General features: G+C 39.3%; 14 protein-coding genes and 1 long non-coding RNA gene across 24 annotated transcripts; 5 read left to right on the top strand and 10 right to left on the bottom strand.

The window, feature by feature from the left end:
* The first annotated feature begins 4204 nt into the window (after positions 1–4204).
* On the top strand, positions 4205–8370 carry LOC121752095 (protein NLP2-like). The gene is made up of 4 exons (XM_042146979.1): positions 4205–5857; positions 6000–6053; positions 6146–7121; positions 7214–8370. The coding sequence occupies exons 1-4, from the start codon at positions 4976–4978 to the stop codon at positions 8080–8082; spliced, it is 2781 nt and encodes a 926-aa protein (XP_042002913.1). The 5' UTR covers positions 4205–4975; the 3' UTR covers positions 8083–8370.
* Positions 8371–8518: 148 nt separating this feature from the next.
* On the bottom strand, positions 8519–12533 carry LOC121752096 (pentatricopeptide repeat-containing protein At2g17140-like). Of its 5 annotated transcripts, none has more exons than XR_006040257.1 (4): positions 9733–12533; positions 9302–9534; positions 9151–9206; positions 8519–8786 (listed from the first exon to the last, which is right to left on the bottom strand). XR_006040257.1 is itself a non-coding variant. In XM_042146980.1 (2 exons), the coding sequence occupies exons 1-2, from the start codon at positions 12216–12218 to the stop codon at positions 9405–9407; spliced, it is 2616 nt and encodes an 871-aa protein (XP_042002914.1). In that variant the 5' UTR covers positions 12219–12533; the 3' UTR covers positions 8519–9404. The 5 variants fall into 5 exon arrangements, 1 of the variants encoding a protein (XP_042002914.1); XR_006040256.1 differs by having other exon boundaries at positions 8519–8913; XR_006040255.1 differs by having other exon boundaries at positions 8519–8976.
* Positions 12534–13016: 483 nt separating this feature from the next.
* Positions 13017–16266, bottom strand: LOC121752097 (U11/U12 small nuclear ribonucleoprotein 65 kDa protein-like). Of its 2 annotated transcripts, none has more exons than XM_042146982.1 (11): positions 15974–16266; positions 15744–15815; positions 15412–15609; positions 15083–15164; positions 14821–14982; positions 14578–14742; positions 14312–14482; positions 13819–13906; positions 13572–13630; positions 13428–13493; positions 13017–13348 (listed from the first exon to the last, which is right to left on the bottom strand). In XM_042146982.1, exons 1-11 carry the CDS (start codon positions 16153–16155, stop codon positions 13262–13264), a joined length of 1332 nt encoding a protein of 443 aa, XP_042002916.1. In that variant the 5' UTR covers positions 16156–16266; the 3' UTR covers positions 13017–13261. The 2 variants fall into 2 exon arrangements, 1 of the variants encoding a protein (XP_042002916.1); XR_006040258.1 differs by having other exon boundaries at positions 13262–13348; positions 13428–13489.
* Positions 16267–27448: 11182 nt separating this feature from the next.
* On the bottom strand, positions 27449–28428 carry LOC121750658. Its single transcript, XR_006039914.1, has 2 exons — positions 27864–28428; positions 27449–27746 (listed from the first exon to the last, which is right to left on the bottom strand). It is a non-coding gene; the product is annotated as an uncharacterized LOC121750658 (long non-coding RNA).
* A 2074-nt stretch (positions 28429–30502) lies between these two features.
* Positions 30503–34600, bottom strand: LOC121751624 (probable galacturonosyltransferase 3). Of its 2 annotated transcripts, none has more exons than XM_042146410.1 (9): positions 34415–34600; positions 33862–33908; positions 33702–33762; positions 33313–33351; positions 33120–33242; positions 32862–32996; positions 32449–32783; positions 31411–32356; positions 30503–30837 (listed from the first exon to the last, which is right to left on the bottom strand). In XM_042146410.1, exons 1-9 carry the CDS (start codon positions 34463–34465, stop codon positions 30562–30564), a joined length of 2013 nt encoding a protein of 670 aa, XP_042002344.1. In that variant the 5' UTR covers positions 34466–34600; the 3' UTR covers positions 30503–30561. The 2 variants fall into 2 exon arrangements, with proteins under 2 accessions (XP_042002344.1, XP_042002345.1); XM_042146411.1 differs by having other exon boundaries at positions 32862–32987; positions 34415–34599.
* A 3443-nt stretch (positions 34601–38043) lies between these two features.
* On the bottom strand, positions 38044–40419 carry LOC121751625 (probable serine/threonine-protein kinase PIX13). 3 transcript variants are annotated; one of them, XM_042146413.1, is made up of 7 exons: positions 40300–40419; positions 39965–40215; positions 39573–39877; positions 39326–39461; positions 39101–39243; positions 38886–39009; positions 38044–38802 (listed from the first exon to the last, which is right to left on the bottom strand). In XM_042146413.1, the coding sequence occupies exons 2-7, from the start codon at positions 40032–40034 to the stop codon at positions 38357–38359; spliced, it is 1224 nt and encodes a 407-aa protein (XP_042002347.1). In that variant the 5' UTR covers positions 40035–40215; positions 40300–40419; the 3' UTR covers positions 38044–38356. The 3 variants fall into 3 exon arrangements, with proteins under 3 accessions (XP_042002347.1, XP_042002348.1, XP_042002346.1); XM_042146414.1 differs by having other exon boundaries at positions 39965–40227; positions 40300–40398; XM_042146412.1 differs by having other exon boundaries at positions 39965–40373.
* A 1727-nt stretch (positions 40420–42146) lies between these two features.
* Positions 42147–47428, bottom strand: LOC121750195 (alpha-1,3-mannosyl-glycoprotein 2-beta-N-acetylglucosaminyltransferase-like). Its single transcript, XM_042144678.1, has 18 exons — positions 47007–47428; positions 46498–46548; positions 46111–46198; positions 45917–45979; positions 45162–45196; positions 45000–45076; positions 44878–44923; positions 44692–44754; positions 44371–44437; positions 44223–44291; positions 44078–44147; positions 43914–43975; positions 43353–43443; positions 43134–43227; positions 42953–43015; positions 42836–42874; positions 42579–42749; positions 42147–42420 (listed from the first exon to the last, which is right to left on the bottom strand). The coding sequence occupies exons 1-18, from the start codon at positions 47073–47075 to the stop codon at positions 42310–42312; spliced, it is 1329 nt and encodes a 442-aa protein (XP_042000612.1). The 5' UTR covers positions 47076–47428; the 3' UTR covers positions 42147–42309.
* A 1140-nt stretch (positions 47429–48568) lies between these two features.
* On the bottom strand, positions 48569–50066 carry LOC121750624 (tetraketide alpha-pyrone reductase 1). Its single transcript, XM_042145195.1, has 4 exons — positions 49810–50066; positions 49561–49733; positions 48949–49493; positions 48569–48876 (listed from the first exon to the last, which is right to left on the bottom strand). The coding sequence occupies exons 1-4, from the start codon at positions 49940–49942 to the stop codon at positions 48729–48731; spliced, it is 999 nt and encodes a 332-aa protein (XP_042001129.1). The 5' UTR covers positions 49943–50066; the 3' UTR covers positions 48569–48728.
* Positions 50067–58031: 7965 nt separating this feature from the next.
* On the top strand, positions 58032–62262 carry LOC121753132 (calcium-dependent protein kinase 4-like). The gene is made up of 9 exons (XM_042148319.1): positions 58032–58196; positions 58734–59623; positions 59749–59892; positions 59971–60123; positions 60371–60486; positions 60643–60810; positions 61089–61313; positions 61478–61622; positions 61917–62262. The coding sequence occupies exons 2-8, from the start codon at positions 58849–58851 to the stop codon at positions 61598–61600; spliced, it is 1704 nt and encodes a 567-aa protein (XP_042004253.1). The 5' UTR covers positions 58032–58196; positions 58734–58848; the 3' UTR covers positions 61601–61622; positions 61917–62262.
* A 157-nt stretch (positions 62263–62419) lies between these two features.
* LOC121753133 (damage-control phosphatase At2g17340-like) lies at positions 62420–66787 on the bottom strand. Of its 2 annotated transcripts, none has more exons than XM_042148321.1 (12): positions 66507–66787; positions 66356–66421; positions 66220–66286; positions 66075–66143; positions 65664–65804; positions 64880–65008; positions 63882–63968; positions 63366–63440; positions 63167–63244; positions 62999–63076; positions 62781–62890; positions 62420–62677 (listed from the first exon to the last, which is right to left on the bottom strand). In XM_042148321.1, exons 1-11 carry the CDS (start codon positions 66665–66667, stop codon positions 62792–62794), a joined length of 1050 nt encoding a protein of 349 aa, XP_042004255.1. In that variant the 5' UTR covers positions 66668–66787; the 3' UTR covers positions 62420–62677; positions 62781–62791. The 2 variants fall into 2 exon arrangements, with proteins under 2 accessions (XP_042004255.1, XP_042004254.1); XM_042148320.1 differs by having other exon boundaries at positions 62781–62843; positions 66507–66785.
* Positions 66788–66892: 105 nt separating this feature from the next.
* Positions 66893–68314, top strand: LOC121753135 (expansin-A20-like). Its single transcript, XM_042148322.1, has 3 exons — positions 66893–67328; positions 67394–67697; positions 67783–68314. Exons 1-3 carry the CDS (start codon positions 67199–67201, stop codon positions 68093–68095), a joined length of 747 nt encoding a protein of 248 aa, XP_042004256.1. The 5' UTR covers positions 66893–67198; the 3' UTR covers positions 68096–68314.
* Positions 68315–68497: 183 nt separating this feature from the next.
* LOC121750164 (protein THYLAKOID ASSEMBLY 8, chloroplastic-like) lies at positions 68498–69736 on the bottom strand. Its single transcript, XM_042144645.1, has 2 exons — positions 69261–69736; positions 68498–69140 (listed from the first exon to the last, which is right to left on the bottom strand). The coding sequence occupies exons 1-2, from the start codon at positions 69588–69590 to the stop codon at positions 68730–68732; spliced, it is 741 nt and encodes a 246-aa protein (XP_042000579.1). The 5' UTR covers positions 69591–69736; the 3' UTR covers positions 68498–68729.
* Positions 69737–69807: 71 nt separating this feature from the next.
* LOC121750163 (glutamate--tRNA ligase, chloroplastic/mitochondrial-like) lies at positions 69808–74267 on the top strand. Its single transcript, XM_042144644.1, has 12 exons — positions 69808–70243; positions 70436–70557; positions 70672–70854; positions 71777–71895; positions 71988–72036; positions 72199–72300; positions 72543–72645; positions 72753–72816; positions 72923–73037; positions 73250–73350; positions 73526–73682; positions 73768–74267. Exons 1-12 carry the CDS (start codon positions 69877–69879, stop codon positions 74002–74004), a joined length of 1719 nt encoding a protein of 572 aa, XP_042000578.1. The 5' UTR covers positions 69808–69876; the 3' UTR covers positions 74005–74267.
* A 7611-nt stretch (positions 74268–81878) lies between these two features.
* On the top strand, positions 81879–83934 carry LOC121750355 (3-hydroxy-3-methylglutaryl-coenzyme A reductase-like). Its single transcript, XM_042144876.1, has one exon. It carries the CDS (start codon positions 82045–82047, stop codon positions 83740–83742), a length of 1698 nt encoding a protein of 565 aa, XP_042000810.1. The 5' UTR covers positions 81879–82044; the 3' UTR covers positions 83743–83934.
* A 541-nt stretch (positions 83935–84475) lies between these two features.
* On the bottom strand, positions 84476–90606 carry LOC121750356 (AT-rich interactive domain-containing protein 6-like). The gene is made up of 12 exons (XM_042144877.1): positions 89886–90606; positions 89762–89801; positions 88790–88842; positions 88507–88552; positions 87810–87899; positions 86993–87115; positions 86840–86891; positions 86676–86748; positions 85622–85688; positions 85483–85533; positions 85186–85278; positions 84476–84786 (listed from the first exon to the last, which is right to left on the bottom strand). Exons 1-12 carry the CDS (start codon positions 90467–90469, stop codon positions 84682–84684), a joined length of 1377 nt encoding a protein of 458 aa, XP_042000811.1. The 5' UTR covers positions 90470–90606; the 3' UTR covers positions 84476–84681.
* Positions 90607–104226: the final 13620 nt, after the last annotated feature.

Genomic DNA, 104226 nt, shown 5'->3' on the forward strand with positions numbered 1-104226 from the left:
TTTGAATTAGACAAATTTTATTGTCTGAAATTCAGTAAATTATTACTAATAAATTTAATATTAAACGTTCGTTGAATAATAAGGAATAAAATTCACGGGCTCGTCATATTATATTTGTTCACTACCCATAATTTTGAATCTTATGATAGTTGATAAAAAACAGCATTAAATACTAAACATTAACAATATCAAAGAATTAATTTAATACAATAATATAACTATTCCATTAATTATGAACGGATTAAGAATAAAGTATATTACCTTAGAAAAACACTATTTCACTATTTTAAATTTTACGTGTAGATTTTTTTTCAGTTGGGTAAACACTAATTAATTAAACAGTTACGACTTACGAATCCAAATCATATGGAGTATTGTTTTATTTTAATTTTTGTTGATATTATTAAGTGATATGTCAAGAATCATGACTAACAAGAAAGTGGTGAAATTTTAAGAAATAATATTTGAATAATTATGCACTTCATAAAGGAGGCTGCCTTTATTTCGACAAGTGTAACATATATTTTGAATTATACAGATATTATTAACTAATTAATAAAATTAGCAGCATATATTGTGAAATTTTTGAAATGTATTTGTTAAATCACGAATGGAGTATGATATACGTGGCGTGTATATGTGGTGTCTCTATACACAGACCGCCGCTGAGGCACAACCATCATAACTGACGGCTGACGCATAGACGTCAAATCGCGTCAGGTTGCAGGCCGCCACTGCAGAACTCCATGTGATATGCCCATAATGCCCTTTTAGGGCTGAAGGGTCTTTTAGTCTGAAAAACATGATATGTGATTATGTTAAAAGCCAGAGACTTGTGACGATATTTTTTTTAATCAGGGGTCTAGAGTGAAACAAATGGAAACATCAAAGACATTTTATATAGTTCACTCTAATTAAAAATTAACTATGGATTACAATATAAGTAACCAATTTCTTCACATTTCAGACAATAATTGCTGTGATGCTTTTCATTTTACAAATAATAATATATCTTCTCCAAAATTCACCTAAGATAATCTTCTATTTTTCATCCAGAAATTCTAAATAGTGAATTATGCGTTTATCGTTCTCGTTGAAATATCTATTTGTTAGTTTGATATGCGTATTTAATAGTAGTAGTATAATATTATTTGTCAAACAATCCTATGTTTAGAAATAAAGAGAGAGAAATGAGAATAAATTAAAAAAGATAGAAAAGGTTGAATGTGAATAATTTATTGGGATTATGGAGGAAAGAGAAAAGCAACTCTTTTCCTTGAGCTTAGCGGAACAAAAAGAAACTAAATTGAAAATATTAGTGTAAAACTTTGACATATCACTATTCACTAATGCACGTTATGTACTTTGAAATACTGTAAATATACACAAAAAAATATAGTAATAGAGAAAATAAAATTAATAAAAAGATGAACACGTACGTTGAGAAAAGGACTAGCTAGTATAAAACAGATATTCCACACACGCCTTAGTCCTCTGCTTATATTAATTTAGTGCAGAAGAAGTGATCAAATAAGTAAAGTCTACGTTACATACAATAATAACCATAAGTGGTAGATAAAATCAAAATTAAAACCAAATTTAAAATAGTAGGATGATGATGACATCAGAAAGCAGATACAATTGGGTGATTGTTGTTGACAAGGATCCAATACCAGATACCAAGTGGAAGTACAACTTGGGTTTCATATCTCATAAGTGGAATCTAATATCTCTATCCACAAAATATAACATATATTCATACACATTTATTATACTCCAAATAAATAATGACTATACATCTCATAAAATAGACTATTTGTTATTTTGGTCTGTCTTATAAATAATTTGTTTTTTTTTTCTTTAATGAGATGAGACTCATTTTTTACTAATATTATATCAATCACTTTTTTTATATATTTCTCATACTTTATCAATTAAGCATTACAATTCATGTCATCCGAAAATATACCATTTTTATTGGACGTATATAAATACTCCATATGTATATAGCTGAACTCTGACGCACGGCAAACTAACCCTAACCAAGATGTAGTCAAACAATGATGGGTTGGCCTTAATAATAATTAGCAGTTAATGCTGTGCATCGTTATCAATGACTAATCCAACTTGTTTTAATATTTCTAACCTTCCAATTATATAAGCCTACTTTTCTCTCTTGTCTTGTACTTTCCATTACCACTCCATTTTTATTTTTTTATTACACATCAATCGTGATGCCCTCTTGCTTTTACTTTATCACTCCCTTTCTTCTATTCTGTCATTATTTTAATAAATAATTTGCTCAAAAGAGCTGTTCGCCTATTATGTTTTTTTATTTATATTCCAAGGTTGCAAATATCTAAAATACTCAATATATCATCAAAATATGTACAATTTTAACTTTTATTGAAATACTCTTAGCAAATTATTATTTTTATATAGTACTCCATTATTTAGCGTAATAGGGTGGGTGGATGTATTAAATATAAAAAGGTGGTGACGAAATGGTGAAAGTGAAGTTGGGGTGGATTAGTGAGATGGTAGTAATTAAATATTGCTAATTAGTGATTAATGACGTATTAGGGTTTGGTGTTTCCCCTTAGGCAACATGTGTGGGCCTGCTTGATTGGGCACAACCACCGCAGAACCCTCTCTCTCTCTCTCTCTTCCATCTAATTAATCTCGATCTAAGTGTGTTTAATTTGATTTTGTTGGTGAATTGATGGAATCATGGACTGGACTCACAAGGATTCCACTACGCCACATTAATTACTAATTTTTAAACACATAATCTTTGTTTAACCAAGGCTATTAGAATATATGCAATGCAGTAATAGAAAAATGGATTAATTAAGTGTAGGGGCAAGTTAAGATGAGATGCGGCGAGTTGATCAAGATTTTCAAGAATGTGAATAAAGGCATTGGCCCTCCACGATTTTGAGAGCCAATTTAAACCCAAGAGATTCCATATGATTGGTGGAACTCAACACGATGGTGAATTCAGATTCATGGGTGTGTTTATATCATAATTTAAAATCATGTTTTTGCGTCATGTTTTTGAGTTTAGTCATATAATACAATTGATTAGTGATGGAAGGGCCGAGATTAGTGGAAGGTTAGGGTTACGTCCAACTAATTAACAACTTAAACGCATAAGCGGATATGCATCCTACCCTCCCGAAGTTACAGAGGACCATTTCGAAAAACTAATTTTCGCATACATGTGTATGTTAATTATAAACAGTTTAAGCATGACACGTCTGTTGGTCTAACCAATGATAATATGTCTAATGCGTAAGACTGGTTCGACTTTCTTGTCACTTAATAAGGAGTCCAAGAATATGTAGAGTTGGAATTATGAATTAATATTGTGAAAAAAGGAAAAAGGAAAAAGGAAGGAATACATTTTTCTCAATTTGCTTATCTAACTAAAGTGATATTCTATTCTTTTGTTCTATAATATTCCTATAAAATACATGTAGATGAATCTTATACTTGGTGGTTATACAATACTCCAATTTGCAAGTAGAATTAGATTAGATGAGCAAGAGGAATTGAGGGGACCACAAATGTGATGGTCGATGGATCAACAAATGTAAACAAATAAATAAAAAATAGTAGAATCTTTTCATATGTGTGGTGTAAGAAGATGATATGTTGATACATATTTAAAGAACATCAAGTTGCAGGCTTACATCACTACTGTAAACTTTTATAGCAGAACTAAAATAGTGCTAGTATGAAAATTAAATTTAGAAAAAAGATAAATATTGTTGTGTATGTGTATGAATACCTAATCATGAGTTCAAACTTCAAATTTGGATTGAGAATCTGAAAGTCAATGCAAGTGACTTGGTCCATCATGATTATAAGCTGAAGGTAAAGAATCTTCCTTTTTCACTGTTCCATTCACTCTGGAGAAATTCCTTTTCATTTTTCACAAATATTTCAAGATGCAAAATGAACTAATTCTTGGTGCAACTGACTCCAACAAATATTATTTTGCCATAATATTCTTGGTCCTTTTAGAGCAACATTAAATGTTCCTTGCCCACTTTTATGAATAAAGTCGAGAAAATGTCACAATGTTTGTTCCTTTTTTCCAATTATGCCACACTTTTTGAATACTTTTATCAAATAATTATTGAGTAATTTATGAAGCTTAAACACCGTGACATTGAAAAGAAGTCATCAAATCATGTAAAAAATGATAAATTAGGCATATAGTATAGTAAATGAGGAGAAGAGAAGAGCTCTCAGTTCTGTGTCAATGGTGGTAATAATCCTAGAGAGAGAGGGGAGTCGTAATCGTGGGGTCCAGTCCAAGGGCGTAGCATTTGCATAAAAGAGATTCTTCCCCACATTCGGCCGACCTCTCATAGTATTTTGGCTTCTTTTGTTTGAGCTAAAACAAGAAACTCAGCCTAGAAAGAGAGATTTGGCAGAAAGCTTCTTTTTTGAGGATACTACAACACGCAGACATATGTTTCTTCATCCATAGACCACAAAATCATTAATTACATCATCTTTCTCCTCTTGCTCAACATCTCCACAGTCACTGTGAGTGCATATCTTTTTCTTTTGTATATTTCCATCTCCTTCATATTGCTTGCTTTTCTCGGCATATATTCGCATCTTAGCTCTGTTTACAACTCAAAAGATTCAATTTTTTGAAGAACAAGATTTCATCTTTTCATTGCTCTGTACAAGCATAGCTCATGAATAAGTACAAATAATTAGGTGGTGCTGCTGCCCTCTGAAATGCATTTCTGGTTGCAGTTGCAAACAACTTTTTACTGATGTTGTTTGTGGCCGTGGGGCTGGTTGGTTTTTGGATGAATAGGGAAAGAAATTCTTCTTGGAAGTTCCTCTTCTTGTTCTGCATATTCAACCTGCTTCTCTGTTTCGGCTCGTGGAGCTTCGGACTGTTCTAGAAGCTTCTGCCCCTGGTATGGAGGATTGAGGACGGCGTATCATGGGAGATGATGGTTCCTTCAAGCCTAAGACCATGGTTGAAACTTTGTCAGACACCACCAATCTTGATTTCTCTGTCATGGATGATCTCTTGTATGATGGATTCTGGTTAGAGACTACTGATGAATCCAACTTCTGGCAGCCCTGCCCCACTGCTCCTACTGATTTGAACCCTTCTTTCTTCTTCCCTTCTTCAGACACTAGTTTCAACACAAATCCAGCTACTACTTTCTTGAAAGAAACCGAAAAACCAAGCATCCCACCTTTCACTTTCCCAGGAATGGATGACTTGTCTGGAAACCGAGCCCCCATCCCTTCGGTTTCCTTGGGCCAATCCACTGATTTCCTGTTTGAAGAAACTCAAGTGAGCAAGAGGCTGTGGGTGGCGCCAACCAGGAACCGAATCCGGTCTGTCTCTGTGAAGAAGAAGCTGGTGCAGGCGGTCGATCACCTCAAGAATTCTATAAGAGAGAGTGATGTCCTCGTTCAAATCTGGGTTCCTGTTAAGAGAGGAGGAAAGCAAGTCCTCACAACTAATAACCAGCCATTCTCACTCAATCCCAACTGCAAAAACCTTGCAGAATATAGGCATGTTTCCCAGAGCTATCACTTTCCAGCAGATGAGGACTCCAAGGAGCCCGCTGGGTTGCCTGGTCGCGTCTTCTTGAAGAAGCTTCCTGATTGGACTCCGGATGTTCAGTTCTTTAAACGAGAGGAGTACCCCCGGAAGAGTCATGCTCAGCTGTATGATGTTAGAGGATCACTCGCACTTCCAGTTTTTGAACGCGGTAGTGGCAAGTGCTTGGGGGTGGTTGAAATCGTCACAACCAGTCGCAAGGTCAACTGTCGCCCTGATATTGAGACTGTCTGCAAAGCTCTAGAGGTGATGATGCATTGCTATCTCTGCCTTCCCGTTTGTGTTTATATTATCTGTTCAAACAAGAAACCATGTAAATTGTGTCAAGTATGATTTCGAACATATCTACCATTCATAATAATAAATCTGCTCTCTGTTCTTCTGGCAGGCTGTTGATTTGAAGAGTTCTGATATATTGGAACAAGGTCCACCCAATATGGAGGTATTTGAAGAACTATTTTCCAGTTTTTAAAAATAGAAACAATCATCTAGATTCGAAATGCATTACTAATAGAGAATCAGTGATCATACCAGGAGTCGTACCAATTTGTGCTGATGGAGATCGGGAATGTGCTGAGATGTGTATGCGACACACATAAGCTGCCATTGGCACAGACATGGGCTCCGTGCATTCAACAAGGAAAAGGAGGTTGCCGGCACTCAGACGAGAACTACACACATTGTGTGTCGACACTGGACTCTGCCTGCTATGTTGCTGATCAAGAGGTTGCAGGCTTCCATGAGGCCTGCTCTGAGTATCACTTACTCAAAGGTGAAGGCATTGCTGGGAAAGCTTTCCTGACAAATCAGCCATGTTTCTCCTCGAACATCACAGAGTTTAGCAAAACAGAATATCCCCTAGCGCATCACGCCCGGGTGTTTAATTTACATGCTGCTGTAGCAATACGGCTCAGGAGTACATACACGGAGGATGCTGATTTTGTTCTGGAGTTCTTCTTGCCCATAGACTGCAAAGGACCAGAAGATCAGAGAAAGATGCTCGACTCATTATCATCTGTAGTGGAACGAACTTGCCAGAGCTTACGTGTAGTAACAGATCAGGAGCTGGCTCGGGAAACATCGGATAGAGAAACAAGCAGCACTCTATCAGATGGAAAACGGCCAAGGTTGGAAGACATTCCCTCGAAAGAAGCACCTTCACCCTGGATTACACAAATGATGGAGCCCCAGGACAAGGGCAAAGGAGTTGCTGTTGCTTTGGGTTATGAGAAGGAGGAACCAGGAGAGTTCATTGTGACAACCCAATGGGATAAGCCGGGTGTAGAGTTCCATCAAGCGCCAGCTTTTCCGGAGCATGACCAATACCATCAGCAGGACTCGGGATCCAAAGATGGCAGTGGTAGTTTCTTCATTACGAGCAGACCTCTTCCAGCTGGTGCTAAAACAAACACAGAAAAGAGAAGGACAAAGACTGAGAAGACTATTAGTTTGCAAGTACTTAGGCAATATTTTGCTGGGAGTCTAAAAGATGCTGCCAAGAACATTGGAGGTATAATTTACTAGCAATCTCTATTATTATGCATCATCATAAACTTCAATATCTGTTCCATCTCACTAAAGTTTGTTATAATGATGATGCAGTGTGCCCAACTACCTTGAAAAGGATATGCAGGCAGCATGGGATAACCCGATGGCCTTCTCGAAAGATCAAGAAAGTTGGCCACTCATTGAGGAAACTTCAACTTGTGATTGACTCGGTCCAGGGCACCGAGGGTTCCATTCAGCTAAGTTCATTCTACAACAACTTTCCAGAACTCAGCTCTCCAAATGTACCAGAAACGAGCCACTTGCCAACATCTACAGTGGGTGGTGAGCTGCAACAAGGAAACAATCAACCCGAGGGTACTTTGTTAAGCCCTGGAACTACTTCCTCTGGCAGCCACAGTTCCAGTTCAAGTTACTGCTGTTCTACTGGGGTGAAGCAGTCGTCTTTCCCAGTCAACGGCTCCAGCAGTGGTGATGCTTTATCAGCAGAACAAAATGAAGGGATGCTCAAAAGAGCACGGAGTGATGCAGAATTGCATCAGTTGAGCCAAGAGGACTCAAAGCTTCTCGTTCGATCATACAGCCAGAAGATTTTCAGTGACCATGCCTCAAATGAGGCTCCACCTGTGCCAAAAACTAGCAGCAAGGTTCAAGAGGTAGGCTATTTTAGAGTAAAAGCTTCTTTGGGTGACGAGAAGATTCGTCTCACTCTGCAACCACACTGGGGATTCAGAGAGTTGCAGCAAGAGGTGTTGAGGCGTTTCAACCTTGAAAATGGAAGTAGAGTTGATCTGAAATATTTGGATGACGACTCTGAATGGGTGCTCTTAACCTGCGATGCTGATCTTGAAGAATGTAAAGATATACACACATTGTTGAAGAGCGGAACAATTAGACTCTCTCTAAATCAAGCACATTATCATCCTAGTCTTGGAAGCTCATTTGGTAGTAATGGCCCCTTCTGAAGTTTTTCTTACCATGAATAAGAGACGACAACCAAGGATGGGTGTAACAGGCTGTAATAGTAGGAATGCATACAGAATGGCAACTATTTCATGGCCATCTAGTATTCTGTAGACTAGTTAAGTGAGATAGTGATGCTAGATATTCACTATCTCTCAGAGTGACATGACTGTTTCTTCGTACAATATTTCCTTCTGGTTCTTTTTTAGCAGTGCAATTGATACTTCTGTACCATAATATGTACAAAGAGTTTCTCATGGATTGATTTGAAATCTCTGCAGATTCTGTTATTTTTACTTATCCATGTTATTTCTAAAAGGCATAAAATACTAGTTCATGCTTCTTTCTTTTCTCATCCATAACAAGATATATACTACACAAAGTAATACCAAAGTGATATATGCTGCTGGGAACATAGGCCAACTTTGGTACCAAATATAGAAACAAAAATCTGGCATAAAATAGGAATCGTTGCTTTTATCTAAATTAGATACATCATCAAACTGTCAACATCTTTTTACTTTTTTACAGCTTAAGAAGGGACAGAAGAATATGAGACATGCTGGACCATCCAAGTAGAGAAGGACCACAGCAGGATTCCATTCCAAACAACAAGCATACCTTCCTATTGACATATTGGAGAAGGAGATCTTTCGATGATGAAGCTTGTTTGATGCATAGATGGCTCTCTCGGCTGTTTCAAGCTCTGCACGAACAATGTAAAAATTTGCAAATATTTCCTCAAATGAATCTTAAGGCATTTGTTAAAGACACCCGTCATCTTCTCTAAACCACCACTGCTGGTTAATGATTATCTCCTGAAAATGATTGGCCTGTTCCAGACAATAGTCCTTACTATCATCACGCGCTGTAATAGTCCTTACTATCATCACGCGCTGTAGAGAAGTCCCTTTAAATTAGAAAACCATCACAATGTGATTGAGGTTCTTAAGCCCTCTTAGTAAAATTTCATGATCGTGAGGCAAGATAATGAATCAACCAGCCATAACTTATTCGTTTCTGAATGTAATGTCTTGAATACATAAAGCAAATTCATGGATTTCAAATACCTTGCTTCAGCATCTTTGGGTCTGCAAACTGCAGTAAACTTGAGCTGCTCCATTCACTTTATATTAGCAGAGAAAAACCAATTTACTTTTGAGTAAAGAGAAGAAAATAAAAACCTTGCTACTTAGATATGCAATTCAATCTGTAATATACCTGGTTAAAACCACAAGCAGAGGCGATTGATGAAAAGTGTATGGTGGTCATCTCTATGGTTGATTGTGGTTCAGCCGAGATTTATAATAACAGATCTCAAGTATCATGACATTTGATAAGGAGCATCCAAATCATCGAGAAAGTCATTCTTATGGGATAGTGATAAGTTACTGTGACCCCAGCCTTTCTGCACTCGCTTCAGAGTTTTCAAGGCCATTGTACTTCCATCATCTCTGTCAAAAAACAAGGTAGAAGAAATGACGGAGATGCCACAAAATATGTAACAGATACTGAATGTAAACATCATTCTGCGACATGTCTGGTAGTACACACATAACTATAACTAACATTTTTTCCCTATTCGCGTAAATCATACAGTCAAATGTCTCCAGATTAGAGTACAAGTTAGAAGGCTACTTTGACATTCATACCTGTGCAGAATAGTTTCCCAATCACTGCCAATGTCTTTATGTTTTTTGCCACGATTTAACTGTTTCTCGTCTTTGTGAACCATATTTTTAACCTCAACATCAGAACCCATTGCAAGCATTCTTTCTGTCAGTTCATTAGCCTCATGTTTATTTCCCTTGCTGAGTAAATAATCAATCACAGGCATGAAAACTGCAGGATCAAAACTACAACCCCGCTGCACCATTTTCTTAAGAATATCATGAGCAAGATCAAAATTCTCATTGATGCACAGTTTGTCAATGAGATCTTTGTAAGAAAAACTGCTCAAATCAAAGCATCTTTCTATTGAAGCCTCAAATAATTGCTTAGCTTCCAAGATTTCCCCTCCAAGAAGCAACTCTTTGAACATCAAAGTATAAAGTACTTCCTTGTGACCACATACACTGATTGCAATCTCAAACACATCTTGTGCTGGTCTGAACTCCCCAGTCCTGCAGAAGGTTTTGATTAACAATTTGTAAGAATTCAAATTAGGTGTAACCCCTTTCTGCAGCATCTCATCTAATACGAAAGCAGCTTCTTCGCTTCTTTGTCCGTCACACAGAGAATTAAGAATAATATTGTAAGTGCTAACATTAGGAGAAATGCCTCTCTCCTTCATCTCATTCAACTGGCCAAACATTTCATATATTTGATTTGTAACACCAAGCCCAAATAGTAGGCAATTGTAAGTTCGCAAGGTCTTGTTGCAACCTTTTCTCTCCATGTCTTTGAGAACCTGAAATGCAGATGATATCTTGCCTCTCTTGCATAAGTTAAATAGAAAAATATCATAGACAATTGAATCGGGATATAAGTTTCTCCCCAACATCTCTGTAAACTTCTTTTTAGCTTCATCTAGCCGTCCATCCCTGCACAATCCATTTATGATTGTCGAATATGTAATCAAGTCAGGCAAGCATTTCTTCCTATTTTCATCTACTAGGCCTATGTATGAGTTTCCTAAGTTACCAAGAGCAGCACTTCCATGAGTCCACATTTCACTCACAATTTCAACTGCTTTATCGACATTCCCACTTCTACACAAACCATCAATCACAATGTTGCAGCTCACAGTATCTAATCCATCCCCTCGTTCATTCATCTTCTGCATTAACCTCTCCGCTTCTTCTGTTCTTCCTTCTCTCCACAAACTGTGTAGCAGTATATTGTAAGTGTAAGCATTTGGCACACATCCAGCTCTAGTCATCTCATTCAGAATTTTATTGGCCTCAACATTCTTCCATTTCCTGCAATACCCCTGGAGCAATGCACTATAAGTAGTTACATCAGGGGAAACACCCCCAGTTATCATCAAACTAACAACTCTCCTTGCATCTGCAAGCATGCCACTTTTGCATAAGCTGTTAATCAAAATGTTGTAAGAGTGTGCATTTGGTTGCACTCCATCATCAACCATTTCTTTTAGAACTGCTTGAGCCTCAAACAGTTTTCCGTTGCTCACCAAACCCAACAGCCATATGTTATAACTCTTCACGCTCGAGAAAATACTATCTCTTTTCATAGATACAACTAGAGCTTCTGCTTCTGCTAACATCCTTTCCCGGTAAAAGCCATCCAACATTATGTTATGTGTCACAGCATTGGGCTTTGGCAATTCCAACTCACTCGTTTGCATATCCCTGAATATCCTGGACGCTTCCAAGATCTTGCCAGCTTTGCAGAGAGAAGATATCCTTGTGTTAAAGGTAACAACATTTGGAGACAGACCATCCTCTTTCATCCTCTCCACCAATCTCTCAGCTTCGTCATCTTTACCCTCTTTACACAACCCTGCAATGAAAGTGTTGTATATAACTGCAGTGGGGACCAAACCCATCGTCCCCATCAAATCCAGAAGCTCCAAACCTTTATCAACGAGGCCATCGCAGCAATAACCACGTGCCAAAATTCCAAAAGTGTACTCATTAGGCTGACAACCTTTGTCACGCATTTTATCAAACAAGTGGCAGGCATCCTCCAAGCGACCGGCGCCACACAAGGCGCCAATCAAGAGATTAAAAGTATAACTCTGGAGCTTCACCTTGGAAAAGATTATATCTTTATAAAGCCAGGACACAAAATTAGGGCAATTTTCTTGGATAGAAGTTCGAATTAACAAATTGTAGAGAGCAATTGAGGGCGGTGGCGTGGACAAACGGGAGCGAAGGGATTGAAATTGAGAAAAGGCTTGCTGAAGTCGGCCAGCCTCGGCCAACATCTTGACGACGGAGTACAAAGCATGATGCGGCGGCGTTGGGAAGAGGAGGAGATGGTGGTGGAGAGAGTCGAGTTGAGAGAACATGTGGGCGCGGATGAGAATAGGGACGATGAGAGAGAATGTGTGATGGGAAAAGAAGAAGTCTTTAGTATTGGTGGCGAGAGAGCGCTTGAAGAGAAGCCATGCCAGCTGCGGATTGTCGGAGTTTCGGAGGAGAGCTTTGGCCACCATTTTTGCTTGTTCCATTGCTCGGCTCACTCAACTGCGGCCTGCACACTCCTAATTTATTTGTCACTCCCAAGTCCTAATCCAATCCAGATTGAGAATGAACAAAAAAAAGTGTCCATTGACTTTGCCAAGAATGTAATGTGATTGTAGTTTCTGTAGGAGTGCTTCCTGAAAACTACAACTACTGCAAGAATATAGCGTCAATTATAGTATTTTGGGGTTGAATCGAAGGAGGCGTGAGGTTAACTAACTTAGGCTAATACGATAAATTAAGAAAAATGATTGATAAGATTAACTAAAAAATGTAAAATAAAAACATACAAAACCAAGAAACTATAAAAATGAGATAATTGCTCTCCACATTTTGTGGGGATCAAATTATAGTTACTCTGTCAAATGATTCAGTGGCTACAAGGAATGTGTTTAGCTTTTCATTGCAAAAAATCCTAAACATACTTAACGACTTGTAGAATTAATACACTTACATATAATTCATAATTGATAGGTTAATAACCCCACGATTATATAGCTACAGAGCAGGAAAATTTTAAAATTTGTAATACAAAAGCAAAGCGGAACTGTATATGTAGAGAAATAAAATTTAAGAATTTTGACACTCCTTTAATCTCATAAAAATATGAGCCTTTCCATGAATAGAAACTTGTGCCGTCTCAAATGTTTATATTATTATAGAACTTTACAGTATTATTTAAAAATTACACGCATAATCATGTGGAGCCCAATGAAAGAGTGCCACATGTCCCATGTCTTTCTCATGCCTGTTGGCCAACATCCTAGTTCATGAATTTTCAAGACTGTCTAATTAATTTTCATTCAAAATTTGTGTCGTTAGGGAGTCTTAGTTCATATCCATAAACAAACCAACGCATAAAAGTGGAGACTGAGGGAGTATAGCAGATCAACAACAAATATGCACCTCCAAACTTTCATGGCAGACAATCAATCTACTATATAGATAGATGCTAGAAACAAAAAACTACCGCTCAATTCAAACTATCAACTACAAAATCTCTTGGCCCTTGCTATTCCAGACCCAAAAACTAGTTTAGTTTAGCAGCAGCGGTAGGGCTCCTCCCAAATTGAATCACCACGGGCTTTCCTTTAAATACGTAACCATTTACCGCGCTCTGCACTTACCCCCAAGTCACGACTCATATCAGTATTCGTAAACCAAATTACACAAGGGGGCACTGATGGAAAACGTACCAGGGCATTACTAGCAAGCTCGACTGTCGGGAATGTGACGAAGGCTTGGCCCCTCATTCTTCCTTCCTAAACAAAACCATTTTCACTTCAGATGCATGTAAACGCAGAGGGAGATCTCATATGGTATGCACTAATATATCTCACCTGCATTAACTTCACAGTAAGATTGAACTTGGCAGCATCAATGCTCCCGAAAAATGACCCTGCAACAGTATTACCAATATATAGATAGCAAAGTGAGTTCAAACTGCAGTAACTGCTTGAAGGGGGAGGTAGAATTGAACAAGATAAATCCCCGGCTAGTTAATCTCTCACATTTTGAATACAAATGTGAGCAGAATAGTGTCACTGCTACAGAGAACTAAACAGAGGAGCAAGGGAACAGACTAACCAAATATAAAGTAGAAGTCATCAACGACCACATCTTTGGCCAAGTTCTTGATGTACAGCACAGGAGTAGGATCACCGGCAGTATAATTCTGTTCATCGAGTCAATACATGTCAAGTATGAAGCTAGTGCTAGTCCACATGCAATTTAAACTACCAAATGAACAAACATTGGTAATACTAGTAGTAAGCACAAGCATATATAACCTATTTTTTAGGAGAAAAAATCGACAATTTAATGAACACATTGGCAGTAATAGCAGAGCAGATGCATTTACCCTGTTCTACTCTTAAATCTCCCAGTACTTCAGTCTCCACAAACAAATCAAACCATTTTTTCGATTACATAAAAAGTTCTTTGCATATAGCATTCAGGTAGCCATTTCTAATAGATTATTAGATTTTAGGATTCGTCGTTTAAATAGATTTGATTACCTGTACAGTTCCGGAGAGAAGAGACTCTAGCAGGAAAGCAATACAGTAGTACTATATAATACCTTAAATTTAGGGAGCGATAAGATTTCCTCTGGAGGCAATTTTCCATTATTTAGTTCCTCTAGAGTTGCAAAAGTTTCCCGAGCAGAAGATTTAGGGATTGGTTCTTGCAACTCCTTTGCAGAGTCATTATCCTGTAATTCAGGTTGGTTTTGTTTTTGTGCTATTCTTATCTGCAAGCATGTTAAAACCACTATATTACAAGTCTTTCAATGGGAAATGAGTCTCAAATACAAAATACCAGAGATCAATGGTTGCAAGTTGCAACCTGCAATACAGGGTTCTTCTTCTTTATTATAGGCTTCTCTTTAGGAACTAATGCAACTTGTTTCAATCCAACAGCCTCGTGAGCCACATCCTTGTCAACAGCAGGTCCAACAATTGCTTGTTTCTTGGCACGCTTTCGCTTAGGTTTAGCCTTTTGTCTGATTTCCTAAACCATGGACTTGCAGTTATGACCTTGTAGTAACAAAACAAACATACGAGATAAAAGAAATAGCCAGAGGATCACCTCATCTGAAGACTCCATTTCTGACTCACTACTGGACATATATTCCATGTTAGAGGATGGTGGAGGAGGAGGTGGTGCTGATGGAAATTCTGGAAGAGGTGGAGTAGGTAATGCCTTCCGGAATGGAGCGGGAATATTCATTTTGTTCATCAAATGTAAAACCTGTGTTTGCGAGTATATAGAAAAGAAAATGTTATAAATATCTGGTGGTGAGAGAGAGTAAGAAGAAGAAGAAGAGTAAAGGGGTACAACGTTCACCAACCTGGGTGTAAAATCTTGGAACTGCAATAAGAGCATTTACAATGTTTGTGAGGATGTTACCATCAGGTGGTGGATATGCATATCTGTATTAAAAACCGGTTGTTTGAACTAGTGAGTAGGTTGATACAAAGAACATGGATGACATATTCAGTAAAGACTCCATCTGCATGTATCTATTCAAGTAACCAAACGGCTTCCAGAAATTAGAGGCGTGCAAACAGAGGCAGGCTAACTAGCCCTAAAATAAGAAAACCGAATTCAGCTAGAACTTGAAGAAAGAGTGGTCGAATCAATACGAAAAGCAATTTAAGCAAAGAGAGTAAAACATACTCAAGACGGGGCGGAAATGGATATTCGATACCAAGTTTTTGTGCAATTGGTTCGCTAGCATGTGTACTACTCCGGGCAGAAGCATCTTTCGCCACAGAGGCAGCATCCTTCCTAACCTCTCTTTCATTATCTTGTTGCTTATTCCCCTCAACTTTATTTGCTCTCTCTACAGACATGACTTTACCAAGAAATCGTAACCTGAGACCAACCAATTCTCGTTCAGGTAATAGGGCACAATCGGCATTATGAATCAATCATATGAAATTATTAATGCAGTAGCACAAACACTCCCAAAGACTTGACGATTATGAATAAATAAATGAAATAAATACCCATGTAGCTGCTTCTGTGCTTGGTATGCTGAGAATTCATCCTTAAAATCAACAAAAGCACAATTTTTCACCCTACACGCCAGGATGTTGCATTAGTTTTGAGTTAAAAAGTGAATAAAAACCTAAAAGAGTAGGTTTGCAAGCTAAAATAAAAGAATTTTTAAATTGCGATAGAAGCAATTAGTGAAACCTAAGAGAGTTGATGGTGAAGTGAAGAGAGAATAACTAACCGTCCATGAGAAAAGGGGCGGACAGAGGAGGCGCCGTAGTGGGAAAAGAGGCGGGTAAGAGTGTCGTGGGGAATGGCCTCCGGGAGATGCCGAACCAGCAGGGTAACAGCCGACGGCGGTGATTCATCGAGGGAATTCCTGATAAATTGATGTGTAATCGGCGGCGGCGGCGCCTCCTGCATGATTGAAAAAAGTGGGCTGTGGCAGTGGTGCAGCAGAAAATGGAGGATTGGATTATATCTCCGTCAAAATTTTCCCGGTGAGAAGATGGTAGCCAATGTGAGACAGCTAATTTCTCCGTCAAAATCTTTGTATGAAAAGTAAAGCCCAGTAATTTTAAAAGAGGGAACTACGCAAATTATCCATGAACTATTCATTTTGCACGCAAATGGTACCTAAACTTTAAAAATATCGTAGGTAGTCCAAGAATTAAGATATAATCACATTTTTTATACTTTTTCACTACTCATTACACTTTTGCACCAAAAATGCCCCAAAGGCATGAAGGATATTTTTGGACTTTCATATCTAGGTATTAGATTTGATATTTTATTTATCTTTCTCTAAATATGATATTTTCTTTTAGTTTGAGTATCTAAAATGACACTATTCTCTTCACTTTTGTAAAAATTTTAAATAAAAAATAGTATGAAATTCTTAAATACATTAATTATAAAAAAACAAAATTAGAAATTAAATTATAAAAAAGTACATTAATTTAAAAAAATACAAAAATTTAAAAGTACATTTAAAAAAATTACATAATTTAAAATAAAACTAACGTCTTGCAATCCTCCGCGCACACAACTCTTCAATTAAATCCTTTTGGAGTCGAATATGAGCATCCATTTGACGCATGTCGGCATGTGCTTGGAGGGGGGCTTCTTCATCGTGAGGTACCCCACCTCGTACGTTGGCGGCGGCGACGTCGTGGCTTGGACATGCTTCATTATCGTCGTTGGCCCAATTAGTCAGTTGTACACCTTCATCTTCGAATGGTGCGAATGAAAATGACGTCCAAAACGCGTATATATAGTGTTTCGAAAAAATTTAAAAAAATAAAATAAAATTCTAGGGGTGAGCAAAAAAACCGGAAACCGAATATCCGAACCGAACCAAACCGAAATTTTGAAATTCGGTTCGGTTTTTTCGGTTCGGTTCGGTTTTAAAAATAAAAAAAATTCGGTTTTTCGGTTCGGTTCGGTTCGGTTCGGTTCGGGCGAAGAAAAAAAATCGAAAAACCAAAAAATCGAATTATATATATATTCTATTAATTTAATATATTATATTATATATAATATATATATTCTTTTAATATATTCTACTATATAATATATATTATATGTATTATTAATTTTATATTATAAATAAATATTCTAGTAGTATATATAAAATAAAATAAAATACACATATATAAATATATATTTATATTATATTTATTTTTTTCAGGTTATTCGGTTTTTTTTCGGGTTATTCGGTTTTGTTCGGGTTTTTCGGTTTTTTAAGTTCGGTTTTCGGTTTTTCGGTTTCGGTTTTTTGGTTTTTCGGGTTCGGTTCGGTTTAGATTTTGAACTAAATTCGGTTTTTCGTTTTGGTTCGGTTTTGATAAAAAACCGAACACAACCGAAACCCGAATGCACACCCCTATAAAATTCTGACGCCGGTCTGACGTCGATTCGGGGCCTACAATGGCACCGTGAGAATCGGCGTCATACCAAGAATCGGCGTAGGCACGCCGATTTTGACGCCGGTTTTGTTGACGCCGGCTGCAATGGTTCGGCGTCAGCACCGGCGTCCGCGAAAAATCGGCATGCCTACGCTGACGCCGCCATTGGAGATGCTCTTAGTAAGACTACCTTTGACAAGCTTACATCTGTTAGAGCATCTCTAATTGTTCTGGACATGCAATAGCCCTCCCATAACCTTCCCACTGCCACATCATCTGCACTACAATCCTCCTGCCACATCATCTAGACATGCAACTGGAAATGCAATAACCCTCCCATAGCCTATCCACATCACTAATAACAATTATATAATTTAATTTACAGACGTAGCAATATATAGAATTTAATTTACGAGACAAATACGGAAAAATTGTATAATACTATTAAAATTTAAAAAAAGTACAATAATATAAAAAAAGTACATTAATTTTAAAAAAAGTACAAAAATTTAAAAGTACATTTAAAAAAATTACATAATTTAAAATAAAACTAACGCCTTGCAATCCTCCGCGCCCACAACTCTTCAATTAAATCCTTTTGGATAGGGGTGAGCAAAAAAACCGGAAACCGAATATCCGAACCGAACCAAACCGAAATTTTGAAATTCGGTTCGGTTTTTTCGGTTTTTCGGTTTGGTTCGGTTTTAAAAATAAAAAAAATTCGGTTTATCGGTTCGGTTCGGTTCGGGCGAAGAAAAAAACCAAAAAACCGAATTATATATATATTCTATTAATTTAATATATTATATTATATATAATATATATTCTTTTAATATATTCTACTATATAATATATATTATATGTATTATTAATTTTATATTATATATAAATATTCTATTAGTATATATAAAATAAAATAAAATACACATATATAAATATATATTTATATTATATTTATTTTTTTCGGGTTTTTCAGTTTTTTTTCGGGTTTTTCGGTTTTGTTCGGGTTTTTCGGTTTTTTAAGTTCGGTTTTCGATTTTTCGGTTTCAGTTTTTCGATTTTTCGGGTTCGGTTCGATTTGGATTTTGAACTAAATTCGGTTTTTCGGTTTTGGTTCGGTTTTGGCAAAAAACCGAACCGAAACCCGAATGCACACCCCTACTTTTGGAGTCGAATATGAGCATCCGTTTGACGCATGTCGGCATGTGTTTGGAGGAGGGCTTCTTCATCGTGAGGTACCCCACCTCATACGTTGGCGGCGGCGACGTCGTGGCTTGGACATGCTTCATTATCGTCGTTGGCCCAATTAGTCAGTTGTACACCTTCATCTTCGACAATCATGTTGTGCATGATAATACAGGCGTACATTATATCACCAATGCAGTCGACGTGCCACAAACGCGTTGGTCCCTTAACTGCAGCCCATCGAGCCTGAAGCACACCAAATGCGCACTCCACGTCCTTTCACGCCGACTCCTGCCGCGTCGCAAAGTAGGTCTTCTTCGCATCTGATGCGCAGCGGATCGTCTTCACAAAGACTGGCCACCTAGGGTATATCCCATCCGCCAAGTAGTAGCCCATATCATGCTGGTTGCCGTTGGCGACAAAACTGATGACCGGACCGACGCCCTGGCACTGCTCGTTGAAAAGGGACGACGAGTTGAGGACGTTTAGGTCGTTGTTCGAACCGGCTATCCCAAAGTACGCATGCCAAATCCACAGTCGGTAATCAGCTACGGCCTCGAGGATCATCGTGGGATTCTTTCCTTTGTAGCCGGTCGTGTAGAACCCCTTCCAGGCAGCGGGACAGTTCTTCCATTCCCAATGCATACAATCTATGCTGCCTAACATTCCCGGGAACCCATGCTGATCCCCGTGCATTCGCAGCAGATCCCGGCAATCTTCGGGGGTAGGCTTTCGGAGATACTGATCACCGAATACTTCAATCACGCCCTGACAGAAATACTTCATACATTCAATGGCAGTCGTCTCACCGATGTGGAGGTATTCGTCCCACATGTCTGCCGAAGTCCTGTAGGCCAACTGCCTGATTGCCGCAGTGCACTTTTGAATAGGGGTGTGGCCGGGTCTGCCAGCCGCATAGTGTCTGAAGCGGAAATACAGTTATCGATGCTCCAAAGCATTAACAATACGCATAAACATGTCTCGCCTCATCCTAAAACGGCGCCTGAAATGATTGGCGTTAAAACGCGGCTCCTCTGCGAAGTAATCTGTGAACAGGCGTTGATGTGCAGCTACATGATCACGATCAACCACTTGTCGACGGTGGACAACTGGTCGTGGGCGAGGTACCGCCGGTTGCATATAACTCTCCAACCATCGATCAACCTCGCCGTTCGTATAGGCATCTAGATCTTCGTTCATCATACGCTCGTACTCATCAGCATCCCCACCACTACCACCATCGACATTACTCATTTCTCGTTGTTGATCTTGTACAGAAATTAAGATAGAGAGAGTACTCGTTAATACAAGTGGTGCGAATGAAAAATGACGTCCAAAGCGCGTATATATAATGTTTCGAAAAAATTTAAAAAAAAATAAAATTCTGACGCCGATTCGGGGCCTACAATGGCGCCGTGAGAATCGGCGTCAGAATCGGCATCATACCAAGAATCGGCGTAGGCACGCCGATTTTGACGCCGGTTTCGCTGACGCCGGCTGCAATGGTTCGGCTTCAGCACCTGCGTCCGCGAAAAATCGGCGTGCCTACGCTGACGCCGCCATTGGAGATGCTCTGAGCGTGCTGCCTTTTAAATAATCCATTAATTGATATGTACCTGATCATAAATTCAGGTAGGTTTGAAATAGATTATATAACTAAGAAATAAAGTGTAATCATTTCATGTAACTTTGTGTATATAACTAAGAAATAAAGTGTAATCATTTCATGTAACTTTGTGTATTAGTTTTAGATTACAGAATTTGCAACAAATATTTATATCTGCAATCTTAAAATTGTCAATATAAATTTCAAAAATCTTATAAGAAAGTGTATCAACTCTAATCAATATATCTTTACTGTAAAGAATCATGATATTATTATCATGGAAATTTATATAATCTGAAGTCAAACATAAAAAACACTGCAATAAGCTCTATTTATTCATATTCATATTCATATTCATATTCATAATTCGGCAATAGTATAAAAGTACTGAATTGACAACTATGTACTATATGTTTTTACCTTTTGTATTTTCTTCCTCTTATTTTGTTAATTTTGTTCACTCATTTTGTCACCTGTAAAGAATCAATAAAATCTTATTAGTGTGAAAGTGTATAATCTGAAATGAAACCATATAATGCCTATGTTAAATTCCATGTTTCCAATGAAACCATATAATGCCTATGTTAAATTCCATGTTTCCAATGCTGCTGTTGAGTGTGCTGGCCATTTCTTTGGGAAACTAAATCTATTTTTTTAAGGAGCATGCTGGCCATTCTTTACCTTATAAATACCCTAACACTTCTACAATCACTCACAACTGAAAACACTTAACAGAATCATCACACAAACTTGGTGGAGTTTCTTTCAAATTCTCATCTGCATTCCCCTTATTGAATCTTCTTTATATATTTCTTCATGTTTCTGAATTGCACTATCTGTATTGAAGTTAGTTTATGATATTTATCTCCTGTAAATTCTTCTCAGCTACATGATTATGCAATTATCTAAGTTGAATTTGTCATTAAGTCCATGTTTATGTTATCCTTATTTCACAATGTTACTAATAGTGCTAAATATTTTGCATATGTAAAAACTCATTTTACAATGTATGTAGTTTTCTTACCTTGAATCTGCCATTGCCTCCATGCTCATGTCATCTTCTTTCAAGTCATGCTTCTTTTGATTGATATTTTTGTAGATCAGTCCCTGCAATCAGTTTGTGATATTATTTCTTTCTGTTTCTAAATTTACTATGCTTCTGGTTATTTTAAATTAGTAGCGTTAGCTACTGTTTAATGTCATTTACCTTATTTTACAGTTTATATGCATTCTTGGTTCTTTTCCTGCCACTTCTTTTTACAATCCATGTACATCATCAACCGCAAAAGGTTTTAAGATTATATTCTTTTATTTAGAAATATAAAGATAAAAATAATACCCCTCAGAGTGTGTTTTGCATGATATTAAGGTAGTATGTTCTTTATTCTACCAAACAACTGTGCTTTTATTTTAAACTAGTGTCACCCCCGTGCGATGCACGGCTCAATATATTTTCTTTCCAATTGTAGTATATAATATCAAATTATTATGCATCATAAATATGAAATGAAAATTCATATATTATTAATAATCTATAAATATTAATTTAAATCTTTTAAATATAAAGACAAAACCGGCAAACATACATAAACAGCAGTATAATTAAGAAAAGAGTAAAGACCAAAATTGATTTTAACGGGCAACGTTTTTAATCCTGATTTTGACCAAATTAAACCGTTAATTATGATTAATTAACTCCTTAATTCATCACCATATTTCTCATCTAAATAATGATCTCTAAGGTAAGTTATCTTATCTTGCTTCACATATTCACCTCATACAATTAGTTCCCTATACGAACTTGGGAAAAAATATCTGATGCTTATATTATGCAATCATTATCGATTTTTAATAATCAAACATACCAAACTTCTCATGTCTGTATAAATTCTTGGATTCAAATAATGATTAGGAATATAACAATGATCTTCCCCTTAACATCGAAAATAAAGACTTAGTCCTCATTTCTTCGTATTTGTGCATTTACTGAAATTTCTGTAAAAGTAAAACTAATTTTTCTTAAGTCATACGGATTAATAGCCTCAAATCTCCAAACTCTCACCATATGATTAATGTTTACTTTTCCAAACCAAGAGGTTGTGGATTCCTATTGATGTGTGGAATTATTACTTTATGAAGCTTCCTCAAGGCAATTTTTTTTTACATAAGCATATATGCAATTTTGTTTAAAACAATTATTAAAGATTGTACTGGTGAGACAATTCCTAGTCGAGCTTCATTTCATTGCAATATAGTGACCCTATACAATAAAAAACCTAAACCCTGAAACCTAAATTCTAAACCCTTAACTTTAAAATATACTCATCATGACCAACAAATGAACCAAATATCAATAAAAATCTCCCTCCGTCCTAGTTCAATTTTACTTTGTTGATCACTCATTCTATTTTGGGGGTTTTAGATCTGTATTCAATACCTTAGACTGAGTCGGCCTACTTAATAATCCGTACTGGTAGTAGTGGTTTTTTTTACCTGAAGCTTGACTGTAAATTGTAATTGAATAATTGTCTTAAATAAATTGACCATTATCAATTTTTAATGTTTACAATCCCCAACTTTGTAGCATATGGAATGTAAAATAATTAAGATATTGTTTATCAAAAACTATAATTTAAGATTGCACTGGTGAGACACTTCCTAGTCGAGCTTCATTTCATTGCAATATAGTGACCCTATACTATAAAAACCTAAACCCTGTACAGTATTAGTATATTAAAATTAAAAATTCTCCATCTTACATGTGTTAAACACCGAATATTTTCTTTAATACTGGAATATTTGCACTTAAAAATTTATGGATTATATGGATTGTGGAATGCAGCAGCTCTAGAATTCACCACAATATATAAAAAAAAATGCATTCCGTTTTCTTTTTCTCTAATGGGTTTACTTCATTTATTATTAAATCATAGTATTTATTTGACGCCATAAATAACCATGAAAATTCAAAAAGAAATTGAACAATAAATTGCCAATCAATCAACAATTTACCCATTAAATAGACTTATTTATCTAAATTTCAAACTACAAATTAAATGATAGTTAATCTCATCAATCCCATAAATTAATTAAGTTAATCTCATTAATTGTCAATCAATAAAATATTAACAGCCACCATATCTTAATCATTTATTTATTCAATGGCTCGAAATATAGCACATAGAGATATATGTAAACGACATTGATAGGGTTGTAATAAATAAATAATGAAAAAATCGCTACCAAATCTGAATCGTTTAATATGTACTTTTTAAATAAATACATAAAAATTTAAATATTAAAAAGGAAGAAAAATATGTTAAAAACGTGTACCGTAAATCGTAATTATCAAAATGGCTCATATTAAAGGCCCACTTTAATCTAGTAAAGTTTAAATAAACATAGTGTTACTAATATTTACTATAATGCGCTGATTATTATTCTTCACTCCGCTTTTACACCGCCCCCTTCACTCATTCATGGAAGATGACTGTTGCTTCTCACCATACAATCGCGTGCTTTTTTCGTTGTTGATTTTCAATGGAGATTTTTCGGTTAGTAGGTAGTTATTTGGATGTTGTCAGGGGGCGCCTCCATCCTCTTCATGCTTCATCTTCTGGTAAGCACTCCATCTTCTTCAGAGTAGCGTCGATATTCATTGTTCTCTAACGACGCTTTATAGAATATTCACTGTCAACTCGTCAGGAATTTAGGTGCGATAGCGGAGGTGGCTCAGAGAATGAAAAATAAGTATATACATGCCCGTTTATATATGATTGGGTGGTGTTATGAATGAATTTAATTAAAAGACTCTTTGTTTCAAATTCTCAACTCTTTATTTTCATATTTATTGTTATAATTGAAAACGGCTAAATTGAATAAATGATTTTAAATTAATAGACAAGTGTAACTGCTCTCATTTTTTATTTCATATTATTACATTCAATGACTTTGAACATTTTATAATCATGTACACTAAATTCTTCAATATTCATCACATTCAATTGAAATTGTGAAATCACCGATTGAAATGTATAAATAATCATATTGAACACTCAATTTTTAAATACTCATCACATTCAATTAAAGATGTGAAACTGACAGTTGAAATGTACAAATCCATAAACAATAATCAGTTTTAATTAAATTATGTATGATTGAATGGAGGCAAAATATTAGATTTTTCTAAACGGTTGGGAGTTATTTTTTGAATCATTTCACACCTTCCATTGAATACAATATTATAACTATTAGTAACAGTTACCACACGTTCTTGGCTCCATGCACATCTATAAATAATTCAGAAATTATGGTAATAATTATAGTAATATCCGTGTCAATTATAAGGCTGAATGATACATATATGAAGAAATGAACACAATTATTATTAACACAATTCTAGGAGTTACAAATTTTTTAATAGTGTAACTGGCAAGGCTAAAATTATTTTAAAACTTCATGGCCTGCAGCAACAAAATTTGGAAGGCAACGTCTATATTATAGTAGGTTTTATTCTTAAATGGCAAGATTATGACATCAGAAATTATAGCTTTAAGATTAAAAGCTTATTCTATAAATACCCCTAAAACTCTAATTGTTATTCCATAAATACCTCCAAAACTCCCATGTCACTATGCGCGACACAAGATAAAATTTGTTTTATTAATTAGACATTGTAATTAATTTAAATAAAATAAAAAATAACATGATTACATAATATTAAAAAATAAAATGTAATATGATATAGTCACAATATGTTAGATAATTATAAATCTAAAATTAAATAAGTTTTAAATTAAGTCAACATGGAAATATTTGTTAATTACAACACTTATCTTGGTCTTTATAACAAAGAAAATTACCATCAATAACACATACACACTTTAATATTAAAATACTACTAAATATTCAATTGATATAAATATTTAATATACAACTAAAAAATATAATTAGGACAATGACATCGTCATGAAAAGAAAAAAATAATAAACAAAACAAATAAAAAATGCACATGTATAAACATTAGAACAATAAAACAAAAGTTAGTAAGTCAAGAAAAAACTTATTTGTAAACAATCATACCCATACAATAATAAAAATAGCAAAATAGAGAAAAGAGATATAGTAAAACACAAACCACATCTACCGCTGACTCTTCTTGAGCCTTATTTTTCTCCTTAATCTCCGAATTGATGATTTATGTTGTATGCATATGTGCAAATACAAATGTGATATTTTATGGTTTTGTCTTCTTTGCTTTCTTTTTCGCCATTTCGTTGACTTTAGGTGTTTTTCTTTTCATGAAAAATGCACATGTATAAACATTAGAACAATAAAACAAAAGTTAGTAAGTCAAGAAAAAACTTATTTGTAAACAATCATACCCATACAATAATAAAAATAACAAAATAGAGAAAAGAGATATAGTAAAACACAAACAACATCTACCGCTGACTCTTCTTCAGCCTTATTTTTCTCCTTAATCTCTAAATTGATGGTTTATGTTGTATGCATATGTGCAAATACGAATGTGATATTTTATGATTTTGTCTTCTTTGCTTTCTTTTTTGCCATTTCGTTGACTTTAGGTGATTTTCTTTTCATGAAAATTATGGAAGTGAAGAAGTTGGCGACGAATTTGTGAAGCTGTAGTTTCAAAATATTATAGATAGTCAACAACTTATGTGATTTCTTTATTTGTAAAATACAAAATATTGTAGCCTAGACAGAAAAATAAAACAAATTAACATGAAGAAAATACTTAGATAAGAAAATACTTAGATATGAACTAATATCACTAAAATAGAATGATCTTCAAAATAAGATTTAAAAGTGCTATTTTCCTTTTACCATCTTTTGCACAACTCTCTCTCCACTACCTCCGACTCACATCTTTGGCTCTTCGTCTTGCACTATCTCACATGACACCTACTCCGCCTCATTTACGATCTCCACAATGATAGACCAAGTATTTATAGACAAAGATCACCAATAATTTCTAAAACTTTTCAATTGCAACTATACATCCCAAAAATGAAAGAACATTTCTATAGTTAATAGTAATTAAACAAATATTAATTTATGACATAAATAAAAAACGTTAGAAATCATCGGTATAATTATATTCAATTCATACTTTTAACTGATTATTATTATTAGCTTAATTTGGGAGTTTAAAAAACGTCGAAGATATGGACTATAGTACAGAGCCATTCACTAAATTGTGAGTCAATAATTGAGATTATTTCTGACTATGTATATGAAAATGATGCATAATTAAATTATTAGATGCAAAATCAAGGTAATTTAATGTCACATCTTAATAGGCGGTTACATCATTTGGTGCATTTGTTAAATGTGACATTTGTTTTGAATATTAAGTAACTGTCGGCTCATATTAGTAATTGAGAATGGCAATTCCAAAAGAACATTGTTTTACTGCCAAATGAAATGAATTAAAAGTAATCAATGGGAATAATGATCGTAACTGCTACATTAAAATTTTCCACAGCTAAAGTTATTTAATTAAAATCTATTTTTATTTTTAAATTAGTAGTTTTTGTTTATTGCATTTACATCCCTTGCACAAAATAGTTATTCAAAACCTCCCAAAACTCAACTTTTATATATGTATAGATTAAACTAAGTTGAATAAATTATTAATGTCTTTTGTTTTACAGGGACAAGAATCCAAAGAACATTCCCTAATAATATTACACAGAAAATGGCATCTCCACTTAGGGAAGGTGTTGTCTTTTTCATTAAACTTACCAAATTATGAAGTGTTCTTTTAGCACCCTATTATTTTTTGGTTTTAGTTAGAGATTATTTTTTTGCAATACTAAAAATTTTCATATTTTATTCTTTAACAATGAAAAAGTAAAAGAAGCAACCAATTTTGAAGAGCTATTCATATCACAACTCTCTAGACCTTCAAGTTCATGTCAGTAATTGCTCAAGCCTTTGTCATTTGTTTAGTTTTTGTATATCCTCTTTTGCTAGCACTTGCAAAGTAATGTATGAAAAATAATGTTAGTATTGATAAAGACCTTGGTTTTCTGACAAATAAAATGTCAACCAATATAAAGTTCCATGACATCTATTTAATCCACAAATAACAATTAAAATGTGAAGAAATGGTTTTTGTGACATAAGTACCTAAATTTAAATGCAATTAGTGTTCCTAATATAAGCATAAAATTAATCTGTTAAAAAATGGCTCTAGGGTTTACCTTTTTCTGGATTTGTCGGCTTTGATTTTGTCATCCTTTTCCCATTGTGGTCACGATTTTGAAGTGTGTGGCAGAGAATCACAGCTGTTGCAATATTATGAGATCTATTACTAGCAAACATTTTTACATTGAAATTAATTGAATAACTAAACATGCAATTAAAAACTAAAATTTATAATTCCATAGTGAACAATTGTTTACCTTTTTCTGGTTTCGGAGAGGTTTTTTGCTGCCGACGTGGTAGGGATTCGAAGAAACCTTCAGTGACTTCGGGTTGTGAAGGAAATTCAAACTGCAATCGGTATGAAGCCGTCACCGATTTGGTGTTTAATGGAGTGTAGGCCCCGTCCTCCTCCTCTGTTTGCGGCTAGAAGGTAGAGGAATTAGGGTTTCATCGCACAGAGTTTTCTCCGATTTGTGGTTCGGTGGAGTCTTTGTGCCGTCCACCGCCTGAGAACGGGCCATTTTTCGTCGATGGAGGCGTGGAGAAGGTGGTTGAAATTAGGGGTCGCGTCTGAGGCGGCGCATCGCATGCAATGTCACAAAGGTAAAACATCTTGTATGAAACATGTGATTATCTCATCGTATTAAACACTAAGTTTTGTTAATTATGTTTAATAGTTTATTTAGTTTAATAAGTTATGTAAGTTTGTTTGAAATATCGTATGGGCCTATAATTAGTACTATTAAAATGAGAAGTTGGACTGTTTCATAAGATTGGGCTTCTCAATTTATTTTTTTGTGTGGCCTTTTGTTTATAATTGAGTTGGGCTGTGAGAAAACTATTACAAAAATCGATCCATTTTTTATTTTATGATTCAATTTTTAAAACTTGGGCTTTTGTAAATTGGATTTTTATTTGTATATCTTCTAATATACACCTATTCTTAAATATAAGTATTTCTATTCTCTATTATATATTATTTATTTCACTCATATCATAATTTAAAGTTGTATAAAATTGTTTGCCGTAGAGATGCTTCATTTAGAATGATATGAGAAAAATACATTTGGGTGACGTTCGGTTGCCATGACTAATATCATGAGACTATCCATCTAGGATTAAGTTGTGGGATTATTTTAGTTGGAGGGGGAGGCTATGACTAATTATCATGAGACTATCCATGTAGGATTAAGTTGAAGGATTCAATCTTATGAACCAAGCATGATACATATTTAATCATGAGATTTAATCTTGCCAACCGAATGTTTGTATATTTTAATAAACATTTATTCTTAACTATTAACATAATTATACAATACTCTTCATCCCACAATAGGAGTTCACTTTTGACTCGACACGGGTGAAAGTTATACTACTTATATTTTAGTTCGCCTCTAATGAATTAAACAATACTACTAAGTTTTTAGATTAAATTACGTAATAAGATGAAATTATATATACTTAACATTAAATCTAACTTATAAAGTTTGTATAATTTCTTAATATAAATAGTAGTGTAAATTGTCACATTATTCAAAACAACCAAGATGCATAAAATAATATCGTTATTTTAAGTGGTAATTTACTTTTTATACGTATATGTGGTAGGAAGTAAGAAATTTATTCTTTCCAATATTAAAAATTCATTTAGTCTTTGGCCATGTATATCAAGTTATGCTATGCTCTAAAATTAAACAGAAGAAATAAATAATCAACAAAAATGTGATTATTGGATAATAGAAATTTTCTAACTTGACTTCTCAAAGAAATTTTCAATTTTTATGATTTAAATTATTCATATATTGAATGTCGATATGTTTAATATTTCATATATTTTTCAAATTAATTTTTTTAATTAAGCTATTAAATTTATATATTAATTTACCTTTTATTTGAATTAATGACTACCATAACACTATCAATAAACATTTTTACTTACACATATTTTCTTTATTATACTGTATATCTTATTCTAATTAACTCATACTCTTTTATAATGGTTACACATCTTCTTTTTGTCACTAATTTTTATTGTTTTTACTCCACTTAGATTATAAATTAAAATTGTATAGATATTTCATTCATTAGGGAGTAGTAAATTCTTCATTTAAAGTAAGAAAAGATAAGTATATTTATGTTTCTTTAAATCTTCACATTGCTTTGAATTCATATTTTCTATATATTTATTATATTTTGTATCAATTATTTGAAATTCTTATATCTTGTGCATACGGAGGTTAATACTAGTTGCATTCAAATTGAAAGTATAAAAATTACAAGAAAGTTATATCCACAATAATTGCATTCAAATCTTGTTGAGATCTTTGCAATGACCTGATTTTATTAACGATTCAAGAAAGGTCATTTATTCAGCAAAGTGGGTCGGAGGGGCAAAACTGTTGTAGTTTAGTGAGGTGGCTCGTGGATGAGAGCGCCAGTGTGGCAAATTCAACGTTGGGCGAATTGTTGCAACAAATAGAGTGGGATAAAAGTGGAAATTAGCTTCTTATCTAGGCGGATCGAGACCTCCTCCTCAGAGTAAAAATTGTTTTCGGCGACATGTCGAGGGGATGAGGCGCATGCTTGCGCTTTTGATAATCTTGAGTACCAAACACCCTCTCCTAACATGTTTGGCAAAGATTGGTTACTCAGTCTTGGAGTTAATCTCATACACCAAACAGAGCCTTATCATATAAAACAGGTTGAATTTTAAACACAAATTTGTGTCGCATTAAACTTTGGATGAGATTCTTTTTTTGAAATGATGCATGGATGGAGGTGCATCTGATATCATGCGCCCCTTTTCAGACTCAGTTGTAGGTTAAAACAAATGCTGAATCCCAGTCCTCTCATTTGGAGCAACATTGCAACTTATGGAAAGGAAAAGACAACTGAGTAAAACATGAAAAGCTTAAGCCAACCATTTTATACATGACGAAAAAGAAACATCCCTCATTATTGATTCAGGTTGCACACTTGTAAATAGAAGTTATCATACATGACATATTTGGACCAGTATGATCTGTACTTGGCTATGGCAAGATCCAACCATGGTTTATAGTTTCCATTATAATGTACAACACCAGCATTCTCTATCTCTGTCTGGTTAAGAGCTGGGTCGTAGCCCAACCCCAGAACATGCCAGCTCCGATCCAGAGGGTGGGTCAAGTTGTAGAAAGTTATTAGCCCCGGTGGCAGCGTTCCAAGTTTCCAAAGAGTCCTGTCCTCATTCTGTAATCAAACATTAAGTGAGTAAATGATTGAGATTTGTTATAAACGTTCAGGACTGAGAAGCCATATCATCATTTTTGGTACAAGTACAGATTATGCATACTACCTTTTGCTCTAAGAGCTAGACATACATGAGTTTCATGGATTAAAAACCATTATTATGATATCACCACCTGTGACCAAGTCAATACAATGCACGACACAATCATGATGATAATGATGTTACCACTTTGCATGTTGAAGGAAAGTCTTACCTATGGGATTGTACTAGATTAACAGCGTGGTTTAAGCGGGATCATTGAAATGTAAGCATTTCTAAGAATTTCCGGGTTTTCTGATCTACCAAAAAAGAAAATTTCCATTCATCCCTAAAAATCCTCTGCTAAAAACAAAAGAAAGAAAACATGTGCTGGTGCTACTAGATAGTAGAAAAGTGCATGCTATTGTGTGCACTTCCAGCTCATTTACTGAGAGCATTGTGTAATACAAGGAGCAATTGGCCCTTTCCAGTAAAGTAGTTTAAAAAATTTAGCTACACATAAAGGGAAAGGTTAGAGTGAGATGCAACCATACCATTTCTTGCCAGTGATGATATATTCCAGTAATGTCACGTTTCCTCCATTCGATCAAATCAAATATATTCATGCCAAATGCCCAGCCGCAAGCGTTTGCATCAAAATTATCAGCTATCTTTGGATTTGAAAAGTTCAGATACTTGTCAAACCTATGGAAGCTCTCTTTGCAGGTTTCCACAGCACCATTCACCATCCCATTCAGATTAACAGACCATAAAGGTGTCAGGTCCTTCTGAACAACAATGTCATCATCCAGGAACAATATCTTACCCAGCTTCGGGTAAACTTCAGGAAGGTAAAATCTAAGATGATTAAGCATTGACAAATACTTTGGGTTCCTATATTTGAGATTGTCAGCACCACCAGTGAGAGATGATGATTGATGTGCCTTGAAATAGTATTCAATCATCCGTGCAGATTCAAGCTGACGGAGGACAGGACAGTATGAAGAATTCAACCAAGTAAAATCATCCACATTCTTAACTTCAATCGTTGCACCTGCAGGAGCATTAACTAGAAACCACATTTTCATAGCTGCAAAGTTCAGCTTATCAGTGACTATATGAAACACATGCTTTCCAGGTTCTTTTGCGTGTAGTGTTGTTGAGTTCACAACCACAGATGTTGCAAGTACATTATCAGAAAAGATGGCATAATGGTACAAAGATGGATCTTCAAGTTTTTCTTTGTTAGGAAAAACTTTTTTATCATAATTACTTAGGTGATAATCTGTGGTGAGAACTAAGGGAATGCAATGCAATGGTTTGGGAACAGTTTTTGCAGCAAGCTGTATCAGAAATGTGCTCTTCTTCTTGAACGAATTTACATTAGTCTCACTAGATTGAAGCATTACTCTCAACTTTCTTGCTATCAGAACACAATCATATAACCGATCCTTAGCTGTAGCTAGAATGTGTCCCATGGCTTTGGCTTGATCAAGAGCACTGACAAGAAAGAAAAAGGAGCAAAAAAATTGTATATCAGATCGAAGCTAGCACCTGAAAATTTTATTAACAAACACTTGAAGTCACAAAACCTTGGAAGAAGTTCAATATCATTTGTTGCTTCTCCTATTGCAAGTTGACTTTCTCTGGACTGTTCAATCAGAGAATTATAAAGCACAGTCTCATTCTTAGCCATAGCAATTGTTGCATAAGCCTTGGCCATTATGATCTGGTCTCGTATAAGTTTTACTGTGGAGTCAGCGTTCGGATTTTCATACTCTTTCCTCCATATACTGTATTTCCCCTTGATATTGGTGTCAAGCTCCCTAGCTCGTTTAATGGCTTCTTCTTGCATTTGGTTTTCTGTCTCTTTATCTTGTTTTATTAGATCTGCAGTTCTCCTCTCCCTCCTTTCCCTTCGTAGCATCTGAAGTAGGAGAAGAAGTTACTTATCAAACCGTCAAAAGCAATGTATCAGCTGTGAGTGCATATATAGAAATTGGACCTGTCTCTTAAGTTTCACAGGATGCACTGGATATGCTTGTGCTTGTGAGGTTTCACCTTGAAATTGGTGATTGTCACTCCAACTGTCCCCATTTTTTCTATAGCTCAGTTTAGTTTGAAATGGGTCCTGTACTATCTAAGAGAATTAGTGGAGAGGTCAGTAACCTACAATCAGGATCAAAATGGATTTCTGGGAACTGAATTGAGAGAACATAAAATGAAGATATAGCTGGATAAAAATCACCAGCAAAATTCTTACTCTATTGTGTTTCTCCTTTCTAGGGTTTCTCCATACCCATGAAGAGGAGAGGTCTCTAGATCTAACACTCCTAACTTGAACAGCACCAGAAGGGTCGCTGTATGTTACAATTATGTCAAAATCCTGCATGAAATGATCAATCAAACTTAATTATTATTCAAATTGCTTACATGAAAAGAAAAAAAGGTCTTACCTTCCAAGGATGATCAGTAGAACTGATATTTCCTCGATCCTGCCAAGCCATTGTTTGGTGCAAGCAAATGAAGCATTAGTTTTTTGGCATAGATTTTCCAATAAAATCAAACACTCAGTTTTCAGTAGCAAAATAATCGGCTTAGAGAGTAAAGACACTTGTACTTATAGGCATTATTCTAATTGTACAGACTTATGAGCATCCTATCAAATCAACAAATGTGCTTAGTTTCTCATCCACAGACAAGTAGAAAGGCACAAAAGTAACTAAGCAAACTCTCCGCTAGACTAAGGCCACGCTGTATGGGCAGTCGCATCAGTTCCATTGGCAACCAAAATTCCATGTTAAGGAAGGTTATTACTTAGACAGCTCGGAAATGAAATCATTACCTTTCTTTCAATGCAGTTTGGGCAGTCATATGATGTGGCATACAGTCTGTTTTCCCTTCGACTGGAAAATCATAATAAAGATGGAAACATGAGGTTCAACAAATCATGTGATGAATCTTGTTATAATAGAAGCAACAACACTAACTGCTTAAAATCTTACAGCGTAGGTGAAACCTCTGCTCTGACTGACAAGACAATGTTGATACCCTGCATTAATATGTGATGTGAGATCAAAATAATACCATTAATTCTTTGAAACTCCTCCAAACAGATAAAGATTTACTTGCTATCCCACAAGAAATCAGTCTAATCGCTTTAAAACGGAAGCTTAAAGCTAAAATAATAGAAATACACATCGATCAAGCTAAAGTAAGCTTGGAATGAATTAATCATTGCTAATAGATGAAACATATTGCAGCAAATGACGGGGATTCCGGATTGGAAAAACAAGCTATCAAAGATTAGCAGGAAGTAGAGCAGTGAAATGAGGTTTTCGAATAGATTGAGGAAGCAAAGGCCTTGTACTTGCTGTATGGCACCACCACACACACAATCACACAATGTGGTAGTGAGATTACTAGTCCGATCTGAATGCACTGGACAATAATGAATCAACAGAAGAGAGCAACATTCCCGTGTAAAGCATTGACATCGGATACATGCGCATACCCAGTAAGATTGAATCAGGATAAATTAAGAGAGATTGGACTTACAAGGAAAAGGAAGATCGCGGAGAGAGATGGTGATGTTAAACCGCCTCTCATCTTACGAGAGGAGTAACCACCGTGGAATTCGATCAGCTCAACTTAATCTTCTTCTTCTTCTTCTTCTTCTTCCTCTTAATTTTACACAATTTTGGGTTTCTTAAGTGTGAACTGCGCAGAAACGAACCCCGGATTTAGAATTTTATTTTATGATTTTAAACATAAATATGGATTTAGAATTTTATTTTCTGATTTTAAACATAAATATGGATTTAGAATTTTATTTTCTGATTTTAAACATAAATATGGATTTAGAATTTTATTTTCTGATTTAAACATAAAAGGGATATTCGCCCTAAAATCACCAACTTAGGCTTTGGCCTAGTTCTTGTTTTTTTTTTTCTTATGAACTTTAAAATTTGTCTATAATATTAGAAATCTTGGCACAAACAAATCAATATGGCTTTGACTTTATCCTCTTTGACATAAACAAAAAAAGTGATTTAAAATATTATAAATATTTTAAGATTATTCATGTAGAATAAGTTTTAGCTGGAAATATTTTATTTGGATCAGATTGTAAAATAACAAATACTGTATAAAATAATTTTAAACAAATTTTAAAGTTTTGTGAAAATATCAAAATTAAATAAATAAAATTATATTATAAGAGCATCCGCAATGGCGCCCATCCCAGCGGACGTCCGCGCGGGACGTCCGCCATTGTGCAAAGGTGACGCGGATACGGACGTCCGCTGCGGACATCGAAGTTCCGCGGCGTTCCCCGGACGTCCGTGGCGACGTCCTTGCGGACGTCCGCCATTGCGTTGACCCCACGGACGTCCACGCGGACGTCCCGATTATTTTATTATTTTTTTTCAAAAATTCTATAAATACGGTTCGTTGAATTTCATTTCATTCACCCCACTTGTATTAACGAGTATCTCTCTCTCTAAATACTTTTCTTTCGAAGATAAATGGAGCACCACGATAGTGATTCCCCCGCCACGAGCGAGTCAAAGGGACCGATCTTTCCCGTTGGCGGAAGTACCCCAATGTCCGCCACGATGTCCGGAATGGCGGGGATGATGCCCCAACCAAAAATGACGGCGGGGATGATGCCCGGGTACTACAACATGTACCTGTCTTGGTATGGGATTATGCCCCAAATGCCCGAGGTGAGTATCGGAATGACCCCAATGCCGGGGATGATGCACGGAATGCCGGGAATGATGCCGCCCCAGATGCCCGGGATGATGATGTCGGGGATGATGCATGGCTTGCCTGTCGCTGCGGGGGGAGTATGCAGGGGGTCCCCCAATCACCGGTGGACAATGTCTATCGCCCCTATATGGATTTACTGTCGACGGACAATCCCCCGAGTACTCATCTCGAGACTCAGTTCACTGACATCGAGACGTTCTCAATGGAGGAGTTGGGGCTATCTCCGATCCGGGATTCTCCCACAGACGCACCAACGGCGACAGGGAGGAGGGGGAGGACAGGGAGAGGGAGGGACATGGGACGGGGCACTACCTCGCCTGCGGCGGGGTACGATGGTTAGGCGGGGGCCGCTGAGGGGGGAGGGATCCAGCGGGAAAAAGAGGACTGTCTGGAGCACAGAGGAGTTCATCGCGCTTGCGAAGGCGTGGATCAGTATAGTGGAGGATCCATATATAGGGGCTAACCAGAATATCGACAGGATGTGGTGGCGCATTAGCCAAAGCTACCTCCAATTCAAACCGCCAGGGGAAAGCCTCACAACGGAGAGCAATGCCGGAAACAGTGGGAGCGACTGAAGAGGCAGCTCAGCCGATTCGCCGGCATTTACACAAACAACCTCCGCTCGGCAACCAGCGGCATGTCTGCCAAGGATGTGAAGCTTCTGTCTCACCATCAGTTCAAAGATGTTGCGGGGGGCTTCGGGGAATTCAAATATTAGGACGTGTATCTTGTGGTGCAGACTTCGGCCAAGTTTACTGCGGGTGTTGGATCTGGATGGCCGAAGCGGACGAAGACCAGCGCCTCCGGGGAGTACAGTAGCAGTGCTGGTTCCCATGAACTCCCCCCCCCCCCACCGAGGCAGAGTTCCCGACACCTTCATCGTCAGCCCGCCGCCCGGTAGGGCAAAATTCCGCGTCTGGGATGGCGAGTGGAAGCGCCAGCGGGTCCGCCGAGGCCCAATCGGCAGCTCCTACCCAAAACGATCCCGAGTTCCCCTCACTCGCCCGCGTCGCGCAACATGAAACCATGTTACGTGCAATGGTTGAATGGCGGACATCGACCGATCGCCATTACAGGTCGTCACTGAAGGATATCATCAACAGTATGCGGCGCGATTTGGGGTTGGGAGACATGGCGGAGAGCGGCGACGAGGGGACTACCAGCGGGGACGACGAGGGTATTGGCGGCGGGGACGACGAGGGTACTGGCGGCGGGGAATCCGAGGAGTGAGACAACGGTTTTTTTTAACTATGTAATTTTTTTTAATAATTATGTATGTTTTTTTGTACTATGTATGTTTTTTTTAAAATAAAGTAGTTGCAATTTCTCCATATTCGTGTCAAAATTTTAATTCCGTAAATGATTTAATTCCATAAATTGTTTAATTTGTGATTTTTTATTATTGTGGGAAGTCCGTCGGGATGTCGTTGAGGATGTCCGCCACTGTGCAGTGGGATGTCCTTATGACGTGGCAGTGCAGTGGGAAGTCCTTATGACGTACATGAGGTGTTTTTGGGAAGTCCGCGAGGATGTCCGCCGGGACATCCGCACCACTGCGGACACTGGCATATACACATTGGAACAAGGGGTTACAACTGTACCCCCAAAATTTTGTGTATTAACACTATATGTAGTCCAACATTCACAAAATTTGTGTGTAGCCCAGTGGTAAGTTGCCTCTCACTCCAAGCTAGGGACCAGAGTTCAATACTCACTGAGCACATTTTCTACTCTTAACTTTGTATTAATCTATATCATATCTAATTCAATTTTATTTTTTTCTCAATTCATATTTAAGTTTTATTAATTATTTTGTTTTTAACATATACGTTTATTAGTTTAACCACTAATTTCTCTTTTTTAATTTAATTATGTATTCTTTCATATTTAACTTTCATTAATTATTTGTTAATAGATACTTGTATGACTAATACAAAGTATATTTTTTGTAAATTAAAAACAACTCAATATAAATTACTACATTGAAATAAGTATTAAAAAATACTCCATATTTATAAAACTAACTTCCTCATTATATTCATATCTATGGTATATTGCTAATTAACAAAACATGGATACTTGTATTTCAATTGTATAATTTATGTGGTACTATAAAATAGTTTATTTTTATTTAAAATGAAATTTTTTGATTAAAAAAAATAAAGACAAAGATTTTATTTAAAAAAATAATTGAAAAGGCATAACAAGGAAAATAAAAAAAGATTGGTCACATTTTGAAATTTTAAATCGTAATTATTTTTGCACCCCAAATTAAAAATACTGGATAAACCACTTACTGCAGATGCCCTAAGGCCAAGAAAAGGGAAAGGACGAGCTTTGTGGTGGGAGTTTGGCTAGTCTTATTCAAGATTATCGGTCGATGGATGGATTTAACAAGAGTTGGAGTGAAGATATTAGGCTATGAATGATTGAATGCATCCATTGCGGTAAAACGAGATAAAAAAAAACATATAAATTTTTTAAAAAATTAGAGAAATCTCAAATACAACCATCAAGTAATATAGCTAAAATCTCTTTAAATCTCCTACACATAATCAAGTCTCTCCACGTATAAATAGCATACGTTTGAACACATGGCACGAACATCTCAACATTTTTACACAACTTTACATCAACCACAAAAATGGCACACTTATGCCTACTCTTAGCTATCACAGAAACAATAAGATGACAGAACACAAAGAACACATATACTAGTAGTTAGTTTTATGAGCGCTGTGGCAGTGGATAGGATTCTGTGGCCTCTGGTTTAGGATGAAGTGGAGAACGATACTGTAGTGGTTGAGGGCCACGGTGACTCACTGCATGAGGACTGCCGGACTGTGCTCTACGCTCTCTAGGCCTCTCACTAGAAGAACCGATTTTCTCCAGTCTCTCAACTATCTCCTGCATGGATGGTCTGTTTTTGGGTTCACTTTCGAGGCAATGCAAGGCAAGCTGGGCTACATGGTGTACTGATTTGCTGGGATAGCCTTCTAGTCGGGCATCAATGATGCGCTTCAACTTCCTCCTATCTGATAGATGTGGCTTGATCCAATCACCCAGGCTGTGTTGCCCAGAAGGCCGGTTGGTGTCAAGCGCGTGCAGCCCTGTCAGCATTTCCACCAACACCACGCCATAACAATACACATCGCTCTTCACATACAAGTGCCCTACAATGCAATAGTATTTGTAACCAACTCATTTCATTTCAATATGGTTTTGATTCGACAAGTAGCAGTAGGTAGGTGCTTACCAGTGGCAACATATTCCGGAGCTGCATAACCATATGTCCCCATAACCTGTGTGGTCACATGGGATCTACTAGCTGTTGGACCATTCTTTGCTAGTCCAAAGTCGGATATCTTGGCATGGTATGACTGAGTGAAGATCAAATACTCAAGGTTAATATATATAGAATCAAAATGAGCTAGATGTTTGATAGTATATAGTTTGAAAGGTTGAGCTTACCCCATCAAGCAATATGTTTGAGGCCTTGAAGTCCCTGTAGATAACTTTTCTATCTGAAGCGTGCAGGAAGGCCAGACCACGAGCTGCTCCGATCAATATCTTGAGCCTAATGTCCCATGGAAGCGGCTGCACAGACGCGCCCCCTAACCAAGACACATACATATATAAAATCAGTAACCATTAAAATCATCACTAAATTATATTGAAATCAAGAGAGAAAATTACTTCCAAAGAGATGGTTCTCCAAGCTGCCTTTAGCCATGAATTCATACACAAGAAGCAGCTCTGTATCCTCCAAACCATACCCCAACAACTTCACCAGATTGGGATGTGAAAGCCTTCCAAGGAAATTCACCTCAGACTGCACACAAACAACATCCATTTTCAATCTCAATCACCCTAATAATGCTATGTAGTTAAAGCTAAGCTAATTAAGCATAAAAGAGGAGAAAGCACTTCAAATGAATTGTACCTGCCACTCTTGAAACCCTTGCATACTTTCAGAATTCAACTTTTTTACAGCAATTATGGTTGTTTTACCGGTGGCTCTGTCTTCGACCAACCCCTTGTAAACTTTCCCAAAACCTCCTTCTCCAAGCACTGAATCACTTCTGAAATTCCGAGTCGCCGCCTTGAGTTCTGCCAAGGTGAAAACCCTCAAATTCGGCTGCGCCAGCATCTGCCCAGCCGGACTAAAACTCCCACCGCAACTTCCGGCGGAAATTGTGCTGCTGCTGCCGCCGCTAGAAGACGTCATCATGCTCCTCGTCGTCGCCACTACGGCCAAAAAAAAAATCAATTATCGTCCATTCATCATAAACAATAATTACACAAATCAAATTAACGAGATCGTGTGGGGGATACCTGAGCTGAATTGGTTGGTAGATTGCGGCGGGCTTTGATCAACGGAGGCAGAACTGAAGCAAATTCCCATGCTGCTTGATCTCGAAAATTGGAATTGTGAAGTATACAAAGTGAATTATCTCGAAAATCAGACGATCATTTAGGAGTTATCTCACTCGCATCACGTCCCCTAAGCCTTTTTCTTCTTCAGCAGATGTGATCTTCCTGGTTACAGAGGCATCCTTTTTCGTTTGATGATCCTTTTTCTTACTCTGTGTTGTTGACTAAAGCACAAATGAATGTTGTGTAACAAATTAACGATAATCACTAAGAATTTCGGAGACAGATCCCACTACCTGTATACTGCTATAGCCTATAATAAAGAAGAGAAGTGGACCTTCATCACAAAAGGTGGGAGAAAGAGAGAGACTGAGTCGTGGAATTTAGTTATAATATTAAAATGAATGAATGGTGAGGAGTGAGAACACCCAAAGTCAAGTCAACAAACAGCGATAACGTAGAAATTTCAAAGTCCGAACACCAATCATCTCTCTCTCCTATCAGTATTTTTGATTTCTAGTATTGTGAGAAATGTGTGTTTAAACAATACGTGGAGAAAATTGAAATAATAGTGAAATCATTAAGACGCTAGAAGCGTAATCTATGAAATTTGTTGGAAATATCATGTAAAGTGTACTACTGTTTTTTAAGAGGGAACTACCTCAATTATGCGTTTTGCATCCAGATGGTACCTAAACTTTAAAAATATCGTGGGTAGTCCATAAACTAAGATGTAATCACATTTTTGATACTTTTTCACTATTCATCACAATTTTACACCAAAAATGCCCCCGAGGCATGAAGGGTATTTTTGGACTTTTGTATATAGGTATTGGATTTGATATTTTCTTTATATTTCTCTCTAGTACTAAATAAGATATTTTCTTATAGTTTGAGTACCTAAAATGATATTATTCACTTGATTTTTTCAATCACTTTATGTCATATCTTCTTCTCTCTTTCTCTAAAATTTTTAGGAAGTAAAAAATTAAAATAAAAAAATAGTACTATGAAATTTTTAAATATATTAATTATAAAAATCAAAATTATAAATTTAATTATAAAAATAATTTGTCACAAAATTTAATTTTGATTGTGATTTGATTATTTTTAATTAAAACTAATCTTAATTTTTAATTAATTATAATATTTAATATTAAAAAAATTAATCATAATCAAATTAAATTTAGCTAAAATCTCTTTTGATAATTAAATTTATAATTTTAAATTTTATTCCATACATTTAAGAACTTCATAGTGTATTTTTTAATAATTTCTTACTTCCTAAAATTCAGAGAAAAAGAGAAAGAAGATATGACATAAAGTGATTGAAAAAGTGAAGTGAATAATATCATTTTAGGTACTAAAACTATAAGAAAATATCATATTTAGTACTAGAGAGAAAGATAAAGAAAAAATCAAATCCAATATCTAGATATGAAAGTTAAAAAATGCTCTTCATGCATTGAGGGCATTTTTGGTACAAAATTGTGATGAATAGTGAAAATGTATCAAAAATGTGATTACACCTTAGTTCATGGACTACCCACAATATTTTTAAAATTTAGGTATCATTTACGTGCAAAATGCATAGTTCATGGATCATTTGTGTAGTTTACTCTTTTTTTTTTTTCAATTGTCATTGTGTACTAGTGTTTCTTTATGATTGTCAGTGCATTCTTGGCCCCAAACTCAATATGATTGTCAGTGCATTCTTGGCCCCAAACTCAACTATTTTGAGAAGTCCTTTTTGCCACTTTTGAGAGGAGCTTCATAATATAAAATTAACTAGAGTTTGTTATGAGAGCTACAAACGAGAATCTCAACAACTAAAGGAATTCTTTTGAGATATTGCTAGCAGTTTTATATATATAAAGACAAGTCAATGCATTCAAATTGGTCAAATAAAACCGTATGTAGACAGTAGTCTTTATCTATATTAAATAGATAGTACTATATGAAAATTCGTCCATCTTAAGAACCTAGTTCCATGGTTCAATCCACACTAAATTGCGTCACCCAAAAAGTAGTCTCAATAAAAGAATATTTTGAGTTTGTATTTGTGATAATATGATATACTACTAGAAGGATACTTGAAATTTCACAAAAAAGTAGTCTCAATAAAAGAAGGATACTACTAGAATGATATAATATGAAATTTCTTCTTATGAGTAATTAAAACAAATATCTATAACTGTATTTGTATAGTACATGGGGTAAAATGCAGTATAAAACTTGCTAGAAGCAAAACCACCTATGGTTCAATCAAAATCTCATCAAGTTATTGGAATGAATATGCATCTAGTCTATCTGATTCCCAGTTGTCTTAAAGAATCTGGGCCGACAAGGAACACACGTTTCGGTGTTTGATACCGGAAAACTACTACTCCTTTATATGCTGCTCTTGGGACCCCGTCCTGCAAAATGTAATAAATCATCAGAAGATTGAAGAGGATGAATTCCCTCCAGGCCTACCTACTTCCACACAGACAGGGGGGAAACCCTCTAGTTGGTGTTGTGACACACAAGTTAGTTGTGAAAAGTAAGACAAGAAAACCACTATAACAGCAATTACCTTCCATTCTTCAAAAATACCGAACTGACTTGCAATCTGCTCAAAGTTTTGCTGGTCTTGGTACAATATACGGACATCTCCTTTTATGTTAGATGCCTTCAGAACAGCATTGGTTTCTTGTATAGGAGTCGCTTTTTTTACCAAATCAGCAAAGTGCTCCACATACTTGTCCTATAAATGCTTTTAGATTTAGAATATTCTAAGCAATTGATTTTCTGTATGTTATGACACTATACAATCACCCTACAAGAATTTACCTCCTCCAGGTAGCTTAGGTCCATTGACTTCCAATCAACCTTCCATACAGATGACATGAGATGTTTTCAGAAAACGGCAAGCACAAGAAGAGGTGATGAATAAAGGCCAAATGGTACCTGGACGTCATTCAGTTTTATGGGTTCGAGATATTGTTTGAAGAACTGACCCATACTAGAACCCTGTGAAAAAATATCCTCATGAATGCAAGTACTGAGGGAAACAATTTCAAGCACACTACTTTATTTAAACACTAAAACTTATTTCATAAAGCAATCTGGAGATTGATTCAATACGTACATGCTCTCCAAAATTATATGTTCTGCATACTTCTGGGCGAATGAACTGTCGTCCTTTGTGATTTTCTTGCAGTCTCAGCCAATCATCCCAATAAGTAATTTTTGGTCAAGAAAATACTCAAGATTGCAGTACGTATATAAACCGTACTTTTAGATTTATAAATATCAATTTTCAATATTTAATAAATATGAACATACAAATACAACACATGAAGGATATGCCTTTGGCCATTTAGGAGAAAGTTCATCCCATGTGGATCTTGTAAGCATCCACCCAAGGCCCGGGAAAAAATCTGAGCGGTAAAGCACATCTGCAAGATGTATGTGAATATGTAAATGAACTCCTAGGGTAGATAGACCACCAAATTGAGCAATGGATCAGCACCAAATTATTACCATCCATAGAGCGCATGATGTACATTATCAGCATGGAAAATTAAATAGATGTGATACCAAAGAGTCATGGTAATACAAGAGTCAAGTAGGCAAAATATATATTTAGGATTTGTTTAGAAATAAGAACTATTACTAGATTTTTATTAGTGTCATTCTTCTAGGAATTCAACTACTAAATCATTATTCAGATTTAGAATTTCCAATCATATTTCTCAACCATGATGTTTGGAGAGTATATTCCAAGTCCAACCAATTTTTCATCCCTATTACTCTTGTTTTTGCATCACCAGTTCACTCGATCTACCCAAGTTCAAAGGAATCTACGAAATTGTACGCAGACAATTTTTTAAGAGTTTTGAAGAATCTTTATAAGGAACTAACTTACAAGGGTCATGCACAAACTGTTTTTGTCCATTGTCATTCCATGAAGAAATTGCCATGATGGACCTGCAAAGTTTATACATAACAAATTGAAGCAGCTTTAGCCAGAAACTGGAGATGAACATAACTATATATTGTTCAGATATCACGAGAGTAAAAAAACCTCACTTGTCACGGTCCATGAGGGCAGCCCCAGCCTCAAAAAAGTCAAAGAAATCAGGAGCAATTTCCATATCATCTGCATGTTGAGATATGCTCAGCGTGAATAAAACAAATAAACTAGAAAGGATCAGAAACATTAATTCATAGACACCTTCAAGGATGATCACCCGGCTAAATTTATGTTTGTAGAACAACTGATCTAGTGCCCACTTATAATGCCCTGTAAGACAATAGATTAAAGTATAGCAATTTGCTCAAACAGAACAGATTATCAAGAATAACAAATTTGAAAACTTTACGTGCAATCTTGTAGTATGCTATCATCTCCCCAGGCCTTTCTGTATGCACAGGTTCATAATCCAGATGCTGTAGATATGAGTATCATGTTAGTGTTATCATAGTTCAGTAAATATGACAGACTTTGACTTGAGATAACTAAGTCCGGCCATCTCGTAATTGATGTCTTGGAAAAATAGCTAGATTTCCATTGTATATTTGTGTTTAAATTAAAATGCAAATGTGGGGGAAAACTGAATAATGCCTTGTGAAATTGGCTGGCTTCAAACTCAGCTAGTAAAGCATGATGCTATTTGTGACGAAATGAGATGGAAATCAAGTACCTGCATGTAGCTTAGCTGATCATAACTCAATGCTGTACTTTTAACCTTTGGATCTGGCCCATCCTGCTCAAAATGACAAAGAGAATAATAATCTATATGTAATAATCCCTCCTTATTCTGAATTATGTACTGCATACTTGAGAAATGATGTGTACTAATACGGTTAAAAGTATTAATTTTAGGTACCTGTGATATGAAGAGAGGATATTTTGATGCAACAGGACTTTGGTACCTATAAGGACGAGATATATAGTCAGTAGACTGCTAGCAGTTAGAGCGCCAAAAAAATGGAGTGAAATGAATCATACGTCAAAATCGACTTAATAGTCCTGTCAAGATAATCAGCACGGTTACAGGCCATAACCACGACAGCTGCTACTGGAGCCTGATCATTCAGGAGCATGTTCAGTGAAAAGATGTTGATGGAATAGCATGAGGGACAAGAAATCATATACTTCAACTCAACAAACCTGTACATCACCAACCAGTTTCTCAACACCCTTCCCTGCAGTATAACAGAGATATAGTCATTATCATACTACATCCAGCCATCAACCAGGGGAAATAGGCTAAGCCCACAGCAAAAATAGGCTACAAAAGAAGAGGAGAAAGGGGGACGAATGTGTAACAACTAGCAATTGCGCAAACAAATATGAAGCATAAATAGATTGATTGTTGTAAAATAATGATGATAAATATACTCCCAGAGGCAAAAACCGCACATACAATAACAGCGACATTTTTAAGTACGTGTAAGTTGTGTAACCCCATTAGCAAGACAAAGTGAAACTTCAACGAGGTTCAGTGGCTAGAGAAACAATGCCACAAAGTGATGCATGTGGTGCTACATGAATTTAGATAAAATTTGAAAAAAATCCTTGAACAAATACAAAAGAGGGTACAGGACTTCTGTGTGCAATTCCAGCAATTAGTAATCGACAAACATTCTATGTACCAAGAGTCTTTCATTGTTGCGTTGCCGGTGCCCTTAATTGAATAACAATTGTAGTTCTAGGCAATTGCTGAGTTCCACATTGAGAAGTATTGTCCTTATGTCTTATTCTTCTTGCATGTAATGTACGACTGTATGAGTACTCTACTTTTCAAATTAGTCATACCAAGAGCAGTAGGGACTAGGTCACTAGGGTACACGATGAATAGCTTGTTCCATAAAAGTATTGAAAACAGTTTCTTGGGAGATAAAAGAATGGTTAAACAAACATACGTTGCAGATCTTGAACAAGAGCTCTCAACTGGCTGCACTCCAGATCTTGGCGTTTCTTTTCTTCTGAAATTCAGAACTCATAATAGTAAAATCAGCAAGATATCCTTTTAAACTGCAGTCCTAAACAAGATACTAAACCCCTCTAGGTTGAGATGATTCCACATATCGAAATTTGAAGTAGAATGATAGTGCACCTTCAAGAGAAAGAAGTCGTCCTTGTTGTGAGCTAATCTGATCAATCAGTAATCGTGTCTGTCTTGTACACTGATTTTCTGCCTCAATCTGGAATCAGAAAATCATGAGGCTTTTATCACACACTTCATATTTGCAAAGTGAGATGTATAATTAGGAGAATCATTTTCAAGTTCTCCATACAGACAGAACTTGGAATTGAGAGTTCTGAACTTTGCTTAGTTACATGAAACAAAAAAATGCTGAAAAGGTCCAGAAACTAATACTGTGGCCAGACCACAACCAGAATGCAATAGAAGGTTTATATGGTAATGTTAGCATGAGTGCCTCACTAATAAGACATATTTAAGTCTCTATTATATTCACCGAATTAAATGAAGGTGACATACAGCATCATTTAGGCGATCCGCATACTCTGATTGTGTGGCAAAAAGGCGCATCTGCACATCAAGAAAATGAATCAGTCAGTAGGACCATAATTTTATCAAAACAAGCAGCACAAGGCATTCCCAGTATAATCAACCCTGCCAAAAACAAAAAAAATGAAAAGGAGAAAAAAAATTAACAAAATCATTCAGATTGTATGTGCTGAGGAAGAAAATGGCTTATTGCAATTCATAACATAATTCAGATAGTTGCACAGCAAAATCACAACTTCACTCCATCTGCAGTAGCCATCAATAAGAAAATCCAGTTATGATAAGCTAAGTCAATCACTAAAAAGATGAGATTCCAAAATTTTGCTCAACAATATCACGACTCCAAATATGCTGGCTGTCCGATTAGGATCACCCACAATTAAGAAATTCTGATTGCAGAGTAATACAGAAATATACTCCATTTAATTCATTGAGGGGAAAATTTTGAATTAGAGAAAAGCAACTAAATAGGGTTAAACCTGGATGTAGATGAACGGCACGGCGGCGACGAGGAGGAGGTACCGGTAGTCGCAAGAGCACCTCCTCATTCTCGATTGATTGAATACTCTCTCTCTCTCTCTGTTGGTGTTGGTTGTCGAAAAAATCAATATAGCTTCCAACAGAAGAAACGACGCGCAACTGCCCCAAGTCCACCACTGCAACGACTTGGGAAATTTGGATCTGAAAACTCGTTAGTTAAAAAAATTCCAGCTGAAAATCAAAATCTGCTATTTCACGGAAGGTGATTCCATCCGCCCTAGCTTGAACATTCAATATTTTTACTGCAAATCACACAATGTTGCATGTATTTTTCCCCTCCCCTCTTGTTGAAGTTTGTATGCCATGGTTTCCAAATCAATGAATATGAAGAAACATTTTTGCACTTGTTTAATCCATTCGATCTCAAGAAATGATTTTTTAAAATACATATAATCGGTATTAAATTAAATGAAGTTTGGTAATTTGTATTTCTACTAATTTTAATAAGTATTACCGAAAAATAATCAAATTTGGGAAAATTATGATCTGTCTCACTATTTTGATTAATAAAGGAAACTACGATGTTATCGACGGGGTAAATACACAACTTAGTATCATATTAGTACAAAAAGTTTGAAGTTGACATAAATCATATAAAAAGTTTCTTTCGTGTTTTAATTTAGTACATTCTGTTATGTGTTTAAATAGTGTTAACTTTTTACTTATATGACGTACAAACCATGAAACAATTATAAAAAAAAATTGTACCAATATGAAACAATCATAAAACTTTGTGTACCAATATGAAACAATGATGAAACATTTTGTACTTCACATAGACAAATAGTTAACGCTGGTTAAATACATATAACGGAATGTACTAAATTGAAACACGAATGAAACTTTTTGTATGATTTATGTCAACTTCAAAATTTTCGTAATAATATGAAACAAATGTGATACATTTTATATGAGTTGTGTATTTACCCATGTTGTCGACTTAAACAATTGCAAATGATCTGATTCGGACGACGATAATTCAAAAAGGAGATTGGATTGTCATATGGAAAGCGATGATTCAACGAGCTCAATGGCTTGTTGGAGGAGACCTTAATCAAAGTACTTGTTCACGCTTTAATTCGGGACATCAATTACTTCTTCAAAACTAGGGTTTTGGCGTTTGACACGATAGAAGACAAATTTTTTAAGAGTATTTACTTTTTAAAAAATATATATATAAATCAAAATGACATCATTTAATACACTAGTCACATCATCAAATTAATACATGTATATGTGTTAGTACATTATGCATAATAAGTGACTGAAATAAGACCTCTTATGAACAATTATAATCAAAGTTAAACAGTTATTTATATTTTAAAATTTTAGAATACCGATTTTTGAAGTAGAGAACATCTAAACTTTTTTATTTTCCCCATAATTCATCTTTAAAATTCATTGAACTTGAATTGATCATTTAATGATCTTTATAATTTAACTTGACGATCGTCAGTTGACGAGAGTTCAAGTCTTTCTAGGAAATATCTCATGAGATAACTAATTGAAATGATTTGACGATCCAAAATTTTATTAATGGGCTCTATAATTTTTTATGGAAATTCCAATGATTGCAAGAGGCCCAAGTAGTTTTATCACATAAACTAAAAATTAGTATGAAGCATTAAGTACGTAGCACATGATAGGAATATAAGTAGATACTAATATCTGTATGGAGAGAGAAGTCCCTGCAAGGTTAAAGACTGAACACAATCATCAAACATTTCTTCAATAGATCTGAATGTCATTCCCAATCCCTTGAGCTTCGAGACGTCCAAATCATAATGTGGTCTCTCATATTTGAGCAATCTGAAATCAAAAAATGAATAGCCATTAATTTAATGCACGTTCTCACAAAATTTAGAGAGAGAGAAAGCCTACGTTTTGGGAATTGGTAGGGACGGATAACGCGACGAGAGAATCGCGACCAACTCATCAACGTCGACGACAGTGGAGCTGCAGAGATAACGGCCTCGTGCGCTTTGATTCTCATAGACCAGAATTTGACTCAACGCAACATCATCAATGTGAACATATCCCATCCTTCCATGCCACTCGAATCTCTCCTTCTCCCCTTTCAGCAATCCAACCACATCACTCGCTGTGGAGCTCAACGCAGCGGGCAAGCTCGGCCCGATCACAAACGACGGCATCACCGTCACCAGATCGATGCCGCTCTCCTCGCAGAATCTCCAAGCCGCCTTCTCCGCCAGCGTTTTCGACAACGCGTACCAGATCTGCAGCTTCTCGCACAGCTCCTCGCTGCTCCACGACGACTCGTCCAGAGGCGCCGCGCCGCCGAGATCCGCTCGGATCCGCACCGTCGACGACGAGGACGTCAGAACCACGCGGCGCAGCGATGGATTCCGCTTGCACGAGCGCAGCACGTTCAGCGTCCCGTCGATTGCAGGTTGCAGTATCTCAACCTGATTAAATTCAATTCGATTCAATTCAATTAACAATCTCAATTATGATTAGCTACTGCGGCCTTGCCTTGGGATCGGACTTAGGGGTGCCGAGCACGGGCGAGGCGAGATGGAAAACGCCATGGCATCCGAAAACGGCGTCGTCGAAGCTCCCCTCCTTGAGCAGATCGGCCTGAACTAGCTCCAGTCTCTCTGGCGCTCCCTCCAGCCTTCGGAGATGGCCTACTCTGTTCTCGTCATCTGCGAATTGCGATTCATCAGGTCATTAATGAATTGATTCGGTTAATGTTGCGCAAGTATAAATGTATAGGTATACCTGGATCTCTGACGGTGCCGATTACTCGATAACCTGAGAGAAGAAGGCGCTTCACCAGCCACGAAGCTACAAAACCTGAAGCGCCAGTCACGCATACTTTCTTCCCCTCCAAATCCTTCATCCTTTCCTCCATTGGTCACTTTCCAAATTCATCCAACTTATTCAATTATGTATGTATGCAGACTAAATTTAAAGCATGTGCTACGTAAATGAAGTATGGGCCCGTGGTGCTAAATGTGTGTTGACTGTGTACTGGTTAGGAGTAGGTAGGGAAGCTAAAAGAAGATGAAAATAGTACTCAATGCAACTAGTGGAGTGGAGTATTTTTTTTTTCCTTAAACACCTTAGCGGTGGGGGGTTAGGCAGACCCCCAACCTGTCCATATCATCCAAAATGGTAAAAGTCGTAAACATACATAGTCCAAGCCCGAAAGTGACTTGAACTAGAAAATCAAGCTAAGACAGCCCCACAAGTCGGGCGCTATCTATCAATCAATCAAGCAAAAAAGCTATGTAACAAGGAACCAAAACATACGTACCCATGGCTGGCCCAAAAGTGACCAACCCATAAGGAAGAAAATAGTTATACAATTCAAAAAACTAAAAACCTAGTCGATCATCTATCTCGGTACCTGAATCTGAAGTTCGGATAGCCCAACTGGTCCATCCTCACAAGTGCCTTCAAGTACCGAGGTGCTGTATCCGCATCGAAGAATGTGAGGGCAGGGGTCTGGACCCCCCTACCTGCTAAAAAATCCGCTGCTCGATTGCCCTCCCGATGGATGTGAGAGAAGCGCGTCTGCAACTGTGAGAGCAAAAGACGAATGCTAACCATGTGGTGTCGCACGTCCGCTGCTCCCCTACGGTCTGAAGTGAACACCGCGACCACTGCTGCTGCATCCAACTCGACCCAGACCTGTGATGAGAACTCCAAAGCCATCCTCAGACCATGAAGAAGAGCAAGAAGCTCCGCCTCAAAGCCCGACGCGGCTACAAGGGGCGTGCAAAAGGCCCTCAGGAGAGAACCGTCTGAACCACGAACCACTCCCCCACCACCAGCCTGTCCATTCGAGGTAGAAAAGGCCCCGTCTGTGTTCAGCTTTACCCAAGGAGCATCAGGTGGATGCCAAAGAACACTCAAGGACCTCAGAACTCGCCGGCGAGGAGGAGCCATGGGCATGAAATCGGCAGCCGGGGTGCAACCACGCCAATGAAGGGGGACTAGCACACCCGCCGCCACCAAAGTCCGCAACTGATGTACAACCTGCCAAATCACATGGGAAGCACGAAAAGAAATGCTGCGATGCTTGCAGCTATTTCTCTCCGTCCAAATGAACCAGTAGACCAAGCAAGGAATAATGAAGCTGATGTGCAAGGTGGGAGCCCTGTGAGAGGACCTCCACCAGAAACCTAGTCTAAGTGCAATATCAGTGCACGTGTGAATGTGTGTGCGTATATCAGGAAACCAGCCATCAAAGTAGTCCCAAACAGACCTCGCCGACTGACTAGACACAAACAAATGCTGTAAAGACTCGACAGAAGAAGAAGAGACACAACACAGACATTTGGAAGCAAGGGAAATACCACGGGACTGCACATGACAATCAACAGGGATCTTCTGAAGGAGGAGGCGCCAGATGAACACGGAGGTAGTCGGGGTCAGCCCAGCATTCCACACCATGCGAAGGCCAAAGTGTCTAGGGGACCGAGTCCGGATGAGCTCCCAAGCTGAGGCCGTCGAGAACTCGCCATCACCAGTCAGACTCCATCGCATCACATCCCTACCGCCCACCTCAATCGGCACAGCCCTGATAACATCCAAAACATGCGCAGGCAAAGCATACCGAACAAGCAATTCATGCAGTTTATCATCATGCCAAGTACCATCATGCAAGAAACAAGAAACCTCGTCGGGTGGGAGAGCAGTCCCAGGCTGACAATAGGTCCGAAGGGGACGATCCCCGACCCACACGTCATCCCAGAAGCTGATCTTCCCCTCGCCAAGGGACCACCTAATGAAACAATGCACATGCTGCCTAATGACAGTGAGACGACGCCAAATAGGACTATCATGCGAAGCACAAGGAGCAACAAAGGCACGTCCACGATGATTACAATACTTACTCAAAGTGTACTGCGCCCACAAGGAATCCTGCGAGAGGAATCTCCACCAGAGTTTAATGCTGAAAGCGGTGACCAGCTCGGGGAGGCGACGGATGCCAAGGCCTCCCTCATCCAACGGCAAGCAGATCTTATTCTTCCAACTGACCCAGTGAATCTTCTTCTGCTGTCCAACGGTGCCCCAAAAGAATCTGGCCATTATCTGCTCCAGCTCCCTCAACCAGTACCCATAGGGCTCCATGACCTGAAGGATATGGAGCGGGATAGTCATCATGGTGCTCTTGATCAGAGCAAGACGACCCCCAAGAGAGAGGTGTCTGTGGGACCAGCTGTGGATCCGGTCAACCATCTTCTGTCGGATGTCGAGGAGGTAGTCAGCCTTCAGGTTACCTTTATAGATAGGCACCCCGAGGTATGTGAAAGGGAACGCGCCCATCTGGAAGCCTCCGACCTCCGCCACCGTATCTGCCCATGATTCAAACCTCGGGTGCAAGAAGAAGTGACTCTTTCCCCGGTTCACCATCTGACCAGACACTGCCGAATAGTGGTCAAGGCAGTGCGCGAGTCTCTCAACCGCCTCCCTATGCGCCCTGGTGAAGTTGATGATGTCGTCGGCATAGGAGAGGTGGGAGATGGTGGGCGATGATCTAACAGCTCTGTACGCCATGTCCGGATGGGAATCAACCAGCCTGTCCAAGCTCCTAGACAGGTAGTCTGCTGCAAGGACGAAGAGAGATGGGGAGAGAGGATCTCCCTGGCGAAGGCCCCGCGTCGACTGGAAGAAGCCCGCAGGAGAACCATTCACCAGAACCGAGAACCAGCACGAGGAGATGCACCGTCTGATCATACTCACCCATCCCGGCGGGAATCCCATCCTCTCAAGCACCATGAGGAGAAAAGGCCACTGCACTCTATCATAAGCCTTTGCCATGTCCAGCTTAAGTGCTAGATTAGGCGATGGGGCCCTCTTGAGGATCTTCCTGCCGATGTCATGAATCATCTCCTTAGCCAAAAGAACATTATCACAAAGCAAGCGACCCTTCACGAAACCACTCTGGTTCGGCGCCAGCACAAGAGGCAACAGCGGCGCCAAGTGGAGTGGAGTATTTCATTCCACTTGGTTGGTGTGAAAGCATCATTGTCACCGTCCCGGAATCAAACCTCAAGTCCCCTCCACGTCACCATTTCCCTAAATTTGAGTCCGGGGCCACAACTGCTCTAACCCTACAGGCCTTCACCTGGACCGCAACTAATAAATGACACTATTCACAACTCCAACTTATTTTACTTGTAAAATAGAATACGTTGAACAATTAAAATACGAAAAATTCATTTTTAATTCAAAAATAATAAATTAAACTAAAAATTAAAAACATTGAAGAAAATAAGAAAATCAAAATTAGAGCTCCACTTCCAAATTTCCAACATATAATTATAAATTATACTCCATAAACTAAAAAAATGAGAGAATTAAAATAGTCTCATCTTCCCAATAAAAATGTGAAAATTAAAATAGGCTCCACTTCCCAACATTTATGCACGCCTCTTTCCCTCCCTCTCCCTCTCCCTCTCCATTCTTCTTCCCTTTCTCCATTCTTCTTCCATTTCTTCTTCAAAGGCTAAAAAAAATCAGAAGAAAAAAAAAGGAATAGGGTTTGGGGCCCGGCCCAGGAGGCTCCAACGCAGGGACTGACCGGACCCCGAGACCGTCCCCAGGCCGCAACTGCAGCCCCAGGACCGGCCTGGGTCAGAACTTCGTCGCCTCCAACGCTGAGCTCGGGCCGGGACTCGCGATTTGCGGCCAGGCCCCGAGCGTTAATGATGCTCTTAGATTTCTAATTAAAATAGGATTGAGTGTAGTATTATTTTAATCTCATGATTATTCATTTAGTATTGAGCCGTGAGATGAATTATTTAATCATAAGATATAATCTTACAAACTGAACAACCTCGTTATATAATGTTCTTTTCTTTAGTTTCAAGTTACTACTATATTTTATAATTTTATTCCAAGAGTTTTATCAAATTTAGCTATAAATCACTCTCTAAGTTAAATTTACATAACATGTATGTATTGCAATATCAAAATATGTTTGAGGGTCATGTGTAGTCGTCCACCCCAGTCTCCACACATAACCCAGAACCAGCCTAGCTTGTTCTCCCCCAGTAGTAATTTTCTCGCACTTTAAGCCATGTTCCATCACGCATTAGAGCATCAACAGTGGCGCGGGATTTCCCGCGGAATTCCTAAAAACACCTCCTGCCACGTCATACGGACTTCCTATTGCACTGCCACGTCATAAGGAATTCCCACTACACAGTGGCGGACACCCCCAAGGACATCTCGAAGGACTTTCCACAATTATAAAAATTCACAAATTCACAAATTAAACAATTTCCGGAAGTAAGAAATTTATGGAATTAAATAGTCGACACGAATACGGAGAAAATGCAACCACTTTATTTAAAAAACATACTTCATTATAAAAAAAATACATAATTACTAAAAAAAATTACATTATTAAAATAAAAACCGACTTCTCACTCCTCGGATTCCCCGTCGTCGTCCCCGCCACCACCCCCCCTCCCCGTCGTCACCGTCCGACATGTCTCCGAACCCCAAATCGCGTTGCATACTGTTGATGAGGGGTTTAAGCGATCGCTTGTAATGTGGGTCGGTCGATTGGCGTCATTCAACCATTGCACGTAACAAGGTTTCATGTGCCGCGATGCGGGCGAATGAGGGGTTCTCGGAATCGTTTTGGGCGGGTGCGGCCGATTGGGCCTCGGTGGATCCGCTGGTGCTTCCCCTCGCCATCTGCGCCGCGGACTTTTGCCCAACCGGGCGACGGCGGCGGGCCGACGTGTGGGTGTCGGGAACTCAGCTTCGGCGGGGGGGAGTTCCGCGGAACTGACACTGCTACGGTACTCTCCGGAGTCGCTGATCTTCGTCCGCTTCGGCCAGCCAGATTCAACACCCGCAGTGAACTTGGTCGAAGACTGCACCACTAGATACACCGCCCAATATTTGAATTCTCCGAAGCCCAACTGAGTGTCGGGGAACTGCTGATGAGACAGGAGCTTCACATCCTCGGCAGACATGCCGCTGGTTGCCGAGCGGAGGTTGTTTGTGTAAATGCCGGCAAATCGGCTGAGCTGCCTCGTCAGTCGATCCCACTGTTTCCGGCATTGCTCTCCGTTGTGAGGCTTCCCCCCTGGCGGTTTGAACTGGAGGTAGCTTTGGCTAATGCACCACCACATCCGGTCGATGTACTGGTTCGCCCCGACGTAAGAATCCTCCACTACACTAATCCACGCCTTCGCCAGCGCGACGCACTCGTCCATGATCCAGACGATCCTCCTGTTCCCGCTGGATCCCCCACCTCAGCGGCCCCCTCCTCACCACCGTACATCGGGACGCCCCGTCCCCCGCCCCTCCTTCGCCTTGTCCTCCCCCTCCTCACTGTCGCCGGTGGTGCGTCGGTGGGAGAATCCCGGATCGGAGAAAGTCCCAACTCCTCGAGCGAGAACGTGTCATTGCCAGTGAACTGAGTCTCGAGATGAGAACTCGTCGGGTTATCCGTCGACAGTAAATCCATATAGGGCCGATAGACGTTGTCCACCGGCGATTGGGGGACCCCCTATCTACTCCCCCCGCAGCGACATGCGATCCATGCATCATCTCGGGCATCATCATCCCCGACATTTGGGGCATCATTCCGGCCATCATCCCCGGCATTCCGGCACTCGCCCCGGGCATCTGGGGCATCATCTCATACCATTGTGGGTACATGTAGTACCCGGGCATCATTCCCGATGGCCTTTGAGATTGGGGCATCATCCCCGACATTCCGGCACTCCCACCGATGGGAAAAAAAGGCGTCGGTGACTCGCTAGTGGCGGGGAATCGCTATCGTGGTACTCCATTGTTCTTCGAAAGAAAGGTATTTTTAGAGAGAGAGATACTCGTTAATACAAGTGGTGCGAATGAAATGAAGTTCAACGGGACGTATTTATAGAATTCTTTAAAAAAACATTTAATGCAATAAACGGGAATTCCGCCCGGACGTCCGTGGGAGTCAACGCAATGGCGGACGTCCGCGCGGCGTCGCGATGGAATTCCGCGTAAACGCCGCGGAACTGCGGTGTCCTCGGTGGAATTCCGTATCCGTGCCTACCATGCACAATGGCGGACGTCCGCCGCGGAATTCCGGCACGTCAGGACTGGCGCCATTGCTGATGCTCTTAGCATGCAAGGTTCAAATGTATAAATACATTTGTGAGATTAAAAGGGTTGAACAAGGCTCGATCGATCATCCTTTGTGTGTACTCAAAGCCATGTTCCATGATGCATTAGCCCGTGAATCTCAAATCTATAAACACGTTTGTGGGATTGATATGCATTCAATAAAAAAAGAATTTAATCTATTGTTTATCATGTCATTTTCGGAAGGAGGAGCTTGAGTAGTAGCTTTTGGTATTTCTACTTCAACAGTTGAAATTTATCACCATGCTTGCTGAAGGACATGGGCTTGTGTTTTCCCAATTGGATGAACTACATTTCTTCAAGTTTGACAAGATGTTATGGAGCTTCTTCTACTAAGTGATTGCTATCAACATGGTCAATCCGGTAGATTAAGAACGAGAAATTTTGGAATAAGGGGTTAAATTTGCTGACCTTTCGTAATTAGGGATTTAATTCGCTGACCTTTCGTAATTTGGGATCGAGGCATGCATATTTTTCAGAATAAGGGATTTATGATATTTTATCTTATTTATGTTCTTTTTTAATATTATTTCCCTCTAACCATTTATCAATTGCCTAAATTACCCCCTTCAAATTTTTACCTAAATTCTACTACTTCATCAAAAATTCAGCCAACGAAGAACTTGTCAAACTTCGACAAGAAGTTGCTTCTTTGCAGGATGCCTCGACTATGTCCACCGGTGACGGTGAGGAAGATGACGATGAAGGGAATGATGTGGGAGAGAAGCTGACTGAACTGTATGAGAAGTTGCAGTTAATGGATCCGATGCTGCTGAGGCTCAAGCTTCCAAAATTCTTGCTGGGTTGGGTTTTACTAAAGATATGCAAGGTCGAGCAACACGGTCCTTTAGTGGTGGTTGGAGAATGAGAATTTCATTAGCCAGAGCACTTTTGTTCAGCCTACTTTGTTGCTATTGGATGAGCCTACAAATCATCAGGACCTCATGGCTGTTCTCTGGTTGGAAGAATACTTATGCAGGTGGAAGAAAACTCTTATTGTTGTCTCACACGACAGGGATTTTTTTAATACTGTTTGCAACAAGATTATTCATCTCCGTGATTTGAAGCCTCACCTGTATCGTGGAAAATTTGAAGAGGGTAATTTAGACAATTGATAAATGGTTAGAGGGAAATAATATTAAAAAAGAACATAAATAAGATAAAATATCATAAATCCATTATTCTAAGGAATACGCATGCCTCGATCCCAAATTAAGAAAGGTCAGCGAATTGAATCCTTAATTACGAAAGGTCAGCGAATTTAACCACTTATTCCGAAATTTCTCATTAAGAACAAAGTTATCTTTCAGAAAATAGATCCAAGTTAACTGAATGAGAAAAAACTAGTACTACTTTCAAAGCTAGGTTTGTACATCAAAGGATGGTGTCTATAATTGCTCTTCCTATAGGGAAAATGTATGTGGAGTTGTTTAATATCAGAATATGACTAATTTCCCCTTACTTTTATGCATTTTGGGTAGGGTTTTAGAGGCACAATTGTAGTGTAAAATTCACCATCAACTTCAATTCGCCAAGGAATTTTGTCCACTTATGGTTTTTTTATTTATTGATTGTATCATTATAACCTTCGAAAAAGAAAGAAAAAGAAAAACATAAGACTTCGACTTCATATAATTCACCGAAAAGATACAATTTTGTGGTCACGCACGCTCACTGTTTCAATTTTCCTACTTACACAAGCTGTCAAATGTCTGTAATTTTAATCAAAGGAATATTAGAAATGTTCGAGGACAAAATCGTAAAGCCAGCGTCATGAGTTGGTATCCACCACCTCCACCTCTATGTCCGAGGAGACCGAGTCAGAAAAATTGATTGATCGCTCGAATATTTTTAATTGATTATACTTTTATAACTAGATATTTTTCAGATAAAAAATGAAAGAAATGCAGCAACCTGGATGGTGGCACACTCTGCAACATCCCATCGTCTTCCTCAGAGCTTCCTGAATCTTGAGTCCCTTTTTGTCCAGCTGTAAATTGGTATGTATGTACAAAAATACAGAGTATCTTCTTGCTCACTATTTTAACATATATATGCATACACAAGTTTGACTCTTTATTCTTTGCTTTTTTATGTCTGCTGCTACTTATTAGCTTTGATTTTTCAAGATCCCATTTTTCTCCTGCTTCTCTTCTTCATTATTCTCCTACTCTGCAAAGGTTCTACCTTTTTCCTATCTTTGTATATGTGGATATATGATTTCCCTATTTTTTTAGTTCTGGGATTTGATTGCTTCGTGTATAGCTGGATTTATTGATCTCATATGTTCGAGTTCGTTCTCATCTGCCATTAACTTATTAGTGCTTCTTATTACTTCTTTTATTCTGGATCCGATCTAGTTCATCAATTTTCTTCAGCTGTCTCTTTCTGTTTCTGTTGACCTTGTCTCTGTGTGTGTGTGATTGGAAGAAAATGTTTATGACCAGTTGCTGTTTTGAGTGTGAATTTGGATATAATGTTAATTTGTGAGCTAATGTTGCAATTCTTACCTTATTTGTTTTGTTTGTAACTGTCAGATTGTTTAGGCTCTTCCTATTCATGGAAAAAAGGATTTTGTTTAAGGAATACATTGATTCAATATTGAGCTGATAGAGGGGGGGAGAGACAAGCAAGGGGAAGTTGAGTTGTTTCATGGGCAATACATGTCGTGGATCATCTGGAGGCAAACCTTTACAAGGCTACAACGTGCCTGAAGACCAGTCCAACTCCAAGCGCAAAGGATCATCAGCCGGCTCGATTTCTTCTGACAACAACTCCCCGACTACCCTGACTTCCCAACAACCTGCCGTTCAAGAATTCTCCAAAGAAGCCCTGCCAAACCACAAAAAGGAAGCCAATCCACCCCTCATAAGCCCCAGGAAAGATAGCATCATGAATCGCGGTGCCACCAACCAGCCTTACTTTGTCTTGGGCCACAAGACTGAAAATATCCGCGATATTTATACTCTAGGCCGTAAGTTAGGACAAGGCCAGTTTGGTACTACTTTTCTGTGCATTGAGAACTCCACTGGCATTGAATATGCTTGTAAATCCATATCAAAGAGGAAATTGATTGCCAAAGAAGACGTGGAGGATGTTAGGCGGGAAATCCAGATTATGCACCATCTGGCTGGTCACAAGAATATAGTCACCATTAAGGGGGCATATGAGGACACTTTGTATGTTCATATTGTCATGGAGCTCTGTGCAGGAGGTGAACTGTTTGACCGCATAATTCAAAGGGGCCACTACAGTGAGAGAAAGGCAGCCCAGTTGACTAAGATCATCGTTGGAGTTGTTGAGGCATGCCATTCACTTGGGGTGATGCATAGAGATCTTAAACCAGAGAACTTTTTATTGGTTAACAAGGACGATGATTTCTCTCTGAAAGCTATTGATTTTGGACTCTCAGTCTTTTTCAAGCCAGGTAAAATACTTTTTGGCTTATTTTTTTATTGGTGCTTCTGTAGTGTAGCTTGGTCAATAGACGAGCATTGGAAAAATTCTCATTGCTGGATTCTGGTCTAACTTCTATGCATGGTTTATTATCAGGTCAGGTTTTCACGGATGTTGTTGGAAGCCCATATTACGTCGCACCTGAGGTTCTTTTGAAGCAATATGGCTTTGAAGCAGATGTCTGGACAGCTGGAGTTATCCTTTATATATTGTTAAGTGGTGTTCCCCCCTTTTGGGCTGGTAAGTATATTAGTAATAGTACAAATTAACCAGTTGTGTCTCTAGGTGCGGTGAATTGATGGTTTCTGTTTATTTCAGAAACTCAACAGGGAATTTTTGATGCGGTTTTGAGGGGGTACATTGATTTTGATTCTGATCCATGGCCGCTGATATCAGAAAGTGCTAAGGATCTTATTCGTAAGATGTTATGCATGAAGCCTTCAGAGCGGTTGACTGCTCACGAAGTACTGTGTATGTCTCTATTTTCTTACATTATTATAGTGACAATTGGCTTCTTTCAACTTGGTCTGTGTATCTCTTTCAGTCTTGAATTTTTGTTTGTATGTTCATAGTATTACTTCAATAGTACCTTTATAGTTATGTTAATATTGACTAAGTAGCCAATGTCAAGTGATATAGTGAAACTGCCTTATCCTTACAGCAGCATCCATGAATTTCCTGATCATCTTTATATTTATTTTATATTAAATTTATGTAGGCCATCCTTGGATTTGTGAAAATGGTGTTGCCCCTGATAGGGCCCTGGATCCTGCGGTGCTTTCTCGTCTGAAACAGTTCTCTGCAATGAATAAGTTGAAGAAAATGGCTCTTCGAGTATGTATATTGTACTATAACACTAACAGCAATTCATAAATAGTTCTCTCAGGACCACCAGTAACCGCAATTCATATATTGCTTAAGTTGCTTGCTGGCCACAGAGCAAAATATGATCACGAAAAATAATTAACTCTCTGATCTTCCTCTCTCCAGGTTATAGCTGAAAGCTTGTCAGAAGAAGAGATTGCTGGCTTAAAAGAGATGTTTGCTGCTATGGACACTGATAATAGTGGAGCAATCACATTTGATGAACTCAAAGCTGGATTAAGAAAATATGGATCAACCTTAAAGGACATAGAAATAAGAGATCTTATGGATGCAGTATGACAACTTCTTTTCACTACCAATTACTTTTGGCCCATTTACACAAGTTATTCTGTTATTGGTTCACTTAAAGAAGAATTCTAGATTCTTTATAGAAAAGAAAAAGGATCCTTCTATGGTAACCCTATCTTGTCACCATTTCTGTAAAATCACTATCTCTAGACAACACAACACTAGCGCCGTATCAGTTTCCATAATGGCTGTTGACATATGATGCTGGAGATGCATATTATACTTTTAGGCACGTCTTTGTTAAATTATTGTTATTTTTGCAGGCTGATGTAGACAATAGTGGAACCATCGACTATGGAGAGTTTATAGCAGCTACAATTCACTTGAATAAACTTGAACGTGAAGAACACCTTTTGGCTGCATTCCAATATTTTGACAAGGATGGAAGTGGTTATATCACGGTTGACGAGCTTCAGCAAGCCTGCGTAGAGCACAATATGACTGATGTTTTCATTGAAGATATAATCAAAGAAGTTGATCAAGATAATGTAAGTGATGGTCCATTCTTATCTTTCTTGCTCCTGCCAACTCCGTATAGGATTTTCAACAGTGCAGAAAAGTGTGATAACAACTGCTGAAAGCTTGGAGTTGTGAAATGTTTATAAAGCTCTCAATCAACATTTGCTAACCTCCAATCGAACGTCTCTTTCAGGATGGAAGGATCGATTATGGAGAATTTGTTGCTATGATGACCAAGGGGAATGGTGGCATTGGAAGGCGAACCATGCGAAACAGCTTAAACATAAGCATGAGGGATGCCCCTGGAGCTGTCTAGTTTCCATTTCAGCATGTTACAGGTGCTTGCTACTTTTCTATTGTTTGCCCTTCTTCCCTACTTGCAAGCTGCATGTTTCACCCTAGTTTAATTAACTGAACATAAATTTGTTGTTTATATGAATTCACTATTGGTATAGAGGTTGATTTTCCTTGCATGGTAGGGTTAAAATCAGGAAAAGAAATATATTTTGCGAATTGAAGATTGAAAAACCGAAAGAAAGTACATGCAAAAATGGTTAAATTTGTTAAAAGTGATGTGGGATTCCAGTTATACAATTGTTGTTGTGTTACTGAATTGGGAGTGTCATTATCAGGTCTACAGGGACTCCGTTGCCAGCCTTGCATATTGTTCGATGGTGGATGTAGATGACAGAGAACGATCTCCTTCTGTAGCCGTAACATTTTGGAAGCGCTAATTTGGCATCATTTTATAACTTACCAGAGGATGTGTTGCTGTGTGCCCGGTGAGGCTGTTGTAAACTTGTCTGTATCTTTGAATGTAGAATGCTGTTAAGTTATTTTTTCTTCTTTTTCTTGAATTTGATTGTGAGATCAAGTGTTGGAATCCAGTGTTGTAATATTTTTTCCCCTTCAAATTCTCACCTCTTGAGATAACATTGTAGTACCATCTAACTGCAGGGCTTTCAAGTTATTATCTAACTAGAAACTAGCCAAACATAACTTTTTATTCGAGTCATTTTCCCATTTCAATCGACAACTACAACTAGAGCTGGATCTTCAAATCCCCGGTCCCTAACTGAGAAATGAACCTTAGGTATCAAGAAAATGAACTACAAGTGTAAGCTTGAGCGAAACGTAGCAACACCAATTGAGATTTGGAGTTATATAGAGAATGCCTAGATGGTGAAAATCAAGATTTGTTCCATGGATTACAGAGTTCACCTATCTATTATACATGTAAGAGTAGAAAGAAAGATAGATGAATCCATGTTCTACGCCTGCATCACGTTCCATGTGTTCGCAAAATGTTTTTCTATTTGGAAAACTTGTTGTACTTGATCACACAATCATAGAGCCGTCCTCCAAGAAACTGAGCAACCTCTGGGTGCTTCACCTGAATTGCATACACAGCAATGGATTGGCAATTATCAATCAACAAGATGGAGTGAAAGGAGCAAAATGATTTAATAATAGGAGTAGATGATTGGATTCATTACCATAGCAACATTCAAGGAATCACATTTGAACTGCGCATAGAGGTTAGTCTCAATTCCACGGCCCTGGAGAAGAGCATCAAACGGAAAATTTGAGAAAGCATTCCGCTCTTCTGAAATAGTATACCATTACTATTGGTCCAGAAATACATTATCAACAGTTTAAAATAATTCATATATGAACTCAAACAGTATGCCACAACTGGTTCACAAGCATTTACCATTCCTTCCATGACCACAAGGTCTGCATCACTTGCCAGGTAGGCAAGTTCTTGTGATATTCTTGATAGATCAATAACCTGCAACGAATAAGACCACACACTTGTTTAATTAGATCAGTTCAAGAAAGGCTGTATGGAATCACTAAGAATTAGCACAGAGCTTCTTACCGGTAAATCATTACCAGAATTTGTAATTAAGAGGTTTGAAGCATCAACTCCCATAAGTTTCCCATTCTCATCCTTCAGCTGTAAAATAGAAGCATATAACAGGATTGCATAAAATGTGATGGAAGTCAAATCATTTGCTGCCAATACATAAACTGAACCTAGAGTAAAAGTTGTAAGAGCACAAAAAATTGTAGCTGACCTTGGCTATAATCTCTATTAACTCGACATATGTCACATCATTGATGGAAGGCAAATCATTTGCAGCCAGCACAACCTGCAAAGAATTCAGAGAACAACGACCTCAAATAGGATTACACTCAGACTAACAAGAGAAAATGTATATGTTAAATAATGAGTTCATGTCGAAGATAGTTTCACCCCAAGAGATTTAAGGTATTAGTGCTAATGATCCCAATGCCCCAGACTTGGCAAACCATTAATGTAGTAACACCACAGTTATCTTATGGGAGTGTCACAAGGCCACACAAAGCCAAATTCAAGACCTTGTCACTATCCACAAGAGTACAGAAGAGATTTCATACTAAATTTTTCATAAACAGTCTCTTGACAAGACCTTGACTCGTGTTGAATCAATTAACCACAAGTAGTCTCTTGCTACAGACCCGATTCATACATGTTACAGCAGTACCCAGGAAGAAAGAGTTCCAAGCAAGATAAAGTCTTTAGTAAACAAGTAAATGATTGCAAACGAAACCTGGGCACCAAGTCGAAGCAACTCCCTCGCAAATGGTAATATACCCAAAATGACATCTGCACCAGAATTGTCTACAAAGATTATAACCTGCGGCATAAATGTTATAGTTAGTGGAAGAAAACAACATAAACCTTTAGACCATCCGCAATGGGCGGACGATGGCACGCCCGATGGCGCGCATCGTCCGCCCCCACTTTAGGTGTGTGGCATAGGCCGCGGACGATAGTCGCGGCCTATGCTTCGGGCGCGACTTAAACCGTGGACGATGACCATCGTCCGCGCCATCGTCCGCCTCATTGCGGACGCAGCGGACGATGGTCGCGGACGATGGCCATCGTCCGCCCCATTGTGAAGGCCGCGGAAGATGGCACGCGGTTTCGTTTTTTTATATAAATCTCGTTTCTCATTCAGTTGAGAGTACGAACATATCGACTATCTCTCAACATATTCTCTCTCAACATCCAACGAAAATGAATCCCGGCGAAGACACCAATAGTTCTAGTTCGTCTGATTCCGGTCGTTCGATTGACGAAGCATTAGATGCAGCCGTTGAAGAGGGTTACCGTTAGGTTTCGATGAGGTTTTATCTAGGCAGGCCTCAATGCGCAACCAACAGGAGCATGCGCAGCTCATGAGCGACATGATTGAAGAAGTGTGGGCTCGTAACCGCCGTCGCTGAGTTTGCGTTTTTTATTATTTCGCATTGTAATGTATTAATTTTTATTAAATGAATGAAGTTTTTAAAATTCGTATTTTAAATGTATTTTAGTTTTTTTTTAATTCGTATGTATTTTGTAAATATTACAAAATTGATGATGTGGCGCGCCATAGGGCTCGCCTTAGGGCGCCCACTGCAGGTGGAGAAGGAGGAGGATAAAAATGCTGACGTGGCGCGCCATAGGGCGCGCCTTAGGGCGCCGCACTGCTGATGGTCTTATGACTGGTTCTGCGAGCACATTGAAACAAATGATAAAATAATCAGAAATTAAAAATATAACCTTTCTCCAAGAACGCCGGCTCCATTTTGAAATGAACTTGTCCAAATCATCAATAACCCAGGGTCGAGGGAGAAGGTTCTGACAGCTAGCTTGAAAGGACATACCATCCTTTGCAAACAACTCTGCAAGCTTCAAGATTTAAAATGGAAAAATTGTTGTTAAGCCCATGCAGTATGAGGAATCTATAATATAAAGATAAAATATCAAACTGAGTAGTCAATATACGGGATTGCTGAAAGTCTGAAACTACAAATGCCAACATGTTTCACCTGAAAATGTCTGTCAATTCGAGCAAATAGAGTACTGACTAGAAAATGTAAGGATGATGAGAAATTTAATACAGCTGAAATGAATAAGATCACACACGACTCAGAAGCTACGAAATATATAAGCATCAAACATCTGAAATCTTCCAGCATCAAGTTATATCGCTGAAACTATATGAAGCCTGTATTGGTTTAAGAAAGTTTAAGCTCCCTCAGTTGAACATTGTATAAGGTAAAAAAAAAGGGACTATCAGCTCACAGTTAGTCTCCTGAGAAAATAAGTGCTTAACCCCTCAAAATCTGGATTAGACTATGAAAATGCACAAATTAAATGAGATGAGTAATGCATGTAACAGGAAAATCTAGTAAGGCTTTTTTCAGAAAAAAAAAGTTGAAATAAATCACGTTATTTTGAGTACTTTAAAAACTAAAAGAAGGAATCACTGGAATTAATCAAATAAGTCTAGGCTTCCACTTGATCAAACACCTTACTATTGTGCTGAAAGAGCCTAACGTACCTCAGCTGAGCCAAGATCAAAAATGTTGCCAGCAAATATCCCCCTAATCAAATTTTCAATGCGTGCAGCTTCATCCTGGATAGCATCATTATGGTGGACAACACCCTCAAATAAAGATATCGCCTTGGCATTTTCTTCCTCCTGTTATGTATCAAATTAAAACCCATTTGTCATACATACATGTCCCTGTTCCTCCCATTCCATGAAAAAGAAGTAAACTGCAAAGGCATGCTAGCAAAATATCTTCTACTACATCTTTCTTTGGGGCATCAACACAAAATATGTATATTTGCACACCATAGTGATAGGACCCCTTGGTACATAAAATTACAATATGATCATTAAATTACGGCAATGCTATTATCAAATGGATGGAATGGTTGTCCTTGAAAAGAGAAGCGAGAGTCTTACCTTGACCTTCTTGAATATATCTTTAAAGCCCAATTCTCTAAGGATTTGCTCACGGAGCTGACAAAGAAGCTGGAAAGGAAATCAGGAATTTTAGAGAAGCGGCAGGCGTTTAGGATTGCAATTAGAGAGTGAGAGATGAAAGTACAATGCAATCGGGCGGGCCACCATGACTCTCAGGGTCTTTCTTCAAATCATCCAGTATCTCAGCATATCTGTGGAGTGTCAACAAGAGTATTGATAAAGGAAACAGGTAGTACTGCTAGGGCACTGAATGGTGATACCTTTGGGCGAACTTTTCAGCTCTGGCGGGAGCATCCGGAACGGTATCATCGGCCTCAGCACGTTTGCTGCAAATCAATCGAGAAAAAAAGCAAGATTGATTATCGTAAAAGTAGAAGTAAATGAATGAAGGGATAGGGATAGGGATTATACCGGAATGAAGGGATTGATTTGGCGAAGAGATTGATCCAAGAGAGCTCAGTGGGGGTGGGTTTCTTGGGATTGTCAGAAGGGAATCGGTAGGGAATTGTGCATGCCCTGTAGTTGGACTCCACCAACACGGGAAGCGCCACCAATTCGCCGGAGCTCTCCATTCCAGATCCACTCTTTTCCTCTGCGATGCCAAATTTCGTGAGAGTCGGAGAGAGTGGTACTGTCAGCTCAATCAGGGAGTAATTTCTTTGTAAAACAAATGCTCTTTCCTTCTTACAAGTAATTTTTTTAAATATTTAAAAATGCAGTCTTGAAAATTTACAACTACACGACACGTATGGTTTCATTTTATTTCAAAAAAATGCCTAAGCATATTCTTTACAACTCTAAAAGTTGGATTGGGACCAATTTACTTGCTTTTCCTCAAATTGAATAATTTCCCGCATCCTACTTTTTGAATTCTATTGGAATTAAAAGCATCCTTAAAATTTAAAGAACCATTTCAAAAAATCTCGACAAAGAGAAAGAGAAAAGAAGAGGAATAAATGGTTAAGTGGGAAATACAAAAAGTGGTTTTACATATAGTTTAGTCAGAAGAAATGATGCACAGAGTTAATGGCGGAAATTAGTTTGAAAAAGATATAAAAAGAAACAAGAAAAAGTCATCAATCAGTGCACAGTGCAGTTTGTTAATGGCTGCTCTTCTTCTCCACTCAGCCCTAATCCTCTGCTTCTTCTCAAACCTAATGCACGCCCAAGTTGCCGAATGGAAGTCAGCCACTGCAACCTACTCCACAGACTCCAATGACTCCATGCTTACAGGTATAGAATTCCATCAATTAGCTTTGCCATTCTTCCTCATTCACACTTGCATTAATCTGTTGCAGAAGGTGCTTGTGGCTATGGAGACCTTCACAAAAGCTATGGTAAGTACACCACAGGACTCAGTGGGATGTTGTTCGACAGAGGGAGCAGTTGTGGAGCGTGCTTTGAGGTCAGAAGCGCTCAACTCCCACAAGCCACTCCTCCCATCCTTGTCACCGCTACTGATTTCTGCCCGCCTAACTACGCCTTACCTGCCGATCATGGAGGCTGGTGCAACTTTCCCAGAGCCCACTTTCACTTGCCTGAGGCTACTTTCTCTCTCATTTCCCACCTCAAGCCCCAACTACTTCCCATCCACTACAGAAGGTATATATATGTATCAAGAATCAGTCATTAGTCATGTGGCTTTAACATTGACAATAATCAATTGTAATTGATCAAACCTGAATAGGGCCGCATGCCAAAGACAAGGTGGAATTCGCTTCTCTGTCAAGGGCAGTGCTATCTTCATGCAAGTCCTGGTCAGCAATGTTGGGTTGGATGGGCAAGTTGTTGCAGTCAAAGTGAAGGGATCGAGGACTGGCTGGATTCCGATGGGAAGGGACTGGGGGCAGAACTGGCAGAGCAACATCGACCTGGTTGGCCAACCCTTATCCTTCGAGGTCACCACAGCTGCTTGGCGAACGCTAACATCTTACAGTGTTGCGCCACCAAACTGGATGTTTGGCCAGACATTCACAGGCAAACAATTTCAGCACTCGTGATCTCAAGTTTCGCAAAGGTAGGCACGGCTTCGCTCACTGAAACAGTGTAAAACCACCAGATGCAGCATTACCAAGTAAATGTAGGCTGGGTTGATGAGAAAATTATAAAGACTTCGAAACTTTTTGTTTCAATCTCTAATTTGGATGGTTGCTATTGTTCTGATACATTCAAACTCGTACATTAATGTGAAGATAGTATTCCAAATGCTCATTAGCTAACATTACTGGGAAGTTAGCGTTCCAAATACTCAATAGCTAAGCACTAGTAATTGAGTCACTTGAAATGCAATGCTATAGTTTACAAACATACACATATACTACTATATAAATGCTTGGTCATTTTATATCTCATCTCAATCTCTTCAAACAAAGAACAACAAATCAACAAACATAACAAGTATATGGCCAAGGCAGTGTTAAAACAAGATTCATATATTGATTAGATGACCATATATACATTATACAAAGGTTGATTCAATAACCTTGTCCGTGTGCAAAACACAGCTCGGATCCTGTGGTCCATCTCATCTTCCATTTCACCATTTGCATCAATGAAAATAACATGAGAGGATCCACATTCAGAACACAGCAACTAATTTCATCCCAACCTATAAAGTTGAAAATATTACATAGTTCACCACGTGCTTCCATAGCTCATTTCAGCCTCTTCCTCCTCTGACAAATCCCAAAAAGGACCATAATATCCTCGAGCATCCTTCTCTATAGCTTCAGAAAGTTCAATTTCTCCATTTGACGTTAAGCCATCAATTAGAATCTTGAATGACAGTTTATCCGGGTCACATGATACCGATTTCATCAAGTAGTAGCACTCCACTGCTAATCCAGTGAGATTCAAACTCATCAAGCTTTCCATCAATGCGTTAAATCCCTGAATATCTGGACTGACAGTAGTTTCAGCTTTGAGCTCGACAATAAGTTCATGAACCTGCTCGAGCATTCCATTACTGCCAAGTGCCGCAACCATTTCAGCATACAGCGACAGTTTAGGGCAGTACCGCTCCTCCTCCTTCATATCCTCAAACACCTACATATCAACAATTGACACATAAAACATAGTAATTCATGTTCTTGATTACACCATATTTTCAATCAAAGTAAGTCTAGGCTAAAGAGAATTGGGCATAAAAAGGAGGAGATGGAAAACCTGAAGGGCCAAAAGGCACTGATTCTGGCGAAGGAGTTCGCGGAGAACAGCAATCATGTCGGATTTGAGCAAACGCCTGAAATTGGCGGTAAATGCTTGTTGGAGGGAGGAGTGGGAGTTTTTGGAAGCTCGCTTGAGTGCTTGGACCGTTTGGATAGCTTCAATGCTCAGGCTTCTCCCCTTCTGGAGAGGCTTTCTGTTTTTGCTTCTATCTCTCATTGACACCATCGTATTCATCGTCGTCGCTCTCCTCCTCTCCACGCATTTTGCTTGCTTCGCCTCAACTACTCCGACTCCTATCTGATTCACCACCGTTAAACACTTCACCATCCCTTCCAACTCCTATTGCATAATCCACAGGTTTTTTATGCAAAAGTTCAAATCTTTTCTTCAAATTTCGCTCGATTTATCAATCTCTCAACTCAGCTCACAAGTAAGAGAAAGAGGGGGTATGTGGGCTTTTGATGATTGGGCCTCAACCATTTGCTAGAATGGGCTACTGAGAATTAGGCCCACTTCCGCTGCGACAAACGTCATCTGCATCTAATCTTCTTCTTCATCATCATCATCTTCATCTTCTTCATCCATTAGTTGAAGAAGGAGAAGAGGAAGAATTATGGGTAGTTGTCTTCTGGGGGCGCCATGCCTGGGGATGCGGGTTGGTGTTTACACGGAGGCTCCATCCATGCTGCTATTCCAGGGAAGACGGTTTTTTGTCAGAAGCATTAGAATTTCGGCGTCTTCCTCGCCCTCGCCGCCGCCACCTGCGGATGACTCGGTTCGAGTGCGGTTCGCGCCTTCCCCCACCGGTAATCTGCACGTGGGCGGCGCGCGCACTGCTCTCTTCAATTATTTGTTCGCCAGGTCCAAAGGCGGCAAGTTTGTGCTCCGAATTGAAGACACCGACTTAGAGAGGTCAACTAAGGAGTCCGAGGAAGCCTTGCTTCGCGATCTCGCATGGCTTGGTCTTGATTGGGATGAAGGTTAGCAAGCCTCATCACCTCAGTTCAATTGTACTCCTTTTGTTTTTAATTGATTCTGCAAATTCAAATTGGTTTTGATTACTTCCTCCACACCTCAATTTACCGGGCAATTTAAGCCTTATTGCTCCTGAAATGTAATTTTCTTTTGCTATCCAATTTGATTCGGTTGTTATTTGTGGAATTGATATGTAGGCCCAGGCATTGGTGGCAATTATGGTCCTTATCGTCAATCTGAAAGAAATGCCCTTTACAAGGAATATGCCGATAAACTCGTCCAAAACGGGCATGCTTACCGCTGTTTCTGCTCTAACGAGGTGATCCTTACTTTCTCTGTATTTCCACTCTTAACTGCTTGTTTATGCCTTTATGAGTTCATGGAGTCCAAAATGCTCGACATTCTTATTTTTGGTTCTCTCAATACCTACCAGGAGCTTGAAAAGATGAAAGAGATTGCAAAACTCAAGCAGCTACCTCCAGTCTATTCCGGCAAGTGGGCTACTGCATCAGACGTTGAAGTGCAAGAGGAGTTGGCAAAAGGGACGCCTTATACTTATCGATTCCGAGTTCCTAGTGCAGGATATTTGAAAATTGATGATCTCATTCGCGGTGAGGTATACCTTTACTGACCCTCCAGTGTGTACAATTTGTTTCTCTTTCGTCTCTGTAGTTTCCAAGGAGCATAGGCTAATGAATCTCATCAGTAATAAAAGCTCAAATGATCATCAATAAGTGTAGATGTGGTTTTTTAATCTTTTAGGTTTTTTCAGTTTGGAAATTTCATTAGGATGTGGATATTTCATCATGCTAAAACTTGGTCACTTTCTCATTTCCGTGTAAATGGTGTAGTTGCAACTTGCAAGCTCAAATATAAGAAAGCTATCCATCTTTTGGGCACTCAGTTAGAAATTTTTGCCCTAGATGAGATGTTTAAACTTTTGTGAACTAGGTTCTAAAGGCTCTTGGAAATATAGATTTGATGAAATAATCAAAGTGATTAAGAAGCTGCATTTGCTATTTGGAATAGCCAATATATGATACTCTACTCCCTCCATCCCTCTATGGTAGAGGCATTTCTTTTGGGCATAGGATTTTAAAAAATTGTGATAAGTGGGTTTAGGGAGGAGAGAATAAAGTACGAAAGAGAATAAAGCGGAGAGATGATGAGAGAATAAAGTAAGAGAGAGATGTGTTGTTTTTTTGCCAAAAAAGGAAATGACTCATCTGAAGTTGGACAACCTAAAAAGGAATAGAAAGGAATACGACTCAGCTACAGAGGGAGTACATGCTTAGCTAAGTATGAATAGCATATTATTGATAGATTGACTTGCAATAGCAGTAGTTATTGGTAAATAAAGAGCTTTTTTTGCTGAAGTATCTTGAAGGTGAGACAAAAAAGAATCTGGAATGCTCAATGGTATTAAAAACAGCCAAACATTGATTACCAAGTGCTCTCTTACTTGCTCAGAAACTTGTGACTGAGGTCTAATCGTGCTTTCTTTTCCGAAACTAACTTAGCTTGATAGTGTCGTGAAGGTAAGCTGGAATCTCAACACACTTGGAGATTTTGTGGTTATGAGAAGTAATGGGCAACCTGTATACAACTTTTGTGTAACTGTTGATGATGCTACCATGGCTATCTCACATGTCATTAGGTGAGTACAGCTACCTGCTACAAATGTTTCTTCCTTTATGGTTTATGATTGTCTATGGCATTGGAGTGTAAAAGCCGGTATTTGTGTTCCAGAGCAGAAGAGCACTTGCCAAATACTTTGAGGCAAGCATTGATATATAAGGTATCACTAGAACTCATTTCTATTTCTATTCCTCTTTTCATTGTTCAACAATGTTGGATCAGTTTTATTGATTGTGTTGTGCTTTTCAACTCATGGTGTGATATCTATCTGCGTGTCGATATTACAAACTAACAAGGTGGAAACACCTTTATGAAATAACAGGCCCTGGGATTCCCAATGCCTAAGTTTGCACACGTCTCTTTAATCCTTGCACCCGATAAGAGCAAACTCTCAAAACGGCATGGAGCTACTTCAGTAGGTCAGGTAATCCAGTTCTGCATTACGGCTTCATTTTCCCCCTTGGAGTAGGGAGAATTCAGTAGGTTAGGTACTCCAGTTTTGGCAGTGCTTTTTTATTTTTGCCCCTTCACCTGGAATTTGGATGGACCTTTTTATGAACCTATTAACTTTGGGTTTTGAAACACGGGATTCGTTTTTTTAAAACTCTGCTGATGATTTTCCTTGCATCTTTTCTTGCACTAACTTTCTCTCTGAAACTATGACAGTTCAAGGAAATGGGTTATCTGCCTGAAGCAATGGTTAACTATCTTGCTTTACTGGGTTGGGGTGATGGTACTGAGAATGAATTTTACACCCTTGGCCAGCTTGGTTAGTTATTCCTCCTCTATAAAAGACTCACTTAAATGATTTTCTTGCAATCCAAGATTCTTGACGGTATTGTAGTTATTACAATGATGTTCTGACACCGTTTGCAGTTGATAAGTTTACGATTGAGCGTGTTAACAAGAGTGGTGCTGTTTTTGATTCCACCAAGTTGAGGTAACTGTGCAATACTTTATTCTGCGCATAGCAATTCTTATAAAGGATTGCAGCTCTGTGGATTATTGATGCTTGTCTCCTCAATATTACTTTATGATTCTGCAAGGTGGATGAATGGTCAGCACTTGAGATCTCTTCCATCAGAAAATCTAACCAAGCTTATTGGTGAGCGTTGGAAGAGTATAGGCGTTCTAACAGAATCAGAGGGGAGCTTTATAGAAGTACGCCTTTTGTGCTATTTTATTCCACACTTGTGATTTTAACTGCTAAGAGCCTACTTGGTGATCATATATCTCACACACCCTGTTGATTATACTTCTCTAGCAACTCAAAAGTTGACAATGACAACTAATACATCTGTAGACAATCTGCTGATACGTTTACTTGTTTCCATCAATGATTTGTTTTTTATTGCACGACTTCGTATGATCAGGAGGCTGTAGAGCTGCTGAAGGATGGAATTGACTTGATACCAGATGCTGACAATGTTCTTAAAACCCTACTGTCTTATCCTTTGCATTCAACACTTGCTAGGTAATTATGTGTTCTGAATTCAGTTTCCTTTCTGTGATCTTGTTTAGAGCCACTTTTCAATTAATATTGTTATTGAAAATCCACCTTCTGGATATAATAAGTTCATATTTTCAATTAATGCATAAAATATTGTACATGCATGAAATCTTATAAAATTAAATTTTGTGGGTTGCAGTCCTGAAGGTAAACCAGTATTAGAAGATAAGCTGGAAGAAGTTGCTGCGAGCTTGATTGCTGCGTACGACAATGGTGAGTTAATTGGTGCACTCGAAGAAGGTAGTGCTGGATGGCAGAAGTGGGTGAAGAGCTTTGGTAAATCACAGAAACGCAAGGTTAGTTTTGGTGAAGGAGGAATAAAGTTGTTTAGTTGAAATTTTATATTTGTAACACTGAATACATATACATACACACAAACAGGGGAAATCTCTGTTCATGCCTCTCCGCATGTTGCTGACTGGAAAGCTCCACGGTCCCGACATGGGAGCTGGTTTGCTTCTTGTCTATAAAGCCGGGAGGGGTGAGGTTGTCGCACCTCATTCGGAGTTTGTAAGCTTGGATGAAAGGTTCAACATCCTTCGACAGGTTGACTGGGAATCGGTCAAGGAGGATAATCCTACCCTCGAGTCAGCTGCTCCTGTGTCCGTGTCTAATTAAAATCGACCCACCTCCCTCCACTTGCTACAAGCTGTAGACTACTAGACAGATTGATGGATAGATGGTTTTGCCTGCTAAAATTTTTGGGATGATTCTTCTTCAGTTCTTCTGGATGATGAGTGTTATTTGTTTGAACCTAAAATTTTTGAATTTTTTTGTTTTTCCATGAACAACATTGCCTTATTGTATGTCGACTAATAGTGGAGATAAGTCATGAATTTACATATCATAGTCTTGTAAATGAAATATTGACTTTGGTAGTAGTGGAGGCATACATACAGTGTGTTTAAAAGTCATGAATTTACACATCAAAATCAAAGTCTTGTAAATGCAATATTAATATCTTTGGTAAGGTAGTGGAAAATATGCGTAAACCTTTTTTTCAATTTTGTTTAGCAAGAGGAAATTATGAAAATTACACACATGATTAAATAATTTTAAAAATAAATAAAATAAGGTGGCGGCAGCCAGCCACTTCAGACTTTAATACCCAAACAATGCACATAAATGACAAGTTAGGTGGCACCGTTTTATTTAGTTTGATCCCAAAAAGTCGCAATATTTCATTTATTCACAAAGCCACGCTAATAGCAATATAGTAGGGTGTCATAATCAGGACAAAGTAACACGTCATTTTTTCTTTGAAAAAAGTAAGGGTTTATTAGAAGACAATTTCATGAATTATGACCCAATTATGATTTTTTTCAAGAATTTACAACTTGGACTTAAAACCATGAATCTGATCGTGTTTGGGATCTCCCATACTTGTATATGTCGGCCAAGTATAATCATATGTCGGCCTTTACACGCTCATCCCAAAACTTTGTCTAAAAATAAGAAAAAGGGGAGATTGAAAGAATATCAAAGTTATTAGTGTATACTAATTGGCTATTTTTTGAAGTTGTGATATTGATCCGAGTTTGATCAAATTTCATGTTTTTTTCTAGTAATTTAGCTTAAGAAAAATATCGACATGAATCCTAATTTTATTTGGTCTGATGATTATCGCAATGTTAGCATGAAACAATGCCGTTTACAACTATAAAAAATGTCATAGTTACTTTTCCGATCCAATTAGTCCACCTAGATTATTCAACGAGTCATGTAGAAGTATTATTCAATTTCACTGGAATCAACACCAATTGTGGAAAATTTCAAACACAATCACAATTTATAATTTACAAATCAAATTTTAATTTTGGAACAAAATTAAGAATTCGCCCATAGTTCGGCTGATATTAGATTATCTCCGACCATTTACGTCAAACTCATACCTATTTTTTAGTATGGGTTCCCTCAAAAAGTAGTTTCACTCCAATCATTTATCTCATATGCTTTTTACACCTTTTCAATTATACATACATACAATACTTATTTAAATAACACATTAATCCCACAACACTTTAAAAATAATTAATATAAAATTTTCTTATTAATATATTTATATAATAAATATACTTTATATTCAAAAATTTTTACACTAACTTGAAAATTAAAATACAGTGAACATGCTATAATAAAATTGAAACACATTTGAAAATATCATAATTACAAAAAAACATATCACATTAGGCATATTATAAAATAACTAAAATTTAAAAATCAAATTTTGTGTTTTGTTCCGACAAATAATCAACTAGCTCATTTAGAAGTTCTAAATGAACATTTTTATTTCTTATTGCGTCATATCGAGTCAAGTACTTTTAAAATCGAGCATCTTCATTTATCGTCATCTCAACTTCTAGTTGTGGCCTTGTCTAGCAACTTCAATCGAAGAACAAGAACACATAACAACGAGGGAAGAAAATAAAATAATGGCTATGAACTTGAGCTCCATAGACGATCCCCATAGTCGTGCTTATTTTCAAGCTGAAGGAAGATGCATTTTACATAAAAAGAATTCTACAACAAGAACAACCAAATGACGATGCAACTATGACATATTCTTCGTACTTCGACAATATTGGAGGGCTTGATTATGATTTACCTTATTGCCTTACGTTTTTTTCATTTTGTCATTGTAATTTATTGTCCATGTTTTAGTTCACATATTAATTAAATAACGATGGATTGATTTGTAATGTTTTATAAACTTTTGCAGTAGACCATATTTGATGTTGTATCACATATTTAGCATTGTTCTATAAAAAAATTAAAATTAAATTTGGATTTAGCGTAGGCTTGAAAAAGATTTCTACACTAAAAATAGATTTTTATGTATGGTTAGGGATGGACTGATGGTCTTAGCAACCAACACTCCAGATAATAATTATGAATTCATTGTTACTAATTTATGTACCTAATTCGTATATGAGTCCTAATACCTACTCCCCTATGTCCCTGGAAATTTGTCACATTTCATTTCCTGCACTCGTTTTAGAAAAATGATAATAAATAACTAAAGTGAAGAGATGTAAGAGCATCCACAGTGGTGTGGATATCCTGACAGACATCTCGGCGGACTTCCCAAAAACACCACATGCCACGTCATAAGAGCATCCACAGTGGTGCGGATGTCCCGGTGGACATGCGCGCGGACATCCCAAAAACACCTTCTGCCACGTCATAAGGACTTCCCACTGCATAGTGATGGACTTCCCACAATAATAAAAATTCTCAAATTCACCAAATTAAACAACTTAAGGAATTAAATGTGTGTGATTGTATTTATAGAATTTTCGAAAAAAAAATATAAAATAATTGGGACGTCCGCGCGGGCGTCCGTGGGGTCAACGCAATGGCGGACGTCGCGACGGACGTCCTGGGAACGCCGCGGAACTCCGGTGTCCGCAGCGGACGTCCGTATCCGCGTCACCGTTGCGCAATGGCGGACGTCCGCCGGGACGGGCGCCATTGTGGATGCTCTAAGGACCTCCCACTGCACTGCCACGTCATAAGGACATCCCACTGCACAATGGCGGACATCCCCAAGGACATCCTAGTGGACATCCACAACAATAAAAAAAATCACAAATTTACAAATATGTAATTTACGGAATTAAAATTTCGACACGAATATGGGGAAAATGATTCAAACAAAGTACATGTTATGCCTTGAATATCTATAGTCTGCCGCTAGCCGAACGGGGTATGATATGTTTTTGTTTTAGGCCTTCATTTCGGACGATAATACATGCGTTAGAGTTTTTAAAAAAATCGTATATGTAGAGTTTGCAACGAGCCGTATATATAGAGTTTTTTTTAAAAAAAAAATTAAGAAATCGGGACGTCCGTCGTGGCACCGCATTGGCGGACATCCCGACGGATGTCGTCGGAAAGCCGCGGATCTGTGGTGTCCGCAACCAACGTCCGCATCCGCCCCTCGCACGCCTAATGGCGGACGTCCGGCACGCAGGTCCGACGTCCGCCGGGACGTTCTCCGTTGCGGATGCTATAAAGTAAGAGAGAGAATAACGTAGATGAGAGTCTTCTCTGTATTATTCTCTCTATTATTTGTATCATCTCTCCACTCATATTTTTTTTAAACGAATGCAGAAAATGAAATGTGACAAATTTTCAGGACGACGGAGGGAGTATGATAAAGCGGGGAAGTGATAGGTGACGTTACATTTATGCTCTACTTCTGAAAAATGGGATATTGACGGATGGAGTATGTTAGGCCATCTGCAACGCTGTCTCTTATTCGTCTCTTAACCGTCTCATCTCTTAAATATTTATAGGCCCCGCTGTACTTTTCACTCCATCTCTTAACTAAGAGACAGCATCTGCAACCCTTCATCTGTTATCCGTCTCTTAATCATCTCATCCCTTAACTATTCATTCAATTTCTTTTTTTATTTTTATTTCCAACAAATTCAATTAATAAAAACACACTTCATTAAATAAAATAAAATTACAACTTAAAATCCTAAAAAAAATACATAATTAAATTCGTGGTAAAATAAATAAAAAAAGACATAATTTAAAATATAATGTATAGAAATTATAAAAACTACTCCACCGGTGAATCATCCCCCGAAGGCGGTGGTGGTGCACCGAATGGAGGCGGAATACCAAGTTGTCCTGCCAGATACACAATGTCGGCATGATTGGCTTGATATTGGGCGGACGTCATCTGGGAAGTGTCCGCCATCGTGGAGGTGAAGTACATGGACATTAGGAAGGAGGGCGGCCCTTGGGAACCCGCCTGGCTTGATTCGCCTCGGCCCCTCCTCCCTCTAGCCGCCTTCGCCGTCTTGGTCCCTTGCGGCCGACGGCGCCCACGGGAGGACCCCCCCTGCATCGTCTGCCATGCCCTCAACCTCCTGCGAGGCAACCTCTTGTGCGGCGCTGCCTGAACCGCCCCCACTAGACGAGTATTAACCACCTGTCGTGTGCTTCGTGCGTTTCGAGGTCGAGCCTGTGCTGGACTGGACACCGCCGGCCCACCTTTCGACTTCTTTGACGGCCTCCCAAACATCGACATGTTTGAATTATTTGCCGTGGTCGTCGAAATAGACTCGCAAAGCTGATCTCAGAATGTCGGCTCCAGTGGCTCCACTTTGGTAATGAGCCGCTTCATTCTTGTAGATGCCGCAGAATTTTATGACCTCTCTGTCGACTCGGTCAAAATGACTTCAGAGCATCTTCAATGTGCGGCGGCGGGACCCCTTCGGCTTAATCTCGTTGTAGGCCTCGGTGACCTTTTCCCAAAAGCACTTCCGGTATTGTTGATTCCCGACGATGGGATCGTACGAGACCCTGATCCCAGCGTTGTACAGAGCCATCGTGTCCTTGCGGCTGTACGGATGATGGCCTACATCCTCCTCGGCCTCCTCGGCCGCCTCCTCCTCTTCCTCCACGGCGTCGAATGCCCTGGAGCTTCCACCGCCTCGTCCTCCTTCCGGATTGGGATCATCCGGATAATCCTCCGTGATTTGGGATAATCCCTGAGAATACCTCAGGGCGGAGGGACGAGCGTATGCATCCACATCAAAATTGGGTGGTTGGTACCCCGCCGGCGTCGACGAGCCTTGGTTGTCCGGCGTCGACGAACCGGAACTGGAACCACCCAAGACATTGTACATGCCCCCCAGTCGCCAAACGTGTTGGTGTCAAACCCGTCGGAGCCGCCAGAGTTTCCGTTGCTGGACATTTTGTGATGAAATTTGGAGAGGTTAGATGAAAATTGGAGAGGAAATGGAGATGATTTGGGAAGAATAGATGTGTGTTTGTGTGTATAATGAGGATGAAATAAGAGTATTTATAGAGTAAAAAAATAAATAAATAAAACGGTCGAAAACGGTAACATTACCGTTTGAATTTTTAATTTTTTTTTATTAAATTTGAATATTTTTAAAAAAATTGGTTTATCGCGTCAGCGTGACGGAGCCCACTCGCGGGCCGGCGAGTGGGCGTCACGCTTAGCGCCAGCGCGCGCCACGTCGTGCGGGCGCGTGGCGAGCTGGCGCGCCATCCGTCTCGGTGGGACGGGCGTCTCGGCGAGACCAGGACGAGACGGGACGGGACGCTGCAACGCGTCTCGCTGCCGTCTAGTCTCGGAGGGACGAGATACGAGACACCCGCGCGACGCGTTGCAGGTGGTTTAAAGTGGTGAAGTGATAGGTGACGTTACATTTATGCTCTACTTCTGAAAAACAGGATATTGATGCTCAACAAATGTAACGTTTTCATTTAACGCACCACCATATTAATTTCGGATTTCAATTTCTTAATTAATTCCCTAGTTGAACAAATCATATTAAACACGAGCATTAACATCAATGTCTTTACACCTATAAAATCATGCTGCCACTATTTCCTAATAAATGTGATATGTAATCAGCGTCCACCACGCGTCGTTTTCGTCGTCGAAACAACATTTTGTCACTAATCAAAACCCTAATTTAGATTCTGAAATTACCATTAGATCGTGGTGCGCAGCCACTTGCATGTTTTATATTTTGTGCATCACATTTACTCAAGATTTGTGCAATCATTAATCCCCTTTTTTATATGTAGATACCCACAATTGATGCTCATCCATGACTTCGTTTCAAGATTTGGGTATCTCAACACATGAATAAAAACAAAACAAGAAGTTGAACAGGCCATATATATAAAATTAGTCTTTTTGTTACTACTAAATTGGTTGAAACAAAATTACAGACGCAAGTACCAAATTGAAGTAAGATTATTCAAGTTAGTTGATGACCCATTTGTTGGCAATATTCAACAATAAAAGCAAGAGCTGGAATTTGACTAACCAGCTAAATTGGGAATCAGTCATGTGGTTTGTGCCGATTAGAAAATTACTCAACGGCAGAAAGCATATACATTTGCATAACAAGACAAAAATTAGAAGAAAAAATTGCGTTTACACATATATGCAATGTGGTCCAACTCTTACCTACTCCTTCATTCATATATACATAACAAAAAGTACCAAATCATGAGATAAAAAGGCCGTGTGAACCGTGGGAATATTTAGTGTGGTACTATTATTTATATTATATGATGATGGTACTCCCTCCGTTTCATAGTAATGGAGTCATTTCTTTTAAGAAAATTGTGTTTGATGAGTTAAGTAAAAAGAGAATAAAGTGGAAAATGAAAAAGATACAGAGATGAAGAGAGAATAAAGTAAGAGAAAGTAAAGTAGGTGTAAAAAATGTGTTGAGAAATGACTCTATTACCATGGAACGTACCGAAATGGCAAAATGACTCTATTACTATAGAACGAAGGGAGTATAAATTAATTGTAATAAAATTAATGATACATGAATTACCAAACCGCAGCTTAGTTTTGACAATGTTTGGAATAAGCTAGTTGGGTATAAAGTCTCAACAATGGTGAGCTAAGGGTAGAGTCAAATACTGACTATATAAAAATGTCAAATATAACGCCTTATGTATAGTGTAAATACTAATAATTTAATCAAGTACAGCCATAGTAAAGTAGTGGTCATAATTTGATTCCCCTGATCACATTACTCAATGTACCTCTTATGATTAGTAATGTATATATATTTTTGTCCTCCTAATTGGAGAATATAAATACTAGAATATGAATTGTTCAAAAAAAATAACGTGAATGGTTCAAAATAAATTTAAAAAATGGCAAGGAAGTAAAAATTGACGTTCTTGACTTTTGAGTGGAGACGGAAGTCCAGCACGAGGAAAATGACGCCAACAAATGGAATTTAATTAGGAAACACAAAACACGCAGGCTTTTCATTTCTTTTCTTTAAAAAAATGAAATTGCACAATCCACGTCCAATTATCCTTATTTACCTACGTGATGATTCGAGGCCCGACTTACTAATCAAAGGAAAATTGTATACCGATTATATTGCATTTTATTGCCACAAAACATGAAAATTTTGAAGGTTTTTTAAAGGATAAATTGCTGAATAAATCACAAAAATTGTCAAATTATGGCCTATCCTAAAAATGAAATATTCACTCTCATTCTTTCCCTTTTTAAGCAGATGACGTGCTAATGTGACGATCGGTTTAAAATATGTGGATTAAATCGCATTAGACAAAACATCAATGTCTAATTAAGTTCGACATGATATTTTTTCCACTTGTATTAAACTGACTTAAACTGACTGTCACATCAGCACACAATTCGTCTGAAAAGAGAATAATGAGATAATTGTGAAAATTTTCATATCGTGATTAATTATTTTTATCTTGAAAAATGTGAGATGGACCAAAATTTAATTATTTTTTGATGATTTATTAAACAATGTGAGTTTTTTAATTACATGTGTTATACTATTACTACTATTGATTAGAGCCCAATAATCCCCTACAAACTTAACTACGATAGGACCATTAATAAGTAGGATTAGAACCCTAATTTGTGAAGTGGTAATAATAAAGGGGGTGGGGTGGGGTTGGGTAGTCAAGACGGAAGCAGGGAGGTTGTAGGCAGCTTCCTGAATATCGGTAGAGCCTCAACTAACTATAAATAACAAAACCTTCATTCACCACCTTCACCTCAAAACCTCCATCTCCATCTCCATCTCCATCTCTCTTCTCCTTTTCCTTGACAGAGATTAACAAAAAGGAAGAAGAAGAAGACTAGTAGTGATGGCGATGAAAATGGAGTCGCAGAAGCAGCAGGTATCCGCATCCGGCAAAGAGAAGGCCTCCGACGCCCTCCCCCTCCCTCTCTACCTCACCAACGGAGTCTTCTTCACTCTCTTCTTCTCCGTCGTCTACTTCCTCCTCCTCCGCTGGCGCGAGAAGATCCGCAACTCCGTCCCCCTCCACGTCGTCACCCTCTCCGAGATCTCCGCCATCGTCGTCTTCCTCGCCTCCTTCATCTACCTCCTCGGCTTCTTCGGCATCTCCTTCGTCCAGTCCCTCATCCTCCCCCGCTCCCCTCACGACGAGATCTCCGACGAAGATGACGAGATCCTCATCGACGACCTCATGCTCAAGGAAGACTCCCGCTCCGCCCCCTGCGCCGCCGCCGCTCCTCCGACTAAGATCTTCGCCGCTCCAATTGAACCCCTCCCCGAGGAGGATGAAGAGATTGTCAAATCCGTCGTCGACGGAAAAATCCCCTCCTATGCCCTAGAGTCCAAATTAGGGGACTGCCGCCGCGCCGCCTCCATCCGCCGCGAGGCCCTACAACGCACCACCGGAAAATCCCTAGCCGGCCTCCCCTTGGAAGGATTCAATTACGAGGCAATTTTAGGTCAGTGCTGTGAGATGCCGGTGGGGTACGTCCAGATTCCGGTGGGGATCGCCGGTCCTCTCCTCCTCGACGGCGTCGAGTATTCCGTCCCGATGGCGACGACGGAAGGCTGCCTCGTCGCGAGCACGAACAGAGGATGCAAGGCGATCATGGCTTCCGGCGGCGCCACCAGCACCGTCCACAGAGACGGGATGACCCGCGCCCCGGTGGTCCGGTTCGGGTCGGCTAAACGGGCCGCGGAGCTCAAACTATTCCTCGAGGAGCCTCTCAACTTCGAGACGCTCTCGCTAGTCTTCAACAGCTCCAGCCGCTTCGGGCGCCTGCAGAAGATCAAATGCGCCATCGCCGGGAAGAATCTCTACATCAGATTCACCTGCAGCACCGGCGACGCCATGGGGATGAACATGGTATCCAAAGGAGTCCAGAACGTTCTAGACTTCCTCGTCAGCCAGTTCCCCGACATGGACGTGCTCGGCATCTCCGGCAACTACTGCTCCGATAAAAAGCCCGCCGCGGTGAACTGGATCGAAGGGAGAGGGAAATCCGTGGTGTGCGAGGCCATCATCAAGGAAGAAGTAGTAACTAAGGTGCTCAAGACTGATGTTGCTTCGCTGGTGGAGCTCAACATGCTGAAGAATCTCACCGGCTCCGCCATGGCCGGAGCGCTGGGAGGATTCAACGCGCACGCTAGCAACATCGTGTCGGCGGTGTACATAGCGACAGGGCAGGATCCGGCGCAGAACGTGGAGAGCTCGCACTGCATCACCATGATGGAGGCGATCAACGGTGGGAAGGATCTCCACGTGTCGGTGAGCATGCCGTCAATCGAGGTGGGGACGGTCGGGGGAGGGACGCAGCTGGCGTCGCAGTCGGCGTGCCTGAACCTGCTGGGGGTGAAGGGAGCGAGCAAGGAGGTGCCAGGGTCGAACTCGAGGCTGCTGGCGAGCATCGTCGCGGGGTCGGTTCTGGCCGGAGAGCTGTCGCTGATGTCGGCGATTGCGGCCGGGCAGCTGGTGAAGAGCCACATGAAGTATAACAGGTCGTCGAAAGATGTGACCAAGCTCACCGCATCGACTTGCACTTGATCAAGTGTCTTGTACAGTGAAACTCAATTCCACTACTAGTAATAGTTACTCTTAATAATAAGGAATATGAATGGAGTGGTAATATCTATACAAACATGTATAAATGCAACCAACTTGCTTGCTTTCTGTATCCGTTATTCAATTGTTTGGCTACCTATTCTCAAATTACAAATGCTACCTTCTGTTTCTCCATATTCTTGTTAATGAGGAGTACCAAAATAGCAATTTAATTGCCACTTTTATTTGGGTTATTTTATAAATTTAACCGAAATCCACCGGCTTGACTTGGTCAATCAGCGACAGGTCCATCATGCTGATCACATGTAAGCTTTCATGAAAAAGACAGTTTCATAAGCAAAAGCTCCGATACATGAATTTAACAATATTTGGTGATAGGTACTTCATTTTTTTATTTTAAAACATAATGTCTTCTATACTTGTCATTCCTTAAACTATTGTGCATTTCTTTTCAGTATGAATTTTAATAAATTTGTGGGGTAAAGTATCCACATGAAACAAACTTGTGCATCACCAATCACCCAGACTATAAACGAGCATGGAAACCGATGTTGGAAGCAGGAATCAGCATGCCTCAATCTGGTGATTCTAATTTAGCACGCCACGCATTGTGGATGAGATTAATTAGGTGTGGTGCTAAATCATACTTGGACATTCTACATTTTGTAATATAATAATATCACTAAATTACCTTAAAACATTCGAGGGCAAAAAGTGAAAAAACGACTTGGTGATTGCCTGAGTAATCCGCTTCAGCATAATAGAATCCAAAAGAGAGGAAGCACGTCAACCCTCATATACAAGGTGCACTACCACTACCACTACCACTACCACTACAGCTACCAGTCTGAATATTCAACATAATTAAACCTTACACAACTATTTTCAACCCCATCTCTCGCAGGTGCAGCCTTGTTGCCTCTACATATCTGACTGTTCGAATGGTACGCGCACAAATAGCTGCCCATGCAAAGTCACCACAGCTGATGTCTGATGAGGATCAATTCTAGTAGGCAAGCTAACTACCTGAGGACAGAACACGATTCTCATATAAGAAATTCAGATCAACAACAAGCTGCTATTCCTGCAACCTTAAAACTACTATTTCTGCGATTAAGTGAACTGCAGACGAGGGTCTTCAATAGCTTGATTCATGTTTCATTTATTTCAACTTCAGCAGAACCAGTGTCCAAGGAATTATCATGTCCGCTCACTTATTTACAACATCATTTCTTCTTTTCAGTTTCATAGTTTGTGAATTACATGGTGGTTAAACCACTGGACTATAACATTTTATGTAAGTTCCAACAAGAATGAATTTAACAGGCAAGAAAAGGAAAAAAAAAAAAGTAATACTGTTTAATTTTAAAAATTATTCAGACTATAACTCTATAAGTACTGTAAGAAATCAGTTACTGGAACTACCTTTTTGAATGGTGTAACACCCCAAGGATTGTCCTGTTGCTCTGGTTGCCCTGATATAACTAAACGTCCTGCAGGATCAGACTGTACACGCACCTGTTGAGCAAAGCCACAAGATCACGCACAAAAAAGTTAGAATGAGAAAGAAAAGCAATGCCATGACCAGTTGATGCACTAATGCAACATTTATCAACACTTATTTTTATTGTAAGGTATTAGAGCTACTTGTTGTAAAATGTAAATGAATTTATATTTTCTGATTTACAAAAAGAATGAGATAGTAACATCTTGGTTACTTGCCTCTTCTCGAAGAAGCCCAGGAACTAAGGCATATACTTCATAACAGTCTTTCTGCAAAACATGTCAAATTTGTTAAATTAGATCTCTATGAATAGTGAATACTGATGATTACAAACGAGGACCGGAGTGAAAACCGTACCATCCTCTGCACATTCACCTTCACCCAATCAGCAGGAACCCCAACATCTACCACCATTATTTCCAATCTGATAAAGAAATTAAAATCAAGATACTGAAAAGACATGCACAGAACTCTTTTCCATTCTGTTGGAAGAGATTAAATCCATAGGCCGAAAAAGAAGAATGCATATAAATCTATCCAATTTACTGAACACACTGAAACCATATACTGAAAGAGAAAGCATAAGATTTCCTTCACATTCACAAGAAATAAATTAGTCATAGAGTCTTCTATTTTAATATCAAAGTAACAGCAGAAACATTTAGATGAGCATGTGCACTTCATTTTATGTGAGATAAGGCCAACAAGGAGAACTCCTTTCTGACCATTTAAGAGCAGTAGTTCACGTAGTTCATGTGACTATGACAATACAAACTATAGTCAGGACTCTTTGACAAAACCTTCGAGCCTTAATGTATACCCGCTAGACTGGGATTGTAAGCGATTAGATGGATTTATTTATTTATTTCTCGTTTGGTTCATGTTCCTGATATCACCCTTTTCTGGGAACGTTCCTTCATTCAATAGAAGAAGATGATTGAACATGATCTCGGGAAGCGACAAATTTATTTGAGACAATACATGTAGCCTGAGGGCTGAGAGGCTGAAAGGGAGTTGAGACAACGGTGGTATGAAACAGCTAGTGCCTCAGCCAACAAGGGGATTCCAAATAAGCTTAGTGATGCCAAGATGTTTTAGGAATTCTCTCAGGTAGGCTGTCCCATTATTATTGTGGCAGAGCTGAATGACAATTGGCCAGCAGTTGGCAGTTTTGCTGCGTATAATACCAAGAGCAGACTATTCCAGATAAGTAAATGATTCCACTAATAAAATACACGTAGGATGAGCTGTATGGAATTAAGTGGTACAGCAAACTTGATAGTTTAAGCCTATTTATATTTTTGTACATTATTTATGTGTATATATGCCAAAGCCTAAGGGGCTTCAAAGTAAACACTCACTCAACTCAAGTTACACAGTTAAATCAGGGGCCAAACTAAGAGATCTTAACTGTGATTTTGAAGCCGTGCGTGCAACTTTGACAGCATGCTCAACAGGAGATGACCCCTTGCGCTTTAGGAAGCCTTAGTCAAGAATTGACCACAAAAGAAATATAATTCAAGCTCGCCAACAGATGATCGGGAAACACCATTCAACTCTAAAAGTGACACTTACCAATATTCCTTAATTGTTTTTCACGCTTTGGTGTCGTTATTGGATTCTTATCCTTCAAAACAGAGTAAGACCATAAGAAAAGAACTAGAACAAAAGGGCAGGAAAGTACAAATTCTGAAAATAAACGGAACAAGGAAAACAGAATAATCATACCTTAATGATGGGATCTCCAACCTCACCATTACCAAGAAGACGCTGAGAGTGCCATCCCTGCATGGCACGAGCCGCAGCATCCCTTCTTGCTCTACCTGATCCTGGGGCATGAATTTGATCTACCTGCATATACATTGTTTGGAGGACCTTTATAGATTGAAAATATTTAAAGCCATGAAATTATTTTTATATCCCTTCGGGAGGATTGGGGTAATTAAGTAGTTCGACTCTCCATTTTGGAGGAAGGCAAAGAATGTTTCTATAATCTATGATTCTATAGTCACGTACAATAAGTCCTCACATATTGGAGTTATAAAACACTTAAGTTGCTAAAAAAATATAGGATTAGTTGTAAAATTAAAAATTAAACACAACCTTTCAACAGCCTTGCAATTATTACATGACTTTTAATACATAGTAATTGCACAACAAATTTATTGAGATGTAATGTCCAAATATATGCTCCACATTGTCAACATGCTGAGTCAATTGATGTTAGGTAACAACTCATGAAACAAAGATGTTATTTTTTTTTCATTTTACACATCAAAATAATTTAGGGATGTTGCAGTTGCAAAGTTGCAAATGTAGTAAGGTATATGGTACCTGGACACCTCTAAATTCACCAAAAGATAAGTATGTGAATGAATCACAACAGTAACCTCCACATTTCTCAAACATCTAGTTCTCTTATAAACTCTAAAGTAAACTATACATTCGAGTTTAGACAATACCACATTACTACACTAGAAAATCTTTGTTGTAAATGCTCTACCAACCAATAAAATACTAAGATGAAGTGGAATTTATGAACAACCTGACTCCCAGCAGCAGGGTCCGATACAGAAGCATCAGTAAAAGGCAGTTCACCACAACGCATTTTATACTTTTCATATTCTAATAGTGCCTGCAAATTCGAACCATCTGATCAGTGCATAATGTAGGAGCCATTTTGTAACTCAATATAACATGAGTCTAAACATAGAAGTATGCTTTTCGGTAAACACCCCAGGGGAAGCTTTAGCTAATGTTCAAGAAAACCACCCAACATAAAGAAATACAAAAGCGAAGTCTCATGATGGCTCAGGACACATATATAAATAAGGTTACTCTAGCAGTGCATATTAAGTACAACAACTCATTGAAACCACTAAGACTGACAATCATTTTCAAGAGAAGCATAGATGATAAATGATGAAATCTTTTCCAACAAGCAAGGCATGCCATGCAGTTAAATCCCTGGAGACAGCTCTTAAAGTAATAGGCCATATCTAGGTTACATGAGGAAAACCCTAAGCCAAAACAAATATCAGAAGGCAACTTCCTACACCCTTCCAAGTGTTGCCCATACCAGAATATATGCATGCATTTCAGATGCCCCAGCAAAAGTGAGACCAGAATGATTGAAAATAGACATTTCTGAGAAATTAAAACAAAATGACAAGCTAGAAAATTACGAAGTACTAATAAAAACAACAGAAGGATATGAATGTTTCAAGTAATCTGAACACAACCTTCTCATAAAAACCTCGAAACGTCCAGGACACAGTGGTACAAGTCCTGTAAAACGCACAAATAACATAATTAACATTGAACCATTTGTGAAATAGTTGAATAAAGAATTCCAGCGTGTGTGAGAGTTGAAACTCATAGAAGGACAAAAAATCATAGCCGTATTTTTGATCTACTTCTGAAGGAGCAACAAATGCCTTTAAAAATTCAGAAGTATTTGACTGGTCATAAGTGATCTCTCTGACAAAATTAGGGTTTTTCAATAGAATTAAGAGTGATCCTCACTTTGGGGGTTTAAAGGATTCTCCAACTTGTCTCCACAGCTTCAATGAAGTGACCTACAAAACCAAAAATGACATCAAGATTATAAAGCACATGTCATAGAAAATTAAAGAACCATGACATTGAGGAGCCCTACTAGTAAACAGTCAAGTCGAAGAGTCATGTAGGAAACAAGTGTGATGAGCATTTCAGAGTCATAACTAGTATTTATGATTTGCCCATAAAATAGAGCTTCAACTATTATACATTGAATACTAGAATCATCTTTGTAGACTTCCACGTATGAACTATTAAAACCATATATTCAGATTTAAAACACTCACCAAAGTTCTCTATTAATCTTACATATGACCAGGAATAATATGTTATTATAAGTGCTCTTAAAGACTAGCAAGATTATATGATGAGAGTTCATTTTCTATTGACATAATGAAGCATTGAAGCACATCATTGGCCAAAAGAAGTGAACAAGTGGCATGCATTTTGGGTTTAATTTCAACAAAATTTCTTTTGTAATCTATCACAAGTCTAAAGCAAGCAACAAATTAGCCGAGGTCTAAGATGCTGACAGCAATAAGTGTATCAATTGAAGATTTGACACGTTAAAAAACATGTAACCTACTGTTCCTTTTGTTGGTCCAATTTGGTGAAAATCTTAAATATAGACCTTTTTGCTATAAACTCTAGTCTCTAAATACAAAATAAAACACTACAATGCGAACTTGCCAAATCAAATAAAATCACATTTTGCAAATATTAGATTGTTCCAATATAATTTTCTCTCTCAACTCTATAGCTTGTCACATAGCACTATTTTGAAAGAAGTGAGCTAAGGATCAGCATGTGCCCTTGTTATATGTCAAAATACTAATACACACACATATATATGACTATCAAAGTCTCATAAATGACAGCCAAAACAGAAGTTAATTACAATGTGAAATATGGCGAAGAAACAGAAACTCCTGTGTGTACCTGTTCATAACCACCGAGTCTGATCACTGCTCTCCACAACCTAAGAGCAAGGAAAAGTCGATATGTGACCAATTTCAAGAATGCCGAAAATGAATAGCAAAAGAGAATTAAAAGGAAGAGTTACTTGAGGCAATTTAAAGGCTCTTGATAGAATTTGGGAGGCTTGAAGTCCAGGCATCTTTCTTTATGGAAAGTTTCAAGTTCCTTCATAAAAGCAGCTTGCTCCTCCTCAGTTCCAGATTCATCTCCTGTGACATCATCAGCATCTAAAAGGAAAGATCTGGAAGAAGCTTTAGTATCAGGCTCGGTCTTCAACTCCTCCATAACATCCCCCTGTAACCCTTCTATTTCCATGATGGCGCCATTTTCATTTAGTTCCCCCTTTAGGTCCTGGGTGATAACCATCAATTCTTGTCGCCTCCCTCCCTCTTCATCATCCTCGTCCGCTTCCCCATGTCCATTCTCTGCCACCTCAACGTTCAATTCCTCTTGGAATTTATCATCCTTTGCTTCTGGTTGTAGTTCTGACGAAGGTTGGGCGTTCTGGCTCAAACTTCCAGCAGAATTCTCCCCGTCTGCGCGCTTAATTAGGTTATCGTCAACTTCCACACCATTCAGTGTTTGGTCCTCAACGTTTTGGGGCTGCTGTTCGGCCGAAGCAGCAACGTCGCCTTGTGCATCCTGGTCGGCTTCTCTGTTGTCTTCCATGAGGAGGGGTAGCACTGGAATTGAATTATGGGTTTCCAACCAAAAATCCCCAATTGCTGCGAAACCCTAATCCCTAACCTAGCGTGTATGCTGTGTAGCGAAGGGTATGAAATTGGAGCGTCTTTCAAATTAGTACTGCGTCATGTCACGTCATCATTAATTTTAGGGTGCCAACATTTTTATAATTTTTAAAGAGCATCAGCAATGGCGCCCTTCCAAGCGGAATTCCGACCGGCGTGCCAGAATTCCGCGGCGGACGTCCGCCATTGTGCATGGTATGCACGGATACGGAATTCTGCCGAGGACACCGCAGTTCAGCGGCGTTACGCGGAATTCTGTAGCGACGGACGTGCGGACATCCGTCATTGCGTTGACTCCCACGGACGTCCGCGCGGAATTCCCGTTTATTGCATTAAATTTTTTTTAATTATGGGAAGTCCTTCAGGATGTCCGCCACTGTGCAGTAGGATGTCCTTATGACGTGACAGTGCAGTGGGAAGTCCGTATGACGTGGCAGGAGGTGTTTTTGAGAATTCCGCGCCACTGCTGATGCTCTAAATACACAATGTACCATTATTATTATTATTATTAAATAATAAAAAAAATTAATGTTCTACAATATTGTAGTCATTTCAGTTTTTTTTCGCTCATTTTTAAAAAATTATTACAAATAGTTAAAGTGAAGAAAAAATAAAATAATTGAGAAAAAAATGATAGATAAGACTCTTCTCTATATTAATATTATTTTTCTTATTTTACTATTTCTCTGCTTTAATTATTGTCTTGGACAAGTTGCAGCATACTTGATATTGCTTATAATGAGCTCAATTTGTTGAGCAAGGTTTAGATTAATATGTACTACAAATAGTTATTCTTGAGATATTGAAGCTTTAAATGATGTTGAAGTAGCCCCGTACGAAAGAACATGTAAATTGTATGTCATCAAATAAAACCATGAAAGAGGCTTACCTCAAGTACGATACAACATCTAATATGAGCCATAGAACTTGTAAAAGTTGTTATTGGCTGGGAATTGTCTTAATATGATCCATTTCATGTCTATCTATTTGTATCATAGTGAATATAAATACCTTTACTCGATAAAGGTTCTTGTTTTCGATACCATTTTCTTTTAAATTAAATAGCTACGGTTCAAATGTGGTCCTAAACATATGGCATTTTTACGGTTTTAGTCCTAGACATTACTTTTTCAATTATTATGTCACATATATTTGAAATCGGGCCGGACTCAGTCCAAAATGGATGACTGATGCCGTGAAAAATAAACGGTCGACGGATGTTGAGCCGATCTTGTCTCATTTATGCATTTTAATTACAAAATTTAATTTTTTTTAAAAAAATAAAAGATTACTATTATTCTAAAAAAACTAAATACCGACAGAACCCTTCTTCTCTTTCTTATTTAATTTCACACTCGCATGCATTAAGAGTGTCCACAATGGTGGCCTTCAAAGGCCACCATTTGTGGCCCGGCCACCAATTGTGGCTCCCATGTGGCCTTTGTAATGGCAAATGTAAAAAAGTCAATGCAAATTCAAAGGGCCACCAAATGTGGCCCTCTAAAATGTTAATTTTTTTTTTACTTTTTTTAATGTTATTTTTTAATTTAATTTAATGTTATTAAATTTTAGTAGATTAATAATTTGGATAATAAAAATAATTTAATAAAGAGAGAAGTAGAGACAAATTTTCGTCGTACTATTAATAGGGGAAAATTCTACAACGAAAATATTTTTAAAACACAACATAATAATAAAAAGAAAAAAACGCCACCGCTTCCTACTCGGTGGCGTCATCGGAATTCGGCATATCTTCTTCACCTCCTCCACCGCCGCCGACACCGGCCCCACTGCCGCTTGCTTCGCCCGTCGCCGACCCATCGGAGAAGCCCAACTTCGACCTCAACCTAAGAATGAGGTCGTAGTACATCATCTTGGTGATAGGGTCCGTCGACTTCTCGTACAAGGGGAATTACCATCTCCACCTTGCATTTTTTGTAGTGTTTGAGAGTGTAAAATGAAGGGATTTGAAGTGTAGAATAAAGTGAAAAAATGGAAATGAGAGTGTATATTTATAAAAAAAATTCGAAAAAAAAAAATTTTATATTCCGCGGCCCAGCCGTGATTCGCGGCGCTTGCAATGGGAGGGCCGCGGCTCACACGGCTCAGCCGCGTGAAGGCCGCGGCCGTGGCTCAGCCACGCTTCTCGCCTCTCCGCCCCGTTGCAATGGGGGGCCGCGGCTCCCCCATTGTGGACACCCGAAAGGTATTGTTGTTCACCAACAAAAATGATAGACATCTCAACTCTCCCCCAGGATGTAACTGAAGAAGAAATAGTTAGTGACTTGGAAGAGAACGGAAGAATTGCTAGTACAAAACTGTTTGAGATGAATGGAAAGAAGCAGGCTCTTGTCCTTTTTGAAAATGAGGAACAGGCTACAGAAGCTCATGTGTGCAAGCATGATACATCTCTTGGTGGTTCAACCATTCCCATTTCGTTCTCTCAGTTGCAAACCATTTGATACACTTTATTGCAAATTAGAGGAGGTGGATCCATAGACTTTATGTTTATGTTCCCTCTTGGATTCCATGTTTCTTTCACATTGTTTTGCCAAATCCTGATATATTTGTTCTCATACAGCTCTTTTAGGGGGGGGGGGGTTCATTTTTCCAATCACTCAGTTCTATTGCTGCTTGATATTGGATGAATATCATTAATGTGCAAACCTCATTATCCAAATGAGATAGTGGAGCTTTTATTAATTAGTTTCTTTTGCATGAAGTAAAAGTGAGTTTGTGTTGGATGAGAAAGCAGGTAATGGTGAGTTTCAACTGGCTAAAATTTAGTTTGGAAGTGTGATGTGAGGGAAATGCAGGGTGTTTGTTAAACTACCTTTTAGACAGTGGGTTGTTGCATGAGTTCAATCTGTCATGGTGTTGTTTCTGATTTGAGCCACGTTTTGTTTCAGGTGCAGGAAATGATGGCAGCATAAAATGAACTGCCCTCCTATTTGAATATTGCAACCTTCCCCTCCACTCTCTTGTTTCCTTTGCTGTTTCTTTTATGATGAGTCCGCGAATTTCTGATGTTAGTAAATGCTGGTAGAGAATGAAAACTACAACACACAGAATTTACGTGGTTCGATTTACTGAGGTAAATCTACGTCCACGGGAAGAAATGGGGGCAGGTTTGTATTGCTTGATCTGCGAATTACAGCTTACAACACAGACTTGCTATATGACTTTTTCTCTAGAGAGATTCTAACCCCTTTCTATCAGATCTAAGTTCTATTTATACATTGAACTAAGATCGTGGCTTACATCATCACTCTAGGTCGTGGAGGTCGTGTAGGTCATGGCCTAAGATCGTGGCCTGAGTTGACGCCACGTGGTAGTGGGTGTGTTGGAAGTTGTGGAAATCCTGCATGGGTCCACTAACTCCTTGTTCGGTCGAAAACTGAGACCGAACTGCTTTGGTTGCCGCTCTGAGAGTAGAGCTTGATTGGTCGGCTTTTACCGAGCTGTAGGCTGAGGCCGAACTCTTTGGTAATGCCGAACTCGCAGAGCTTGACTGGTCGGCTTTTACCGAGCTGTAGGCTGAGGCCGAACTCTTTGGTAATGCCGAACTCATACTCTTCCTTGGGCTTTGGGCTGATGGGCCGTCATTGCTGTCGGGCTTGTTTAGTACGCACCCCATCACTACCCCCCCCGAAAGACGAAGTGAATCACTTCGGCGAAGCGAGTCACTTCGGCATTCTGGATAAAGGTACGGGGGAGGCTGACGTCAGGGGACGTGCCTTGCATGTGGCTGCATTAAATGCGACAGTAAAATCCGGCCGTTGAATCCTGAAAAGGTGGGATTCGAAACGGTGCGACGATTTTGAAATCTTCGCCGAATCTGATAAATACCTCCCTTCTTCATCATTGAAGCACTTTTGCGACTGCTTCTTCTGCACTCTATCTCCTTTGCGAAAAAGATTTTCTTCCGCTTTCAAAAATTTCCTCAGATTTTGCAAAGAGTAAGGACCATGTCTGCTTCTTCTTCGTCTGAGTCTGGTAGCGGTGGTGAAGGGGGTAAGGGGTCTTCTAGCCGGAAAGAATCCGGGGAGAAGACCGTAGAGTATTTTCACAGTATCTTGAGTAAGGATACTGTGATATCCCTTCACGAAAAATACTCTTTTCCTGGGGGGAAGGTTGCGATTCCCGACGACCTTTATAGGGCGGACTCGCCGCCGGAAGGTTACGCCACCGTCTACGAAGCCAGCTTAGAATGCGGGCTTCGTTTCCCCCTTCCCCTTGCCTTTGTAGAGTTGCTAGATTTTTTTCAACTCCCTTTAGGTCAGGTGACTCCGAACTCTTGGAGGCACTTATCGGCTTTTGCTGCCGAACTGCGTAGGCTAGATAAGGATCTGTCTCTGAGGGCAATCCTTAATTTTTTCCAGTTTAAAAGGAAGGGATCTTGGTTTTACTTGGTCCCTTTACAGCCTTTTAGGGCCTTTTGTAAAACCAAATGGCCGAAATGGCAAAATCGCTTCTTTTTTTATAATAGGACTGCGGCTCCTAGTTTTCCCTGGAGAGGGCCGAAGTCCGTTATCCGTCATCCTCGGCCTGAACCGTTGGACGAGCTCGATGGCGAGCTCAACAAGATTCCCATAGTTAGGAAACAATACACGGAGTCTGAGCTCGTCAAGGGCGACGTCGTGTTCGACATCTCGTCTTCGGACGAAGAGGCCGAGGGTGAGGATTTCTCTTTATCTTTATGCTCTACTGCTTTAACGAAGAAAACTAACCTTGCTTTCTTGCTTTTTGGCAGTGTACATGCTGAACAAGGCTACCCGAAAATCTTCGGAGTCCAAGGAGCCGGAGAGAGAGAAGGCTACCAGCTCGGCGCCTGATGCCGAGAAGAATCCGAAGAGGCAAAAGACCTCTTCGGGTCCAAAGAAGCCGGAGTCGATTTCGGCAAGTAGGAAGGGGAAGACCCAGAAGCCCCCGAGAGCGCCAGAGAAAGACGTGGTCTTGGCGCCTCCTTCGGAGCATATCTGTGAGCCATTTTTATGGCCCACGGACTTCGCCGAGGTGAATTGTCTTCTTGATTCTTTGGCTTGGCTTCTGTCCTGTATTTTTGGTGCCCTCTGTTGACTTTTTTCCTTATCCATTTTCAGAGGAACGATATGCTCTCCAAGCTCGTCGCAGTCGAACTCTCCAAAGCGTCCAACGACTATGCTGAGATGCAGAGGAAATTGGCGGCTGCTTGTCACCGGGCCGAGCAGGCTGAGGCAAACTTTGAGAAAGCCAGAGCTGCTAGGATTTCGGCCCAGGATGAAGCTCAGTTTGCCAAAAACCAGCTCGTCATCCAGCGAGAGCAGACGAAACGGAGTGATGCTGCCGCCGTGGTTGCCCAAGGAGAGGGTCTCCGTGTTTACACGGAGAAACTCTTTTTGAGCAGCCAGTTCTCGGCCTTTGTCGGTAGTCTGGTAAGGCTAATTGCCGATAAGGGCGAGCAGGGGGCCGACGTCGTGCTGCCTCTGTACAGCCGAGAGATAGCAGCTCGGCTTCAGAATCTGCCGCTCCTTGAGGAGCTCGCTTCATCCTCGGTCCTGCTTTCTGCAGACCGAGTCCGGAGTTGTCGAGCTGATCGGGACGAGAACCTGGAGGCTATCTTTGCCTCTGTGGGACCCGTTTCACCCGCTTCGACTTACAACGGAGAGGGTGAGGCCGAGCCGCTGGAGCTGGAGGCCGAAGTCGAGCGGGCCGGGCATCCGGAGAAGGAGGCCGATCAGGAGGCGGAGGCGAGGCCGGCAGGAGGCGAGGCCGAGGCTGAGGTAGCCCAGGAGAAAGAAGCTGTACCAGACCGAGGAGCCGGAGACGAAGCTGGCGGAGTATGATTTCGTCTCCCTTCTCTTAGTCTAGTTTCTTCCTTGTAAAATGGCCTTGAAGCCCTAGTGTAAAAAAATTTTCCTTGTGAATGAAAAATTCTCTACACTTGTCTTCGTATAGCTTTTCGTACTCGCCTTTATTCCTGTTGTATTTTACTATCTGCTCGGTACAGCTGCCGAACTAATATAGCTGCTTTGTACTCAAGGAGATGGAGATACTTCACTGGAAACGGCTGTACTCTTCGGCTTTAGACGAAGCTGAGAAAAGAGCTATAGCCGATCAGACGAAGAATGACGAGCTTCTGGCTCGTTTAGTGAAGCTGGATGCCGATAATAAGGACTTAGAGTCCGATAAGAATGATCTGGAGGCCGAGCTGAATACGACCATTGCTGAGAGGACTGCGTACGAGGATTACATCCGTGTGCGCGGGGGAATGACCATATCAGATGTTCAGAGTCGAGTTGACGAACTGTGGGAGGAATATAATGTACTCCGGAGGAACAATGCGCTGGAGAGCTCGGCTTGCCAACAAGTCGTGACATCATTGCGGCGCTGGGCCTCTCGGTACGACATAGTTCTTGCCCGGCGTCCCTCAATTGAGAGATTCCTCCGGCATTTCCCGCCAACAGATGCTAGTACTCCAGCTCAAACCTCTGATTCACTTGCTCAAAACCCTACTCCAAGTCAGCAACGAACTCAGGGACAACCGGAGACGTCAAGTCGAGGACGGACTGAAGTTCGCAGAGGAGCTGTGGTTATGAGTGAGCAAGATCGGCAAATGCTTCGTGAAGAGACTCTTCGCCGCCGAGGTGCTAGGGGTTCCCGGGCTCAGAGAAGAGGTGGCAGGTCGATTAGAGCATCTCGTCGACCTGCTTATTCTGCGGCTGCCTGGAACGCCCGAACTCAGCTTCACGAGGATTTTGTGAATAGATGGCTCAACTTTAGCAACCCTGGACAGTAGAATAGTCCTTTGTAATAGCGTAACGCCATCTCGTAGGGTAGCGGAGTTGTGTGCCGAACAAGATTTGAAAAATGAAATTTTGTTTTCGCTTCTAACACTCTGTATTTACAGCTTAGCGAAAAATTTCATCGTACTTGTCCTCGGTCTTATGAAGTAAACTTCTTTGACCGGACTTGTCTTTGGTCTGATGAAATAAACATCTTTGACCGGACTCGTCTTTGGTCTGATGAAATAAACATCTTTGACCGGACTCGTCTTTGGTCTGATGAAATAAACATCTTTGACCGGACTCGTCTTTGGTCTGATGAAATAAACATCTTTGACCGGACTCGTCTTTGGTCTGATGAAATAAACATCTTTGACCGGACTCGTCTTTGGTCTGATGAAATAAACATCTTTGACCGGACTCGTCTTTGGTCTGATGAAATAAACATCTTTGACCGGACTCGTCTTTGGTCTGATGAAATAAACATCTTTGACCGGACTCGTCTTTGGTCTGATGAAATAAACATCTTTGACCGGACTCGTCTTTGGTCTGATGAAATAAACATCTTTTGACCGGACTCGTCTTTGGTCTGTGTTCTAATTTGGCGATTTTTGTCGCCGGGATCGAACTTTCCCTTGTCCTAATTCGGCGAGTTTTATCGCGTGGATCGGACTTTCCCAGTTAACCGAAGTGGTCTTATGCAGTAAACCTCTATGACTAGACATGGTCGTCCTCGGTCTTATGAGGTAAACTGCTTTGACCGAACTTGGTCGTCCTAATTCGGCGAGTTTTATCGCATGGATTGGACTTTCCCTTGTCCTAATTCAGGCAAGTTTTATCGCGAGAATCGGACTTTTGTTGCAGTTCGTTTCAGACGAAGTGCTTGATTTTTAAGCAGAATTGTGGTCTTGTATCCTCTTTAGAAGCTTTGACACACAATCTTTGGCTTGTTGCAGCTCGTTTCGGACGAACTGCTTGTTTAAGCTGAATTGTGGTCTTGTATCCTCTTTAGAAGCTTTGACGCACAATCGTTGGCTTGTTGCAGCTCGTTTCGGACGAACTGCTTGTTTAAGCTGAATTGTGGTCTTGTATCCTCTTTAGAAGCTTTGACACACAATCTTTGGCTTGTTTATGTTCTAAGAAGGGGATCAGCCTTCGAAGAACAAGATACCTCAGTAACATTTGTAAGAGACGACACGCACATAGACAGACAAAACGCATATAGACAAATAAAGACCAAGCAAACCAAAGAAAGCACATTGACCGAACAGGACTCAAGACCGACTGACCGGACTGTCTCTTACAAATGGAACTTTTTGAGGTTGGAAACGTACCATGTTCGGGGTACTTGTGCTCCTGACACTTGAGTCAATTTGTAAGACCCTTTGCCGAGGACTTCTGACACCCGATATGGACCTTCCCATGTGGGTTCGAGTTCGCCCAGCTTTTCTGCTCGGCTTACTTCGTTGTTTCTCAAGACGAGATCTCCCACTTGAAATTGCAGCTTCTTCACCCTTTGGTTGTAATACCGGGCTACTTGCTCCTTGTACTTGGCTGCTTTTATGCAGGCCAATTCTCTTCTTTCTTCGGCAAGATCTAGTTCGGCTCTCATTCCGTCACCATTCATTTCTGAGGAGAAATTGAGTTCGGGGACTGGGTATGCCGATCTAAACCGGAATCACAGCTTCAGTGCCGTACACCAATGAGTTCGGCTCCGGTGTGACTTCGGTCATTCCGCCTGCCTCTGACTCCGGCTGCTGTGATTGCTATGCTTGATGGTGCCGAACTGATTGCTCGGCACTTTTAAGCGCAATCTGCGAACACACTTGCTCTTTTTCGATCACCTCGGATGACCGCTATCCCTCCTTTGATGGGGAAGGTGTTCGGCGAGGAAGCCTCTGATCGCTATGATCGGGCTTCTTTTCGTCTCCTCTAGATGAGCTGTCTAAAGACCGTTTTCGACGGTCTGCCTCATCGGCTCGGGAGAACTGGTCCGCCATGTCCCACATCTCTTGAGCTGTTTGCGGACTGCATTCCACGAGCTTTCTGTAGAGAGCTCCGGGCAGGATTCCATTTTGGAATGCCGAAATGACAAGTAGATCATTGAGATTATCTACTTGTAGGCATTCCTTATGGAATCTCGTCAGGAAGTCGCTGATCTTTTCGTCGCGACCTTGACGTATAGAAAGCAGCTGAGCCGAAGTAATCCGGGCTTCCGCTTTCTGAAAGAACCTCCTGTGGAAAGCATCCATTAGATCTCGGTAGGATCTAATGCTGCCTTGGGGGAGGCTATCGAACCACCTTCTTGCGTTCCCGATAAGCAGTTCGGGAAACAGCTTGCACATGTGGACCTCGTTGAGACCCTGGTTCGCCATGTTATATTGATAGCGTCCCAAGAAATCATGAGGATCCACGAGTCCGTCATAGGTTATCGACGGAGTTCGGTAGTTCTGTGGTAGGGAAGTTCGGGTAATATCGTCCGAGAACGGAGTCCTCAATGCTCCGTACATGGCGAACCCGACATTTCTTCGGTATGGAGGAGATGGAGTTCTCCTGTGATTCCGGTACCGAGGATTCTTTCTTCTGGAAGACATGACACTACTGCGGTAGTGACTGTCTCGTATGGAGGGAGAGGGAGAATCCGCCGTTTTCGCCTCCGGCTGCTTTTGGCTTCTCTGCAGGAAGGTTAAGAATTCCTCCTGCTTTTCAGCCAAAAACAGCTTGACAGCCTCGTTCAAATCGGGCTGCTGGGAAGACTCGGTGTGACGGCTTTTGGAGCGGCTTGTTCCTCCGCCATGAGAACTGGTGGTGGATTTATCCCTAGGCTGTTTTCCAGACCTATGGGGTGGATTGGCTTCCTCCTGGTTCTCACGGGCAGGAATACGGGTACTCTGCGATCTGGTATGCATTTTTTGGGTTGAAAAAATGGTCAAAAATTCGCTTTATCACAAATTTGGTTCTCTGTTTCCCACAGACGGCGCCAGTGATGAGTCCGCGAATTTCTGATGTTAGTAAATGCTGGTAGAGAATGAAAACTACAACACACAGAATTTACGTGGTTCGATTTACTGAGGTAAATCTACGTCCACGGGAAGAAATGGGGGCAGGTTTGTATTGCTTGATCTGCGAATTACAGCTTACAACACAGACTTGCTATATGACTTTTTCTCTAGAGAGATTCTAACCCCTTTCTATCAGATCTAAGTTCTATTTATACATTGAACTAAGATCGTGGCTTACATCATCACTCTAGGTCGTGGAGGTCGTGTAGGTCATGGCCTAAGATCGTGGCCTGAGTTGACGCCACGTGGTAGTGGGTGTGTTGGAAGTTGTGGAAATCCTGCATGGGTCCACTAACTCCTTGTTCGGTCGAAAACTGAGACCGAACTGCTTTGGTTGCCGCTCTGAGAGTAGAGCTTGATTGGTCGGCTTTTACCGAGCTGTAGGCTGAGGCCGAACTCTTTGGTAATGCCGAACTCGCAGAGCTTGACTGGTCGGCTTTTACCGAGCTGTAGGCTGAGGCCGAACTCTTTGGTAATGCCGAACTCATACTCTTCCTTGGGCTTTGGGCTGATGGGCCGTCATTGCTGTCGGGCTTGTTTAGTACGCACCCCATCATTTTACTTGCAGTTGAAACAATAAATTTAGTAGTGATTTACAGTGTGTTGTGCAACTTTGTTTTCATCCCATGTTGGATGCATGTCTTCTATCAAATTACATTACCTTAACTTGCAACAGGTTTGCTTTGTGGATAAGAAAACAGAAGGGGTTTCAGTTTCTTATTATTTGTTGACATGTTAGCAGATTAAAGAAATAGATACAGCACTTGAAAAGTGATTACTTGTGTAGATATGAAGTCAACGGTTATTTTAGTACAGTATGTATGTAACTTGATCGGAGAAGTAGTCGATTGTCGACGTGGCAGGTGGCACAAAAGCAAACGCCATATTCATGCCCTTTTCCACCGACGCCACCGTCCACTCATCCTAAAAAATGATGATAAGTCGACTGTTGTATAATTATTTTCACCATTAAGCAAAGTTGATGAAAGAATTTTATGATCATTCAACAAACAATATTTTTTTTGTTGGTTGTTTGAAAGTTGGATGCAATTGCTTAATTTAAGTGGGGAAGATTTTTTATTGGAAATTGGTCCCTAAAATCATAAACTTTGCCTAAGATTTAGTATTTTCCACTAACTTTGAAATTAGTATATAATATCACAAACCTTTGCATTTTGGTTGGTATTTCTCACGGCATGTCTAGTATTATATTTGACTAACTTACGAGGCATTTTTATCATACTTGACACAATTAAATTAAGGTAGTTTTCAACGTGACTTTTTATCCTAAAGCGATGAACTTAAAAAGTGGTTTTGAACATCCGCATCGGCGTCTCAATGCGGGCTCGATCTCATCCCGGCGAGACGAGACCGCATCGAGACGCCGATGTGGAGGCTCCATCTCGTCGCTTAGCCCGGGGGAAGGGGGGGTCGCGGCGTGACCCCCACTCGCCGGCACGCGAGTGAGCATCGTCATGCTGACGCAATAAATATTTTTAAAAAAATTAATTTTCCAAAAAAATAAATTAAAATTCAAAAAATTTTAACATTAATATTACAGTTTCAAACGGTAATATTTTATTTTTTTCTATAAATACTCCTATTAACCTCTTTCATTTTACACACAAACACATTATCTCTCATCTTTTTTTCTTCTCATCACTATCATATCATCTCTCTTTCCTCTCCAATTCTTCTCCCAAATTTAATCCATTCATGGATCCATTTGAGCAAATGCGTCGAATGATGGAAGAATCGCTAGAAGAAGATCGACTTAGGGAGGAGGAGGAGGAGGAAGCTGAGGCTGCTCGCAAGGATGTGGAGAGAGTGTTCGGGGTTCTACAAGCTAGATTCCACATTATCAAATCTCCGGCTCGTACGTGGTTTATGGAGAATATGGTCGACATCATGTATACGTGCATAATCTTGCACAACATGATTGTCGCCGACGGAGGACCTGAGGCGGGAAATTGGTTCGACCTTGAAACCTGAGTGCATCCTTCTTTGCAAGAGCGGATGTGTGTTCGGGCAAGGACACGTGATTCTATGGCCCATGCCCAACTCCAGGGGGATCTAATGGAGCACATTTGGGCAAAATTTGGCAACCGTTAGACGATCACCGCATCACTTTCCATGATTATGCGGATTTCAATAAATTGTAATATTATGGTTTCAATTATGTATTTTTCGTATTTTCGGATTATGTAATTTTCCTGATTTTTAATGATTTTATGAATTATTAGTATTAATTTAATATTTCAATGAAATATTAATTGAATTTGTTGGAAATAAAAATAAAAAATGAAATTGAATGAATAGTTAAGGGATGAGATGGTTAAGAGGTGGAGGGATGCATGTGTTGTCTCTTAGTTAAGAGATGTGGTAAAAAGTGCAGTGAGACTCATGAATAGTTAAGGGATGAGACGGTTAAGAGATGATATTGAGACATGGATGTAGATGACCTTAAAATATCATAAAATGTATCACGGTTGCCTATATAAAATATGATTTTGATGAAATATCTTATTTGAGTGAGTTCGAGAAATACCAAACAAAATGCAAAATTTGTGATATTATAGACCAATTTCAATGTTCATGGGAAATACCAAATTTTAGGCAAAGTTCATGGTTTTAGTGACCAATATCCTATTTTTATTTAGATATCACCTTTCATTAAAAAAATACTATAGGTACTCTCATTTTTAGCTATTTTATTAATTGCATATTAAAAATCATACAGTATTTAGTATGATATATAAATTAGGGAAGGCTAGTTTGCGTTGTGATTAGTTGTTAGTTTCATCATAGTGTTTAAAAAATATAAAAATTAATTGAACCATATGGAGTATCTTGGATCTAGTGAGACCTTAATAGTTGTATATTAATTGACAAAATAAAAAATGAGCATGGGACTAGGTGAATAAACCTTTTTTATTAGTTGTAAATATTGAGCAGAAGCCATATTTAATGATGCTATTATAATGAAATATTGCACTCTTCTCAGAAAGGTACTTTGTATTTTATTTTTTTCCGAAATCCAAACTGAAAAGGTGCATCTTTTTACGAAAGCAAAAGGATTAATGTATCTGAAATGTCGATGCTCTCTTGAGAATATAGCCGTTGTGAGTGGATATATGCATTGTCCAAATTTTTTAGTATTAAAATTAAAATTTCGAAAGATCTTTCTTCCCGTCCCATACTGCCAGCCATACTCTACCATCAATCGACTTCATCACCCACCAACTAATAATTGGTTCTAGTTTTCCATATCCATTCCCTCATTAAAACAACACAAAAATAATATTGATGGGGTACGAACTAAACCCTAATGGCAAGCCCCATAATAGTGACGGCCCATCAGCCCAGAGCCCAAGAAAGAGTATCTGTTCGGCACCAAAGAGTTCGGCACGACCAAAGAGTTCGGACTCAGCCTACAGCTCGGTAAAAGCCGACCAGTCAAGCTCTCCTCTCAGATCGGCAAGAGCTGATCGGTAAAGTCCAGCAGTTCGGTCTCAGCATTCGACCGAACTAGGAGTTAGTGGACTCATGAAAGGCCTCCACGACCTCCGCTATACCCACGATCTATTTAGTGGTACGAAGCAGTTATTGAGCAGTTATTGCTCACCCACGATCTTGTTAGTGGGGCTGCAAACCACGACCTTAGTTCAATGTATAAATAGAACTTAGATCAGATAGAAAAGGGTTAAGCTCTCTAGAGATAAAATAGCATATAGCAAGTCTGTGTTGTAAGCTGTAATCCCAGATCAAGCAATACAATCTTGCTCTCCCTTCTTCCCGTGGACGTAGATTTACTTCAGTAAATCGAACCACGTAAATTCATTGCGTCGTAG

The sequence above is a fragment of the Salvia splendens genome, chromosome 10 (assembly GCF_004379255.2).
Source record: "Salvia splendens isolate huo1 chromosome 10, SspV2, whole genome shotgun sequence".
In the NCBI taxonomy this organism is placed as follows: Eukaryota; Viridiplantae; Streptophyta; class Magnoliopsida; order Lamiales; family Lamiaceae; genus Salvia; species Salvia splendens.

Excerpts from the sequence above, each read along its gene's own strand:
- LOC121750356 (XM_042144877.1), bottom strand. The coding sequence starts at position 90,469 with ATGGAAGACAACAGAGAAGCCGACCAGGATGCACAAGGCGACGTTGCT. Across the intron at positions 85,279-85,482 it reads CTGGGCTTCTTCGAGAAGAG|GTGCGTGTACAGTCTGATCC; the intron begins GCAAGTAACCAA and ends TTTGCTCAACAG. Across the intron at positions 84,787-85,185 it reads GTGTTACACCATTCAAAAAG|GTAGTTAGCTTGCCTACTAG; the intron begins GTAGTTCCAGTA and ends TTCTGTCCTCAG.
- LOC121752097 (XM_042146982.1), bottom strand. The coding sequence starts at position 16,155 with ATGCAGGAGGCGCCGCCGCCGCCGATTACACATCAATTTATCAGGAAT. Across the intron at positions 15,610-15,743 it reads GCACAGAAGCAGCTACATGG|GTTACGATTTCTTGGTAAAG; the intron begins GTATTTATTTCA and ends GGTTGGTCTCAG. Across the intron at positions 14,743-14,820 it reads AAATGGAGTCTTCAGATGAG|GAAATCAGACAAAAGGCTAA; the intron begins GTGATCCTCTGG and ends TCCATGGTTTAG.
- LOC121750195 (XM_042144678.1), bottom strand. The coding sequence starts at position 47,075 with ATGAGGAGGTGCTCTTGCGACTACCGGTACCTCCTCCTCGTCGCCGCC. Across the intron at positions 42,875-42,952 it reads TAAAACTGAATGACGTCCAG|GTTGATTGGAAGTCAATGGA; the intron begins GTACCATTTGGC and ends TCTGTATGGAAG. Across the intron at positions 42,421-42,578 it reads GTATTTTTGAAGAATGGAAG|GACGGGGTCCCAAGAGCAGC; the intron begins GTAATTGCTGTT and ends TACATTTTGCAG.
- LOC121751625 (XM_042146413.1), bottom strand. The coding sequence starts at position 40,034 with ATGGGAATTTGCTTCAGTTCTGCCTCCGTTGATCAAAGCCCGCCGCAA. Across the intron at positions 39,010-39,100 it reads CAAACATATTGCTTGATGGG|TCATACCATGCCAAGATATC; the intron begins GTAAGCTCAACC and ends ATCTTCACTCAG. Across the intron at positions 38,803-38,885 it reads TCCGGAATATGTTGCCACTG|GGCACTTGTATGTGAAGAGC; the intron begins GTAAGCACCTAC and ends ATTGCATTGTAG.
- LOC121750624 (XM_042145195.1), bottom strand. The coding sequence starts at position 49,942 with ATGGAGGAAAGGATGAAGGATTTGGAGGGGAAGAAAGTATGCGTGACT. Across the intron at positions 49,734-49,809 it reads CGGCACCGTCAGAGATCCAG|ATGACGAGAACAGAGTAGGC; the intron begins GTATACCTATAC and ends CGCAATTCGCAG. Across the intron at positions 49,494-49,560 it reads CCCCTAAGTCCGATCCCAAG|GTTGAGATACTGCAACCTGC; the intron begins GCAAGGCCGCAG and ends GAATTTAATCAG.
- LOC121750164 (XM_042144645.1), bottom strand. The coding sequence starts at position 69,590 with ATGGTGAAGTGTTTAACGGTGGTGAATCAGATAGGAGTCGGAGTAGTT. Across the intron at positions 69,141-69,260 it reads AGTGCCTTTTGGCCCTTCAG|GTGTTTGAGGATATGAAGGA; the intron begins GTTTTCCATCTC and ends GTTGATATGTAG.
- LOC121750163 (XM_042144644.1), top strand. The coding sequence starts at position 69,877 with ATGGGTAGTTGTCTTCTGGGGGCGCCATGCCTGGGGATGCGGGTTGGT. Across the intron at positions 72,301-72,542 it reads GAGCTACTTCAGTAGGTCAG|TTCAAGGAAATGGGTTATCT; the intron begins GTAATCCAGTTC and ends AAACTATGACAG. Across the intron at positions 73,351-73,525 it reads TTGCATTCAACACTTGCTAG|TCCTGAAGGTAAACCAGTAT; the intron begins GTAATTATGTGT and ends TGTGGGTTGCAG.
- LOC121750355 (XM_042144876.1), top strand. The coding sequence starts at position 82,045 with ATGGCGATGAAAATGGAGTCGCAGAAGCAGCAGGTATCCGCATCCGGC.
- LOC121752095 (XM_042146979.1), top strand. The coding sequence starts at position 4,976 with ATGGGAGATGATGGTTCCTTCAAGCCTAAGACCATGGTTGAAACTTTG. Across the intron at positions 6,054-6,145 it reads AAGGTCCACCCAATATGGAG|GAGTCGTACCAATTTGTGCT; the intron begins GTATTTGAAGAA and ends TGATCATACCAG. Across the intron at positions 7,122-7,213 it reads TGCTGCCAAGAACATTGGAG|TGTGCCCAACTACCTTGAAA; the intron begins GTATAATTTACT and ends ATGATGATGCAG.
- LOC121751624 (XM_042146410.1), bottom strand. The coding sequence starts at position 34,465 with ATGAGAGGCGGTTTAACATCACCATCTCTCTCCGCGATCTTCCTTTTC. Across the intron at positions 32,997-33,119 it reads GAAAGGAGAAACACAATAGA|ATAGTACAGGACCCATTTCA; the intron begins GTAAGAATTTTG and ends TAATTCTCTTAG. Across the intron at positions 32,357-32,448 it reads GATATTGAACTTCTTCCAAG|TGCTCTTGATCAAGCCAAAG; the intron begins GTTTTGTGACTT and ends CTTTCTTGTCAG.
- LOC121753132 (XM_042148319.1), top strand. The coding sequence starts at position 58,849 with ATGGGCAATACATGTCGTGGATCATCTGGAGGCAAACCTTTACAAGGC. Across the intron at positions 59,624-59,748 it reads CTCAGTCTTTTTCAAGCCAG|GTCAGGTTTTCACGGATGTT; the intron begins GTAAAATACTTT and ends GTTTATTATCAG. Across the intron at positions 60,811-61,088 it reads TAAGAGATCTTATGGATGCA|GCTGATGTAGACAATAGTGG; the intron begins GTATGACAACTT and ends TTATTTTTGCAG.
- LOC121753135 (XM_042148322.1), top strand. The coding sequence starts at position 67,199 with ATGGCTGCTCTTCTTCTCCACTCAGCCCTAATCCTCTGCTTCTTCTCA. Across the intron at positions 67,329-67,393 it reads CAATGACTCCATGCTTACAG|AAGGTGCTTGTGGCTATGGA; the intron begins GTATAGAATTCC and ends AATCTGTTGCAG. Across the intron at positions 67,698-67,782 it reads CTTCCCATCCACTACAGAAG|GGCCGCATGCCAAAGACAAG; the intron begins GTATATATATGT and ends AAACCTGAATAG.
- LOC121752096 (XM_042146980.1), bottom strand. The coding sequence starts at position 12,218 with ATGGAACAAGCAAAAATGGTGGCCAAAGCTCTCCTCCGAAACTCCGAC. Across the intron at positions 9,535-9,732 it reads TGGGAAACTATTCTGCACAG|AGATGATGGAAGTACAATGG; the intron begins GTATGAATGTCA and ends GTTTTTTGACAG.
- LOC121753133 (XM_042148320.1), bottom strand. The coding sequence starts at position 66,667 with ATGGAGAGCTCCGGCGAATTGGTGGCGCTTCCCGTGTTGGTGGAGTCC. Across the intron at positions 63,245-63,365 it reads TAATAGAGATTATAGCCAAG|CTGAAGGATGAGAATGGGAA; the intron begins GTCAGCTACAAT and ends TCTATTTTACAG. Across the intron at positions 63,077-63,166 it reads ATTCTGGTAATGATTTACCG|GTTATTGATCTATCAAGAAT; the intron begins GTAAGAAGCTCT and ends TATTCGTTGCAG.